Source organism: Lactuca sativa, chromosome 5, assembly GCF_002870075.4.
Source record: "Lactuca sativa cultivar Salinas chromosome 5, Lsat_Salinas_v11, whole genome shotgun sequence".
NCBI lineage: Eukaryota > Viridiplantae > Streptophyta > Magnoliopsida > Asterales > Asteraceae > Lactuca > Lactuca sativa.
This window is the reverse complement of record NC_056627.2, coordinates 269,964,613-270,108,791: the sequence shown is the minus strand read 5'-3', so window position 1 is coordinate 270,108,791 and position 144,179 is coordinate 269,964,613. Positions and strand designations below refer to the sequence as shown.

At 36.1% G+C, this 144,179-nt stretch overlaps 1 protein-coding gene and 2 long non-coding RNA genes across 5 annotated transcripts; all 3 read right to left on the bottom strand.

Moving 5' to 3' along the window:
• Positions 1 to 47,138: 47,138 nt before the first annotated feature.
• LOC128126298 (uncharacterized) lies at positions 47,139 to 48,978 on the bottom strand. Its single transcript, XM_052764041.1, has 2 exons — positions 47,454 to 48,978; positions 47,139 to 47,361 (listed from the first exon to the last, which is right to left on the bottom strand). Exons 1-2 carry the CDS (start codon positions 48,358 to 48,360, stop codon positions 47,345 to 47,347), a joined length of 924 nt encoding a protein of 307 aa, XP_052620001.1. The 5' UTR covers positions 48,361 to 48,978; the 3' UTR covers positions 47,139 to 47,344.
• A 2,746-nt stretch (positions 48,979 to 51,724) lies between these two features.
• LOC122198319 (uncharacterized) lies at positions 51,725 to 79,944 on the bottom strand. 2 transcript variants are annotated; one of them, XR_008232510.1, is made up of 4 exons: positions 79,871 to 79,944; positions 62,204 to 62,378; positions 61,097 to 61,184; positions 51,725 to 60,077 (listed from the first exon to the last, which is right to left on the bottom strand). It is a non-coding gene; the product is annotated as an uncharacterized LOC122198319 (long non-coding RNA). The 2 variants fall into 2 exon arrangements; XR_006192852.2 differs by having other exon boundaries at positions 51,725 to 61,184.
• Positions 79,945 to 101,763: 21,819 nt separating this feature from the next.
• Positions 101,764 to 103,515, bottom strand: LOC111912455 (uncharacterized). 2 transcript variants are annotated; one of them, XR_002857170.3, is made up of 4 exons: positions 103,178 to 103,515; positions 102,687 to 102,740; positions 102,509 to 102,599; positions 101,764 to 102,116 (listed from the first exon to the last, which is right to left on the bottom strand). It is a non-coding gene; the product is annotated as an uncharacterized LOC111912455 (long non-coding RNA). The 2 variants fall into 2 exon arrangements; XR_008224093.1 differs by having other exon boundaries at positions 102,509 to 102,740.
• Between the last annotated feature and the right edge of the window lie 40,664 nt (positions 103,516 to 144,179).

The window sequence follows — 144,179 nt, the reverse complement described above, 5'->3', positions numbered from 1 at the left end:
AACCTCTTTACCATGCTAATAAGATTCAGTAATTCTCCAACAGAATTGGTTTCCACTTTTCATTGGCAAATCAAGAGGCAGATGATAAAAGATGGATCTGTTGGAATCATGAAGTGAATGTAGTGCTTGTCGACGCCTTTGAACAGTGTATCACAGTCGACACCAGCTTCCTTAATTCTGATCTGGTAAGGCTTACCTTTCTTTATGCAAAGTGCTCCATTCAATTCTTTGGGAAAAACTTCCATTACTGTCCTAAGACATACAAGGGCAATCAAATAAGGCATTCTCCGCTGGAGAAGAACAGACTAGGTTTTCTTTCTCTAAACAGATAGAGTTCCGGGAGAAAATTAAGCCTAAGCCTGAGTTCAAGAACCTTGCGACTAAAGAATAGTTTCATAAAATGCCTTTTGGCACTCACTCTCTATCATGTTCACTATCCCTGATAATAGATATACTAGGTATTATCCCCTAAGTCGCCGGGGGCTAGGTCCCCACCTGTTGTTCCTATGACATAAGCTACCTTACCAGATTCGGTAATATCCAGCTAATCCTAAAAAGCTTCGAATCTCTGTAGGACTTTTTGGTTGTTCCCACTTCATTACAGCTTCAATCTTTGCTGGGTCGACCATTATTCCTTCTTGGTTAACCACATGACCTAAAAATTGGACTTCTTGAATCCAAAATTCACATTTGGAGAACTTTGCATACAACTTCTCCTTTTTCAGGACTTATAGCACTTCACGTAGATGCTTTTCATGATCTTGTTTTCTTTTCGAATAAATCAAGATATCGTCTATGAATACTATCACGAATTTATCTAAGAATGGTTTACAAACCCTATTCATCAAATCCATGAAAGCTGCTGGGCATTGGTTAGCCCGAACGACATAACCAAAAAATTTTAGTGTCTATATCTCGTTCTAAAAGCAGTGTTGTCGATATCCTGCTCTCTCACCTTTAGTTGATGGTATCCCGACCTAAGATCGATCTTCGAGAAATAGCTCGAACCCTGCAACTGGTCGAACAAGTCATCGATCCTTGGCAACGGGTACTTGTTCTTTATCGTCACTTTGTTCAGCTCTCTGTAATCGATGCACATTCTCATGCTTCCGTCTTTCTTCTTTACAAATAACATAGGGGCTCCCCAGGGTGATGAATTAGGTCGAATGAAACCTTTGTCCAATAACTCCTGAAGTTGTGTCATAAGTTCTTTCATTTCAGTTGGCGCTAATCGATAAGGTGCTTTCGCTATCGGTGTCGTTCCTGGTAACAAGTCGATACGAAGTTCTACTTGTCGATCAGGGGGCAATCTGGGAAGATCTTCGTGAAAGACTTCCGGATAATCACACACCACCGGAATATTCTGCACCTCCTTCTTTTCGATCTTGGCATCGATCACGAACGCTAGATATGATGTACATCCCTTGGCCAAACACTTTCTGGCTTTCATTAGGGAAATGATTCCAGAGTTTACTCTGTGTTTGTCTCCATACACCATAAACGACTCTTTCCCTGGCGGGTTTACTTTTACTATCTTCTTTCTACATAGTATTTCTGCATTGTTGGCGCTAAGCCAATCCATTCCTAAAACTATGTCGAATCCATTTAACTCGATAGGCAATAATTCCTCTTGGAACTTATTCCCATCCAAGTCAATGAGGATGTTTTTCATACGATGGCTAACAGGTACAAACTTGCCACTAGCAATCTCGACTAATAAGGCTTTAACTAGCCTATCTACAAGCAAAGCTAGCTTTCTACCAAATTTATGTGATATAAAGGAGTAATTGGCTCCAGAATCAAACAAAATTTGGGCAGGCAATTCGTTTACGAGAAAGGTACCTGAAGCAACATCAACTTCTTCTTTTGCAGCTTCAAGTGTCATCTGAAAGGCTCTCGCCTTCGGCTTTGGTGGTAGATTGGGCTTTGCGGCATCCTTCCTCTTTGGACAGTCTTTAAGAACATGCCCTACTTCATGGCACTCAAAACATACCCTCTTGTCGGACGGACACACGTTGGCATAATGCCTAGTCTTTCCACATTTGAAGCAAGTCACCTCCTCACTACATCTCCCAGAGTGCTTTTTCTTGCACTTCTCACACCATTTCACTTCACCTCCTCCTCCTCCAAACTTCTTGGACTTAGAAAATTTGCTTTTCTTGTTGGAACCCGAAGTTCCTTCAAATTTTCTCTTTTCACCAACTTCTGCCCTCTCCAGACCCTTCTCTTTGATCTGAACCTCGACATTCTTAGCAGCCCAGATGGCGGCTTTCAAAGTGGTTGCTTGTTTAACCATCGGACCAAAGTCCACTGGTAACCCGAGGGCAAACTTGTTGACCTTAGAGAGTTCAGTTGGAACTAGATGAGGAACTAGCTTCATCTTTTCCATAAAACTAGCAGCGTATTCAGTAACGCTCATCTTTCCTTTCTTTAAATTCTGAAACTCATTGTTGATTTCCAGAAGATCCTGCTCAGAGCAGTACTGCAATTTTAGTTGTACCACAAATTCTTCCCAAGACATCTTACTAGCTTCACCCTTGGGCATCGAATCAGCTAGTAACTTCCACCAGCTCAACACACCAGACTTTAACAGAGGAATTGCAAGTGCGGTCTTTTTTTTGTTGCTGCACTTGCAACTTTCAAACATCGTCTCCATTTCGGAGATCCAATACATGACTTCCACCGGTGTCGGACTTCCAGATAGACACGGCGGTTTAGATGCCATGAAATCTTTGTATTTGCATCCGCGTCCATCAACTCCTCCATCCTGGTTGTTTTGTCTAACTATCGGTGGGTTGGCTTGACCAAGAGTCCCACTGTAGTTCCCTCCTACTGATTACCCTTCATTCAATACGGTCTGTTCAACAGGCATCGTAGTCTCTTCCCTATGTTGTTGTAGTAATCGCCTTATCTCCTCCATTTGGCGATCTAACATCATTTGCATCATTGCTTGTACCCCAGCCATCGTCATTGGCTCAGGTGCAGCTCCTACAACAGGTACTTGCTCAACTACTTGAGGTTGAGGCTGTTGATCCCTGTTTCCGTTTGCATTTGCAGCTCCACTACGAGTTATGGCCATTACAATCTATATAACGAATAAGGCGAATTTATATAACGAATAAGGCGAATTTAGGTCTTATCCTTGTTAGACATGTCAATTCCCTTATCACTCCGAAACGTTTACATGTTAGTTCTAATCTCGTAATCATACGCTTAGAATCCTACACACATAAGGTTTCCAGATCCGGTCGGTAACAGACCATAGATCCGAACAAATAATGGCACACATGGAAAACACATAGCATTTAGCACATAAGGGAATTTTAGGCATCTTCCCTAAAATAAACTAGTGCTCGTGTCTAAAATATGGTAGACACTCATCTCACAATCATCACTTAGCATTCTAAGTTCAAGTCTAGAAATTCTACAATTTCTTAGTTCGCTTAAACTAATGCTCTGATACCAACTGTGACATCCCCTAATTTCTCGGCCAGAAAAGACCGATTTAATTTATGCTTTTTAAAATAAAATCAGAGAAATCTTTTTAAAAGATGTTGCGGAATTGGTCCCCAAACAAAATATGATAAAAGTTTATCAAAACCCTTCATTAAGAAGGTATATGTTTTCCATATATATATCAAAACCTCGGGATGTCATGTTCCGATACAGATCAAAAGCATAAACAAAACATTATAAGCCTTTCAACAGTTATTTACAACCACTGGCCTATAATCCAAAAATCTCTCGTTGTCCTCCGACTATGCTCGGGGTCCACTACCTGTAACATAAAAAGCTGAGTGGGTCAGGCTTGGGAGCCTGGTGAGCATATAGGGTTTTCAACCCACAATAATAATAAACTTACTAAGTTCATCAATCAACAATAACCCTGATTACCCGTTCCTGTTATCCTCACTTTATGTCCCTAAACACTTGTCACAAGGGACCTAGCCTAAAGAATATCACCGGGATGGACACTACTGCTAAGGGGTTTCCTCAGCCATACATGTCCTAAAGGCAACCATGAGGGGGATGGAGTACAGCGAATGAACACTCTTAGTTCATTAACACCTACAGGTTGCGGACCTGCTAATGTTTCCCACTGGACTGTCTAGAAAGTTCGTGGTCGTCATCCAAATTCCGCTAGATGACTGGATCTCAAAACACATCAAGGCCTCTCATCAATTTTATTTTATCACACATCACAATCTACCCATGTTCTACCCAACATATTTGTAGATAAAAGTACTTATACAGTTTAAAACTTGTATAAAACATCAACACAAAAATCACCTCAAATAAATAATTAATATATTTACACATAGCACGTATTATAAGGTAAATACTTCATATCTATGTGTAAAATGAAAGTGACTATACACTCACATGATTTGATGATAATCAGGCAACAATTCGTTTCCTAAAACGATCATTTCTAATAAAACCGAGAGTTTTATTGAGAAACCGGGCTTTGTAAAAGTCGGGCTTCGAAACCGAAAAGATAAATTTTTCGGGCTTCTCGGGCACTTCGTGACGTATTCCGGGCTTTACAATCGATACCGGGGCTTTGCGGGATGTTAATATGAAGAAAATATGGGTTTAAGGGCTAAATATGGAAATTTTCGAAAAATACCCGGGAGGTCTCGCACCCTTCTATTTATAGGGGCGAGGCTTCTGATCGGACGGTCAGGAAGGAGACACGCGACAGCAGATCCGAAGGAAGCAGCACCTGCTCGCCAGGTGGCTTCGTGACTCAGCAACTTGGATACATGGCGCATGCAAAGCGAGGACACGTGGCCGAAGTCCACGTGTGCGAAATTCCTCGGTTTTGGGGATTTTTCTCGTTTTTCGCGCCAAAACTTCTAAAATCCATAACTTTCGCATACGAGCTCTGTTTTTGACGTTCTTTATATGCACGCGTAGCTAAAATTACGATCTACAACTTCCGTTTAGACTTCGTCGGCTATTTTTGACTTTAAATTTTATATTATTATTTTTAACAGACCGGGACAGGAAATCCGTTAAAAATTCATAACTTCTTCATCCGACGTCCGTTTTCATCAGACTTTTTACCGTTGTGCTCCTAATGATGAGACCTTCAATTCTCGTTTAGGTTGTGTCGGCTAAAAATCGCTCGATCAAAAATTCGAGTTTTTAGCTGTCTACTACTACGCTGAAACTTCGAAAAATCATAACTTCCTCATACGTAGTCAGATTTGGGCGTTCTTTTTATCGAACTTCTCGGTTTAACGAATACTACGAATTTCGTTTAGATTACTAAGTCTAAAAGTAGTTTATCGAAAACTCACTTTTTACGACATTCAGCACCGTGTCGGTTTTGTCGCGAAACTTCGACAGGTCATAACTTCTTCGTTATAACTCGGATTTTGGTATTCTTTATATCCCCGAAATCCTTGTTTTGACCACTACGACTTTATGTAAAGATATCGGGCTTATCTCACACTTTAATTTTGACGCTTATTTTTATTCTTAATTAATTAAGCCCTAATAATTAAGCATAAAACACATAATTCATTTTCATTTCTTCAAAATGAGTTACAAAGGTTAACCTAAACTATCAACTCAATATAAATGCCTAGGATAGAAACACGAGTGTTACAATATATATATATATATATATATATATATATATATATATATATATATATATATATATATATATATATATAGAGAGAGAGAGAGAGAGAGAGAGAGAGAGAGAGAGAGTTAGGATCATATATAACCTATATATATTATGTGAATGTATGACCAAATGTGGTCCAATCATTTTATAAATGCATTAAAGTAATTTTATTTATTAAATTAAATATTATAAAATTAAATCCTCGTATATTTGGAAACATATTCAATTTAAAATACTTAATTTTAGGGATTAATCATTGACCACCGGCCATTCATTCTCTTTTTCTCGATAACCCTAACGACCCATCCATCTTTTCCTATTCATACATGTATCGATATTTCCCACATTTTAAGATAGCTTAAAATTTTCTTCTTTGTTGTTGCGTACAGAGAGCGAAGACCAGGTTAAACATGAAGGTCGCCAACTAATATCCATCAGTTTGTTGTCTCATTGAGATGTTGGTGATGAAGGTAATACGGAAAATGTAGTTCAATCATTATATGTATGAAATATATACACAAACTAAATTAAAATAAAAGGTTTAATTTTGATATATATTCATATTAATATATAAGGGATATATTAACAATTTTTTTTTATTATTTGGTATGTCGAACAGATGAAGAAAAACAAGTTTTTGAGTTTTTTTTGGATTGTTCTCGGCATACATAAAAGAGACAATTTTTTTTTTTTTTTTTTTTTTTTTTTGGTGTTGGTTTGTTTTTTACGATACACAGTTTCAAAGAAAAATAATTTCTTTTTGGTTTTTGTTTTTCCTACATAAAAAATCACTAAACAAAATAAATTTCTTTTGATTCTTAAAGAATAAATTATGATTCTTAAAGAATTAATAATGATTGAAAAAATCACTAAACAAAATAAATCTCTTTTGATTCTTAAAGAATAAATTATGATTTTTAAAGAATTAATAATGATTGATGTTGGCGGTTTGCGAAGATAAAGTATTGATAGTGACATTTTTATGTAGGTAGATGGCAGGAGAGGATGGTGATTCATGCGGTAATCGAAGTCGATCATAGAAATAACCATTGACACCCTCTTGCTTAGACCAAGAAATAACCAACAAGCCAATAACACCGCCAAAACACAACCCGTATTCATATCCAACTTTTGCATATATTATTTTAGACTGGTTATTCTTTTAGAATTCGAATTCTTTTAGAGTTCAATTTAATCTTTAAGAATATATCATATTCCTTTAAAGAATGTATTGTACTCCTTTTAAGAATACATTTTATTCTTTTAACAATATTCTTAACATCAATTTATTTTTAATTCTTATAGACTGCACTTATATCATATCTTGAGAATGTATTCAATTTAGTTTTATTCTGTAAGAATACCATTGATTTATGAATTGTTATATTAGACTCAATTTTCTCACTCATTCAAAGTCATTCTCATTTATTCTTAACACAATTCAGATTTATTTTTTAAGAATGTCTATTCTTGCATTTGTATTTTGTAATAATAATAATAATTATTATTTTGATTCAAATTGTTATTCTTGAACATATGCATTCTTATTATTCTTTAAGAATGTTGATTCTAAAAAGAACTCTTGACTGAAACTTGAAAATAATTTTGAACGGGTTGAATGAAAGTCGTATTCCTAAAATATCTTAATTAAGTTGAATATGTTGAATAAAATCTAAGATTTTATTAAATTTTCATTAACTAACTTGAATTAATTGCATAAAATATAGATAATATTTAATTTCTCTCTCTTAGTAAAATATGGCATTAATCCATATAGTTAATTAAATCACATTATATAATAAATGCTAGTAATGATAATACCATGTATCCTAAGATCATAACTCTTTATTGTTTTTAATCTAGTGGTTACAATTTGGTCACACATTCATACTATAATTATAATTCACATTTGATGCTAACCCTATATATATATATATATATATATATATATATATATATATATATATATATATATATATATATATATATATATATATATATATATATATATATATATATATATATATATATATATATAACTCGTGGGAACCACGATTATAAAATTAAGTAAACTTTCATAGTAAAAACTCAAAATTATTAACAACCATTTTAAATAAATTATTTTAAATAAATCGTTAATTAAGAGATATTTTTTAGTTTTATAAAATTATGATCATTGATTTAAATAAATACGTGATTTTATAATTTGTATTAATTTTATTTTAATTTTTATTCTAATGTTATTAGTTTAATATAATTAAAGTGAATATTTTGAAATGGAGAATCACTAAGTTGACAAGAAGCATGATATTAATTAGGATGCCTAATATGTAATAGAGTGACATGGCAAAATAGAATAAACATATTATTTTATTAGAATATATATATATATATATATATATATATATATATATATATATATATATATATATATATATATATATATATATATATATATGGAAATGATCAAATGAGAACACCTAAAAGGTTGAGAATGTGAGAACAAATCTAGACCAATAATTCCATAAGGGTATAAAAGGAATTTTACGATGTAATTAAATATGGATAATTAATAACTCCTAAAATCATGGGATATTATCTAATTAATTATTTTTTTACCTAAATACTAGAAATGTATTTAATCTATTTTTAATCAATAATATTATTTAGAAAAACGTTTTTACCCTGATTAAAAAACGTTTTTTTACCAATCTATCAAAAATATTGATGAGTTCATCATTTAATCCGAATATGTGTAATCATATAAGAATAAAACATATATGTAATTATATATGAATTTGGTTGTAATCTTAAATGAATAGATGAATTAAGTTATAATAATAAACAAATATAACACAATTTATATTGAAAAAATTACAATACAACTGTAAACATAAACAAATAAAACACATTATATATATAATACATCTATTCATAAATAATAACACAAAAAGTTACAATGTAATAAATATCTATTTTCCTATAGTCACATATGAATAGAACATAAACAAAAATTATAATAAAACTATTATTCTTCAATCATAAATGAATAAGGCAAGATCTTTTCCACTTTGTCATGTTTGTTTGTATATTAGCACTCCGACATTCCATTGTAGAAGCACCTCGATTTTTTCTGCACACCGTCAAATAAAGAAATAAATACAATTAACAATTAACTAAATGAAAAAGATTTAGAAAAATATGTTCAAACATGAACAAAATATAAAATACATAAAAATATATAAATAAAACTATATATTCATGTATGAATAAAACCTAAAACCAATCAATAAAATTAAGTACAATAAATTTAATAATGAATGAATACATAATAACATTAATCAAAAGTAAAGGAACTTACGAAGGAGAGATAAAAAGGCCGAAAGATATGACATTCCCTATGGAAAAGAAAGTTATGAACACGAATAATGTAGAAGAAAAAACAATCTAAACTTGAAATTGGAAGTTGAAGAGATGAATCGTATTAGCTAAATAGGAATCATTATTTCATCCGTTTCAAACTAATAGCGAGTAGATTTTCCAGATAACAGTAAAACAGATTGATAAAAAGGGAAGAAACATCAAAAAGGAATATGAAATTTCCTTTTACTCTCATTTCATACCATCGTCGACCTAACTCACATCATGTTGATCGACTAATAGTTTCAGATTCAAACAGTCAGATCATTATTCACTTCTATTTGTAATCAGTAAAACGTAAACAATTTAAATCCAATAAAATTTCCAATTGGGTTTTAGTGCATCACCCAAAAATCCCAATTCAAACCCAAAATCCTCACTTGTGATCACCAAACCACCTCAATATAATTTTAATAAAAGTAAATCCCACTTGGGTTTTAGTGCATCTTCCCCATAATCATTTATGAATCACTTATAATTTTAACAACAAATTGTGAAAATAATATCAAAAATTAAGAAAATAGCATCAGAAAAATCGAAACTTGAACTAAAAGAAGAGTAACACGAACAAGAGTGTTAATCACAACTTCCCACCACTGGGGTTGTCGTTTGCTCATTGGGCCACCCGAGTACCACCGCAATATGCCTCAAATGTTGCTGCTTCACCATCTCCCTTCACGATCTCAATCAAAATTAAGGCTTACCTAAAACGATGTTCACAATGTCGATGATGGCGACATAAGTTTCTGATTTCTATGGAGATAATGACACCGATAGAAAGGTTGACAATGGCGGTAGGAGGGTATGATTCGAAGCGGCTGAGAGGTAGAGATGTGCCCTAGGTATAGAGAGAGCATGATGAAATTGAAAGGAATTAGTGAGAAGTTATAGGAATTCAATAAACAATCAATTACTATTATACCATTTTCACTATTTTAAAGTTACACTTTAATACCAATCAATTTCATAATTTACATAAATGGTTCGTTTGATAATAACCTTAGATTTGAATGTTTAGATGGTGTAGATATGTTCTCGCATTCTCAACCTTTTTGATGTTCTCATTTGATCCTACTCCTATATATATATATATATTGTAACATCCCAAAATTCAAGACCAAAAATTTCGTTTTTAAATAAGTTAATATAAAACCATATGTAATAAAACTGTCAATAATAATGTCTCATGTCAAAACCAAAGTGTCAATAATAAAACATAACATCATAAAACCATATCAGAATGTAACCCCAAGGATCTCATGTGTGAAAATCATAATGTGATGCGTTGCGATCAAGCCGACTCGTTTGCTTTGAAAACAAAACACCTGAAACCAAAAGTGTAAACCGTAAGCACGAAGATTAGTGAGTTCCCCCATCATACCACATACCACATAATACCATCAGTATCTTTCAACCAGTATCCAGGGACTATTTCACCCCAACCACTATCACATAATAATATATCATAAACATACCGATCACATACTAACATCATAAACATACAGATAAGCATTGCATGGGTTCTGTATACCCCTTCGGTATCTTTCAACCGGTAACTACCATCGGTACTTTCAACCGATAACTGTCATCGGTATCTTTCAACCAGTATCCGCCATCGATATCTTTCAACCGGTAACTAGGGACTAGTTCACTCCTACCACTACCATACAATGACAGGATATAATCATATAGTTAGCCATATCCGGGGTACTGACCTACCCATCGGTCCTAACAACCGAGTCAGGGAAAAACTATTCCCTGCTACTACCACTAAGACACATATCATATCACATAAGCATATCAGATAAGCATATCTCATAAGCATATCACATAAGCATATCTCATAAGCATATCACATAAGCATATCACATAAACATACCCAGATAATTATCACAAAGACAATTATCTACCAACTACCCCTGTTGGTGGGCCAACATTGTGGCCTTAGACCCACCCCTACTGGAAGGTAACTTACCTCACACTGATGAAGTCTCGTAGACACAATCCCACACTGCTGAAGTCCCGCAAACTCAACCCCAGCTGCTGGCTGACAGATTCGCGAACTGTCAACACCAAAATAACACCCAATTAATAATTGGGTTCCACTACATAACCATCAGTACATACTTTGGATAATTACTACATTACCCCAAGCTTGGCTTTATGCAAGCCTAAGGCCTAGAGATGCACACAAAAACCGGATTCACTATTCAAAACCGGTTCCAATCCGAAACCGGATTGGGTCAAAACCGGTTTTGACCAAACCGGATCGGATCGGATTCAAAACTGGATTTTCAATCAGATCGTAATCCTACATTCCAAATCGGATTTGATACCGGATCGTAAACCGGATTTGCTAAAAACCGGATCCAAATCCACCCCAAAATCCGCTTAAAACCCACTAAAATCGGTTTGAACCGGTTCCAAATCGGATTAAAATCGGATTCAAATTTTGGTTGGAACAGGATCGGATTTTGACCGGATCCGGATCGGATTTTGACCAAACCGGATTGCTGATGACGTAAACGAAACCGGATCGGATCAGATCGGATTTGGGCCCAAACCTTTATAAGATCTTACCATAAGGCCCAACCATTTAGTCCAGTCCAACATTTAATATTTTAATGGCCCAATATCACATAATCATAAAGGCCCAAACTATTTCCCATCTATGGCTCGATTTTCCAAATTGGGCCCAAATCCCTTACATGGGTCTTACCCTAGGCCCATTAAATTATTTTATCCCATTTCCATGTTCTCGGATGGCCCATTATTATCCCAATCATCAAAGCCCAACAGGAGGGCCCAACTTAAGGCCCAAGTGAAATTAGGGTTTCACATAAAATGATGATTAGGGTTAAGTTTCCTACTTAACCCATTAAGGACTTAATCCACTAAGGACTTAATCCATTAAGTCCAATATTGCTTAGATTAATTCTTGTCAATGATTATTATTTAATATTTCAAGATATCAAATAATTCCCGTGTGTCCCGATTAATTCCCCAAATTAGGGTTTCATTGCATTAGGGTTTTCCAAACCCTAATTAGGGTTTCCAACCCATATTAGCCCAATAGGCCCACAATCAAGTCCTTAAGACCATTAAGCCTCATTGGGCTCATTAGGGTTTCAAACACCCTAAACGAATCAACACAACGAGGCAAAGCACTCCGCCACCCGACACGGCGGCCGGTGGCAGCAGCCACCACTTCACGGTGGCTGTTAGGGTTTCATTTCATTATTCCGCTGATTACAACTTACAATACATTCTAAACAAATACACACACGCGCACAACATAGCCGCCTAATGGCGGCAGACGGCTGTTCATGGTGGCAGCCACCACCTCACGGTGGTGGTGGCTTTTCTAGCTAATTCCGGTTACACAATATAACAACAGTGCACACACATACAAAGTAACATGCACACCCACACAACCACCACCCTACGGTGGCTTGTGGTGGCAGAAAGGATTTCAAGGCATCAACCACCTTGGTCGGCGGCCATGGTGGGTTTTTCCTCAATCTTTGGCGAAGCAAACACACCCACTCACGTTTTCTGGTTCGTAGATGAGTCCAGCCACCCACCCGGTGGCGTTCAACGGACGACAGCAACCCATAATAGAAGACAATCGTGGCGCTTGCGGCGGCGGCGAGCCACAATGACAGCAACAGTGGTCGTCATAGCTTCTTAGTGGTCATTTCGAGATAGCAACAACCATAAGAAGAAGAAGAAGAAGGTAACCGGGGAGGGGTAGCAGCGGACGGTCGCAGCTGCGTCGGCGGTCTTCATTGGCTTCTTCCCGGCGGCCCTCAATGGCTATAGGAGCGACGACATTTCTAGAAACGACCGTGGTGGCACTAAACGGTCCGACGACCCACCAAACCGACGTCACATGTGGCTGTTCATCGTTGTTGTGGCTGCAACGGCAGGGGGATTCGATGGGTGGCACCGGTTGGGCTAGGAAACGGTGGCCGGACATAGCAGCAATGTGAGTGGCGGCTGGAGGGACAAAGGTGGAGAGGGTGGTGACAGCTGTATGGTCTATTAGGGTTAGGGTAATGTAACAGGGCAGCTATCGGGTTTAAATCCCGCTTCACTCAAACATTTGCCCGTTTTTACAAGTTCGGTCCCTCCCCCTTGGGATCTTTTCAAATCAGCTCCAATAATTATAATTCTACCCCTTCTCTACAAATTTGTTCTTAATAAAGTCCCAATAATTCACAAGTTAGTCCCTTAGGCTCCAAGATCTCTTCCATGAAGTCCTAGAAGTTACCATATAGCCCCTACCTTCAAAAATATATACAAAACTCATACAGAATTTACAAAACCACCCCTTGTTTGACAATTTCTTTTCAGTTAAGGTCCAATGCTCAAACTTCAGCCATGTTAACATTTTTAGTCCCTGCCTTCTAACATTGTAGCCTTTGGTTCCCGGAAACCAACACCTTGCCATATAATTATTTATTTTAGGGCTACTAATTGTTCATTATTTTATTTATTTATTTAATAAATAAATGGGTGTTACAACTGTCCCCCACTTAAATTAGATTTCGTCCTCGAAATCATTTCTTACCATTTCTTATGCACCAAACCACTCAAGTAATATGGTCACCATCTTGGGCACACCCTGGCCTTCCCAGGGTAACTGTGACCAATCTTCGAAAAGCCCTAAAATACGTTGTCTCGAGATGGCCTGATTCCCTGACAGCCCACTCATACTGAATCATTATCCTTGAATCCAACCCGTTTATCCCTCAACTGACTACTCAACTTCTAATAACCCGAGGCTCCCACTAGAAAACTGAAATCGCAGACCCAATTATCCCTGTAGGTCATTTAGCATATGAAGAGTTAAGAAACTCTTTGATCGTTTAGATATTTGAACAAGTTAATCACAGAAACGTTAAATAGAAATATCAAGCACAAGAATGAATCAAAATATGTCGAATGATCCTATAGATTCAAGCCTCAGCAGAGCTCGACAAAGAACTTCCGCTGTAGAGGCTATTAGGGTTACAAATGATAAAGATAATAATCTCTATGAAATAATTGACTCCCAATCTTACGTACTAAGATGCATGCAAGCATCTATAAATACTAAACCCTGGAAATAACTCATGGATGGACAGGCCCAATCCGGAGACAAAAATGGACTAAAGTACGAGCCCAAGACGCAACACCCATCGGACCCTACAACATAACCCAAGCAATCTGTTATTCCGTCCGAACTTGCAACCTAGAACACAAATACTAATGCTGCCCAGACGCTGAAACTGCCTGAAGCAGTATGTTGCTACATGGCTGCTTTCCAAAATCTAATGAGACCTCCCTGGTCTCTATTCGCTCACCAATCATCTGAAATACCGGGTTCTAACCGGCTGCGGAGCCAAAGGACTCCCACTTAGTCGCCTCTCACAACTTCTGAACGAGATCCTTCTCTGGAACTAGTTGCCACTTCCCAAGCCAGGACATAACCTCCTGCAAGGTTGGGATGTCATTTCCTATAAGTAGTATGTCATCCACATACAGTACCAAGAAGCTAACTATACTCCCACTAGCTCTGACATACACGCAAGACTCATCTTCGCTTCTCGAGAAGCCAAACTCTTTTACCTTCTCATCAAAACAAAGATTCCAGCTACGAGATGCTTGTTTTAATCCATAAATGGATTTCTCAAGCTTGCATACTCTATTAGGGTACTCTGCACTGACAAAACCCTCTGGCTAATTCATGTACACATCCTCAGCCAACTTTCCGTTAAGGAAAGCGGTTTTGACATCCATTTGCCATATTTCATAATCATGAAATGCTGCAATGGCTAGCATAACCCTAATAGACTTAATCTTTGCTACCGGCGAGAAGGTTTCATCATAATCAATACCTTGAGTTTGAGTAAAATCCTTCGCAACCAGTCGAGCCTTCTAAGTATGCACCTTTCCTTCCATGTCGGTCTTCTTCTTGAAGATCCATTTGCACCCGACTGTTTTATGGCCTGGTACATTGTCAACCAAGTTCCAAACTTGATTATCATACATGGATTGCATCTCGCTGTCCATAGCCTCCTTCCATTTAGCAGACTCCGGGATTGCCATGGCTTCCTTAACACTGCTAGGTTCATCCAAATTTACCAGTGTACTATCACTGATAAAGATATCACCTTCCGTAGTAATATGAAAGCCATAATAAAACGAAGGTGTGTTCCTAACCCGTGTGGAACGCCTCGGAGGTACATACATGTCAGCTTGCTCAACAGGAGTTTCCTCCTCAGGTTGATTGCTAGTGTCTGAGGTTCCTTCACCGATTGCCTCTTGAATTTCTTCAAGATCAATTTGCCTCCCACTGTCTCCTTGGCTTATAAATTCTTTCTCACGAAAGACCCCTCTTCTTGCTACAAAGACCACATTCTCATTGGGTCTCTAGAAGAGGTAACTGAAGGATTTCTGTGGGTAGCCGATGAAAATACACCTTTCACTTCGGGGTTCGAGCTTATCAAGAGTCTCACGCCTCACGAAAGCCTCGCAACCCCAAATCTTGATGTGGTCTAAATTGGGAATCTTCCCAGTCCACATCTCATGAGGTGTTTTGGTAACCTTCTTTGTAGGGACTAAATTAAGGATATGGGCGGCAGTCTCTAAGGCATACCCCCAAAAAGAGATTGGTAATGAAACTCGACTCATCATAGAGCGAACCATGTCCAACAAGGTTTGATTACGCCTCTCAGCTACACCATTCAACTGTGGTATCCTGGGAGGAGTCAATTGTGAGACAATCCCACACTCCTTAAGATAGTCAAGGAACTCGGTACTAAGATACTCACCACCTCGATCGGATCGAAGCATCTTAATGTTCCTGCCCAATTGATTTTATACTTCCTGTTTGAATTCCTTAAACCTTTCAAAGGTTTCTGACTTATGTTTGATTAAGTAGACATACCCATATCACATAATAATATACCATAAACATACCGATCACATACTAACATCATAAACATATAGATAAGCATTGCATGGGTTCTGTATACCCCTTCGGTATCTTTCAACCGGAAACTTCATCAGTATCTTTCAACCGGTAACGGCCATCGGTATCTTTCAACCGGTAACTGCCATCGGTATCTTTCAACCGGTATCCGCCATCGGTATCTTTCAACCGGTAACTGGGGACTAGTTCACCCCCTACCACTACCATACAATGACAGGATATAATCATACAGTTAGCCATATCTGGGGTACTGACCTACCCTTCGGTCCTAACAACCGATTCAGGGAAAAACTATTCCCTGCTACTACCACTAACACACATATCATATCACATAATCATATCTCATAATCATATCACATAAGCATATCTCATGAGCATATCACATAAAGATACCAAGATAATTATCACAAAGACAATTATCTACCAACTACCCCTGTTGGTGGGCCGACACTGTGGCCTTAGACCCACCCCTACTGGAAGGTAACTCACCTCACACTGATGAAGTCCCGTAGACACAATCCCACACTGCTGAAGTCCCGCAAACTCAACCCCAGCTGCTGACTGACAAATTCCCGAACTGTAAACACCCAAATAACACCCAATTAATAATTGGGTTCCACTACATAACCATGAGCACATACTTTGGATAATTAATACATTACCCCAAGCTTGGTTTTATGCAAGCCCAAGGCCCAATCCAAGGCCCAAAAGAAACCTTTATAAGGTCTTACCATAAGGCCCAACCATTTAGTCCAGTCTAACATTTAATATTATAATGGCCCAATATCACATAATCATAAAGGCCCAAACTATTGCCCATCTATGGCCCAATTTTCCAAATTGGGCCCAAACCCCTTACATGGGTCTTACCTTAGGCCCATTAAATTATTTTAGCCCATTTCCTTGTTCTTAGATGGCCCATTATTATCCCAATCATCAAAGCCCACCAGGAGGGCCCAACTTAAGACCCAAATGAAATTAGGGTTTCACATAAAATGATGATTAGGGTTAAATTTCCTACTTAACCTATTAAGGACTTAATCCACTAAGGACTTAATCCATTAAGTCCAATATTGCTTAGATTAATTCTTGCCAATGATTATTATTTAATATTTCAAGTTATCAAATAATTCCCGTGTGTCCCGATTAATTCCCTAAATTATGGTTTCATTGCATTAGGGTTTTCCAAACCCTAATTAGGGTTACCAACCCATATTAGCCCAATAGGCCCACAATCAAGTCCTTAAGCCCAATAAGCCTCATTGGGCCCATTAGGGTTTCAAACACCCCAAACGAATCAACACAACAAGGCAAAGCACTCCGCCACCCGACACGGCGGCCGGTGGCGGTTAGGGTTTCATTTCATTATTCCGCTGATTACAACTTACAATACATTCTAAACAAATACACACACGCACACAACATAGCCACCTAAGGGCGGCATGTGTCTGTTCATGGTGGCAGCCACCACCTCATGGTGGTGGTGGCTTTTCTAGCTAATTCCGGTTACACAATATAGCAACAGTGCACATACATACAATGTAACACACACCCACACAACCACCACCCTACGGTGGCTTGTGGTGACAGAAATGATTTCAAGGCATCAACCACCATGGTCGGCTGCCATGGTGGGTTTTTCCTCAATCTTCGGTGAAGCAAACACACCCACTCACGTTTTCTGGTTTGTAGATTGTTGGGTTTTGAGCAATCTAACACTTCCTAAGTGTGCATGCAACCCTAATAAACCTTGGATCTATGTTTGTCTAAATACATGCAAAATAATAAATTTTCCAAGGTTTATAACCTATCTAACATGGCATGGGGAACATTTCAACATAAAAGAGTTAGAAGAGATTACATACCTTTTGATGAGTTTGGTTCTAAGGAGTTTGAGGGCCAAGCACCAATAGTGTGAATGCCTCAAATGGAATCACAAAACACCACAAACTCTTGGAAAAATTTGAGAGAGTATACACACTTGTATAATTTCGGCCACACACAAGCTTACACACACTAGTTCACTCGTTGCCATTTCATGCTCCATAAGCATGCTTATATAGTGTGCATGGTTAGGGTGAAACCCTAATAACCCATGTCTTTTCCTTTCCAAGGATCCATGGGTTAAAAGCTCCATGGATCATCCATGGACTTCCATCCAAGCCTAGCCCATTAACAAATGAGTGTTAGCCCACACCATATAAAATCAATAGCCCATAATCTAATTAGTCTTCCTTTTAATCTCTAAATTAATTCATAATTAATTTAAGACTAAAACTAATTAAATAACATAACTTCATATTAATATATTATAACTTATAATATATTAATATACATATGTGTATAACTCTCATAAAATTATCCATAAATAGTTTGGATGAGATGCAACCCAAATGGACCATGCCGGTCGGGTCAAGTATATACCAAATAAGTTATGGACTTAGACACCTTATCCAACAGACTCCCACTTGGATAAGTCTAATAACCGTATTTGCCTATATAACTTCAGGAACCAACCAGCAATCGTAGCTCTCGAAAACTCCGTCGAACTATGAAGCGCCATTTTTAAGACAAGTGATCATATAATCCTCTGCTCTCATGATATCAGCCGGACAAACACATGGAACTATGTCTTTCTTATTGTCTGGCAGTTGTTTCTCGATTTTCCGATTTGTTTGACAAAGAACTTCACTGAACACATCGGTTTAGTTCTGACCGGGCCCGGTACATGGGTCAACACAAAATCATCGAGGGGCCCAGATATCGCTTCTATTTCTAGAAGGAACAGATAAACTTCGACTGATATGCTTGTTCTACTACTTATTGAATTGTACACAAAGGCACGTTTTATAACATCAAGTTACTGATGCTTTTACGTGCAATCAATGCACAACCAACTCATAGGTAACAACTCATATCTCTAGGTTTGAAGATTTATATGATATTATCGTCTCACGATCACTCGAGATAAATTCCATGAAGTGATACAAGTGAGCGTGGGTTTATACCAATACTCATAACTTATGAGTACTCATGAATGTTGCAGCAACCATTGCCATGTCTAAACACCTTTAGCCATCTACAAACCCAATTCATGACAATCTTGATTCATACCTACTTCCGACGTATGATCGATTGTGGAGGTTTGAATAAATTAATTATTCTGGAAGTCAAAACATGCAAAACTGAAACAATAGTAAATAATTGACAATGACAGTAACACTTTACTCATAAATAAATCACAAATTTTATTCATCATCAAACGTCGATTACATTTTACAAGTTTCAGGAAAACTATCTAATCTGTAAAACTAATATCGTCCCTCAGCCCGATGCGCCTCGCATGCTGAAAATGCTTAATCCTCGTCAGTCCCTTCGTAAGGGGATCTGCAGGATTCTCATCCGACGATATCCTCCTTGCCACGAGGAGTCCTTCTTCAATCTTGTGTCTTATGAAGTGATATTTTCTGTCAGTGTGTCGGGATCTGCCATGATCTCTTGGTTCCTTGGCTAAGGCAACCGCACTATTGTTGTCACAGAAAATCTCTATAGGCTCCTTAATAGCTGGTACAACTCCAAGGTCTCCGATGAAGTTCTTTAGCCATATCGCCTCCTTTGCTGCTTCACTCGCTGCTATATACTCTGATTCACAAGTCGAATTAGCCACCGTCTCCTGCTTGGAACTCTTCCAAGAAATTGCCCCTCCATTTAAGGTAAAGATCCAGCCCGACTGAGAGCGGAAATTATCCCTATCAGTCTGAAAACTAGCATCACTATACCCTAATACTCTCAAGTCATCACTCCCACCAAGGGTAAGGACCCAATCCTTAGTCCTCCTCAGGTACTTGAGAATGTTCTTTACCGCGGTCCAATGAGCCTTGCCAGGGTTCCCCTGATACCTGCTGACCATGCTCAAAGCAAATGCCACATCAGGGCGGGTACAAGTCATAGCATACATGATCGTGCCAACCGCGGATGCATACGGTAGTTGGCTCATCTCAACTATCTCTGCCTCTGTACTCGGACTCTGAGTCTTACTCAGTTTGGTATTGCTTTGGATCGGTAAATCTCCTTTCTTGGAATTCTCCATGTTGAACCTTTTCAACACCTTATCCAAGTACGTACTCTAACTAAGTCCAATTAGTCTTTTACTCCTTTCTCTTAATATCCTTATCCCTAGGATATAGGCAGCCTCCCCTAGGTCCTTCATAGCAAAACACTTCCCAAGCCAGGACTTAACCTCCTGCAAGGTTGGGATGTCATTTCCTATAAGTAGTATGTCATCCACATACAGTACCAAGAAGCTAACTATACTCCCACTAGCTCTGACATACACGTAAGACTCATCTTCGCTTCTCGAGAAGCCAAACTCTTTTACCTTCTCATCAAAACAAAGATTCCAGCTACGAGATGCTTGTTTTAATCCATAAATGGATTTCTCAAGCTTGCATACTCTATTAGGGTACTCTGCACTGACAAAACCCTCTGGCTGATTCATGTACACATCCTCAGCCAACTTTCCGTTAAGGAAAGCGGTTTTGACATCCATTTGCCATATTTCATAATCATGAAATGCTGCAATGGCTAGCATAACCCTAATAGACTTAATCTTTGCTACCGGCGAGAAGGTTTCATCATAATCAATACCTTGAGTTTGAGTAAAATCCTTCGCAACCAGTCGAGCCTTATAAGTATGCACCTTTCCTTCCATGTCGGTCTTCTTCTTGAAGATCCATTTGCACCCGACTGTTTTACGGCCTGGTACATTGTCAACCAAGTTCCAAACTTGATTGTCATACATGGATTGCATCTCGCTGTCCATAGCCTCCTTCCATTTAGCAGACTCCGGGCTTGCCATGGCTTCCTTAACACTGCTAGGTTCATCCAAATTTACCAGTGTACTATCACTGATAAACGTATCACCTTTTGTAGTAATATGAAAGCCATAATAAAACGAAGGTGTGTTCCTAACCCGTGTGGAACGCCTCGGAGGTACATACATGTCAGCTTGCTCAACAGGAGTTTCCTCCTCAGGTTGATTGCTAGTGTCTGAGGTTCCTTCACCGATTGCCTCTTGAATTTCTTCAAGATCAATTTGCCTCCCACTGTCTCTTTGCCTTATAAATTCTTTCTCACGAAAGACCCCTCTTCTTGCTACAAAGACCACATTCTCACTGGGTCTCTAGAAGAGGTAACCGAAGGATTTCTGTGGGTAGCCGATGAAAATACACCTTTCACTTCGGGGTTCGAGCTTATCAAGAGTCTCACGCCTCACGAAAGCCTCGCAACCCCAAATCTTGATGTGGTCTAAATTGGGAATCTTCCCAGTCCACATCTCATGAGGTGTTTTGGTAACCTTCTTTATAGGGACTAAACTAAGGATATGGGCGGCAGTCTTTAAGGCATACCCCCAAAAAGAGATTGGTAATGAAACTCGACTAATCATAGAGCGAACCATGTCCAACAAGGTTTGATTACGCCTCTCACCTACACCATTCAGCTGTGGTGTCCTGGGAGGAGTCAATTGTGAGACAATCCCACACTCCTTAAGATAGTCAAGGAACTCGGTACTAAGATACTCACCACCTCGATCGGATCGAAGCATCTTAATGTTCCTGCCCAATTGATTTTATACTTCCTGTTTGAATTCCTTAAACCTTTCAAAGGTTTCTGACTTATGTTTGATTAAGTAGACATACCCATATCACATAATAATATATCATAAACATACCGATCACATACTAACATCATAAACATACAGATAAGCATTGCATGGGTTCTGTATACCCCTTCGGTATCTTTCAACCGGAAACTTCATCAGTATCTTTCAACCGGTAACGGCCATCGGTATCTTTCAACCGGTAACTGCCATCGGTATCTTTCAACCGGTATCCGCCATCGGTATCTTTCAACCGGTAACTGGGGACTAGTTCACCCCCTACCACTACCATACAATGACAGGATATAATCATACAGTTAGCCATATCTGGGGTACTGACCTACCCTTCGGTCCTAACAACCGATTCAGGGAAAAACTATTCCCTGCTACTACCACTAACACACATATCATATCACATAATCATATCTCATAATCATATCACATAAGCATATCTCATGAGCATATCACATAAAGATACCAAGATAATTATCACAAAGACAATTATCTACCAACTACCCCTGTTGGTGGGCCGACACTGTGGCCTTAGACCCACCCCTACTGGAAGGTAACTCACCTCACACTGATGAAGTCCCGTAGACACAATCCCACACTGCTGAAGTCCCGCAAACTCAACCCCAGCTGCTGACTGACAAATTCCCGAACTGTAAACACCCAAATAACACCCAATTAATAATTGGGTTCCACTAGATAACCATGAGCACATACTTTGGATAATTAATACATTACCCCAAGCTTGGTTTTATGCAAGCCCAAGGCCCAATCCAAGGCCCAAAAGAAACCTTTATAAGGTCTTACCATAAGGCCCAACCATTTAGTCCAGTCTAACATTTAATATTATAATGGCCCAATATCACATAATCATAAAGGCCCAAACTATTGCCCATCTATGGCCCAATTTTCCAAATTGGGCCCAAACCCCTTACATGGGTCTTACCTTAGGCCCATTAAATTATTTTAGCCCATTTCCTTGTTCTTAGATGGCCCATTATTATCCCAATCATCAAAGCCCACCAGGAGGGCCCAACTTAAGACCCAAATGAAATTAGGGTTTCACATAAAATGATGATTAGGGTTAAATTTCCTACTTAACCTATTAAGGACTTAATCCATTAAGTCCAATATTGCTTAGATTAATTCTTGCCAATGATTATTATTTAATATTTCAGGTTATCAAATAATTCCCGTGTGTCCCGATTAATTCCCTAAATTATGGTTTCATTGCATTAGGGTTTTCCAAACCCTAATTAGGGTTACCAACCCATATTAGCCCAATAGGCCCACAATCAAGTCCTTAAGCCCAATAAGCCTCATTGGGCCCATTAGGGTTTCAAACACCCCAAACGAATCAACACAACAAGGCAAAGCACTCCGCCACCCGACACGGCGGCCGGTGGCGGTTAGGGTTTCATTTCATTATTCCGCTGATTACAACTTACAATACATTCTAAACAAATACACACACGCACACAACATAGCCACCTAAGGGCGGCATGTGTCTGTTCATGGTGGCAGCCACCACCTCATGGTGGTGGTGGCTTTTCTAGCTAATTCCGGTTACACAATATAGCAACAGTGCACATACATACAATGTAACACACACCCACACAACCACCACCCTACGGTGGCTTGTGGTGACAGAAATGATTTCAAGGCATCAACCACCATGGTCGGCTGCCATGGTGGGTTTTTCCTCAATCTTCGGTGAAGCAAACACACCCACTCACGTTTTCTGGTTTGTAGATTGTTGGGTTTTGAGCAATCTAACACTTCCTAAGTGTGCATGCAACCCTAATAAACCTTGGATCTATGTTTGTCTAAATACATGCAAAATAATAAATTTTCCAAGGTTTATAACCTATCTAACATGGCATGGGGAACATTTCAACATAAAAGAGTTAGAAGAGATTACATACCTTTTGATGAGTTTGGTTCTAAGGAGTTTGAGGGCCAAGCACCAATAGTGTGAATGCCTCAAATGGAATCACAAAACACCACAAACTCTTGGAAAAATTTGAGAGAGTATACACACTTGTATAATTTCGGCCACACACAAGCTTACACACACTAGTTCACTCGTTGCCATTTCATGCTCCATAAGCATGCTTATATAGTGTGCATGGTTAGGGTGAAACCCTAATAACCCATGTCTTTTCCTTTCCAAGGATCCATGGGTTAAAAGCTCCATGGATCATCCATGGACTTCCATCCAAGCCTAGCCCATTAACAAATGAGTGTTAGCCCACACCATATAAAATCAATAGCCCATAATCTAATTAGTCTTCCTTTTAATCTCTAAATTAATTCATAATTAATTTAAGACTAAAACTAATTAAATAACATAACTTCATATTAATATATTATAACTTATAATATATTAATATACATATGTGTATAACTCTCATAAAATTATCCATAAATAGTTTGGATGAGATGCAACCCAAATGGACCATGCCGGTCGGGTCAAGTATATACCAAATAAGTTATGGACTTAGACACCTTATCCAACAGACTCCCACTTGGATAAGTCTAATAACCGTATTTGCCTATATAACTTCAGGAACCAACCAGCAATCGTAGCTCTCGAAAACTCCGTCGAACTATGAAGCGCCATTTTTAAGACAAGTGATCATATAATCCTCTGCTCTCATGATATCAGCCGGACAAACACATGGAACTATGTCTTTCTTATTGTCTGGCAGTTGTTTCTCGATTTTCCGATTTGTTTGACAAAGAACTTCACTGAACACATCGGTTTAGTTCTGACCGGGCCCGGTACATGGGTCAACACAAAATCATCGAGGGGCCCAGATATCGCTTCTATTTCTAGAAGGAACAGATAAACTTCGACCGATATGCTTGTTCTACTACTTATTGAATTGTACACAAAGGCACGTTTTATAACATCAAGTTACTGATGCGTTTACGTGCAATCAATGCACAACCAACTCATAGGTAACAACTCATATCTCTAGGTTTGAAGATTTATATGATATTATAGTCTCACGATCACTCGAGATAAATTCCATGAAGTGATACAAGTGAGCGTGGGTTTATACCAATACTCATAACTTATGAGTACTCATGAATGTTGCAGCAACCATTGCCATGTCTAAACACCTTTAGCCATCTACAAACCCAATTCATGACAATCTTGATTCATACCTACTTCCGACGTATGATCGATTGTGGAGGTTTGAATAAATTAATTATTCTGGAAGTCCAAACATGCAAAACTGAAACAATAGTAAATAATTGACAATGACAGTAACACTTTACTCATAAATAAATCACAAATTTTATTCATCATCAAACGTCGATTACATTTTACAAGTTTCAGGAAAACTATCTAATCTGTAAAACTAATATCGTCCCTCAGCCCGATGCGCCTCGCATGCTGAAAATGCTTAATCCTCGTCAGTCCCTTCGTAAGGGGATCTGCAGGATTCTCATCCGACGATATCCTCCTTGCCACGAGGAGTCCTTCTTCAATCTTGTGTCTTATGAAGTGATATTTTCTGTCAGTGTGTCGGGATCTGCCATGATCTCTTGGTTCCTTGGCTAAGGCAACCGCACTATTGTTGTCACAGAAAATCTCTATAGGCTCCTTAATAGCTGGTACAACTCCAAGGTCTCCGATGAAGTTCTTTAGCCATATCGCCTCCTTTGCTGCTTCACTCACTGCTATATACTCTGATTCACAAGTCGAATTAGCCACCGTCTCCTGCTTGGAACTCTTCCAAGAAATTGCCCCTCCATTTAAGGTAAAGATCCAGCCCGACTGAGAGCGGAAATTATCCCTATCAGTCTGAAAACTAGCATCACTATACCCTAATACTCTCAAGTCATCACTCCCACCAAGGGTAAGGACCCAATCCTTAGTCCTCCTCAGGTACTTGAGAATGTTCTTTACCGCGGTCCAATGAGCCTTGCCAGGGTTCCCCTGATACCTGCTGACCATGCTCAAAGCAAATGCCACATCAGGGCGGGTACAAGTCATAGCATACATGATCGTGCCAACCACGGAAGCATACGATAGTTGGCTCATCTCAACTATCTCTGCCTCTGTACTCGGACTCTGAGTCTTACTCAGTTTGGTATTGCTTTGGATCGGTAAATCTCCTTTCTTGGAATTCTCCATGTTGAACCTTTTCTAACACCTTATCCAAGTACGTACTCTGACTAAGTCCAATTAGTCTTTTACTCCTTTCTCTTAATATCCTTATCCCTAGGATATAGGCAGCCTCCCCTAGGTCCTTCATAGCAAAACACTTCCCAAGCCAGGACTTAACCTCCTGCAAGGTTGGGATGTCATTTCCTATAAGTAGTATGTCATCCACATACAGTACCAAGAAGCTAACTATACTCCCACTAGCTCTGACATACACGCAAGACTCATCTTCGCTTCTCGAGAAGCCAAACTCTTTTACCTTCTCATCAAAACAAAGATTCCAGCTACGAGATGCTTGTTTTAATCCATAAATGGATTTCTCAAGCTTGCATACTCTATTAGGGTACTCTGCACTGACAAAACCCTCTGGCTGATTCATGTACACATCCTCAGCCAACTTTCCGTTAAGGAAAGCGGTTTTGACATCCATTTGCCATATTTCATAATCATGAAATGCTGCAATGGCTAGCATAACCCTAATAGACTTAATCTTTGCTACCGGCGAGAAGGTTTCATCATAATCAATACCTTGAGTTTGAGTAAAATCCTTCGCAACCAGTCGAGCCTTATAAGTATGCACCTTTCCTTCCATGTCGGTCTTCTTCTTGAAGATCCATTTGCACCCGACTGTTTTACGGCCTGGTACATTGTCAACCAAGTTCCAAACTTGATTGTCCTATATGGATTGCATCTCGCTGTCCATAGCCTCCTTCTATTTAGCAGACTCCGGGCTTGCCATGGCTTCCTTAACACTGCTAGGTTCATCCAAATTTACCAGTGTACTATCACTGATAAACGTATCACCTTTTGTAGTAATATGAAAGCCATAATAAAACGAAGGTGTGTTCCTAACCCGTGTGGAACGCCTCGGAGGTACATACATGTCAGCTTGCTCAACAGGAGTTTCCTCCTCAGGTTGATTTCTAGTGTCTGAGGTTCCTTCACCGATTGCCTCTTGAATTTCTTCAAGATCAATTTGCCTCCCACTGTCTCTTTGCCTTATAAATTCTTTCTCGCGAAAGACCCCTCTTCTTGCTACAAAGACCACATTCTCACTGGGTCTCTAGAAGAGGTAACCGAAGGATTTCTGTGGGTAGCCGATGAAAATACACCTTTCACTTCGGGGTTCGAGCTTATCAAGAGTCTCACGCCTCACGAAAGCCTCGCAACCCCAAATCTTGATGTGGTCTAAATTGGGAATCTTCCCAGTCCACATCTCATGAGGTGTTTTGGTAACCTTCTTTATAGGGACTAAATTAAGGATATGGGCGGCAGTCTCTAAGGCATACCCCCAAAAAGAGATTGGTAATGAAACTCGACTCATCATAGAGCGAACCATGTCCAACAAGGTATGATTACGCCTCTCAGCTACACCATTCAGCTGTGGTGTCCTGGGAGGAGTCAATTGTGAGACAATCCCACACTCCTTAAGATAGTCAAGGAACTCGGTACTAAGATACTCACCACCTCGATCGGATCGAAGCATCTTAATGTTCCTGCCCAATTGATTTTATACTTCCTGTTTGAATTCCTTAAACCTTTCAAAGGTTTCTGACTTATGTTTGATTAAGTAGACATACCCATATCACATAATAATATATCATAAACATACCGATCACATACTAACATCATAAACATACAGATAAGCATTGCATGGGTTCTGTATACCCCTTCGGTATCTTTCAACCGGAAACTGCATCAGTATCTTTCAACCGGTAACGGCCATCGGTATCTTTCAACCGGTAACTGCCATCGGTATCTTTCAACCGGTATCCGCCATCGGTATCTTTCAACCGGTAACTGGGGACTAGTTCACCCCTACCACGACCATACAATGACAGGATATAATCATACAGTTAGCCATATCTGGGGTACTGACCTACCCTTCGGTCCTAACAACCGATTCAGGGAAAAACTATTCCCTGCTACTACCACTAACACACATATCATATCACATAATCATATATCATAATCATATCACATAAGCATATCTCATGAGCATATCACATAAAGATACCAAGATAATTATCACAAAGACAATTATCTACCAACTACCCCTGTTGGTGGGCCGACATTGTGGCCTTAGACCCACCCCTACTGGAAGGTAACTCACCTCACACTGATGAAGTCCCGTAGACACAATCCCATACTGCTGAAGTCCCGCAAACTCAACCCCAGCTGCTGACTGACAAATTCCCGAACTGTAAACACCCAAATAACACCCAATTAATAATTGGGTTCCACTACATAACCATGAGCACATACTTTGGATAATTAATACATTACCCCAAGCTTGGTTTTATGCAAGCCCAAGGCCCAATCCAAGGCCCAAAAGAAACCTTTATAAGGTCTTACCATAAGGCCCAACCATTTAGTCCAGTCTAACATTTAATATTATAATGGCCCAATATCACATAATCATAAAGGCCCAAACTATTGCCCATCTATGGCCCAATTTTCCAAATTGGGCCCAAACCCCTTACATGGGTCTTACCTTAGGCCCATTAAATTATTTTAGCCCATTTCCTTGTTCTTAGATGGCCCATTATTATCCCAATCATCAAAGCCCACCAGGAGGGCCCAACTTAAGACCCAAATGAAATTAGGGTTTCACATAAAATGATGATTAGGGTTAAATTTCCTACTTAACCTATTAAGGACTTAATCCATTAAGTCCAATATTGCTTAGATTAATTCTTGCCAATGATTATTATTTAATATTTCAAGTTATCAAATAATTCCCGTGTGTCCCGATTAATTCCCTAAATTATGGTTTCATTGCATTAGGGTTTTCCAAACCCTAATTAGGGTTACCAACCCATATTAGCCCAATAGGCCCACAATCAAGTCCTTAAGCCCAATAAGCCTCATTGGGCCCATTAGGGTTTCAAACACCCCAAACGAATCAACACAACAAGGCAAAGCACTCCGCCACCCGACACGGCGGCCGGTGGCGGTTAGGGTTTCATTTCATTATTCCGCTGATTACAACTTACAATACATTCTAAACAAATACACACACGCACACAACATAGCCACCTAAGGGCGGCATGTGTCTGTTCATGGTGGCAGCCACCACCTCATGGTGGTGGTGGCTTTTCTAGCTAATTCCGGTTACACAATATAGCAACAGTGCACATACATACAATGTAACACACACCCACACAACCACCACCCTACGGTGGCTTGTGGTGACAGAAATGATTTCAAGGCATCAACCACCATGGTCGGCTGCCATGGTGGGTTTTTCCTCAATCTTCGGTGAAGCAAACACACCCACTCACGTTTTCTGGTTTGTAGATTGTTGGGTTTTGATCAATCTAACACTTCCTAAGTGTGCATGCAACCCTAATAAACCTTGGATCTATGTTTGTCTAAATACATGCAAAATAATAAATTTTCCAAGGTTTATAACCTATCTAACATGGCATGGGGAACATTTCAACATAAAAGAGTTAGAAGAGATTACATACCTTTTGATGAGTTTGGTTCTAAGGAGTTTGAGGGCCAAGCACCAATAGTGTGAATGCCTCAAATGGAATCACAAAACACCACAAACTCTTGGAAAAATTTGAGAGAGTATACACACTTGTATAATTTCGGCCACACACAAGCTTACACACACTAGTTCACTCGTTGCCATTTCATGCTCCATAAGCATGCTTATATAGTGTGCATGGTTAGGGTGAAACCCTAATAACCCATGTCTTTTCCTTTCCAAGGATCCATGGGTTAAAAGCTCCATGGATCATCCATGGACTTCCATCCAAGCCTAGCCCATTAACAAATGAGTGTTAGCCCACACCATATAAAATCAATAGCCCATAATCTAATTAGTCTTCCTTTTAATCTCTAAATTAATTCATAATTAATTTAAGACTAAAACTAATTAAATAACATAACTTCATATTAATATATTATAACTTATAATATATTAATATACATATGTGTATAACTCTCATAAAATTATCCATAAATAGTTTGGATGAGATGCAACCCAAATGGACCATGTCGGTCGGGTCAAGTATATACCAAATAAGTTATGGACTTAGACACCTTATCCAACAGACTCCCACTTGGATAAGTCTAATAACCGTATTTGCCTATATAACTTCAGGAACCAACCAGCAATCGTAGCTCTCGAAAACTCCGTCGAACTATGAAGCGCCATTTTTAAGACAAGTGATCATATAATCCTCTGCTCTCATGATATCAGCCGGACAAACACATGGAACTATGTCTTTCTTATTGTCTGGCAGTTGTTTCTCGATTTTCCGATTTGTTTGACAAAGAACTTCACTGAACACATCGGTTTAGTTCTGACCGGGCCCGGTACATGGGTCAACACAAAATCATCGAGGGGCCCAGATATCGCTTCTATTTCTAGAAGGAACAGATAAACTTCGACTGATATGCTTGTTCTACTACTTATTGAATTGTACACAAAGGCACGTTTTATAACATCAAGTTACTGATGCGTTTACGTGCAATCAATGCACAACCAACTCATAGGTAACAACTCATATCTCTAGGTTTGAAGATTTATATGATATTATAGTCTCACGATCACTCGAGATAAATTACATGAAGTGATACAAGTGAGCGTGGGTTTATACCAATACTCATAACTTATGAGTACTCATGAATGTTGCAGCAACCATTGCCATGTCTAAACACCTTTAGCCATCTACAAACCCAATTCATGACAATCTTGATTCATACCTACTTCCGACGTATGATCGATTGTGGAGGTTTGAATAAATTAATTATTCTGGAAGTCCAAACATGCAAAACTGAAACAATAGTAAATAATTGACAATGACAGTAACACTTTACTCATAAATAAATCACAAATTTTATTCATCATCAAACGTCGATTACATTTTACAAGTTTCAGGAAAACTATCTAATCTGTAAAACTAATATCGTCCCTCAGCCCGATGCGCCTCGCATGCTGAAAATGCTTAATCCTCGTCAGTCCCTTCGTAAGGGGATCTGCAGGATTCTCATCCGACGATATCCTCCTTGCCACGAGGAGTCCTTCTTCAATCTTGTGTCTTATGAAGTGATATTTTCTGTCAGTGTGTCGGGATCTGCCATGATCTCTTGGTTCCTTGGCTAAGGCAACCGCACTATTGTTGTCACAGAAAATCTCTATAGGCTCCTTAATAGCTGGTACAACTCCAAGGTCTCCGATGAAGTTCTTTAGCCATATCGCCTCCTTTGCTGCTTCACTCACTGCTATATACTCTGATTCACAAGTCGAATTAGCCACCGTCTCCTGCTTGGAACTCTTCCAAGAAATTGCCCCTCCATTTAAGGTAAAGATCCAGCCCGACTGAGAGCGGAAATTATCCCTATCAGTCTGAAAACTAGCATCACTATACCCTAATACTCTCAAGTCATCACTCCCACCAAGGGTAAGGACCCAATCCTTAGTCCTCCTCAGGTACTTAAGAATGTTCTTTACCGCGGTCCAATGAGCCTTGCCAGGGTTCCCCTGATACCTGCTGACCATGCTCAAAGCAAATGCCACATCAGGGCGGGTACAAGTCATAGCATACATGATCGTGCCAACCACGGAAGCATACGATAGTTGGCTCATCTCAACTATCTCTGCCTCTGTACTCGGACTCTGAGTCTTACTCAGTTTGGTATTGCTTTGGATCGGTAAATCTCCTTTCTTGGAATTCTCCATGTTGAACCTTTTCAACACCTTATCCAAGTACGTACTCTGACTAAGTCCAATTAGTCTTTTACTCCTTTCTCTTAATATCCTTATCCCTAGGATATAGGCAGCCTCCCCTAGGTCCTTCATAGCAAAACACTTCCCAAGCCAGGACTTAACCTCCTGCAAGGTTGGGATGTCATTTCCTATAAGTAGTATGTCATCCACATACAGTACCAAGAAGCTAACTATACTCCCACTAGCTCTGACATACACGCAAGACTCATCTTCGCTTCTCGAGAAGCCAAACTCTTTTACCTTCTCATCAAAACAAAGATTCCAGCTACGAGATGCTTGTTTTAATCCATAAATGGATTTCTCAAGCTTGCATACTCTATTAGGGTACTCTGCACTGACAAAACCCTCTGGCTGATTCATGTACACATCCTCAGCCAACTTTCCGTTAAGGAAAGCGGTTTTGACATCCATTTGCCATATTTCATAATCATGAAATGCTGCAATGGCTAGCATAACCCTAATAGACTTAATCTTTGCTACCGGCGAGAAGGTTTCATCATAATCAATACCTTGAGTTTGAGTAAAATCCTTCGCAACCAGTCGAGCCTTATAAGTATGCACCTTTCCTTCCATGTCGGTCTTCTTCTTGAAGATCCATTTGCACCCGACTGTTTTACGGCCTGGTACATTGTCAACCAAGTTCCAAACTTGATTGTCCTACATGGATTGCATCTCGCTGTCCATAGCCTCCTTCTATTTAGCAGACTCCGGGCTTGCCATGGCTTCCTTAACACTGCTAGGTTCATCCAAATTTACCAGTGTACTATCACTGATAAACGTATCACCTTTTGTAGTAATATGAAAGCCATAATAAAACGAAGGTGTGTTCCTAACCCGTGTGGAACGCCTCGGAGGTACATACATGTCAGCTTGCTCAACAGGAGTTTCCTCCTCAGGTTGATTGCTAGTGTCTGAGGTTCCTTCACCGATTGCCTCTTGAATTTCTTCAAGATCAATTTGCCTCCCACTGTCTCTTTGCCTTATAAATTCTTTCTCACGAAAGACCCCTCTTCTTGCTACAAAGACCACATTCTCACTGGGTCTCTAGAAGAGGTAACCGAAGGATTTCTGTGGGTAGCCGATGAAAATACACCTTTCACTTCGGGGTTCGAGCTTATCAAGAGTCTCACGCCTCACGAAAGCCTCGCAACCCCAAATCTTGATGTGGTCTAAATTGGGAATCTTCCCAGTCCACATCTCATGAGGTGTTTTGGTAACCTTCTTTATAGGGACTAAATTAAGGATATGGGCGGCAGTCTCTAAGGCATACCCCCAAAAAGAGATTGGTAATGAAACTCGACTCATCATAGAGCGAACCATGTCCAACAAGGTTTGATTACGCCTCTCAGCTACACCATTCAGCTGTGGTGTCCTGGGAGGAGTCAATTGTGAGACAATCCCACACTCCTTAAGATAGTCAAGGAACTCGGTACTAAGATACTCACCACCTCGATCGGATCGAAGCATCTTAATGTTCCTGCCCAATTGATTTTATACTTCCTGTTTGAATTCCTTAAACCTTTCAAAGGTTTCTGACTTATGTTTGATTAAGTAGACATACCCATATCACATAATAATATATCATAAACATACCGATCACATACTAACATCATAAACATACAGATAAGCATTGCATGGGTTCTGTATACCCCTTCGGTATCTTTCAACCGGAAACTGCATCAGTATCTTTCAACCGGTAACGGCCATCGGTATCTTTCAACCGGTAACTGCCATCGGTATCTTTCAACCGGTATCCGCCATCGGTATCTTTCAACCGGTAACTGGGGACTAGTTCACCCCTACCACTACCATACAATGACAGGATATAATCATACAGTTAGCCATATCTGGGGTACTGACCTACCCTTCGGTCCTAACAACCGATTCAGGGAAAAACTATTCCCTGCTACTACCACTAACACACATATCATATCACATAATCATATATCATAATCATATCACATAAGCATATCTCATGAGCATATCACATAAAGATACCAAGATAATTATCACAAAGACAATTATCTACCAACTACCCCTGTTGGTGGGCCGACATTGTGGCCTTAGACCCACCCCTACTGGAAGGTAACTCACCTCACACTGATGAAGTCCCGTAGACACAATCCCATACTGCTGAAGTCCCGCAAACTCAACCCCAGCTGCTGACTGACAAATTCCCGAACTGTAAACACCCAAATAACACCCAATTAATAATTGGGTTCCACTACATAACCATGAGCACATACTTTGGATAATTAATACATTACCCCAAGCTTGGTTTTATGCAAGCCCAAGGCCCAATCCAAGGCCCAAAAGAAACCTTTATAAGGTCTTACCATAAGGCCCAACCATTTAGTCCAGTCTAACATTTAATATTATAATGGCCCAATATCACATAATCATAAAGGCCCAAACTATTGCCCATCTATGGCCCAGTTTTCCAAATTGGGCCCAAACCCCTTACATGGGTCTTACCTTAGGCCCATTAAATTATTTTAGCCCATTTCCTTGTTCTTAGATGGCCCATTATTATCCCAATCATCAAAGCCCACCAGGAGGGCCCAACTTAAGACCCAAATGAAATTAGGGTTTCACATAAAATGATGATTAGGGTTAAATTTCCTACTTAACCTATTAAGGACTTAATCCATTAAGTCCAATATTGCTTAGATTAATTCTTGCCAATGATTATTATTTAATATTTCAAGTTATCAAATAATTCCCGTGTGTCCCGATTAATTCCCTAAATTATGGTTTCATTGCATTAGGGTTTTCCAAACCCTAATTAGGGTTACCAACCCATATTAGCCCAATAGGCCCACAATCAAGTCCTTAAGCCCAATAAGCCTCATTGGGCCCATTAGGGTTTCAAACACCCCAAACGAATCAACACAACAAGGCAAAGCACTCCGCCACCCGACACGGCGGCCGGTGGCGGTTAGGGTTTCATTTCATTATTCCGCTGATTACAACTTACAATACATTCTAAACAAATACACACACGCACACAACATAGCCACCTAAGGGCGGCATGTGTCTGTTCATGGTGGCAGCCACCACCTCATGGTGGTGGTGGCTTTTCTAGCTAATTCCGGTTACACAATATAGCAACAGTGCACATACATACAATGTAACACACACCCACACAACCACCACCCTACGGTGGCTTGTGGTGACAGAAATGATTTCAAGGCATCAACCACCATGGTCGGCTGCCATGGTGGGTTTTTCCTCAATCTTCGGTGAAGCAAACACACCCACTCACGTTTTCTGGTTTGTAGATTGTTGGGTTTTGAGCAATCTAACACTTCCTAAGTGTGCATGCAACCCTAATAAACCTTGGATCTATGTTTGTCTAAATACATGCAAAATAATAAATTTTCCAAGGTTTATAACCTACCTAACATGGCATGGGGAACATTTCAACATAAAAGAGTTAGAAGAGATTACATACCTTTTGATGAGTTTGGTTCTAAGGAGTTTGAGGGCCAAGCACCAATAGTGTGAATGCCTCAAATGGAATCACAAAACACCACAAACTCTTGGAAAAATTTGAGAGAGTATACACACTTGTATAATTTCGGCCACACACAAGCTTACACACACTAGTTCACTCGTTGCCATTTCATGCTCCATAAGCATGCTTATATAGTGTGCATGGTTAGGGTGAAACCCTAATAACCCATGTCTTTTCCTTTCCAAGGATCCATGGGTTAAAAGCTCCATGGATCATCCATGGACTTCCATCCAAGCCTAGCCCATTAACAAATGAGTGTTAGCCCACACCATATAAAATCAATAGCCCATAATCTAATTAGTCTTCCTTTTAATCTCTAAATTAATTCATAATTAATTTAAGAATAAAACTAATTAAATAACATAACTTCATATTAATATATTATAACTTATAATATATTAATATACATATGTGTATAACTCTCATAAAATTATCCATAAATAGTTTGGATGAGATGCAACCCAAATGGACCATGCCGGTCGGGTCAAGTATTACCAAATAAGTTATGGACTTAGACACCTTATCCAACAGACTCCCACTTGGATAAGTCTAATAACCGTATTTGCCTATATAACTTCAGGAACCAACCAGCAATCGTAGCTCTCGAAAACTCCGTCGAACTATGAAGCGCCATTTTTAAGACAAGTGATCATATAATCCTCTGCTCTCATGATATCAGCCGGACAAACACATGGAACTATGTCTTTCTTATTGTCTGGCAGTTGTTTCTCGATTTTCCGATTTGTTTGACAAAGAACTTCACTGAACACATCGGTTTAGTTCTGACCGGGCCCGATACATGGGTCAACACAAAATCATCGAGGGGCCCAGATATCGCTTCTATTTCTAGAAGGAACAGATAAACTTCGACCGATATGCTTGTTCTACTACTTATTGAATTGTACACAAAGGCACGTTTTATAACATCAAGTTACTGATGCGTTTACGTGCAATCAATGCACAACCAACTCATAGGTAACAACTCATATCTCTAGGTTTGAAGATTTATATGATATTATAGTCTCACGATCACTCGAGATAAATTCCATGAAGTGATACAAGTGAGCGTGGGTTTATACCAATACTCATAACTTATGAGTACTCATGAATGTTGCAGCAACCATTGCCATGTCTAAACACCTTTAGCCATCTACAAACCCAATTCATGACAATCTTGATTCATACCTACTTCCGACGTATGATCGATTGTGGAGGTTTGAATAAATTAATTATTCTGGAAGTCCAAACATGCAAAACTGAAACAATAGTAAATAATTGACAATGACAGTAACACTTTACTCATAAATAAATCACAAATTTTATTCATCATCAAACGTCGATTACATTTTACAAGTTTCAGGAAAACTATCTAATCTGTAAAACTAATATCGTCCCTCAGCCCGATGCGCCTCGCATGCTGAAAATGCTTAATCCTCGTCAGTCCCTTCGTAAGGGGATCTGCAGGATTCTCATCCGACGATATCCTCCTTGCCACGAGGAGTCCTTCTTCAATCTTGTGTCTTATGAAGTGATATTTTCTGTCAGTGTGTCGGGATCTGCCATGATCTCTTGGTTCCTTGGCTAAGGCAACCGCACTATTGTTGTCACAGAAAATCTCTATAGGCTCCTTAATAGCTGGTACAACTCCAAGGTCTCCGATGAAGTTCTTTAGCCATATCGCCTCCTTTGCTGCTTCACTCACTGCTATATACTCTGATTCACAAGTCGAATTAGCCACCGTCTCCTGCTTGGAACTCTTCCAAGAAATTGCCCCTCCATTTAAGGTAAAGATCCAGCCCGACTGAGAGCGGAAATTATCCCTATCAGTCTGAAAACTAGCATCACTATACCCTAATACTCTCAAGTCATCACTCCCACCAAGGGTAAGGACCCAATCCTTAGTCCTCCTCAGGTACTTAAGAATGTTCTTTACCGCGGTCCAATGAGCCTTGCCAGGGTTCCCCTGATACCTGCTGACCATGCTCAAAGCAAATGCCACATCAGGGCGGGTACAAGTCATAGCATACATGATCGTGCCAACCACGGAAGCATACGATAGTTGGCTCATCTCAACTATCTCTGCCTCTGTACTCGGACTCTGAGTCTTACTCAGTTTGGTATTGCTTTGGATCGGTAAATCTCCTTTCTTGGAATTCTCCATGTTGAACCTTTTCAACACCTTATCCAAGTACGTACTCTGACTAAGTCCAATTAGTCTTTTACTCCTTTCTCTTAATATCCTTATCCCTAGGATATAGGCAGCCTCCCCTAGGTCCTTCATAGCAAAACACTTCCCAAGCCAGGACTTAACCTCCTGCAAGGTTGGGATGTCATTTCCTATAAGTAGTATGTCATCCACATACAGTACCAAGAAGCTAACTATACTCCCACTAGCTCTGACATACACGCAAGACTCATCTTCGCTTCTCGAGAAGCCAAACTCTTTTACCTTCTCATCAAAACAAAGATTCCAGCTACGAGATGCTTGTTTTAATCCATAAATGGATTTCTCAAGCTTGCATACTCTATTAGGGTACTCTGCACTGACAAAACCCTCTGGCTGATTCATGTACACATCCTCAGCCAACTTTCCGTTAAGGAAAGCGGTTTTGACATCCATTTGCCATATTTCATAATCATGAAATGCTGCAATGGCTAGCATAACCCTAATAGACTTAATCTTTGCTACCGGCGAGAAGGTTTCATCATAATCAATACCTTGAGTTTGAGTAAAATCCTTCGCAACCAGTCGAGCCTTATAAGTATGCACCTTTCCTTCCATGTCGGTCTTCTTCTTGAAGATCCATTTGCACCCGACTGTTTTACGGCCTGGTACATTGTCAACCAAGTTCCAAACTTGATTGTCCTACATGGATTGCATCTCGCTGTCCATAGCCTCCTTCTATTTAGCAGACTCCGGGCTTGCCATGGCTTCCTTAACACTGCTAGGTTCATCCAAATTTACCAGTGTACTATCACTGATAAACGTATCACCTTTTGTAGTAATATGAAAGCCATAATAAAACGAAGGTGTGTTCCTAACCCGTGTGGAACGCCTCGGAGGTACATACATGTCAGCTTGCTCAACAGGAGTTTCCTCCTCAGGTTGATTGCTAGTGTCTGAGGTTCCTTCACCGATTGCCTCTTGAATTTCTTCAAGATCAATTTGCCTCCCACTGTCTCTTTGCCTTATAAATTCTTTCTCACGAAAGACCCCTCTTCTTGCTACAAAGACCACATTCTCACTGGGTCTCTAGAAGAGGTAACCGAAGGATTTCTGTGGGTAGCCGATGAAAATACACCTTTCACTTCGGGGTTCGAGCTTATCAAGAGTCTCACGCCTCACGAAAGCCTCGCAACCCCAAATCTTGATGTGGTCTAAATTGGGAATCTTCCCAGTCCACATCTCATGAGGTGTTTTGGTAACCTTCTTTATAGGGACTAAATTAAGGATATGGGCGGCAGTCTCTAAGGCATACCCCCAAAAAGAGATTGGTAATGAAACTCGACTCATCATAGAGCGAACCATGTCCAACAAGGTTTGATTACGCCTCTCAGCTACACCATTCAGCTGTGGTGTCCTGGGAGGAGTCAATTGTGAGACAATCCCACACTCCTTAAGATAGTCAAGGAACTCGGTACTAAGATACTCACCACCTCGATCGGATCGAAGCATCTTAATGTTCCTGCCCAATTGATTTTATACTTCCTGTTTGAATTCCTTAAACCTTTCAAAGGTTTCTGACTTATGTTTGATTAAGTAGACATACCCATATCACATAATAATATATCATAAACATACCGATCACATACTAACATCATAAACATACAGATAAGCATTGCATGGGTTCTGTATACCCCTTCGGTATCTTTCAACCGGAAACTGCATCAGTATCTTTCAACCGGTAACGGCCATCGGTATCTTTCAACCGGTAACTGCCATCGGTATCTTTCAACCGGTATCCGCCATCGGTATCTTTCAACCGGTAACTGGGGACTAGTTCACCCCTACCACTACCATACAATGACAGGATATAATCATACAGTTAGCCATATCTGGGGTACTGACCTACCCTTCGGTCCTAACAACCGATTCAGGGAAAAACTATTCCCTGCTACTACCACTAACACACATATCATATCACATAATCATATATCATAATCATATCACATAAGCATATCTCATGAGCATATCACATAAAGATACCAAGATAATTATCACAAAGACAATTATCTACCAACTACCCCTGTTGGTGGGCCGACATTGTGGCCTTAGACCCACCCCTACTGGAAGGTAACTCACCTCACACTGATGAAGTCCCGTAGACACAATCCCATACTGCTGAAGTCCCGCAAACTCAACCCCAGCTGCTGACTGACAAATTCCCGAACTGTAAACACCCAAATAACACCCAATTAATAATTGGGTTCCACTACATAACCATGAGCACATACTTTGGATAATTAATACATTACCCCAAGCTTGGTTTTATGCAAGCCCAAGGCCCAATCCAAGGCCCAAAAGAAACCTTTATAAGGTCTTACCATAAGGCCCAACCATTTAGTCCAGTCTAACATTTAATATTATAATGGCCCAATATCACATAATCATAAAGGCCCAAACTATTGCCCATCTATGGCCCAGTTTTCCAAATTGGGCCCAAACCCCTTACATGGGTCTTACCTTAGGCCCATTAAATTATTTTAGCCCATTTCCTTGTTCTTAGATGGCCCATTATTATCCCAATCATCAAAGCCCACCAGGAGGGCCCAACTTAAGACCCAAATGAAATTAGGGTTTCACATAAAATGATGATTAGGGTTAAATTTCCTACTTAACCTATTAAGGACTTAATCCATTAAGTCCAATATTGCTTAGATTAATTCTTGCCAATGATTATTATTTAATATTTCAAGTTATCAAATAATTCCCGTGTGTCCCGATTAATTCCCTAAATTATGGTTTCATTGCATTAGGGTTTTCCAAACCCTAATTAGGGTTACCAACCCATATTAGCCCAATAGGCCCACAATCAAGTCCTTAAGCCCAATAAGCCTCATTGGGCCCATTAGGGTTTCAAACACCCCAAACGAATCAACACAACAAGGCAAAGCACTCCGCCACCCGACACGGCGGCCGGTGGCGGTTAGGGTTTCATTTCATTATTCCGCTGATTACAACTTACAATACATTCTAAACAAATACACACACGCACACAACATAGCCACCTAAGGGCGGCATGTGTCTGTTCATGGTGGCAGCCACCACCTCATGGTGGTGGTGGCTTTTCTAGCTAATTCCGGTTACACAATATAGCAACAGTGCACATACATACAATGTAACACACACCCACACAACCACCACCCTACGGTGGCTTGTGGTGACAGAAATGATTTCAAGGCATCAACCACCATGGTCGGCTGCCATGGTGGGTTTTTCCTCAATCTTCGGTGAAGCAAACACACCCACTCACGTTTTCTGGTTTGTAGATTGTTGGGTTTTGAGCAATCTAACACTTCCTAAGTGTGCATGCAACCCTAATAAACCTTGGATCTATGTTTGTCTAAATACATGCAAAATAATAAATTTTCCAAGGTTTATAACCTACCTAACATGGCATGGGGAACATTTCAACATAAAAGAGTTAGAAGAGATTACATACCTTTTGATGAGTTTGGTTCTAAGGAGTTTGAGGGCCAAGCACCAATAGTGTGAATGCCTCAAATGGAATCACAAAACACCACAAACTCTTGGAAAAATTTGAGAGAGTATACACACTTGTATAATTTCGGCCACACACAAGCTTACACACACTAGTTCACTCGTTGCCATTTCATGCTCCATAAGCATGCTTATATAGTGTGCATGGTTAGGGTGAAACCCTAATAACCCATGTCTTTTCCTTTCCAAGGATCCATGGGTTAAAAGCTCCATGGATCATCCATGGACTTCCATCCAAGCCTAGCCCATTAACAAATGAGTGTTAGCCCACACCATATAAAATCAATAGCCCATAATCTAATTAGTCTTCCTTTTAATCTCTAAATTAATTCATAATTAATTTAAGAATAAAACTAATTAAATAACATAACTTCATATTAATATATTATAACTTATAATATATTAATATACATATGTGTATAACTCTCATAAAATTATCCATAAATAGTTTGGATGAGATGCAACCCAAATGGACCATGCCGGTCGGGTCAAGTATTACCAAATAAGTTATGGACTTAGACACCTTATCCAACAGACTCCCACTTGGATAAGTCTAATAACCGTATTTGCCTATATAACTTCAGGAACCAACCAGCAATCGTAGCTCTCGAAAACTCCGTCGAACTATGAAGCGCCATTTTTAAGACAAGTGATCATATAATCCTCTGCTCTCATGATATCAGCCGGACAAACACATGGAACTATGTCTTTCTTATTGTCTGGCAGTTGTTTCTCGATTTTCCGATTTGTTTGACAAAGAACTTCACTGAACACATCGGTTTAGTTCTGACCGGGCCCGATACATGGGTCAACACAAAATCATCGAGGGGCCCAGATATCGCTTCTATTTCTAGAAGGAACAGATAAACTTCGACCGATATGCTTGTTCTACTACTTATTGAATTGTACACAAAGGCACGTTTTATAACATCAAGTTACTGATGCGTTTACGTGCAATCAATGCACAACCAACTCATAGGTAACAACTCATATCTCTAGGTTTGAAGATTTATATGATATTATAGTCTCACGATCACTCGAGATAAATTCCATGAAGTGATACAAGTGAGCGTGGGTTTATACCAATACTCATAACTTATGAGTACTCATGAATGTTGCAGCAACCATTGCCATGTCTAAACACCTTTAGCCATCTACAAACCCAATTCATGACAATCTTGATTCATACCTACTTCCGACGTATGATCGATTGTGGAGGTTTGAATAAATTAATTATTCTGGAAGTCCAAACATGCAAAACTGAAACAATAGTAAATAATTGACAATGACAGTAACACTTTACTCATAAATAAATCACAAATTTTATTCATCATCAAACGTCGATTACATTTTACAAGTTTCAGGAAAACTATCTAATCTGTAAAACTAATATCGTCCCTCAGCCCGATGCGCCTCGCATGCTGAAAATGCTTAATCCTCGTCAGTCCCTTCGTAAGGGGATCTGCAGGATTCTCATCCGACGATATCCTCCTTGCCACGAGGAGTCCTTCTTCAATCTTGTGTCTTATGAAGTGATATTTTCTGTCAGTGTGTCGGGATCTGCCATGATCTCTTGGTTCCTTGGCTAAGGCAACCGCACTATTGTTGTCACAGAAAATCTCTATAGGCTCCTTAATAGCTGGTACAACTCCAAGGTCTCCGATGAAGTTCTTTAGCCATATCGCCTCCTTTGCTGCTTCACTCACTGCTATATACTCTGATTCACAAGTCAAATTAGCCACCGTCTCCTGCTTGGAACTCTTCCAAGAAATTGCCCCTCCATTTAAGGTAAAGATCCAGCCCGACTGAGAGCGGAAATTATCCCTATCAGTCTGAAAACTAGCATCACTATACCCTAATACTCTCAAGTCATCACTCCCACCAAGGGTAAGGACCCAATCCTTAGTCCTCCTCAGGTACTTGAGAATGTTCTTTACCGCGGTCCAATGAGCCTTGCCAGGGTTCCCCTGATACCTGCTGACCATGCTCAAAGCAAATGCCACATCAGGGCGGGTACAAGTCATAGCATACATGATCGTGCCAACCACGGAAGCATACGATAGTTGGCTCATCTCAACTATCTCTGCCTCTGTACTCGGACTCTGAGTCTTACTCAGTTTGGTATTGCTTTGGATCGGTAAATCTCCTTTCTTGGAATTCTCCATGTTGAACCTTTTCAACACCTTATCCAAGTACGTACTCTGACTAAGTCCAATTAGTCTTTTACTCCTTTCTCTTAATATCCTTATCCCTAGGATATAGGCAGCCTCCCCTAGGTCCTTCATAGCAAAACACTTCCCAAGCCAGGACTTAACCTCCTGCAAGGTTGGGATGTCATTTCCTATAAGTAGTATGTCATCCACATACAGTACCAAGAAGCTAACTATACTCCCACTAGCTCTGACATACACGCAAGACTCATCTTCGCTTCTCGAGAAGCCAAACTCTTTTACCTTCTCATCAAAACAAAGATTCCAGCTACGAGATGCTTGTTTTAATCCATAAATGGATTTCTCAAGCTTGCATACTCTATTAGGGTACTCTGCACTGAAAAAACCCTCTGGCTGATTCATGTACACATCCTCAGCCAACTTTCCGTTAAGGAAAGCGGTTTTGACATCCATTTGCCATATTTCATAATCATGAAATGCTGCAATGGCTAGCATAACCCTAATAGACTTAATCTTTGCTACCGGCGAGAAGGTTTCATCATAATCAATACCTTGAGTTTGAGTAAAATCCTTCGCAACCAGTCGAGCCTTATAAGTATGCACCTTTCCTTCCATGTCGGTCTTCTTCTTGAAGATCCATTTGCACCCGACTGTTTTACGGCCTGGTACATTGTCAACCAAGTTCCAAACTTGATTGTCCTACATGGATTGCATCTCGCTGTCCATAGCCTCCTTCTATTTAGCAGACTCCGGGCTTGCCATGGCTTCCTTAACACTGCTAGGTTCATCCAAATTTACCAGTGTACTATCACTGATAAACGTATCACCTTTTGTAGTAATATGAAAGCCATAATAAAACGAAGGTGTGTTCCTAACCCGTGTGGAACGCCTCGGAGGTACATACATGTCAGCTTGCTCAACAGGAGTTTCCTCCTCAGGTTGATTTCTAGTGTCTGAGGTTCCTTCACCGATTGCCTCTTGAATTTCTTCAAGATCAATTTGCCTCCCACTGTCTCTTTGCCTTATAAATTCTTTCTCGCGAAAGACCCCTCTTCTTGCTACAAAGACCACATTCTCACTGGGTCTCTAGAAGAGGTAACCGAAGGATTTCTGTGGGTAGCCGATGAAAATACACCTTTCACTTCGGGGTTCGAGCTTATCAAGAGTCTCACGCCTCACGAAAGCCTCGCAACCCCAAATCTTGATGTGGTCTAAATTGGGAATCTTCCCAGTCCACATCTCATGAGGTGTTTTGGTAACCTTCTTTATAGGGACTAAATTAAGGATATGGGCGGCAGTCTCTAAGGCATACCCCCAAAAAGAGATTGGTAATGAAACTCGACTCATCATAGAGCGAACCATGTCCAACAAGGTTTGATTACGCCTCTCAGCTACACCATTCAGCTGTGGTGTCCTGGGAGGAGTCAATTGTGAGACAATCCCACACTCCTTAAGATAGTCAAGGAACTCGGTACTAAGATACTCACCACCTCGATCGGATCGAAGCATCTTAATGTTCCTGCCCAATTGATTTTATACTTCCTGTTTGAATTCCTTAAACCTTTCAAAGGTTTCTGACTTATGTTTGATTAAGTAGACATACCCATATCACATAATAATATATCATAAACATACCGATCACATACTAACATCATAAACATACAGATAAGCATTGCATGGGTTCTGTATACCCCTTCGGTATCTTTCAACCGGAAACTGCATCAGTATCTTTCAACCGGTAACGGCCATCGGTATCTTTCAACCGGTAACTGCCATCGGTATCTTTCAACCGGTATCCGCCATCGGTATCTTTCAACCGGTAACTGGGGACTAGTTCACCCCTACCACGACCATACAATGACAGGATATAATCATACAGTTAGCCATATCTGGGGTACTGACCTACCCTTCGGTCCTAACAACCGATTCAGGGAAAAACTATTCCCTGCTACTACCACTAACACACATATCATATCACATAATCATATATCATAATCATATCACATAAGCATATCTCATGAGCATATCACATAAAGATACCAAGATAATTATCACAAAGACAATTATCTACCAACTACCCCTGTTGGTGGGCCGACATTGTGGCCTTAGACCCACCCCTACTGGAAGGTAACTCACCTCACACTGATGAAGTCCCGTAGACACAATCCCATACTGCTGAAGTCCCGCAAACTCAACCCCAGCTGCTGACTGACAAATTCCCGAACTGTAAACACCCAAATAACACCCAATTAATAATTGGGTTCCACTACATAACCATGAGCACATACTTTGGATAATTAATACATTACCCCAAGCTTGGTTTTATGCAAGCCCAAGGCCCAATCCAAGGCCCAAAAGAAACCTTTATAAGGTCTTACCATAAGGCCCAACCATTTAGTCCAGTCTAACATTTAATATTATAATGGCCCAATATCACATAATCATAAAGGCCCAAACTATTGCCCATCTATGGCCCAGTTTTCCAAATTGGGCCCAAACCCCTTACATGGGTCTTACCTTAGGCCCATTAAATTATTTTAGCCCATTTCCTTGTTCTTAGATGGCCCATTATTATCCCAATCATCAAAGCCCACCAGGAGGGCCCAACTTAAGACCCAAATGAAATTAGGGTTTCACATAAAATGATGATTAGGGTTAAATTTCCTACTTAACCTATTAAGGACTTAATCCACTAAGGACTTAATCCATTAAGTCCAATATTGCTTAGATTAATTCTTGCCAATGATTATTATTTAATATTTCAAGTTATCAAATAATTCCCGTGTGTCCCGATTAATTCCCTAAATTATGGTTTCATTGCATTAGGGTTTTCCAAACCCTAATTAGGGTTACCAACCCATATTAGCCCAATAGGCCCACAATCAAGTCCTTAAGCCCAATAAGCCTCATTGGGCCCATTAGGGTTTCAAACACCCCAAACGAATCAACACAACAAGGCAAAGCACTCCGCCACCCGACACGGCGGCCGGTGGCGGTTAGGGTTTCATTTCATTATTCCGCTGATTACAACTTACAATACATTCTAAACAAATACACACACGCACACAACATAGCCACCTAAGGGCGGCATGTGTCTGTTCATGGTGGCAACAGTGCACATAGCAACAGTGCACATACATACAATGTAACACACACCCACACAACCACCACCCTACGGTGGCTTGTGGTGACAGAAATGATTTCAAGGCATCAACCACCATGGTCGGCTGCCATGGTGGGTTTTTCCTCAATCTTCGGTGAAGCAAACACACCCACTCACGTTTTCTGGTTTGTAGATTGTTGGGTTTTGAGCAATCTAACACTTCCTAAGTGTGCATGCAACCCTAATAAACCTTGGATCTATGTTTGTCTAAATACATGCAAAATAATAAATTTTCCAAGGTTTATAACCTATCTAACATGGCATGGGGAACATTTCAACAAGGTTTGATTACGCCTCTCAGCTACACCATTCAGCTGTGGTGTCCTGGGAGGAGTCAATTGTGAGACAATCCCACACTCCTTAAGATAGTCAAGGAACTCGGTACTAAGATACTCACCACCTCGATCGGATCGAAGCATCTTAATGTTCCTGCCCAATTGATTTTATACTTCCTGTTTGAATTCCTTAAACCTTTCAAAGGTTTCTGACTTATGTTTGATTAAGTAGACATACCCATATCTACTAAAATCATCAATAAAAGTCACATAATACCGATTAGCATCCCTTGTGGCGGTTTTGAATGGCCCACATACATCAGTATGTATTAGGTCCAACAAACCCTCACCCCTCTCACAATTTCCAGTGAAGGGTGATTTTGTCATCTTTCCAAGTAGACAAGATTCACAACTATCATCCGATTTAAGGTCGAATGATTCCAAGACTCCACTCTTTTGGAGTTGGCCTATGCGTTTCTTGTTTACATGTCCAAGACGACAATGCCACAATGCTGCTTTATCTAGGCTAGTAGAAGAATCAATATACAACACATTATTTCCTAAGTTGTCTACAATCGACACAGTTTCATACACACCATCACAAGGTAATGCTTTAAAATAAAACACATTATTAAAGAAAGCATTAATACCACCACATTCATTATCAAACGAAAAGGTAAAACCTTGTTTGTACAAAGCATGAAAAGAAATAATATTCCTCGCCATTTCAGACGAGTACACACATTTATTCAAATCTAATTTTAACCCATTATTAAGCAACAAAGTATAAACTCCAATCTTGGAAACAGGTGAAGCCTTCCTATTCCCCATGATCAAGTTTATCTTTCCGTGCTCCACATCCTCACTTCTTCTTAGGCCCTGCAAATCAGAACATATGTGAATACCACATCCTGTATAAAGCACCCAAGAGTTAGAATATGTTGAGTAATTAGACAATATAGTGTAAATACCTGCATGAGTGGGTTTCACTTTCCCATCCTTTAGATCCTGCAAGTACTTAGTGCAGTTTCGCTTCCAGTGTGCCTTTTCATGGAAATAAAAGCATTCAGCAACCTTGGGAATGGCAGAAGGAGTGACAGAACCGCTCTTGGTCTTCGATGAGGAGCCTTCAAGAGACTTTCCCTTGGTACCCTTCGAAGGGTGCTTCCTCTTTTTCCCTTTGCCTTGCCCGATAGCTAAAACAGGGGTTGATGTTGAAGTAGGAGTAGTAGAGGTAACAACCGCCTTGCCCTTAAGACCGGATTCAGCATTCTTCAAGAGTCCTTGAAGCTTGCTGAGGGTAACTTCCTCCTTGTTCATATGATATGTCATACGAAAATGATCATAACAAGAAGGTAAGGAGTGCAAAATGATATCAATTGCCAACTCCTCAGGGATGTTCACATTCAGCTTCAGCAAACGGTCCACATACCTTTGCATCTTTTGCATGTGAGCCGTGACGGAATCACCGTCCTTCATGCAGGTAGTTATTATGGAGGAGATTATTACATACCGCTCCTGACGAGCACTCTGATGGTACCTTTCCATCAGGTCCTGGTGCATCTCAAAAGGGTAATAATCTTCATAAGACTTTTGGAGCTCGGCTGTCATCGTGGCCATCATGATACATGCCACCTTAGTAGCATCTCTCTCATGTGTCCTGAATTCAGCGATCTCTTCAGGAGTAGCAGTAGACTCATCAAGCTCTTTTAACTCCTTATCGAGGACATATTCCTTGTCCTCATAACGAGTAACCATCCTGATGTTCCTAATCCAATCCATGAAGTTGGAACCATCAAAGATGACCCTCCCACAAAGATTCATGAGAGAGAAAGAACCAGTTGGGTTAGAGCCTAAAGCATTAGTGTTGGAAGACATCTGAAAGAAGAAAGCAAGTTTAGATTAGATATAGAGAATCCTTAATAAGACACCCAAATGTAATATTAAGGCTAGGACCCAATTACAATATATTATACTTAGAAGAGGGATGCCGTAATCTAAGTAATAATATATTTGAAAGGTAGGTGAATGACGATTCACCAATTTCCACCATGAAAAACAAAATGTATTATTAGGTTTTAATTGGATTTGAAATTCCTAGATTCTTTTGAGATTCATTGAACTTTTCAATGGCATGTTTCAATCTCGATTGTGCCCTTCATGTTTTGTGACTGGGATGCCGAGGATCACAAAACAAGGTGTGAATAACCATGCTAATTCACTTGGTACCCTTAATATTATCACCTAATCAATGTGCCGGTTAACCACACACGCTCCATTGATCTATGACAAACATTAAGTCACCCTTCGTGATCCTTACTAGTCCAAGTTAGTGTGCCGGTTAACCACACACGCTCCACCAACGACTTGGTAAGGTACAAAGTGTGAATTCCATGGACTAGCACCATGTTCACATTTTCCTAAAATAACTAAGATTGGGAATTTAAAAGGTTTAGTTACTTTATAATAATCATTATACTTTTAATGAGGATTTAAAGTCATTGTCCTACCCGTTCGGCTAACGACCCTCCACCAGTCAAGCAAGCGGTGGGTGAGAGTGGGCACCCATTAAGTCGCCATTTTATAGGCACCAACCTTATACCCACCTTATAGACCGGCTTCGTGAATGAGGCCTACTAACGGTAGAACGACTTATTCTTATACATATAAATAATAATTAACCATTAATGTTATAAATAGTATAAGGGTTGAATTTTAACTATTAAAACTCTAAGGGTTGGAATTAAAGTTTATTAAAGTGTGTGAAACTTTACAAATTCCAAAACTTGAGGACAACTTTTGTAACTATCCAAAACTTTTCATTTCATAACTTATGAATTAAAGGTTCATAAAAATGAAGACTCTTCACTTTCATGTAACTTATGTGTTTAAATGTGTGTGTTAAAGAAAGTGACCTTTGGATATCCATAACTTGAGGACAAATTATGGATTCCATTAAAACACATAAATGATCAAGAATTAATTCTAAACAATTCAGCAAATAATTCATATCATCTTCTAAATTCATAAGAACATGAACATGATCATCAAAATTTCAAGAATCATATGAACACATAAAATCATGGAATTTTGATATATGCTATTGTAAATGGATTAGCACAACCATTACACCAACTAAAACAAGTTTTAAAACACCAAAACAGTTTAGGGTAATGTTTCTAGTCCATTTCCAGCAGCCAAAGTCGAAAATCTGCACTCTGTCGCTCCTACTCGTCGAGTGCATGAACCTACTCGGCGAGTAGGTTAAAGATACACATGGACTCGGCGAGTCCCCCCATGGACTCGGCGAGTTCATCAGTCAGACAACAAGTTTTTCGACTTTTTCAACTATTTTGCATCAAGTATCAAACAAGCAAGCCTAGGCTCTGATACCACTGTTGGGTTTTGAGCAATCTAACACTTCCTAAGTGTGCATGCAACCCTAATAAACCTTGGATCTATGTTTGTCTAAATACATGCAAAATAATAAATTTTCCAAGGTTTATAACCTATCTAACATGGCATGGGGAACATTTCAACATAAAAGAGTTAGAAGAGATTACATACCTTTTGATGAGTTTGGTTCTAAGGAGTTTGAGGGCCAAGCACCAATAGTGTGAATGCCTCAAATGGAATCACAAAACACCACAAACTCTTGGAAAAATTTGAGAGAGTATACACACTTGTATAATTTCGGCCACACACAAGCTTACACACACTAGTTCACTCGTTGCCATTTCATGCTCCATAAGCATGCTTATATAGTGTGCATGGTTAGGGTGAAACCCTAATAACCCATGTCTTTTCCTTTCCAAGGATCCATGGGTTAAAAGCTCCATGGATCATCCATGGACTTCCATCCAAGCCTAGCCCATTAACAAATGAGTGTTACCCCACACCATATAAAATCAATAGCCCATAATCTAATTAGTCTTCCTTTTAATCTCTAAATTAATTCATAATTAATTTAAGACTAAAACTAATTAAATAACATAACTTCATATTAATATATTATAACTTATAATATATTAATAAACATATGTGTATAACTCTCATAAAATTATCCATAAATAGTTTGGATGAGATGCAACCCAAATGGACCATGCCGGTCGGGTCAAGTATATACCAAATAAGTTATGGACTTAGACACCTTATCCAACATAGATGAGTCCAGCTACCCACCTGGTGGCGTTCAACGGACGGAAACAACCCATAGTGGCAGACAACCGTGGTGCTTGCGGCGGCAGCGAGCCACAATGAGAACAACAGTGGTTGTCGTAGCTTCTTAGTGGTCATTTCGAGATAACGACAACCATAATAATAATAATAAGAAGAAGAAGGTAACAGGGGAGGGGTAGCAGCGGACGGTCGTAGCTGCGTTGGCAGTCTTCACTGGCTTCATCCCGGCGGCCCACGATGGCTATTGGAGCGACAACATTGCTAGAAACGACCGTGGCGGCACTAAACGGTCCGGCGACCCACGAAACCGATGTCACATGTGGCTCTTCATCGTTGTTGTGGTTACAACGGCAGGGGGATTCGATGGGTGGCACCGGTTGGGATAGGAAACGGCGGCCGGACACAACATCAATGTGAGTGGCGACTGGAGGGACAAGGGTGGAGAGGGTGGTGACGGCTGTATGGTCTATTAGGGTTAGGGTAATGTAACAGGGCAGCTATCGGGTTTAAATCCCGTTTCACTCAAACATTTGCCCGTTTTTACAAGTTCGGTCCCTCCCCTTGGGATCTTTTCAAATCAGCTCTAATAATTACAATTCTGCCCCTCCTCTACAAATTTGTTCTCAATAAAGTACCAATAATTCACAAGTTAGCCCTTAGCCTCCAAGATCTCTTTAATAAAGTCCCATAAGTTACCATATAGCCCCTACCTTCAAAAATATATACAAAAATCATCCAGAATTTACAAAACCACCCCTTGTTTGACAATTTCTTTTCAGTTAAGGTCCAATGCTCAAACTTCAGCCATGTTAACATTTTTTAGTCCCTGCCTTCTAACATTGTACCCTTTGGTTCCCGGAAACCAACACCTTGCCATATAATAATTTTTTTTAGGGCTACTAATCGTTCATTATTTTATTTATTTGATTAATAAATAAACGGGTGTTATATATATATATATATATATATATATATATATATATATATATATATATATATATATATATATGTGTGTGTGTGTGTGTGTGTGTGTGTGTGTGTGTGCGCGCGTGTAATTAAATGTATATGTAGATATATGTATAGAGCCAGGTTTCGGTATTCAAAGTAAGTATTGTGTTATTATATGCATCAATGTGGGCCAATCAAATTTAAATAAAAAATTAAATAATTCAATAAATAAATAAGGGCGTCTTTGCTTGCAACAAGTGGATCAACTTAAAAGATTAGGGCTTTTAAACCCGTGTTCCTTTTGATCGGGCAAAGATGGATTCAGCCTACATCGTGAATCCTCCAAAGTCCAAACGATTCCGTCTCCAGCCAAATGTAGGCGTCTCCGGCCACACCAGAAGACTGTCAATCGGTGTTGGTCACTTCTGCTGCTCAGCACTGGTGCTTCCTCCACGTTGCTTACCTTCGACCACACGAGAGGACCCTCTGTCGACTGCTCACGTCCGGCTATCCCGCCGATATCCACTACTCGATCTCCATTGTTCATATCCGTTGAAGCGTTTATCATCCTTGAAGCCATCTGTTAACAATCCAGAGTGGTTATCGACAGAATGGTAAGCATTAGTTTCAATCCTTATTTTTTTTGTCTATAGATTTCCATCACGTTGATTTGCACATTCTTCACTGATTTGTTTCAGTGGGGTTGAATAGCAACAGATTATCGTTTGTAAAAACTTCAGTTGGTGAAGTGGAAATCATTTGTTTATTTATAATTGCTTCATCACATTTCAATCCGGCTTAATTTATGTTTAGCACATAAACTGTTTGATGAAATGACTTAGGGCGATCTTCTTTAGAATTTCAAAATAGAAACTTATTATATTAAGTTTTCACAAAATTTTGAAGATATATTAATATTAGTTGTTCCTTGTTATACTAGGGTTAAATTTTGACTTGATGCCTTCTTTCTGTTATGTGATGCCAATGGGCAAGAGTTTGCAAACGATTACATTTGAGTTTAAAATTAGATATTAACACATTGCCTAAAACACGTGGTCTTAATGAAAGAAAATACTAATTTGAGCTAATATGCTTCGAACTAGACATGTTTTTTCACTTCAAAATATAAAAAAAACTAATTTGAGCAATAAGATCTCACATATTTCCTATTTACAATACTGGTATTCGCTTCTCCTTTTTTCTATCAATAATTAACAATTAAGTAAACTACTTTCTAGTAATACATTAATGGTTTGTGTATTTTAGTGAGCTCCCCCAAACTACCACATACCATACAATAACATATAAACACATATTGGGCCTTGCCCACTGCATCGGACCGAAGTTCGGAAACTGCATCGGACCAAAGTCCGGAACTGACTGGGACCCCGTCCCTTGCATCGGACCGAAGTCCGGAACTAACTGCGTCGGACCAAAGTCTGGAACTGATTGATACCCCGTCCCCTGCATCGGACCGAAGTCCGGAACTGACTGGGACCTCGTCCCCTGCATCGAACCGAAGTTCGGAACTAACTACATCAGACCGAAGTCCGGAATAGACTGGGACCCCGTCCCCTGCATCGAACCGAAGTCCGGAACTAACTGCGTCGGACCGAAGTCTGGAACTGACTGTGACCCCGTCCCCTGCATCGGACCGAAGTCCGGAACTGACTGGGACCCCGTCCCCTGCATCGAACCGAAGTCCGGAACTGACTGGGACCCCGTCCCCTGCATCGGACCGAAATCCGGAAACTGACTGAACATAGCATAAACATATCAACTAGCATGAACACATACACTGCATACTGCATTAGACCAGAGTCCGGAACACATAACACAAAACATGCTTGAATCACAAAGACATCAAGCACTCTAACTACTGCATCGGACCGAGGTCCGGAACTAACTGAACATAGCATAACATAATCATAGCATGTAATATGAACACATAACTCATACCATGTCTGTATCACAAAGACACCAAGCATACTGAACTACTGCATCGGACTCTAGTCTGAAACTATTGCTAACTAAATGGGTCGGCATTGTGGCCGTAGACCTGTTCCTACTAGAAGGAAACTCACCTCACACTGCTGAAGTCCCACAGACTCAATCCCACACTGCTGAAGTCCCGCAGACTCGACCCCAGCTGCTAGATGATAGATTCCAGATCTGTCAACATCAAAATAACACCCAATTAATAATTGGGTTCCACTACATAACTATAAGTACATACTTTGGATAATTACTCTATTACCCTAAGCTTGGCTTACCCAAGCCCAAGGTCCAAACAATAGGCCCAAAGTCAACTAGGGATCAAAGCCCAACACATGGCCTAATTTTCAAAATTAGGCCCAATCCTTCATTAGGGCCTTACCCTAAAGCCCAACTAAATATTCTAGTCCATAATCATTCTTGGATGGCCCATTATTGGCCCAATTACCAATTACCCAAATGAAAAGTCCAACTCAAGGCCCATGTGACATTAGGGTTTCACATGAAATGACAATTAGGGTTAAGTGTTTCTCACTTAACCCATTAAGGGCTTAACCCATTAAGGACTTAATCCACTAAGGACTTAATCCATTAAGTCCATTATTGCTTAGATTAATTTATGCCAATGATTATTATTTAATATTTCACTTATTAAATAATTCTCGTGTGCGTCCTGATAATTTCTCAAATATTAGGATTTTCTCAATTAGCCCATTAAGGACTTAGTCCATTAAGTCCTTTACTATACTAGATAAATGGCATGGAATAATTTGGGCTTAATTCACAATCCAATCGCAATGGCCCATAAGTGACCCAATAAGTCTAAGGCCCAATACTCATAATTAGGGTTTTCCACCCAAACATGGCCCAAAACCAATCTCTAAGCCCATTAGGGTTTGCTAGCGGGGCACCACCCACTACCACCTCGAGTAGTGGTGGTCAATGGGGACTCATGACAACGGCCACCACCTTACGGTGGTGGTTTGAGTTTCTTTTCATTAATCTTTTGGAAATTACAATTACAACTCTTTACTCAAGGATAAACACACACTAACTAACTAACACACACACACAAGCACATCGTGGTGGCCGGCGGTGGCTCGTGGCGGCAGCCACCACCTCACGGTGGTGGTAGTGGCTGATCTTGATTTTCCGGCCAACAAACCCAATCACATATCACCAAAATAACACTTATACGCCCTAACTGATTACAAAACAGCCCTAGCCACCCACCTGGTGGCACATTGCGGTGGCAGCCACCACCTTATGGTGGTGGCAGTGGTATCTTTTGGCTTCCAATCATGTAGCAACACAGCACACGAACTTGAAGCAGAAACGCACCCAAACAAACCCACGTGAAACATTAACTCGACCCCTATCGAGTGGCAAACCGTGACCGGAGCAACCACGCATTGCCCTGGTGGTGGCATCGGACCTGTAACGACGCAACAGGAAACGAGGGAGGTAGCAGCGGCCTTGTCATCGTCGGCAGAGGAGTAATAATGAAACCGAAGAAAAGAAGCGGCAGAGAAGTAGCAGAAACAATGCTCGTCATGGCGGCGGCTGTGTGCTCTAATGGCCAGAGATGGTGGCTACGATCCGCCTCCTAACGCTACTGACTGAACAGCAGCGTCACGCTATGGTCTCCGTCTTCGATGGTGACGAGAAGGCACCATGGTTCATCAGTGATTTGGTTGATCGTAGAAGCCAGGGGGTAGGGTGGCGATAAAGCAGTGGCGGAGGGAGAGATGGCGCATGCGGTAGCTTCTTGTGGTAGCGGCCGGACATTTGAGGAAGGAAAAGTGACGGCTGAGCATAAATTAGGGTTAGGGTACTCGGCTTCTATTCATGAAGCGGGAAAGAATGAGCATCGGGTCTTAACCCGTGTCCCATCCAAACATTCAACCATTATGCCAATACTAGTCCCTCCTCCCAAATCTTTTTTTCAATTTAACTCCATAATTTACCCCTTTAGCCCCTTACAATAAAATTCATTACAATTTAGGTACAATAATTACCAAACATACCCTTGCTTCTAAAATTATTCTCAAAATAATTCCGTAACTTACTAAACAGCCCCCAACTACCAAAATTCTTTACCAATTAGTCTGACACTTACATTTATTAATTTTTTTTAAATAAATGGGGCGTTACAACTCTCCCCCACTTAAATTAGATTTCGTCCTCGAAATCATTCCTTACCATTCCTTACACGCCAAACCACTCATATAACATGGCCACAATCCTGGGTACACCCTAGCCTTCTCAGGATACCTGTGACAAATCATCACAAAGCCCTAACATCGGCAGGCAAACTAATTCCTTGCAACAAGATCACATATACCTTATCTGAATTCTGCTGTCTCGTGATGATTTGGCGCTCTGACAGACCGCCCAAACTGAATCATTATCGTTGGATCCAATCCATTTGTCTCTCAGTTGCCTACTCATCTTTTGATAACTCAAGGCTCCCACTAGAAAACAGAATCATAAATCCCCTTATCCCTTGGATTCACTTATACGTGGCGAAAGCTCAGATAATCCTGTTGAGTGACTTAGCATAATCCAAGCTATCTGTTACGCTTACCATACATGAGATCCTCAAATACCATTACTACTAGAGACCCAAAACTGTATGAAACATTGACTGCCTGAAAAAATGAACCGCCTGAACACTGAACTGCCTGAAACATTTAACTGCCTAAAACACTAAATTGCCTGAAATACTGAACTGCCTGAAACACTGAAATGCCTATAACACTGAACTGCCTGAAACACTGAACTGCCCGAAACATTGAATTGTCTGAACACTGAACTGCATGAAATTGTATGTTGTCACATGGCTACTTCCCAACATCTACCGAGACCTATCTGGTCTCAATTTTGTTCATCAATCATCTGAAATACCGGGTTCCGGACTGGCTGCGGAGCTAAAGGTCTCCCACTTAGTCGCCTGACACGACTTCTGAACATATTCCTTCTCTAGAACTAGCTGCCACTAGTTACCATGCCACTGAGGTTCTAATAACTTTCTGATCTAACTGATCGAGTCCATTCATCAAATCCTAACGTCACCAAACCCAAGGCTAAAGTGGTTGCTACATGACCATTGGTAGCCTCATGTCATAAATGACCTTAAGCAGCCCACTTCTTCCTTGCTCTTATCTTTATAGTGGCGGTTCTACAATCTTATCACTGGCTTAACCAGGTCTAATCCGTCTGGGAAATTTCGAAATCTAATCCGTGGATTTCCATATCCTCACTGCTACACCCGAACTGGTGGGTATTACTGTTCTTTTTGTGTCTTAACAACGCACTCACACTATTTAAATGATGTGGCTACACCCACATACTTACCTCACTCAAGCACTATCTGCTAATCTTGTGAACGCTACGACTACACCTGCAGACTTACAACACTCTATCACTATCTGACTGCTAGTGAATGCTACGGCTACACCCGCAGACTTACAACACTCTGATACTATCTGACTGCTAGTGAATGCTACGGCTACACCCGCAGACTTACAACACTTTAATACTGGATCGAACACGCGCTTGACCCGCACACAGCTGAACTCATGTCCTGACTGGAATCCCCAACCTGATTCCCTAAGGCTTGCTAGCAAACATTACGGGGATGCGATCTCCTTATTGGTAAGGTTTTTTTTGAACTTCCATCTCACGCTATCCTCAAATCATACAGCCGCTTGGCCTTCTTCCTTCCTCACAAGGATGCGAAACTTATCCCATATTCATAACCGCTCTTGCTTCTGAATCCTTGGGTGATTCTCCCCCACTTTGATTCAACTAAAGCCTTACGGCACACAATACTAGAAGGATTCTCGATTCTTCTTACCATTGCTAGTGGGTCAATACTAATCAGTCCAAATGATCACACCGCTTTCAAGAACCCGAATAAATCTACGGTAATAACCCGCTAGAACCAGGAAGCTCCGAATCTCAATTGGAGACCTCGAAATCTCCTACTGCATCACGGCCTCTATATTGGCCGGATCGACTAGAATATCCTTCTGATTGACAAGGTGCCCAAGAAATTGCACCCCGCGCAACCAGAACTCACAGTTGAAGAACCTTGCGAATATTCTCTCCCTCCTCAAAGTCTCTCGCACCTTCCTCAGGTGCTTCCTGTGTTGCTCCTCAGTCTTAGAATAAACCAAGATGACGATGTACTCTCCTAATCCCGCGATTTGGGAATATGATCTTTCGTTATCCGCTAAAAATTCTCGGTATGCAATTGGTGTATGCCATTTTCTTGGAAGTATAATTCAAACATAAACAGAGGATAATCCCAGAGTCACACTTACTCAACCCCTGGAACGAAAGATTCTATCGTGCAGTTTCCCGCACATGCAGTACTGAATCTAACCCTGCTGGTCTCTCATAAACTGATCCAAAATCTAGGGTCCCCTCCCGAGACCCCTCAATATAAGCAACTGATCCGATTCCCTCTTACCAATGTGCTCCAAGTCCATATCTCGTTCTCAGGCTCTAGAAGTCATATCGTTCATGGTCTTGCACCCCGAGATACTCACGATCTCCCTGCTATGACTCTACAGTATGTTTTGATAACTTACCTTCTTCTTTTCCTCATCTATTGCATTTTGTGGTACCTTATAATCTCTTTCCCGAGACTTGGCAGTGAGCTCTGCCACAGTCTCAGTCGTCTGGTGGAGATCTAACAACTATTGTGCCATCTGCTGCGCCTCAATCGCCTGGGCACAATCTGCCTAGAATCTAGTCTGAAATTCATCCCATGACATAGCATCAACCGCATCATCACTCAACTCACTACCAACCTCTTCATATCCATCTCGTGCTCTATCCCTCAAGAGACAGGAAGTAAGTCAAATATTGTCTCCTTTCGCGACAACGTCTGGTACTTAAAGTGTTGGTGACATCTGCCAACCATCTGCTGCTAACAATGGGTTCCCTAATCCCCATGACAATCTGAAGCTTCACAAACTCTGAATTCCCAAAACATCAACGTACAGGTCTTTATCATGACTGTTATCTCAGTGCATAATGCACTCAACCTCTCATCATAAATCTCTATAATTCCCTCCTTGATCACACTGAGGGTCACAGGAGTATGGTCAATGATGTTGTGCGTAATTCTTAGTTGCAATGAACTCCCTCATTTGATCATCAATCTGCTCGACTCCAGAGTCCGAGCCTGATCCCTCGTCGACACCAGAACTACCTTCTTGTATACCATGTAGTGTCACTATACTCGGCAACATGTCATCACTAACATCATAATACTCATCCAGGCTCGAGGGATCTTACACACTACTAGTTCCCTGGTCTTATCTCAGCCTTCCTTGATTTGAGTACGGATCCTCTGCTTTCAGTAGTATGGTCCCATACTACCTTCCACATATATCCGTACTTTCCTCAAGAACTGTCTCGACTCCACCAAGTCACTACTACTGCTACTGATCTCTGCTACTACCATCCTAGGCTTACCCTAGGGAAATATCTGACCCAAACTAGCCCTCAGCTGCTGAAGGCCTTCTTGTAATGCCAATTAGCCATCACCTGAATACCATCACATGTGACGAGGCTCAAATAATCCTTCGAGTAAAAGACTCGTCCCTACAACGGTTGGACTCAAACAAGAGTTGCGCAATAGGGCCAAATCCAACACTCTGAGATTATTCAACCCTGATCACATGTGACGTGATGTATTCACGTAATGGCTAACTCCCATCACTCAGAGTCCTACAAGGCACAAAGCAAGCAGCATTCAGACACAGGAAACTACTCAGGCAAATCTATCCTCATAACAAGAAACTATACTAGCATACAATGTTAAGCTCATACTATCAGGCATAACCTAAACAAGCTATCCTACTGCTGTCTCCTCAATACTAGCATGCAATTCTTATAAGGATGAAACACATAAAGCAGGCACATAAGGAGTCATTCCTAGATCCTTAGTCCTATTCTACTATGTTGTTCTACTGAAACTGAAACTGATAATCATAACATAAAATTGTATGGGTAATTTGGGAGTACTTACTTGAGCTCGGCTGATTGCATGCACAACACCCTTTTCTCTTTTCAAAGTTCTTTTCTTTCTAAAAATTCTTTTTGCTTTTTCTAAAACCTTTTCTTTTCTCAAAACTCCCTTTTTACAAAAACTGATTTTCCTTTTGAAAATTTCTATACCAATTCCTTAGTTTGAGTTCAGACACACCCAAAAGTGTGCCCGAATCCCTCAAACCAAGGCTCTGATACCAACTTGAAACATCCCAAAAACACAGTCTGAAAATTTCGTTTAATTAAATAAGAAAACCATAGTCGATAAACCTCATATAAAAATCATAAGCAATTTATCTCAAAATATTATAACAACTGTCAAGTATATCAAAGTATAAACATCCCAGGCTGAACAAATGGTACGTGCACTGCAATCTTCCTGAGCTCCTCTTTTGTAAACTGAGTACCTGAAACCAAAATTGAAACTGTAAGCACGAAGCTTAGTGAGCTCCCCCAAACTACCACATACCATACAATAACGTATAAACACATATTAGGCCTTTCCCACTGCATCGGACCGAAGTCCAGAAAGTGCATCGGACCGAAGTCCGGAACTGAATGGGACCCCGTCCCCTGCATCGGACCGAAGTCCAGAACTGACTAAGACCCCATCCCCTGCATCGGACCGAAGTCTAGAACTGACTAAGACCCTATCCCCTGCATCGGACCGAAGTACAAAACTGACTGGGACCCCGTCCCCTGCATCGGAACGAAGTCCGGAACTAACTGCGTCGGACCGAAGTCCGGAACTGACTGAGAGCCCGTTCCCTGCATCGGACCGAAGTCCGGAACAGACTGGGACCCCGTCCCCTGCATCAGACCGAAGTCTGGAACTGACTGGGACCCCGTCCCCGACATCGGACCGAATTCCGGAACTAACTGCGTCGGACCGAAGTCCGGAACTGACTCGGACCTCGTCCCCTGCATCGGACCGAGGTCAAGAACTGACTGGGACCCCGTCCCCTGCATCAGACCGAAGTTCGAAACTAACTACATCGGACCAAAGTCCGGAACTGACTGGGACCCCATCCCCTGCATTGGACTGAAGTCCGGAAACCGACTGAACATAGCATAGACATATCAACTAGCATGAACACATACACTGCATACTGCATCAGACCAGAGTCCAGAACACATAACACAAAACATGCTTGAATCACAAAGACATCAAGCACTCTAACTATTGCATCGGACCGAGGTCTGGAACTAACTGAACATAGCATAACATAATCATAGCATATAATATGAACACATATGCTGCATACTGCATCGGACCATAGTCCGGAACACATAACTCATACCATGTCTGTATCACAAAGACACCAAGCATACTGAACTACTGCATCGGACTCTAGTCCGAAACTATTGCTAACTAAACGGGTCGGCATTGTGGCCGTAGACCCGTTCCTACTAGAAGGAAACTCACCTCACACTGCTGAAGTCCCGCAAGCTCAATCCCACACTGCTGAAGTCCCGCAGACTCGACCCCAGCTACTAGATGACAGATTCCAGATCTGTCAACATCAAAATAACACCCAATTAATAATTGGGTTCCACTACATAACTATAATTACATACTTTGGATAATTACTACATTACCCCAAGCTTGGCTTACCCAAGCCCAAGGTCCAAACAATAGGCCCAAAGTCAACTAGGGATCAAAGCCCAACATATGGCCTAATTTTCCAAATTGGGCCCAATCCTGCATTAGGGTCTTACCCTAAAGCCCAACTAAATATTCTAGTCCATAATCATTCTTGGATGGCCCATTATTGGCCCAATTACCAATTACCCAAATGAAAAGTCCAACTCAAGGCCCATGTGACATTAGGGTTTCACATGAAATGACAATTAGGGTTAAGTGTTTCTCACTTAACCCATTAAGGGCTTAACCCACTAAGGACTTAATCCATTAAGTCCATTATTGCTTAGATTAATTTCTGCCAATGATTATTATTTAATATTTCACTTACTAAATAATTCTCGTGTATGTCCTGATAATTTCTCAAATATTAGGATTTTCTCAATTAGCCCATTAAGGACTTAGTCCATTAAGTCCTTTACTCTACTAGATAAATGGCATGGAATAATTTGGGCTTAATTCATAATCCAATCGCAATGGCCTGCAAGTGGCCCAATAAGTCTAAGGCCCAATAGTCATAATTAGGGTTTTCCACCCAAACATGGCCCAAAACCAATCTCTAAGCCAATTAGGGTTTGCTAGCGGGGCACCACCCACTACCACCTCGGGTAGTGGTGATCAATGGCGGCTCACGGCAACGGCCACCACCTTACGGTGGTGGTTTGGGTTTCTTTTCATTAATCTTTTGGAAATTATAATTACAATGCTTTACTCAAGGATAAACACACACTAACTAACTAACACACACATACACAACCACAACGTGGTGGCCAGCGGTGGCTCGTGGTGGCAGTGGCTGATCTTGATTTTCCGGCCAACAAACCCAATCACACATCACCAAAATAACACTCATACGCCCTAACAGATTACAAAACAACCCTAGCCACCCACCTAGTGGCACACTGCGATGAGGTGGTGGCAGTGGTATCTTTTGGCTTCCAATCATGTAGCAACATAGCACACGAACTTGAAGCAGAAATTGTTGGATTAGGTGTCTAAGCCCATAACTATAATTGGTATGTACTTGAATTGATAGCAGCACAGTCCTTTTGGATTGCCCTCAAACCTAGCAACCAAACAAGGAAATTATGAAAGGAGAGATATTAATTTATTATAAGATTAATAAATTAATATAAATGAATTTATTAATATGTTAAAAGATTAATATATTAATAAGAAATCATTATGTTTAATTAATTGTTAGCCAGAAATTAATTGGAATTAATTTTGGGGTTAAAAGAATTAATTATAAGGTGCAGGGACTAGTATGCTGATGTGTGTGAAACGAACTAGTTTTAATCCTACTAACTTAAACACAAAGACGAACACACGAAAGGCAGTGTACCTATCGATTAGCAGTTTAGTTCAGGTAAGTAGGGTATCGAACACAGGGAACGGTAAACAATTTAAAGAAATGCTAATATTATCTAAATAAAACAAGTAACATAAAGGGGGTTTCTCTAGTTTTGCAAGACTAGAAACTTAAACAATTAACTAAAACTTAAACCAAGAAACTAAGAGCTAAGCAAATAAAAATCAACTAAATGCAATAATAAAGAGGACTTCTGTTAGGTTCGACTCATTTGTTTCCATGGATGATTTCAATGTATCGGATTAATTCTTCATTGGCTACCGACTAAGATGATTAGTTTCACGTTCGTTATTACTAATCCTTAGGAAACAAATTAACTCAAGCAATGGCTAGTTGTCTAAATTAACGGATTTCCTAGTTATTGATTCGGGTTAAATAAGACTTGTAATGGTTAATTAAATTGGCCCTTCAATTAACCTTTTGTTGATGTTCATCAAACAAGCTCACACATTAACTTACCTATCTTCTAGTAAATTCTAGTTTCACATTCGCTATTCCTAGACATACAACTATGTGGTCACAATAAATCATATGAAATTAATAACTAAGAGATGTTCATACAACTTAATTACTGATTTATTAACATAAGAATACTTATTGCTAACACATAAGGTTCTTTAACAAGCTTAATAAAACATAATCACCGATTAAAATTAATCCTAATCAAATAATCAATCCATGTTCACAAATTCATCTACCTAAACAGAAGTTATGAGTTTTAGCTCATGATTACAGCAGAAACAAGATTAAAAACGAAATCAACTGGTAAAAACATAGTTCAAACAAGAGATTAGGTAAGAGTAAACTTGATTTTGACTTGATTCTCCTTAAAATTGAATGTAAGGTTAATTCCTTAGCTTCCCACGCTCCAACAACACCTTTAGTCGACAATTGGCCTCCAAGGGTTCATCTATATCCTAGGATATCGATCTGAAAGTCCCTTTATATAGATTTTCACAAAATAGAGGTGACTCGTCGAGTCCAATGACCTACTCGGCGAGTCCGTCACTTAAAACCCCGTGTACGGCAAGTCAGCGCGTCCAAAATCGCAAAAGTGTGAAGTGACTCGTCGAGTTTACGGCCTTCTCGTCGAGTCCGTTTGGAATCAGCATTTTCTCATAACATGAAAGTCGTCCAAAATTGTGTCTAGTTTTCAGAACATTTTGAATCTCGTCAATCGGAGTTACGGTTAATGAGATATGGCCGAAACACTAACAATGGGTCAAGCTGTCCAGCAACATCCTTCTTTCTTCAAAATCCAAGATCCAAGCTTCCAATCGCTAGTTCCGCTTCCTTTTCCTTCCGAGCATGTCATTATTGCTGAAAATGAAATATTTAAGCTAATTAAGCACCTTTGGTTCATTATTCGAGATAAAATTAACATAAAGTATTAAGATCATGCATGAATTTTATAACTAAATATGCCCATATCATATGCAATTAACTGATAGTTGAATGGAAGGTTCCAGAACCCCCTTGGAAGGAGGTGGACGAAAACCCTAGGGGAAACCCTAGAGAATTCGTCCAAGGGGTCCAAGATAAGGCCCTTGGGTTTTGCTTAGGCCCTAAGCAAAGGATAACTAGGGTTTCCCCTAAACCCTAGATCCTTCAACTATTTAAGGAGCCTCCTGGTTCACATTTACACACACTGATTTCTTTGGAAAAAACCTTGGACAAATTGCATACTCCCTCCCCTCTCTCCTTTACTTTCCTTCTTGCTAGTTTGGGTGTGATTCCATTAGAGGCATTACACTTGTGGTGCTAAGCTTCCAAGAAGATCAAGATTAAGATCTAGGGAATTATCAATTGTTTGCTATAACAATTGAATGGTATGTAACTCCTAACCCTAGTTTATGAATTTCGAAAATAGTCACCTCCTCTAGGGTTCTTGTTTTGCAATTCAAAGTTGTATGTTCAATAGTTAAAACATAGATCCAAAGTAGGTTGCATGTGAACTTAGGAATTGTTTTCTAGTTTATTTGTTTTACCTAAAACCCATCAGTGGTATCTGAGACATTGTTTTGTTTTAAATTGAATTGCTAAAATTGTTGAATTGCAAATTAGGGTTTATAGCTATTAAACCCTAAAGGCCATTTTTTCGATTTTTAGGGTTGTGGATCAAAGGGTTTTGAAAACCCTAGCCTCCAAAGAACCCTAATCGAAATTAGGGTTAGGGTTTTGAAAACCCTAGCCTCCTCCCTTGTGAATTTCGAAAATATGCTAGAAATTTTGGGGTTTCTTGTTTTGGATAATTCTTACTTGATTAGATTAATTGGATAATTATCCTTACCCTAATTTTCGAAATTTAGAGGGATAAGGATTAGGATTAAATTAATTGTTTAATTTAATTGGATAATCCTTACAAGATTTAATAAATTAATTAAAAGTTAATTAATAAGATAAACATTAAATCAAATTAATTGGTTTATTTAAATTTAAAATTTAATAGTTTAAATTTCGAAATTTATATAAACCCTTAGAGTTTTAAAATGTCTTAAAACACACCTTATATATATATATATATATATATATATATATATATATATATATATATATATATATTATAATTAAAAGTTTAATATTATATATGTATAGAATATGGTCAGTCAAATCGCTAATATGCCTCATTCACAAAGCTAATCTATAAGGGGGGTATAAGGAAACTGCCTATAAAATGGTAGTTGAATGGGTGTCCACTCTCACCCACCGCTTCCTTGATTAGTGGAGGGTCGTTAGCAGAACGAATTTGATAGGACACCTACTTCTCATTAAAAGTATAATGCTATTAAAGAAAGTACTAGAACATTATTTTTAAAATCCCAAACTCTAGCTACTTTAGGAAAAATGTGAAAAGTATGCTAATCCATGAAATTGCACATTATGCTTTATTGGTCGTTAATGGAGCATGTATGGTTAACCAGCACACTAAAAGGCACTAATAAAGAGTAGTAATGGGTATCTTATAATTATCATTTTGATGGAGCGTGTGTGGTTTACCGACACATCAATAGTTAATGATAAAGACAATAAGGTTACCAAGCACATTTGCATGGTTATTCACACCTAGTTTGTGATCCTCGGTATCCCAGTCACAAATAGTAAAGGATAATCCGAGATTAAAAACATGCCATTAAATAGTTTTAATGTATCCCAAAAGAATTAGGAATTTCATTTCGTTTATTTTGTCTAATGGTGGAATTGGTGAATCGTCATTCACCTACCTTTATGAGATTTGAACTTGGATCTCGGCATCCCATTTCTAAGTTGTAAATCGTCATAGTTGGGTCCTAACCTTGATATGATATCTTTGGGTTATTGTATTGAGGTGTATTGCAATCTAAACTAAAACTATCCTTCTTTCCAGATGTCTACTCCTGGAAACACTTCTGATTCTTCATCCTCCAGCCACAATTTCTCTTTGCTCAACATTTGCGCTAAGGTCGTTATGGATGGCTCGAACTATAACGATTGGATGTGTAACATCAAGATGGCGCTCAGATTCGAGGACAAAGAGTATGTCCTTGAAAAGGAGCTCAAAGAACTTGATGAGTCCAAAGCCACTCCAGAAGAGTATGCTGTATACAAGAAGCACTATGATGATGCTACCAAAGTGGCATGCATCATGGTCGCAACCATGTCCCCAGAACTACAAAGGTACTATGAGGACTACTGGCCTTTTGAGATGAACAAGGACCTTATGGAAAAGTACCATAAGCGAGCTCGTCAAGAAAAGTTTGAAGTAGTCAAGTCACTCATGGCTTGCAAGATGAAAGAGGGGGAATCGGTTGTGTCTCATGTGCAAAGAATGCAACGCTACATAGAGCGTTTGGTCAGGCTCAACATTCATTTTGATGAGAAATTGGCCATTGACATGGTCTTGAACTCGTTTCCTGATTGTTATGGTCAGTTTACCTTAACTTACCATTTGAACAACACTGAGCAGACATTGGCCTAATTGCAAAACTTGTTGCAGACTGCTGAAGCAGGGATGAAGGGTAAAAGTATAGCCTCCACTCCTGCAAGTTCTCCTGTTCTAGCTATTGGACGGGGAAAGGGGAAAAATAGGAAAGGTCCTCCTAAGCAAAACTGGAAGGCAAAGGTCCAAGTAGGGTCATCTAGCAATGGCCCGAAAGCCAAGCCCAATGCTTCCATTCCCCATGTCTCTGATCCAAAGGAATCTGTTTGCTTTTATTGCAATAAAAAAGGGCATTGGAAAAGAACCTGCCCATAATATCTGCAGGACATCAAAGATGGCAAAGTGAAGCCATCTTCGGCAGGTATTTACACTATTTCTTCTAATAACTCATTATCTCCTCGTTCATGGGTCCTTGATACAGGATGTGGTTTTCACATCTGTTCTGATTTTCAGGGGCAAAAGGAAAGTGAGGAGATAGAGCGAGGTAGGATAAACTTGATCATGGGAAACAAGAAGTCTTCACCAGTAACCAAAATCGGATTTTATGAACTTTTGCTTAGTAATGATGTTATATTAGATTTGTTGAATTGTTGCTATTCGTCTGAGATGACGAGAAACATTATTTCATTTCAGGCGTTGTTTAGACAAGGTATTAAATACTCTTTTAATGATTTGAATGGTTCAATTTCTGTTTATAAGAATGGTGTTTTTGTGTTTGAAGCTTTACCTTGTGATGGCGTGTATGAAACAGTGACTTGTGTTGATAGCTTAGGAAATAGTGTGTTTAATATTGACTTGTCTAATAGTGTAGACAAGGCATGCTTGTGGTATTGTCTTCTTGGACACATTAACAAGAAACACATAGTCCAACTCCAAAAGGATGGAGTCTTGGAATCATTTGACCTAAAATCAGATGATCTGTGTGAATCTTGTCTTTTGGGAAAGATGACAAAATCACCATTCACGGGGTCTTGTGAAAGAGGTGAAGGTCTGTTGGATCTCATACACACAGATGTGTGTGGGCCCTTCAGATCAACCACAAGAGATGCTAATCGATTTTATGTGATTTTCACAGATGATTATAGTAGATATGGTTATGTATACTTAATCAAACATAAGTTAGAAACCTTTGAAAAGTTCAAAGAGTTTAAACATGAGGTCAAAAATCAATTACGCAGGAAAATAAAGGTACTTAGATCCGATAGAGGCGGAGAGTATCTTAGCATTGAGTTCAACGACTATATAAAGGAATGTGGGATAGTCTCACAATTGACTCCTCCTATGACACCATAGTTAAATGGTGTAGCCGAGAGGCGTAATCGAACCTTGTTAGACATGGTTCGTTCTATGATGAGTCGTGCTCCACTTCCAATTCATTTCTGGGGCTATGCCTTAGAAACAGCCGCCCACATTCTAAATATTGTCCCAACAAAGAAGGTTGCCAAAAACACCTCACGAAATGTGGACAGGGAAAGTTCCCTCGTTAGCACATATTATAGTCTGGGGTTGTAAGGCTTTAAGAAGACGAGAGACTCACGACAAGCTAGCAGCAAGAAGTGAGAAATGTGTTTTCATTGGTTACCCAAAACAATCTTTGGATATTTGTTCTACAAACCTAGTGAGAACGTGGTGTTTGTAGCTCGAAGAGGAGTCTTTTTAGAAAGAGAGCTTATATCCAAAGAGGAAAGTGGGAGTCCCATTGACCTTGAAGAGATTCAAGAGTCAACCAATAAAGGAACCTTAGATGACACTAGCACTCAACCAGAGGAAACAGTTCCTTTTGAACCAGTTGATAAATCATTGCCTCTTCGTAGATCCACTAGGCTGAGTGTGCCACCTGAGTTGTATGGTTTTCATATCACTTCAGACGGTGACACATTCATCAGTGATAGGACACTGGTGAATTTAGATGAACCAGTCTCTTACAAGGAAGCAATGGTAGGCCCAGAGGCTTCCAAGTGGAAAGAGGCAATGGAAAGCGAGATAAAATCCATGTATGACAACCAAGTTTGGAATTTGGTTGATAATGCACCAGGTCGTAAGACAGTTGGTTGAAAATGCATCTTCAAGAGGAAGACAGACATAGATGGGAATGTACACACATTCAAGGCTAGACTAGTTACGAAAGGTTTCACACAAACCCCAGGGGTTGACTATGATGAAACTTTCTCACCAGTAGCCAAGATCAAATCTATCAGGATATTGCACGCCATAGCTGCCTTTCATGACTATGAAATATGGCAGATGGATGTTAAGACTTCCTTCCTTAATGGGAAGTTGGCTGAGGATGTTTACATGAATCATCCAGAGGGTTTTGTCGATGCAAAGTTTCCCAATAGAGTGTGTAAGCTTGAGAAATCCATTTATGGATTGAAACAAGTATCTCGCAGCTGGAATCTTTGCTTCCATGAAAAAGTCAAAGAGTTTGGTTTCTCTAGAAGTGAAGATGAGTTTTGTGTGTATATCAAGGCTAGTGGGAGTATAGTAACTTTTCTGGTGTTATATGTCGATGACATATTACTCATTGGTAATGACGTTCCAACCTTGAATAAAGTTAAGTCTTGGCTTGGAAAGTGTTTTGCCATGAAAGACCTTAGAGAAGCTACCTATATTCTTGGGATTAGGATATTGAGAGATATAAAGAAGAGACTAATTGGACTTAGTCAGAGCACATAGTTGGATAAGGTACTAAAGAGGTTTAGTATGGAAAATTCAAAGAAGGGAGAGCTGCCTATCCAGAGCAACACAAAATTGAGTAAGACTCAATGCCCTAGCACAGACGAGGAAATAGCAGACATGAGTTGTGTACCTTATGCTTCCGCTGTCGGATTGATCATGTACGCTATGACATGTACTCGCCCTGATGTGGCCTTTGCTTTGAGCATGGTCAGTCGCTATCAGGGAAACCCGGGTAGAGCTCATTGGACAGCAGTAAAGAATATACTCAAGTATTTGCGAAGAACGAAGGACTGGGTCCTTGTACTTGGTGGCAATGATACTTTGAGAGTAGATGGTTATAGTGATGCCAGTTTTCAAAGGGATAGAGATAACTTCCATTCTCAATCTGGCTGGGTATTTCTACTGAATGGAGGAGCAGTTACTTGGAAACGTTCCAAGCAAGATACGGTGGCTGATTCTACTTGTGAATCAGAGTACATAGCAGCGAGTGAAGCGTCTAAAGAAGCAGCTTGGTTGAGGAACTTCATCGGGGATCTCGGAGTTGTTCCAATCATCCAGGAGCCTATGGAACTGTTCCGCGATAATGAGGGAGCGGTTGCCTTAACTAAGGAACCCAGAGACCATGGTAAAACCAGACATATTGACAGAAAGTACCATTTCATCAGGCATAGAGTAGAAGAAGGCCATCTTGTTGTAAAGATGGTATCATATGAAGATAACCCAGCAGACCCCCTCACAAAGGGTCTGAGTAGGCTTAAGCATATTCAGCATGCTTGGAGCATAGGTCTGAAAGATGATATTAGTTTTAGTAGTTAGATTAGTTTTGTACTGAAACTTGTAACAAAGTAAATGTAATTGACTTTTGGTGATTAAATAATAAAGTATTATTTATGGGTTTACTACCTTTTGTCAATTGTTTATTGTTGTGTTTCATATTTTGCATGTTTTACTTCCCAAATAATATGATTGTTCAAACTCCACAGTCGCTCGTACTTTTGGAAGTAAGTAGTGAATTAAGACAGTCATGAATTGGATTGCAGATTGTCTAAGGATAGACATGGCAATAGAATTGATATAATGTTCATGAGTACTCAGAGAGTGAGATTTGAGTATTGGATAAACCCATGCTCAGAGTATTACTTCATGGAATTCATCACGAGTAATATTGAGACGATAATATCTATAATCTTGGAACAAAGATATATGAGTTGTAATTTGCAGGTCGGCTACACATTGGTAATACGAAAACGCATCAGTAACTTGGTGTTATAAAACGTATTATCATGTATGGTTTGATGAGTAAAAGATACAAGCATATGAGTCAATGTTTATTCGTTCCTTTTGCCCTAATGGGAAAAGCGATATCTGTGGGCCCCTCGATGATTTGGTGTTGACTTATGTGTTGGGCCCAGCCAGGACTGAATTGATGTGTTCGATTAGAAGTCTAATATCATCAGAAATCAGGAATCGGGAAACATAGATTCTGGACAAAAGAGGTTGATTACATTCCATGTCTTTTGTCTAGGGATATCTAGCAGAACGAAGGATTATATGATCACTTATCTTAGGACACGTAACTGATTGGGTCAGAGTTCGACAACAGATTTTTGGAAGCTACAATTTGCTGGTCAAATTTAGAAGGCATACTAGCAATTATAGTTACGGACTTATCCAAGTGGGAGACTGTTGGATTAGGTGTCTAAGCCCATAACTATAATTGGTACGTACTTGAATTGATAACAGCACAGTCCTTTTGGGTTGCCCTCAAACCTAGCAACCAGACAAGGAAATTATGAAAGTAGAGATATTAATTTATTATAAGATTAATAAATTAATATAAATGAATTTATTAATATGTTAAAAGATTAATATATTAATAAGAAATCATTATATTTAATTAATTGTTAGCCAGAAATTAATTGGAATTAATTTTGGGGTTAAAAGAATTAATTATAAGGTGCAGGGACTAGTATGCAATTAACTGATAGTTGAATGGAAGGTTCCAGAACCCCCTTGGAAGGAGGTGGACGAAAACCCTAGGAGAAACCTTAGAGAATTCATCCAAGGGGTCCAAGATAAGGCCCTTGGGTTTTGCTTAGGCCCTAAGCAAAGGATAACTCTGGTTTCCCCTAAACCCTAGAACCTTCAACTATTTAAGGACCCTCCTGATTCACATTTACACACACTGATTTCTTTGGAAGAAACCCTGGCCGAATTGCATACTCCCTCCCCTCTCTCCTCTACTTTCCTTCTTGCTAGTTTGGGTGTGATTCCATTAGAGGCATTACAATTGTGGTGCTAAGCTTCCAAGAAGATAAAGATCAAGATCAAGGGAATTGTCAATTATTTGCTATAACAATTGAAAGGTATGTAACTCCTAACCCTAGTTTATGAATTTCGAAAATAGTCACCTCCTCTAGGGTTCTTGTTTTGCAATTCAAAGTTGTATGTTCAATAGTTAAAACATAGATCCAAAGTAGGTTGCATGTGAACTTAGGAATTGTTTTCTAGTTTATCTGTTTTATCTAAAACCCATCAGAAACACACCCAAATAAACCCACGTGAAACATTAACTCGACCCCTCTCAAGTGGCAAACGGTGACCGGAGCAGCCACGCATTGCCCAGGCGGTGGCATCGGACCTGTGACAACGCAACAGGAAACAAGGGAGGTAGCGGTGGCCTTGTCGTCGTCCGCGGAGGAGTAATAATGAAACCGAAGAAAAGAAGCGACAGAGAAGGAGCAGCAACAATGCTCGTCATGGCAGCTGCTGTGGGCTCTAATGGCCAGAGATGGTGGCTACGATCTGCCTCCTAACGCTACCGACTGAACAACAACGTCATGCTATGGTCTTCGTCTTCGACAGTGACGAGAAGGCAACATGGTTCGTCAGTGATTTGGTTGATCGGAGAAGCGAGGAGGTAGGGTGGCGATAAAGCAGTGGCGGAAGGGAGAGATGGCGCATGTGGTAGCTTCTTGTTGTAGCAGCTGGACAATGGAGGAAGGAAAAGTGACGGCTGAGCATAAATTAGGGTTAGGGTACTCGGCTTCTATTCATGAAGCGGGAAAGAATGAGCACCAGGTCTTAACCCGTGTCCCATCCAAACATTCAACCATTATGCCAATACTAGTCCCTCCTCCCAAATCTTTTTTTCAATTTAACTCCATAATTTACCCCTTTAGCCCCTTACAATAAAATTCATTACAATTTAGGTACAATAATTACCAAACATACCCTTGCTTCTAAAATTCTTCTCAAAATAATTCTATAACTTACTAAACAGCCCCTAACTACCAAAATTCTTCACAAATTAGTTTGAGACTTACATTTATTAATTTTTTTTTAAAATAAACGGGGCGTTACACTTTTATACCACCCAAACTACTAATAACAACAAACACCACCACAATTCAATCAACCCCAATTTCAAGCCTTTAAACCCCAAGCTTCTTAACATCAAGTGTGACATCCCCATTTTCACGGCCAGAAAAAACCGATTTTGTTTATGATTTATAAAAATCTGAGTACTTCTTTTAATTAAAATGTTGCGGAATTTGTTCCCAGAAAAAACATGATAAATGTGTTATCAAAGCATTTCCAAAGAAATGTATTTTTATTCTTTTTAAAACCTTGAGATGTCATCATCAATACAGAAACATAAGCATAAACAGAACTTACATTCATTTACACTAGTAATCTACATCACTTTTAAATCTCATAGTGTAAAGTAGCTTCGTATCGACACTTGTGATACAAATAAGCTTGAGTGGGTCAGGTTGGGAAACCTGGTGAGTACATAGTGTTTTCAACCGACAATAATATAATTATTATGTTTAAACATCAACAATCAACCCAACTAGACATCCTCATTATCTTCTTTACTCTTAAGAATCTACCCTAAGAATCATCTATCCTGCATTCTTTCATTTCGAAGTCTATTTCTTCCAGGGTTTATATGATAGGCACTAAGTCCATAGCTGTCAATGCTTGTTCGTAAAACACTAATTCCATAGCTACTAAAGTTCATTCATCGGGTACTAAATCCATAGCTACCACTGTTCGTAAAGCACTAATTTCATAGCTGCTAAAGTTCATTCATCGGGTACTAAATCCATAGCTACCACTACCAATGTTTATCTAACAGGTACTAAGTCTATAGCTACCAACGTTTATCTAATATGTACTAAATCCATAGCTACCAGCGTTTATTCAATTGGCACTAAGTCCATAGCTGCTGATGTTATTTATTAGGCCCTAAGTCTATAGTTGCCTATGTTCACTCATATCATCCTTCATCTCTCATCTTTCATCTACCCATGTTTTACCCAACATATTCGTACGTAGATATAAAATACATATACAGCTTAAATCATTTAAAACTTGTATAAAATCGTTCATCCAGCATAGATAGCAAGTATACAGATAATATGCACACATAGCACGTAGTTTATATAAAATACTTCATATGTATGTGTAAGATGAAAGTAACTATGCACTCACTTGATATGGTGGTGATACCGAACTCAGACAACGCTTCACTTCTATTAATTTATTTTCTTTCGACGAAACCTAGTATTATTACCATTAGATTTTATTATAATATTTACCGTGACTAATTATTAGTCTTGTTATTATTATTATTATTATTATTATTATTATTATTATTATTATTATTATTATTATTATTATATAAGCGTTTAAACAATATTTTCCAACCACTATGTACAGACAGGGCCAGACATAAAACACCGGAGGGCATGAACATTTTGGCATATAGCACTTCTGAAATCCAACAACCCTATACAGCCCTTTAAACCAGATTCTCCGCACCGCGAGTAGTTAAAAATATATTATAATGACGCTTATATAAATCATAATAATAGCCTAAATATTTATTATAAGTTCATAATAACAATACTAATTTTAAATATAACTTCTTCATTCGACGTCCGTTTTCGTTTGTCTTTTTACTGTTACACTACTATTAATGAGATCTTTGATTCTCGTTTAGGCTGCGTCGGCAAAAAATCGAACGATCTAAAATTCGAATTTCGGGCTGTGCACTGCTATGCCAAATCTTAGAAAAAAATCATAACTTCTTCATACGAATTCATATTTTGACTTTCTTTATATGCACACTCTCGGTTTAACGTATACTACGACTTTTGTTTAGATTGCTAAGGCTAGAAAGCACTTTATCATAAACTCACTTTTTACGTCACGAAGTGTCGTGCCGGTTTAGCCGTAAAACTTTGACAGGTCATAACTTCTTCATTATAACTCAGATTACAGCGTTCTTTATATGTACAGAACCCTTGTGACATATATTATTACTTAGTTAAGATTATTTATTCTAAATAATTTTTTTGTCGAAAAGTCGTTTTCAAGACTTATTGTCTCTAAATTGACTAACTCGGATCTGCGGGCATTACATCAACAATTTCACGCACAACCTTCACAACTATCTCAAGTTCCATTATTTCAACCTCAACCTATAAACCTCGATAATGACGACGACAACGAATGGGTTGAAGAAACACAACCAAATCATAGAAGGTAAAAAAATCAAAACATCTAACAAAAAAAACTACTTAATGGACCGAAGAGGAGGAAGAAACTTTACCTAAAGCTTGGATTTTCATATCACAAGACGAGGATGTCGGCAACATGCAAACAGGTCAAAGTTTTTGGAATCGTGTTTTAGACCACGTTCACGCGTTATTAGGAAGGAAAACGAACCGTACACACGACTCGGTCAATGCAAAATGGTGTGACCTTCGAGCGGCTTGTACCAAATTTAACCGCATATTTGACAATCTTAAAAATATGTATAGAAGTGGTAGCAACAATTTCAACATTTTATCAACCGCGTTGTACCAATACAAAATTACGAACCATGGTAAGCCATTCGACAACCAAAAAACGTGGAAAGTTTGTCGTACTGGTCTAAAATGGGTCTTTTATCCAGAAACGTCACATTCGGGATCTATCAACTACCTAAGTTGCACGGAAACGGATACTGTAATGGGAAACGGATACGGAACGGAAACGGGAAACGGCAAAACCCAAAAAATTAAGATACGGATACGGCAAAGATACGTCAATATAAAATTGTGTTATATATATATATATATATATATATATATATATATATATATATATATATATATATATATATATATATATATATTGATGTCAAGTCCCGCAATGGAGGTTGATCTATTGATGTAGTTGATGATCCTTGTGTTTCTTGAGAAGCCATAATCGATGATGTGATTAGGAATTAAGAGAATCAAGAATGGTGATGAATGATGATTGACGATCCTAGTGAATTGTGATCGACTAATCGTCTTTGATCAAGAAAACAGGAGACGACTCACGACAGGGGAGACTTTGATTGACGATCGGTTAGGGACTTAAGGGAATACCAAATACGTTTTGAGCCTTAAAAACAGCAGCCCATTAGTCTTTTTTGGATTTAAACTTAAAAAGCCAATGTAAACCTTAAAATAAAATAGAAACGGCTAGGAAACTTCATCGAAACTTTAAGAAAACTTTGCAGAAACGTTTCCATGATATCTGATACTTCCAGGAAACGTTTCCAAGGAGTTTCCATGGAGTATCCGTTTCCATGGAGTTTCGGAAACGGAAACGGCAACCTTAGAGAAGTTTCCATGCATCATAGTCAACAACTCCAACAAAAGGGAAAGAACTTTTGATTCGGACATTGGTATTAGCCTCGACCTAAATGATGAGTTCGACATCACCGAAGGGGAGGGACCACTGGTCGTCCAACTTTTTCGACACCACCGAGGGGGCGTCGTCAAACAAAAAATCAACCAACGATGTAGTAGCGGACAAAATAGACAAAACTATAAGTTTTTTAGAAAAAAAAATTGAATCAACGGAGGAAGCTCGTCGGCGAAAAATAGCACTCACCAATCTTCAAATTTTAAACACGGTGCCGCAACCGAATCTCAATCCAGAAAATTGAAGCACGTTTTTAAAAATTCAACAATTTATCGAAAAATATCGCAACTAGATTTTACGTTTTTATATTTTTTAGTAATTTATGTTTAGTTTTTTATATTTTTTTAGTAATTTAACTTTAATTTTTTATTTTTTAGGTTTAATTTTTTAATTAATGTAATATGGTTTCGATTAATGTAACTTTAATTGTTGACTAATATGGTTTCAATTAATTTAATCATAAAAGAAATAAAATAAATTTTTTTAAGTGATAATCATAGTGAATTGGTGGTGAGATGACGGGACCCTAAATTCACAACTCGAGTGACCAAGGCTATCCAGTATCGGGGTAGTTTCATGCGTCTTGGGCTGAGGTGACAACCTCTCCCACGCGTGAACACCGCCCCCAAAGTCGGTGGGGTGCATGTGACGTGGTGCCAAAGACGCACGTGGACGCCCAATCACAATTCGTTTAATTTGTAACGGTCGGAACTTGTAAACTAACGGCTATATAGCCGTTTCTAACATAAAAAAAAATTACTTTTTACCATTTAAACACAAATATTTACACCTATAAATTATCCACTATTCTACTTACATTTTACATTTCAAAAAACACTATCTATATTTTATTACCTTCTACAAAAAAACCTCATCTCTCATTTTTTTTTTCTCTCAACATGGATTCAAATCCAAACACCCCAACACTCCAAATGCAAATGTTAGTTACATACAATTGCTAACCTCTCCAATCCAACAACAAACTTTATTCACCACTTCATACCCACAAACTTTCTATCAACAATAACCACAACAATTCAATCAACCTCAATTCTAAGCCTTTCAACAACAACCTTCCCAACAATTTCAACAACCTTCTCAACAATTTTAACCATCTCAATCTCAACCTATAAATCTTGACAATGACGACGACGACGAACGAGTCCAAGAAACACAACAACCAACTCGTCGAAGGCAAAAAAAACCAAAGATCCAAGAAAAAAAAAGACTAACGCATGGAACGAAGACGAGAATGAAGCTTTAGTAAAAGCTTGGATTTTCATATCCCAAGACGGGGATGTCGCCAACGCACAATCGGGTCAAAGTTTTTGGTGTCGTATTCTAGATCATTTCCATGCGTTATTAGGAAAGAAAACGGAGCGGACGTACGACTCGATCAACGCAAAATGGCGTGACTTACGAGCAGCTTGCACCAAATTCAATGACATAATTGACAAGCTTAAAAATATGCATAGAAGTGGTAGCAACGACTTCAACTATTTAGCGACCGCGTCCTACGAATACAAAGTTACCACCAACGGTAAACCGTTCGGCCACTAAAAAGCGTGTGAAGTTTGTCGTAACGGTCCAAAATGGGTTCTATATCCGGAAATGGCGCATTCGGGATCTACAACCGGTTCCAACAAAAGGGCAAGAACGTCCGAGTCGGACGTGGGTTTTGGACTCGACCTCAACGATGACTTCGATGCCACTGAGGGGGAGGGCCCACCGAACGTCCAACTTCGTCGACCACCGGGACGAGACAAAGCGAGAAAAGGAGCGTCTTCAAGCGGAAAAGCACCGGCAACTAGCGACAGCGAGCTTGCGACATCCATAGATAAAGCTCTAGTTTTTCTAGAAAAAAAATACGAATCGTCGGAGGCCGCTAACTGCCAAAAAATAGCTCTTACCTATCTTCAAATCTTAAACACAAAGCCCCAACCGGATCTCGACCCGGAAAATCTTACGACATTTCTTAAAATTCAACGACAAGTCCGAGAAAAATATGAACTTTAGGTTCTAATCTTAATGGTTTTAAGAAATTTAGGATTTTATTTATGGTTTTAAGTAATTTAGGATTTTAATTTTTTTATGTTTTTTTTAAGAATTTAAGAATTTTAGTTTGTGTTTTTTATATTAATGTAATGTGTTTTTAATTTTAATGTAACGTGTGTTTTTGTTTTTTAATTTGTGTTTTTTATATTAATTATGGTTTGTAATTTGTTTTTTATTTAAAATATTGTTAAAAAATAAAAAATAATAAAAAAAAGGAATTTGTGTAGTGGTAACCATCTCCAAGGTTTAGTGGGTTGGTGGTAGGATGGGTGTGAAGCTGACGTGGCGCATAGGTGGCAACACGTGGAAACAAGCTGCTCATTAGCTTTCCATTTTCTGGTGAATCCGCCGATCTGGGTTTTCTTCTAGCATTTGGAAAACAAAAGGGAGTCAACATTTCATGAATAGGTTTTCTTCCGGCCAAAGCAATATCCCATCTAACCAGCTGGTTATTGTTTCTTTTTCTTATGTTCTGGGTTTCAAGAAGACATCTTTGTTTTCAAAGCTTTGTAAGTGGGGAACACAAACTAATGAATACCAGAGATGCCAATCAAGATAGCTTGACCCTTCAAGCCCGACCCATCCTTTTCATGTACTGAAATAGTAACCTTTGTGCCCTCTCCACGACATTAGTGTGTGTAGGTGAGTGAAGATGGAAGATTAAGCTAGGTGATGGTGGTGTTGGACCATTAATTGTTGAAGGCGTGTGGAAAAAGAAGAAATTAATTAATTAAGGTGTTGTTGGTGTTGGACCATTTTCCGGTTGTCCTTCAAGAAAACAATGATGGATTAAACTTTAAAGCATACGAGGAATCGCAAGGATAAAGAAGAGGTTCTCCACTTCTCCCATGAAATGATTAAGGAAATTGATCTCTGACACCCCACCATCATGGAGTGATATGGTTCATGGATCTTCATTACCGATGGAACTACCGAAACATGTTGAGACCAACTGAACATATCTAATGCACCCCCACCATCATCATCGAATTCTCATGTCATGAATTCCTTTTGCTTTTTTTTTTTTTTTTTTTAACTCATACATTAAAGTTTTTTTTAAGAACAACGTTTGAAGATGACCACCGACTCGTTGGAGTGGTCATGATAACAGGTTAAACAAATAATAGCCGGCTAGAGTGACTATTTTGTATAAAAATAATCATTTTAAGGAAGTATGATTTGATAAAAAAAAAAAACGATACTAACTAAATATGTACATGGAAAATAGTTTGAACCCTTACATTAAAGGCTTACGTTTTTCTATGTAAAGACCTTATGCAAAGATATTTTCAAATTTCAATGTACCACGATTACAATATTTTTACTTTTATCTAATTATTTGTATTTGCATTTCTATCTCCTTTATGCCGTAAGTCTCCTAAATACTTGATTAATTGATGTGATGATACATACCAACAGCACATACTATTAACTAAAAGCGTTAATTGATAGAATAAAAATACTTTTTATTTGTCCACTTATTGTACGTATAACTTGTTGTACATACAAAAATATCTTATTTTACGTCATTAAGTTTTATTATATTCCACGCAACAAATAATCAATCAAACTGCTACCGAGAAAGTCTTGGTTATTCAATAATCAAGCCTCAAATTAATGCATTACAGTTACAAAAATGTTTCATGCAACAAATCATCAAAGATACCTTGTTAAATTTGTGTAATATACGGATACAACAATACGTAATTATTTCTAACAACTGTTTAAAAAAATCAAAACAAATATGCTAAGAAAAAAAAAAAAAAAGAACGGGAGATTGAATTACCTTCGATGTAATTTATTGCATCCGTTAGACTTGACATTTCACATTAATTTTGTTGGGCTATACAATAAGCAAAATTTTGTTTGCATCCAAGTCTTTGGGAGAAAGAGAGCAATTATAGATGGGTGTGGTGTACTTCAGTCTTCAGTACTTGGTTAGGCTAACGTGTTTGGTACTACACAACTCATTTGCGGTACAAAGTACGAACTTTACTTTCTTAATCTTTTTTATTATAAAAATTTTCCTAATTCATTGTCATATGAGTTTTTTTTTTCTTAGTTCTTCAATCTTATCCAACCCATAATAAATAAAAATAACATCTTTCATATTTGAGTGGATCCACTCACTTAAAAACATATAAACTTTAAGCACACGGTGTGTATATATATATATATATATATATATATATATATATATATATATATATATATATATATATATATATATATATATATATATATATATATATATATATATATATATATATATATATAGGTAGAGGTTCATTTGAGACCACCTATATTTTGTGAGACATGGGGACCAAATTTGAGCCTTTGATCAAAACTGATCTTGTGGCTCATAACAAAATGTGATTAACACTAATTAATCTAAAAGATTAGTTAATTAGGGATAGATTAGTCACTGGGTTAAACTTTGGATCATCAGATCTATTATCTTCACGTTATCACAAAACCCAGCTACTTCGATTCTTTCTACCAATTCATACTAATCGATCAACATTCCTTCATCTTCGATTCACACTGATCAATCTTCTATTTGCTTTGATATGGGTATTGAGGTTTATGTTCATCTATCAACATCAACAATTCATTACAAGATTTTTATCGATTGTAGCTCTGTGATCATCAATTTCATCCAAGGTAGAAGTTCAAGTGTTCAGTCGATTTCTGCTAATCTTCATCTTCAACAATAACTAACGATCTTTCAAGTTGTACTTTTTACTCTACATCATGATTTCATCAATTGATCAAGCTTTCTGTTTTATTCCCCTGAGTTTTCATCGCTTTCAGATCAACGATTCTTAGCCATTCATCAACATTGGTAATCAATCATCAACTGCTATCGATTTCCATCAGATTGATGCTTCGAGTTTACTATCAAATCAGGTGTTTTTTCAATTTAACTTCATCTTAAATCTATTATCATTTCAAGTTTTTGATTTCAACCATCGATTATCAATTTCAAGCTTTTGTTTTTTTTTGTGCATTCGAGCACATATTAAATGAAGATAAGCAAGCAAAAATAACGTATCTTCGTGTTATTTTGTGCTCATTCTATAAAATCAATGAGGTATGTACATAACTATTATTGTTCTTGAGCCAATTATCTTACATTATACACGCACTCTACCTGTTTGATGAAAGTCCTGAATGAATCAAGAGTGTGATGTAGAGTCTGATATATCACTCCTTTCCCACCCTTAAACTTTGTTACTATTTAATGATATTGACCCCAAATTCCAAGCTGTTTTTCTTAACTTAGTGATCACCGGTGTACTTCTTTTTGTCAGTGATTGAAGGACATACAATTGCCATCAATGCAATTGTTCAGTGCATATGTTGGAAGAAGCATATCATCCATATCTTGCCACCATTAATTAATGATGAGAACTTCAAGAAGCATATTGAAATGTTGGTTTCAATGGTGCTTGGTCCATAAAGAGTTAAAGTGGCTAAGAAGTTGATGGATGATGAGGACTTGGTTCATCTTTAGAATCGAAATTTGTAATGAAGATGGTTTAATTTACTCCCTGCACTCTCTTTATTTCTTTCTTATTGAAATTGTTCTCTACATTTGTGCAACTTTAAACATTATTATTTCAACAGATATGTATCCTAATACCCATCAAACCCCTTTCAACCCTTTCATAGTGTAAAGTGGTACATACAGTTATGAAATTAGATAAAACTTTCATATTTTCTATCATTCCAACTTTTTAGGTAAGTCTTGAATGGAACTGTAGAGAATGTGGTTCAATAATAATTTCCTGGAGTGTCTCATTCAATGTAGTGGGATGTTGTAAATTTGCTTATATTTTTTTGGTTTGGTTTCAAGTGATGTATTTGAGGTAATTGAATAAAACGATAACACTATATTCTAAATGTTTACTTTTACATTAGTATTTACAAATAAATTGTGCATTATTTTAATTTTCTTACATATATATTGTTATATTCTAGTTCGATATTTGATGTTCATATAATCATTTAGTATTACATTCTATTAAAAATGTTCTACATATACAAACATCCTATAACATTATTCCATAAGAATATTAAGTTGTGACTTGAATATAGACAACATAATTAAATTATTCTGTTAGAATGGTATATATATTCAGAATATTAAATATAACATTAGAATCTTATGTAATATAAGTTCATTTTATATGTTAATTAGAATAGTTTGCACAAGGAAATCTTTAACAATGAACAATATTTTCAAGGAATAGTTTGCACAATGTTCTCTATATATATTATCATCTTTTCATACTAGAATAAATTGAACAATGTTGTGTACATCTAATTACATTATGTATTTATCCTTTCAACATCTAAATTAGAATTTGAAAAAAAAATGCACCAAAGTGAGTTTCCTATTTAATTTCACAAATGTATCCATATATGTTGATTTTAAGCATTTTGATCATTATCCTCCATTTCACTATCTTCGGTTTCAATCCTTTCCTTTGTCCCTTGATTTTGAGTTTCTACCATTCCAACATGTGCTTATCCACTTTCTGGCTTATTGGTACTTTAAAAAATTGTACTCGAAAATAAGTCATTGAACTGTTTTGCCAATTCCATGTTCTAGTTTCATTTGGAAACATCGATATACAATTAAAAACAATTTCTTCCATATTCTCTTTTTCTACAAAAACTTTCTAGAAGGCCTTTTCGAACATTTCTTCATGTTCCTGAAAAACAATAAGACACTAAAATTATAAATATAACTTATTAAATGAAATCATAATATTCTAATAAGTTATGAAGTACCATACGATCTATCATATCAGAATGGTAGAATATCAATTATGAACCAAAAGCATGCCATATCAGAATATCTAGAATTACGAAAAATATCAACATACTTTAATCTTTCTACTACTATAAACAATGTACTTTACTTCTTACTCATTATAGCAACATAGTTTCAAAAAGGCTAGAATATTATACTAGAAGCTAATATATAAAACGTAATTCCTATAATATTTTACTACACAAATCAAAATGACTTGAATAATATGATATATAAAATTAGAATGACTAGAATATTGTACTAAACATCAGTTTTTAAAATTCATCATCAGTTTCTCTATTACAGACATCGATAAGGAATTTTGATATTTCAACATTAATTTTCAGCAATTCATCTCCAATTTATCTACTACCAAAGGATTATCATAAAGGATTGATTACTTATCAATTTTATATAATTTCACATCAGAAAATCGATTTTCAGCAATTCATCATCAAAGAATTTTGCTATTACTGAAGGATTATAAGCAAGTTTCGATTTTCAACAATTTACTAATCTATCATAAACTTTGCTATTACATAAGATTATCAACTCATCGGCAATCGATTTACAACAATTTATGATAAAAATGGGAATGAACATGATACTAAACAGAATGGCTAAAATATTATACTAGAAGTTAATATACAAAATAGAATGGCTAGAATATTATACTAGAAGTTAATATACAAAATAAAATTACATATTTTACTACACAAATCAAAATTAAAAGAATAATATACTATACAAAATCAAAATGACTAGAATATTGTACTAAACATCAATGTTTAACAATTCATCTTCACTTTCTCTATTATAGACATCTATAAGTAATTTTGAGATTACATCGGTTTTCAACAATTCATCATCAATTTCTCTATTACTGAAGGATTATCATCAATAATTGATTTTAGACATCGATTTTTTGTAATCTCATATCAGAACATCGATTTTCAATAATTCATCATCAAAATTTTTTGCTATTACTAAAGGATTAAAAACAATTATCGATTTTCAGCTATTTATCATAAATTTTGCTATTACATAAGGATTATCAACAACTCATAATCAATCGATTTCATTAATTCAACATAAAAATGAGAATGACTACCATACTAACTCTAATATACAAAACTAGAAGGACTAGAATATTATACTAGAAGCTAATACACAAAACCAAAAAACTAGAAATTTTTACTACACAAATCAAAATTATTAGAATAATATGTTATACAAAATCAAAATGACTAGAATATTATACTAAACATAAATGTTTAACAATTCATGATCATTTTCTATCTTACATACACTGATAAGGAATTTCTGGATTTCAACATTTATTTTCAACAATTCATCATCAATTCTATATTATCAAAGGATTATCGCACATGATCGATTTTCAGCAATTATTCATCAATTTTTCTATTATAAAATAAATATCAACAAGAATCAATGAAAAACTCATCAACAGTTTCGATATTTAGCAATTCATCATCAAAATTAGAATGGATAGAATACTAACTCTATCATACAAAACTCAGAATTACTATAAAAGTATACTAGAAGCTCATATACAAAACAAAACAGAATGATTAGATATTGTACTATACAAAATCAGAACTAGTAGAATATTGTTTCGAAAGCTAAAGATTGAGTTTTTGTTGGAAAATAGCTTTATGTCCTTTATTTTTGAATTTCATAATATTACATATAAGTTTATAATATTACATATTAACAACACATTAAAAAAATATTGAATATTTTAAATAGCTAGATTAATATCATATCATTGAGTATTAAAAAAGCCAAAATTTAATTAGGCATTATTATATTAGAATATTTTCGATATAACTTAAAATGTCATAGAATATTATTCTATTAAAATATTCTACATATAGAATATAAAAACATACAACATATAATATTATTCTATTAGAATATTATACACATATATACTACTTTCATGTAATAAATCAACTTATTCAAAGGGTAACCTATAACATTATTCTATTAGAATATTATATATATATATATATATATATATATATATATATATATATATATATATATATATATATATATATAATTTATGAAAACTAATAACATATAACATAATTGTATTAGAATATTCTACGTATACATATTATTTTCATGGAAATAAATGAACTTATTTAAAAAAACCTAGAACTTTATTTTATTTGATTATAAACACCATACATCATAAACTACAACATTCTAATTATTTTAAACATCATACACTCTAGTTATAAAATTTACCTTGAATAGTGACTTAAATTCTAAAAAAAGACATAAAATTAATTGACGATAACAAATAACACATAAAATTATTCTATTAGAATATTATACATATACTTATTATTACATAAAACATATAATATTATTCTGATAGAATATTTTACATAGAGAATTTAATTTTAAACTCGTCTAATATGTAAAAGATATTACTACAATTACACGACATAAACTATTAATTCTAAAAAAAACATAAACATCAATTGACGATAACGAACAACACATGAAATTATTTTATTAGAATATTATAAATATAGTTATTATAACATAAAACATACAATATTATTCTGATAAAATATTTTACATAAAGACTTTACTTTTAAACTCATCTAATATGTGAAAGATTACATGTATTATCATTTAAAACATAACTATTGTTCAACCATAATATTGTTTTATTAAATATTCACCAATCTTCAAACCTTCAAACCATAATTATTGTTTACCAAACATTCAACCATACATGTTATTCAAAATATAGAAAATATAGTCAATCTTCAAAGAGAAAAAGACTCCAAATTCATTAGCCATTAAATTCTTGCAAATATTTTATCAATTAGATCAACAATCTTCATTTCACTACATCGCTTCATGCACCAAGTTAAGATGCTTTAGTCGGTTAGCTTTTTGCAAACTCCTTAGCTTCTTCAATTAGTTTAGGTGATCATTCAATTTGGCTGCATCATGAAAAGTAGAATCAATGTAAACAAATATTTACCAGAACAAAATACCTAGAATATACAAACTACAGTCAAGTAATAACAAAAATCAAACATTTTGTAACATTTTAAGAATTTTATTCACCACCACACATCACCAAACTTCCATCAATTCTATTTTTGGATACCTTATGTTTTCTTTTTCCATCAATCTCTTCCCTTCATTATATACCAAGTTTCTTAATCAAGATTTTCAAATGCATCATAACATATATCATAACTTTATTAACACAAAAAAAAAAAAAAAAAAAAAAAAAAAAAAAAACTAAAACAGATGCATCATTTTATAACCTAATAAAAATCAAATATAAAAATATCTACATTCTAAGAATAATCAACATCGTGAAAAGAAGAATATAACACTTAATAATATGTTAACTTAGAGTATTTATATCAAATATCCATATACGTTAATGTTTTTAATGTTATACTTTATCCTTTATTTTGCATTCTGGTAAAGATCTATCAATTGAACTATCATTGTTTTCATAGTTTTAATATCAACAACATATTTTGCTCTTGATTTAGCCATTCTTGTCACTTGATCTGCATCAAAATATACATCATGCTTCTTTTAGAACAAAATACTAGAATATTCACACTAAATACCATAAACCAAAATAATACGTTAAATTGTCTATTAAATACTTGACAAAAAACTAGAGTATTGCTATTATAAAGCGTAAACTACATTCTAATAATAATCAACATCATAGACTCTCCAAATAGCATATAAAGAACTTTTCTTTGAATTGTACATTAAGTTATGATAAAATAAAATCTAGAATATCATAATATTAACATTATTAATCATATACTTCATTTCAATAATAATCAATATCATACATTCTCCTAGTAAAGTATAAAGAACTGTTCTTTGAATAATACATCAAGTTATGATAAAATAAAATATAAAATGTTAGAATGTGCTACATAAAGACATTAACTTTACACAATAAAGTCATTCGTGTATGAATTAGTTCTGATTTATCAAAGTAAACAGTAACATCTGATTAATCAATAAAATAACACCCGAAACCAAATTATGAAGTAACACCTAACTTAACAAATAAGAATACCTAGAATATTATGTTACCGAACACTATTTTACTAATATTTTTAATCGATCATCAAAATAATCAAACAAAGTAACATATGGATCAAATTAAGAAGTACCATATGACTTATCAAACTATCACATAATAACAATTCATACTTTGAAATATATATATATATATATATATATATATAGGATTCTATATTGCGTGGAAGTTCTAGGTTTATACAAAAGTGCACGGTCTTTAACTGGTGAAAATATGTAGAATATGATATCACATATTCAATTCAATGAAGATTTTAGGAATTAATCATCAGTTCACAACCTGTTTAGCAAATGATTGTGATGTACATGACAAATTGGGAGAAAGAGTTAAAGAACAAGAATACATATTCAGAATATTATACTAACATATGCAGAATATTGCACATACCATTGAAAATATACAGAATATATAGAATATTGTATTAACATATGTAGAATACTATCCGTTCCACATTACAATTTATAAAATAATTAGAATATCACATATTCATATTTTAAAATATCTGGCATACTATGCTTCATGGAAGTGCAATGTTTATGTAGAATTACAATGTGTTTAACTGGTGCAAATATGTAGAATATGATACTAAAAAATGTAGAATATTATACATTCAAATTTCAAATGTGAAGAAAGTTATATATAAAAAGATATATCATGGTTTATTCATTTTTACTTTGACTACTTTGCCACAAAAAAATAGTTATTTGGAGTAGATATGAAGCGAAGTAAAAAAAAAAAAAAAAAAAAAAAAAAAAAAAAAAAAAAAAAAGAGATTTTATATGATAATTAGAACCTGAATCTGATTATGTTGAACCTGAATCTGATTATGTTAAACCAGGTATTCTTGAGATCTTGATCTGATTTCTTTGATTCTGTAATACTATGTGATTGAAAGCTTGATCAGGGAACATAATCAGAATCACAAATTTGATAATATTAATCATAGTGAAAAAGATGATTTTTAGGGTTCTTCAATTGCAAATCTCTCCTGTAATCAGAATGGGAGTAATCATGATGTTTAAGCATGAGAGGAATCTAATTGTTAAAATAAAAACATAATCTCGATTTAACAGTTCTTCAATCGAACTGTAGATCAGGAAAAAAAAGGATTTTTAGTGTTCATCGAGGTGGAGGGTTTTATACGTGAGAAAAACAAAGAAATGTTTGAATCATGATGCAGATAAATTATACTATTATACCTTACCTGGAATGAATTAATCTGAATCCGATTCTGTATCCATTTGTTGGAATAAGAAATTTGGAATGCTTTTGATTCAGGATCAATTGATGCTCAAGCGATTTTAGAATCAAAATCAGAATGAAAGGTTGATAAAATCAGAGCGTTCAAATCTAAATCTGAAGGAAACAAAAGATGTTGATGATCGAGATTGAATCAAACAGGTTTCATTGTTTATATCGAGATTAGGGTTTTATGAATCAGAATGAAGAAGATTTGAAAGAATACGGAGTGTTTTTTGCGACCTGGATGAAATAGACAATAAAATCCCCTTATTGCCCCTCTGCGTCCTTATTCTAATCCTGAAGTTCCATTTAATTGCAAAAATGCCACCGCCTCCTTGTACTTCCTTGTGGTGTAATCTGATTTAATTATAGCCTTAGATTATTCAAGATGAGTGGTCAAGATTTGGTCCCCTTGTCTCACAAAATACTATTGTCTCACATGAACCTAACCCTATATATATATATATATATATATATATATATATATATATATATATATATATATATTCACGTTATCACAAAACCCAGCTACTTCGATTCTTTCTACCAATTCATAATAATCGATCAACATTCCTTCATCTTCAATTCACACTGATCAATCTTCTATTTGCTTTGATTTGGGTATTGAGGTTTATGTTCATCTATCGACATCAACAATTTATTACAAGATTTTTATCGATTGTAGCTCTGTGATCATCAATTTCATCCAAGGTAGAAGTTCAAGTGTTTAGTCGATTTCTGCTAATCTTCATCTTCAAGAATAACTAACAATCTTTCAAGCTGTACTTTTTACTCTACATCATGATTTCATCAATTGATCAAGCTTTTTGTTTTATTCCCCTGAGTTTTCATCGCTTTCAGATCAACGATTCTTAGCCATTCATCAACATTGGTAATCAATCATCAACTGCTATCGATTTCCATCAGATTGATGCTTCGAGTTTACTATCAAATCAGGTGTTTTTTCAATTTAACTTTATCTTAAATCTATTATCATTTCAAGTTTTTGATTTCAACCATCGATTATCAATTTCAAGCTTTTGTTTCTTTTTTGTGCATTCGAGCACATATTAAATGAAGATAAGCAAGCAAAAATAACGTATCTTCGTGTTATTTTGTGCTCATTCTATAAAATCAATGAGGTATGTACATAACTATGATTGTTCTTGAGCCAATTATCTTACATTATACACGCACTCTACCTGTTTGATGAAAGTCCTGAATGAATAAAGAGTGTGATGTAGAGTCTGATATATCACTCGTTTCCCACCCTTAAACTTTGTTACTATTTAATGATATTGACCCCAAATTCCAAGTTGTTTTTCTTAACTTAGTGATCACCGGTGTACTTCTTTTTGTCAGTGATTGAAGGACATACAACTGTCATCAATGCAATTGTTCAGTGCATATGCTGGAAGAAGCATATCATCCATATCTTGCCACCATTAATTAATGATGAGAACTTCAAGAAGCATATTGACATGTTGGTTTCAATGGTGCTTGGTCCATAAAGAGTTAAAGTGGCTAAGAAGTTGATGGATGATGAGGACTTGGTTCATCTTTAGAATCGAAATTTATAATGAAAATGGTTTAATTTACTCCCTGCACTCTCTTTATTTCTTTCTTGTTGAAATTGTTCTCTACATTTGTGCAACTTTAAACGTTGTTATTGCAACATATATGTACCCTAATACCCATCAAACTAGGGATGAGCGTAGGCGGGTACCCGCCTCATTTGGCGAGAACCGGAACCGGAACTGGAACCGGCGGTTCCTAGAAAGTTAGAACCGGAACCGGAACCGCTCTAGGCGGTTTTTAAATATTTGGAACCAATCCCGGAACCGGCGGTTCCGGTTCCGGGAGCGGGTAACCCGGTCGCATTAATTTTGTTAACTTTTTTCAACAAAACCGCAATTTAGTTCGATCCAAATTAAATCAATTCGGACCAAAGACGGACAAAATCGGACCAATATATTCTAAACCGGTCTAAGTAACACACCTTTATCTGATATTATATATATATATATATATATATATATATATATATATATATATATATATATATATATAAACCGGTTCCGGCGGGTAACCAGCGGGTAGCGGTTCCGAAAAAACGAGAACCGGAACCGGAACCGCCTTAGGCGGTTCCATAACTTTAGGAACCGGAACTGGAACCGCCTAAGGCGGTTCCGGTTCCAAAACCGGCAGTTCCGAGGCGGTTCCGGTTCCAAAAGCGGTTACCCGGTTCCGATGCTCATCCCTACATCAAACCCCTTTCAACCCTTTCATAGTGTAAAGTGGTACATATAGTTATGAAATTAGATAAAACTTTCATATTTTCTATCATTCCAACTTTTTAGGTAAGTCTTGAATGGAACTGTAGAGAATGTGGTTCAATAATAATTTCCTGGAGTGTCTCATTCAATGTAGTGGGATGTTGTAAATTTGCTTATATTTTTTTGTTTGGTTTCAAGTGATGTATTTGAGGTAATTTTATAAAACGATAACACTATATTCTAAGTGTTTACTTTTACATTAGTATTTACAAATAAGTTGTGCATTATTTTAATTTTCTTACATATATATTGTTATATTCTAGTTCGATATTTGATGTTCATATAATCATTTAGTATTACATTCTATTCAGAATGTTCTACATATACAAACATCCTATAACATTATTCCATAAGAATATTAAGTTGTGACTTGAATATAGACAACATAATTAAATTATTCTGTTAGAATGGTATATATATTCAGAATATTAAATATAACATTAGAATCTTATGTAATATAAGTTCATTTTATATGTTAATTAGAATAGTTTGCACAAGGAAATCTGTAACAATGAACAATATTTTCAAGGAATAGTTTGCACAATGTTCTCTATATATATTATCATCTTTTCATACTAGAATAAATTGAACAATGTTGTGTACATCTAATTACATTATGTATTTATCCTTTCGACATCTAAATCAGAATTTGAAAAAAAAAATGCACCAAAGTGAGTTTCCTATTTAATTTCACAAATGTATCCATATATGTTGATTTTAAGCATTTTGATCATTATCCTCCATTTCACTATCTTCGGTTTCAATCCTTTCCTCTGTCCCTTGATTTTGAGTTTCTACCATTCCAACATGCGCTTGTCCACTTTCTGGCTTATTGGTACTTCAAAAAATTGTACTCGAAAATAAGTCATTGAACTGTTTTGCCAATTCCATGTTCTAGTTTCATTTGGAAACATCGATATACAATTAAAAACAATTTCTTCCATATTCTCTTTTTCTACAAAAACTTTCTAGAAGGCCTTTTCGAACATTTCTTCATGTTCCTGAAAAACAATAAGACACTAAACTTATAAGTATAACTTATTAAATGAATTCATAATATTCAGTTAATAAGTTATGAAGTACCATACGATCTATCATATCAGAATGGTAGAATATCAATTATGAACCAAAAGCATGCCATATTAGAATATCCTGAATTACGAAAAATAGCAAATACTTTAATCTTTCTACTACTATAGACAATGTACTTTACTTCTTACTCATTATCGCAACATAGTTTCAAAAAGGCTAGAATATTATACTAGAAGCTAATATATAAAACGTAATTCCAATAATATTTTACTACACAAATCAAAATGACTTGAATAATATGATATATAAAATCAGAATGACTAGAATATTGTACCAAACATCAGTTTTTAAAATTCATCATCAGTTTCTCTATTACAGACATCGATAAGGAATTTTGATATTTCAACATTAATTTTCAACAATTCATCTTCAATTTATCTACTACCGAAGGATTATCATAAAGGATTGATTAGAAAGGATATTTAGCAATTCATCAACAATTTCGATATTTAGCAATTCATCATCAAAATTAGAATGGATAGAATACTAATTCTAGCATACAAAACTCAGAATTACTATAAAAGTATACTAGAAGCTCATATACAAAACAAAACAGAATTATTAGATATTGTACTATACAAAATTAGAACTAGTAGAATATTGTTTCGAAAGATAAAGATTGAGTTTTTGTTGGAAAATAGCTTTATGTCCTTTATTTTTGAATTTCATAATATTACATATAAGTTTATAATATTACATATTAACAACACATTAAAAAAATATTGAATATTTTGAATAGCTAGATTAATATCATATCATTGAGTATTAAAAAAGCCAAAATTTAATTAGGCATTATTATATTAGAATATTTTGGATATAACTTAAAATGTCATAGAATATTATTCTATTAAAATATTCTACATATAGATTATAAAAACATACAATATATAATATTATTCTATTAGAATATTATACATATATATACTACTTTCATGTAATAAATCAACTTATTCAAAGGGTAACCTATAACATTATTCTATTAGAATATTATATATATATATATATATATATATATATATATATATATATATATATATATATATATATATATATAAAATAAATTTATGAAAACTGATAACATATAACATAATTGTATTAGAATATTCTAGGTATACATATTATTTTCATGGAAATAAATGAACTTATTTAAAAAAACCTAGAACTTTATTTTATTTGATTATAAACATCATACATCATAAACTACAACATTCTAATTATTTTAAACATCATACACTCTAGTTATAAAATTTACCTTGAATAGTGACTTAAATTCTAAAAAAAAGACATAAAATTAATTGACGATAACAAATAACATATAAAATTATTCTATTAGAATATTATACATATACTTATTATTACATAAAACATATAATATTATTCTGATAGAATATTTTACATAGAGAATTTAATTTTAAACTCGTCTAATATGTAAAAGATATTACTACAATTACACGACATAAACTATTAATTCTAAAAAAGACATAAACATCAATTGACGATAACGAACAACACATGAAATTATTTTATTAGAATATTATAAATATAGTTATTATAACATAAAACATACAATATTATTCTGATAAAATATTTTACATAAAGACTTTACTTTTAAACTCATCTAATATGTGAAAGATTACATGTATTATCATTTAAAACATAACTATTGTTCAACCACAATATTGTTTTATTAAATATTCACCAACCTTCAAACCATAACTATTGTTTACCAAACATTCAACCATACATGTTATTCAAAATATAGAAAATATAGCCAATCTTCAAAGAGAAAAAGACTCCAAATTCATTAACCATTAAATTCTTGCAAATATTTTATCAATTAGATCAACAATCTTCATTTCGCTACATCGCTTCATGCACCAAGTTAAGATGCTTTAGTCGGTTAGCTTTTGCAAAATCCTTAGCTTCTTCAATTAGTTTAGGTGATCATTCAATTTGGCTGCATCATAAAAAGTAGAATCAATGTAAACAAATATTTACCAGAACAAAATACCTAGAATATACAAACTACAGTCAAGTAATAACAAAAATCAAACATTTTGTAACATTTTAAGAATTTTATTCACCACCACACATCACCAAACTTCCATCAATTCTATTTTTGGATACCTTATGCTTTCTTTTTCCATCAATCTCTTCCCTTCATTATAGTTTCTTAATCAATATTTTCAGATGCATCAAAACATATATCATAACTTTATTAACACACAAAAAAAAACTAAAACAGATGCATCATTTTATAACCTAATAAAAATCAAATATAAAAATATGTACATTCTAAGAAAAATCAACATCGTGAAAAGAAGCATATAACACTTAATAATATGTTAACTTAGAGTATTTATATCAAATATCCATATACGTTAATGTTTTTAATGTTATACTTTGTCCTTTATTTCGCATTATGATAAAGATCTATCAATTGAACTATCATTGTTTTCATAGTTTTAATATCAACAACATATTTTGCTCTTGATTTAGCCATTCTTGTCACTTGATCTGCATCAAAATATACATCATGCTTCTTTTAGAACAAAATACTAGAATATTCACACTAAATACCATAAACCAAACTAATACGTTAAATTGTCTATTAAATACTTGACAAAAAACTAGAGTATTGCTATTATAAAGCGTAAACTACATTCTAATAATAATTAACATCAAGTTATCATACATTCTCCTAGTAAAGTATAAAGAACTATTCTTTGAATAATACATCAAGTTATGATAAAAGAAAATATAGAATGTTAGAATGTGCTACATAAAGACATTAACTTTACACAATAAAGTCATTCGTGTATGAATTAGTTCTGATTTATCAAAGTAAACAGTAACATCTGATTAATCAATAAAATAACACCCGAAACCAAATTATGAAGTAACACCTAACTTAACAAATAAGAATACGTAGAATATTATGTTACCGAACACTATTTTACTAATATTTTTAATCGATCATCAAAATAATCAAACAAAGTAACATATGGATCAAATTAAGAAGTACCATATGACTTATCAAACTATCATGTAATAACAATTCATATTTTGAAATATATATATATAGGATTCTATATTGCGTGGAAGTTCAAGATTTATACAAAAGTGCACGGTCTTTAACTGGTGAAAATATGTAATATATGATATCACACATTCAATTCAATGAAGATTTTAGAAATTAATCATCAGTTCACAACCTGTTTAGCAAATAATTGTGATGTACATGACAAATTGGGAGAAATAGTTAAAGAACAAGAATACATATTCAGAATATATAGAATATTATACTAACATATGCAGAATATTGCACATACCATAGAAAATATACAGAATATATAGAATATTGTATTAACATATGTAGAATACTATCCGTTCCACATTACAATTTATAAAATAATTAGAATATCACATATTCATATTTTAAAATATCTGGCATACTGTGCTTCATGGAAGTGCAAGGTTTATGTAGAATTACAAGGTGTTTAACTGGTGCAAATATGTAGAATATGATACTAAAAAATGTAGAATAGTATGCATTCTCATTAAAAATTCATAGAATCGGTAGAATATTATACATTCAAATTTCAAATGTGAAGAAAGTTATATATAAAAAGATATATCATGGTTTATTCATTTTTACTTTGACTTCTTTGACACAAAAAAATAGTTATTTGGAGTAGATATGAAGCGAAGTAAAAAAAAAAAAAAAAAAAAAAAAAAAAAAAAAAAAAAGAGAGAGAGAGAGATTTTATATGATAATTAGAACCTGAATCTGATTATGTTGAAACTGAATCTGATTATGTTAAACCAGGTATTCTTGAGATCTTGATCTGATTTCTTTGATTCTGTAATACTATGTGATTGAAAGCTTGATCAGGGAACATAATCAGAATCACAAATTTGATAATATTAATCATAGTGAAAAAAAGGATTTTTAGGGTTCTTCAATTGCAAATCTCTCCTGTAATCAGAATGGGAGTAATCATGATGTTTAAGCATGAGAGGAATCTAATTGTTAAAATAAAAACTTGATCTCGATTTAACAGTTCTTCAATCGAACTGTAGATCAGGAAAAAAAGGATTTTTAGTGTTCATCGAGGTGGAGGGTTTTATACGTGAGAAAAACAAAGAAATGTTTGAATCATGATGCAGATAAATTATACTATTATACGTTACCTGGAATGAATTAATCTGAATCCGATTATGTATCCATTTGTTGGAATAAGAAATTTGGAATGCTTTGGATTCAGGATCAATTGATGCTCGAGCGATTTCAGAATCAAAATCAGAATGAAAGGTTGATAAAATCAGAGCGTTCAAATCTAAATCTGAAGGAAACAAAATATGTTGATGATCGAGATTGAATCAAACAGGTTTCATTGTTCGTATCGAGATTAGGGTTTTTTGAATCAGAATGAAGAAGATTTGAAAGAATACGGAGTGTTGTTTGCGACCTGGATGAAATAGACAGTAAAATCCCCTTACTGCCCCTCTGCGTCCTTATTCTAATCCTGAAGTTCCATTTAATTGCAAAAATGCCACCGCCTCCTTGTACTTCCTTGTGGTGTAATCTGATTTAATTATAGCCTTAGATTATTCAAGATGAGTGGTCAAGATTTGGTCCCCTTGTCTCACAAAATACTATTGTCTCACATGAACCTAACCCTATATATATATATATATATATATATATATATATATATATATATATATATATATATATATATATAGAGAGAGAGAGAGAGAGAGAAAGAGAGAGAGAGAGAGAAAGAGAGAGCACTACTAGAAAACTCGACAATTTCTGACGGCCATATCCATTGGAAAACCGTCGGTAAAGTCAATTTCCGATGGAATACTGATAGAATTAGGTTTGCCGTAAAAAACCCGTGAGTAATTACTTGTGACGGAATTCCGACGGATTTGTGACGGGTTGCCGATGGAAGAACGACGGCAAAATTACCGACGAAATAATCACCACGTACCGACGGACGCATTTAGTGATGGATTACCAACGGACATTTTATAGTGACGGATTCTATAAGTAACAAATTACTGACGGACTCATTTAGTGACGATTTACCGACGATACTCTTTTTTTCTCGCGACAGAAGATTCCGTCACTAATTCGTTGATAAATGCTTTTAAAAAAAATAATAAAAATATAAAAATCCAGTTTTTTTCCACACAAATATAGAATATAAACTAAAGTGAATACACAAAAAATACAATCACAAATTGTCACAAAATACGATTATTGTATTTGTTTAAACGTCTAATAATACACTAATTAATATCTCACATACTAATTAAACATCATACTACCTCCGTCCCAAATTGATAGTCCACTTTTGATTTTTGCAGTCTTTTTTCTTCAACTTTGACCTTAAATATTTTTGTTTTTGAAAGATAATACTTGATGCAAAATATATGAATGGATTGTATTTTAAATGTTTTTTCATTTTTATAAGTTTTATCAAGAAATATATAACATAAATAAATATATTTAAGGTCAAAGTTGAAAAAAAAATTCAAAAGTCAAAAGTGGACTATCATTTTGGGACGGAGGGAGTATGTTACATACGATTACCGATAGTTTAAGCATAACTAAAAAGTGTCATAAAATACGATTACCAATTATTTAGATTAGAAACATAACTAAGTGCCTAGTCACAGATTTTTGGGAAAATTGTTTTACTTGAAATAGCCGCCATTTGTGCTTAAGCAAAGCATTTTTTCTGCATCTCCTCCATTTTGCAACTTCCTTCTGTGCTTCAGTTTCGCGCATGCTAGCCATTTCATCACACAATCTTTCTCCTTAAGAATGGTAAGACAAACATATATAATTAGTAAATCCACTAAACTTTTAAATTGTTATAGCAATGTACGTTGGCTTATTATATATAGGAACATGTTATCAATTATAATAACATACTATACTTTTTATCCTATATGGCAATGTACTTATAATAACAACATAATATAGGGTATAAATAAAAATAATAACAATGTACTTTTGGTACTTTCTATAACAAAAAAAGTACCAGACCTGAAATGTCCTCGTATTCATCTGGATCATAATCTGTTTATGTAATGTACTCTTTAGTCATTTTCATAAACCTTTTTTCTAATTATATTGTTGTATTTTAAAAGTACAATAACATTGTACTTTGAAAGTACGATGATATAACAATGTTGCTTTGTTCAAGAAACAAAATATACAGATAAAAAAACAAAATTTTAGTAGTTTATTAAATTTTTTTCCAATTATAGCATTGTACTTTGGAGAATTTTAATAGGTCCTTACAACAACAAGAGGTCACCAATAACCCTTTTGTTTCCATCTCCATCTGCATTTGTTACTAGCCATCACTCACCAATGTTCCTTCAAACTCAAACATCATGTCAAGCTCACAGAAGCATACATACAAGAAATATAATAAGTAATTACAAAAGAAACTTAACAGGGAAATTCTCATACATTGAATGCCTAATGACTACTTTGACTCCATATAATACTATGATAAAACGCATTAGATTACCTAATGAACGATTTTATGAACATAATTTGTCAAGAATAACTATGACTGAATCATTGCAATGAACATTCAAGTTCTAGATAAAACGGATTGGGTTCTTTAATCAACAAAAACCTAAGGGTGAGAAACCTTCAATCAAAATTCTATGTTATCAAACTGAACCCGAAATCAAAATAAACCCTAAATCAAAACAAATCCTAAATCCAAATGAGTCCTAAACCAAACGAAACCTAAATGGAATTAAACCAATAATAATTACTTGAAAGCATAGAATCGGTTCTCAAAATGGAAGGGAAGCAAGCGACGTGGTGTTAGAGAGTGGAGTCAGGAAAGAAAGGGAGTTGGAGAGAATGATATGGAGATGGCGATGGCGATGGCAGGAAGATGATAGTGACGCGGTATTGGTGAAGATGATGGTGATGGTAGTAGATGCAGAGGGGAGACAAGTGAGAGATAGGGAAGAGAAAACGAGAAGTAAATATGCAAATTGATTGAAGATGGAAACCTAACCTAAAATCGAGCCAAATTTTTAGTGGAAGCATGATTATTTGATTTTTTTCATTTCGGGTATTCAGTCACATCCAATACCAAACCATTTTTGCAACTTCCCCCATTTTTCTGAATCAATTAAAACATTTTTCTTTACACTTTATAAAAATTGAGATGCGGAAATTTCCACTTAAACAAAACATTTTGAGATAACCAAGGTTATTTCATTTTATTAAAAACCTAGAGGATGTCATCATTCATATCTAAATATACGTTACAATGTAAATACTAAAAGGCCCTGAAACGACTTATTACAGACACATCTCTTTTTTCCACTCGACATCCTAACTAGACTATTGCAGCTTTGGTTCCACTACTTGTGATGCATAAAAGTGAGTGGGTCAAGTTTGGGAAAAACCTGTTGAGATACGTAGCTTTTCAATCCAATAACAATTTAATGATAATAATTAATATCACTCCTGCAAATAAAGCTATCAGATAAATTATATAGAATCTGAACTAAGACCAACTACCCAACTCAATTGATCCTCATAGATCCTAAAGCAACGATTATCTGGAGGAATCACCAAACCTGATGAATCGTTTGAGCAACTGTTTGACTATACAACTAGGGGTGTCCTTGGCCAATGTAAGTCATATAAGGCAACCAATGTTCAGAGATTTGATAAATATAGTATCCCATTTTATCTACGTCCATGGGTTATAAGTCCAGACTAGCAACATAATTCACTAGGTTGCCTAGAATAGTCAAGTTTTGTCATCTACTCTAGTTGATGACCCATACATACTTGCCAGTTGTTTGATCTGGACCCACCATTTATGGTCATCCAAGAAAGATGAGAAACACTTTGCTCTGATCTCACACACCCTACCCCCAGTTATGAGACCTAATTGATATCTAACTTAATTTCAACTAAGTATCCTTTGAAAGTCTTATTCTTAAACCTAAGGCAAGACTTATAACTAAAGGCAATCAATTCCCAATACAGTTTTCAATTAATTATTATTATCGTAACTATAAAAATAACATATATCAAAGATAATGCAGACAAGCATTTAATGTCTCATATAAATAATACTTTTATTTCAGATTATGATCTTGATAGAAACTACGTAATGACCTGAAAAAAATGTCTAGTGATTGGTGAATCGGGCATAGCTTCGCCTTACACTTTTTCCAAAAGACCTAAATGTACATAATGCTAAGTCTTAGTCTATTATCCTATTGGTTTAGATTCCTTAACAGTCCCAAAGTCTAATTCAAGATCTAAACAAGGAATAACCAAATAGGATCATATCAGAGGTATGATCTGTTTGGTATACAAAGTATACTGTTTGGAAATCTCACTTTAAACACCTCAGTAAATCCAGCCTAGACATTACTCCCGTAAGTAGATCAAGCAATATAACGACTTGGAATCATTGATAAATCTTACTTATACGTTCCTAGTAATGACTTATAACATGATTATAAATTACAAGCAAGCAGAGTACGTGTAGCTCACTTACAGAGTACTATAGACGAGAATCGGGATCTAAGCGAGCAGAATATTGACTCGGGATCTCCTACTTGAAGGCTACTACTATGATGAGTACTCAGGGCATCGTAGGGCTTTGCTACAGGATAGAATGAAGGAAAATTGGGCTAAATAACGAAACTTTCAGAGAGAATTCGATAGGATGGTGTGAGGATAAATGAAGGAATGAGATGCTATCTATAGGGCGATTTCTTGGGATGCACAATGTGTGTCACAGTGACATGTCGCGCTCCAGGTTTAGACATATTGATGTGGTGAAATGTTGGCCTAACACGTGTTGAAAAGTGGGTGGGCTGTGTGGTCTTATCGAGCGCGCCGTGCGCCAGACGCGCACGCATACCAAATTCTAGATTTTCAAAATTGTGTATCTTCTTCATACGAACTCCGTTTTTGACATTCTTTATATCCACAAGTAGCTCTCGACGAGATCTACAACTTTCATTTAGACTTCGTCGGCTAATTTTGAATTTATATTTTTCACATAGGCTTAGACTGATAAAGCCCGTATAAAAAACATAGCTCTCTCATCCGGTGTCCGTTTTTGGACTTTTTATCGTTGAACACCTATTAACGAGGTCTTCAACTCTCAATATCAATAACATTTTGCTGGAAGCTTCTACATATGAATCGGGTGTCGTTACACAATCTATTTGATGGGTCTAGATTCTATAACATTATTATCGGGCATCCAACTTTCTGTCATAAGTAATAAGGGGGTAAACCACTAACACTGCGTGTGTTCAAGAATTCCACACGATAGATTAGTTAATGGTTTCATTTCCAAGATCAGTTAATTTTTCCCGGATGATGGATACTTTGCTTTCGACCTCTTTAGACCACGTTTTTCGTGTACTGGTCTTTTTTCTCACTCATTTTTTTCGAACCAATTTCGTTCTAGACCAATATGGTTAAGTGATCTTTTTTGTTCTCTCCACAATAATTCTCAAAAGGTCATGTCTACGGTCAACACATTTCTCTATATTTCTCTCAAATTGGTCCGATCCAAGAAGAACGGTTCCGTACGGTCGGTTCGGACCAAATACTCACCCCCTAGTTTTGTGCATATTGCCACCTTTCCTTATATCTAATATTGCTAATGTATGTATAAAAAGTACACATAAAAGCTTGCTTTCTTTATATATACTTGTAGAATGAAACTTGGAATTGTTATGCTTAGATCATGATATAGTAATTTCACCGCATAATAAAAATTATATCTTTATTATATCTAAGCTTTCAAATGCATGTATTTTATAATCGTTTGATTTATCTACAAAAACAAACATCCATTCTTAATTTATAACTAAAACAATATAGAATTTACAAATATTGCAATTACATAAACTCTCCTAAAGCAATCATATATTTTACAAAATCAAATGCCACAACGAATTTTATTAAGTCGAAACCAAGAGCTTCGAAATAACATATGTCAAACCACATAAAAGGATACAATAATGCATAACAAATAAAAATAAACTTAAATTAATGTAAATATTAATTTTAATTATTTTCTTAGTGACGCTCCACACACACATAGATAGAGAGAAAAAATTAAGATACAACATACATATACAAATCACAGCATACATCCATAAACAAAAGACACACATAATACATACAACCAAGCATTTAGCCTCTACTTCCATTTCTAGCATCTCTCCATCATATGCTCTAATAAAGTTGTTGAATATACCAAACACTTGTAACACTTAACAATCGGATAGAGATAAAGGCATGCAGAACACCTATTGTGAAAATCCTCATACTCATCTTCTTTTGTGTGAGTTGAACTGATAAAGACTACACCAAATTTTCTTATCAAATTGTGAGTCCAAAGGTAACCTAACAAACCATGACTAAATTTTGGCAATGCCTTAATAGCAAATTAAAAGCCATAAGCAATACTTTTAACATGAGTACACAACCAACACAATAAAACCATAATTTTAACTATTTTTTTAGAATTAAATCTTCTTTGAGACATTTTAACAAACATATTGGAGGCATTCATTCAAACTGAAAAAAAAAAAAAAAAGAGAAGAAAACCCATGCATAAAATGAAACTAAAAAAAGCTATAGCTTCAGCAAATTCAGGGATTTGATCAAATACTCAAACTTCAAGCAGACCCCTATTAAGATATTATTAAACTCACCATTCGAATTTAATAGAAGCCAAGGTTTTGTATCCATACCTGAATCGGTGTTCCGATCCATGAGCAAAATTTTTATCCATATATTGGTTGCACCAACTGGAATAGAGACACAATCATCACCAGTGCCGATCTTGGAGTAAAAAATAGGAAATTAGAAAGAAAGACATGAATGCATGTCATGCGATGGGAATTAAAATGAAAGATTGTCAGGCAGCACCTTGTATGGACATCAACAGAAAATATGGAATCAAAGTTGATCTTGGTAGAAAATCTGGAAGAAAAACATGAAACTAAAAAAATTAACAATAAAATTATACAATCGATGAATAAATGAAATCATGAAAAACATGCTTGGATTGTGTCACTTATCAGTCATCATGGTTAGTTAAAACTCTAAAAACAAAATCTTTCAAACAATAAAAAATTCCAAAATAGAAATAGAAACGCAACAACAATGAATAGGCGGTGAGTTTTTATATCGTTTTCCTGGGTTGGAAGCCGTTGGTAGAGGTTGTTACATCGATGAAGAAGGCTCAAATAGGAGCTTGGAGGCCCTTTCATAGTTTTACATAAGCAAATGTAAAGAACAACCTTGAGCAAAATAAGTCATTGTTTGATCTATGAAATCTGAAATCAAAGAGATTTGGTTCTATTTTTGCAAACACACACATATATAAAGAGAGAGAAAGTGGAATCAGGGTATTATACCTTTTATGAGTAGAGACAGAAGGGTTTATAAGAACAATGAACAGATAGCCAAGATATGGGGAAATGTTGAGATAATGGAAGGAGCCCAGTTAAAATAATAACCCCTGGTAGCGAAGAATGTGACTTCATCTAGGGTTTATGGTGATTTTTTTTTTTTACAGAACATGATGGATGGCAGCGTAGTGATGGATTGTAAGGTATTTTTAGAGGGAGATGGCGAGGGTGAGTGGTTGAAGGCAACACCATGTTGACAGAACTAAGAGATAAGATGCCATATAGAGTGTGTCTCTATTGACCGATTCAATCGGTTGAATAATATGAGAAAATACCAACTCAGTTTTCACTGATTTATGTTTTTGAAAAGTTTGTTCAGCGATGTTACATTTAAGAGACGCCCATAGCTTTGACTTTTTGACATTTGTTGACTAAATAAGATTTCAATGCATAAATAAACTATAAATATAGCAATGTGGTTTGTACGGCTTAAAATTCAGCATTTGACCAAATATGTTTTATAAGGTATTATATATATATATATATACTAGAGGGGTTGCCCTCGCATTGCTACATTTCGGGAAAAAAAAAACTAGTTTATTTTAGGATCGATTTAGATTTAAAAGTTCATGTGGAAACAAACAAATAATGATATGAAACAATTTACCCCTTAGACATGACCTCCAATTTTTAATAGAAACAAATAACATTGTACTATTTGTCTACTTGCATAACATCTACTAACTAATAATCATTCTGTAAAAAGAAACAAAAAGACCAACAAAAATCAATAAGAATCTGATCATTCTTCCATATAGATTGAGTTCCACTTGGAGCTTTAGAACCTTTCTTCTTTTGCTTCTTCTACATATTCCTTCCTTTCTTTCTGGTTTAACTCTTTCATGCAAGTTTCTCAATAACAGGTTTTGTGCTTTGTAAATGTTGATGTATGGTTGCCAATGATTTATCTCTTTCATTCCGATCAAAACAAAAAATTAATCACAATAAATATGCGAAAAAATATATAAAATCATGACACTTACACAATTTTTTTCCTTGATTTACTTGTGACTTTGAAATCATAGGTGGTTGGTTGCTTAATTGCTATGAAGGCTCTATTTCTGGTAAGAATTTTGCTAGGGAAGTAAGATAGTATGCTTTCAGTTTCCCATATAATAATTTTGTGAAAATGTAATGTCTTTATCATTGTCGAAAAAGTTTTGTTTCCTGATACCAAATACGAATTTCAAATGACTGAGATAAACATTTTGAAATTCAACTAAATTGATATAAACCTACAAATCATGTGTGAATTAGGTGAAATGGATTCTTTTTAAGATTAGGTCAAAAAGAAACGAAGCATAAAAAACATAAAGGATTCAGAATTACCTCAAATCGTTTGATTAGTTGCAGAAACCAACAGAGTTGATATAGCATAAGGGTTCTTCTACCTTTTGCTACAAAAATATCACCTACCGAAAACAACTGATTAAAGTTTAACTATTTTAGAAATACAGATGCTTAATTTAAGTTTCTAAAAATTATTTTACATTACGCTTTATTAAAATCTTAAAGTTTGCCTTCATTTAATCCATTTTTAAAATTTTTCCAAATTCATCCCCAAATTTTTACTCTTATTTCATTTTTTTATTTCTTATTTGTGTACGTTTTTTTATTATTATATAATGAAAATCGATAATCTGTCATATGGCCAGTTGGAAGTCGATGAATATTTATAGGAGTTAAGTAGAAAAAGAAAAAAATGTAGCCACTATAATAGCCTTATCCGAACCACTGTCATCTTCTATGACATAAGTTTCATATGTTCCAGATCATAATTCTCTTAGATTTTTTAATATAATATTATTTATTATATATATGTATGTATGCATGTAATATGTATATATGGGCGTGAAATATATGCTAGTACCTGGAGGCCATACATATCGGCTTCCATTACAACTATCTGCATGATTGGAAAAAATTCAACAAAGAAACACGTACATAATCACAGGATGTAATCATTAAGCTAAAAACTCAAAAAAAAATTACCACAATTCTATATAATGCAATAAAAAAGTAGAAAAATAAAAAATAAAAAGGAGAAGACATGTTAAAGAGTCAGTCACTTCAACTTCTTTCTCTATTTTCCTGCAATATTTCAGATCTTATCAGTGTTGTGCCAAATTATAAGTTTAGATCAAATCTCACAACTCTCATTTTACCCTCTTTTGGAATGAAACATGGTAAATTTGTGCAATTAATTAGATTACAATACAACAAGTATTCGTTTAAGAAAACAACGACCAACATTAGGAATATTGACTACATAAATCCTAATCGTTTTCCAACTGTTAAATAAAATGTTGTTCTAAGTTTCACAAAGATGAATTGGATTGAGAAATATAAGCTTTTAGGGCCATGTTTCTTTGTAATCCTTGTTTGGTGTGCAATTGAGATGAAGATTATGTGAAAATGTAAACATACAAAAAGATGATACATGTAATTAGATGGTGACACATCCCAATTACTTCATAACGAAGACATGTACATCAAAATTTCATCAATGTATAAATATATCAGATCCAAGTTTATTATTTGCAAATGAAAGAATGTTATCCCCCACCCCTATATGGAACTTGAATTTGTTCCCGCTGCTGCTTTCTGGTCAAATTGAATATTTGACCATTCAAAATTCTCACAAGCAAAACATTGTGGGCATTAAATATACTTTATACCTTGTTAAACATAAATCATACATGTAATGAAAGAGAAGTATGGACGTGAACTGCAGTTTTTTGCTAACAATTTTCACAAAGCATTTAGGTAAAAGAAGAACCCAACTTCGACAATAGATCAAAAACAAACCAAATAAAGAGAAACAACTGCACTTTTGAACATATTTTACTCTTTCAATCTGCAAAGGGATATCAAAAAAAGATCTTGAGAATCACATAAACAAACAAAAATAGGAAAATACTACTGGCCATCTCCAACAGTAAAGTGGTTGGCAAGCATAATTAATAACAAAGTAATAATCATCTATCCAATCATCCCAAACCAAAAATGTTGTATTTTCACATACCAAAATACAAAATATGTATATCAACTAAAACCCGGATGCGATGTAGGGAGATAGTGATTTAACATAAGTGGAGGCAGGACGAAAAGTGACAACGGACGTCGGCGGTACCAAGGATTTAGAGGGTGTTTGGCTTAGCTTTTGTGGAGGATTTTTTACAAAAGTTGTTTTTTAAAATGTGTTTGGATTAGCTTTTGAAGGGAAAAAATCAAAAGTTAAAGTGTTTGGTTTAATTTTTACATGCAAAATGAATGACATGTTTACATATTTATTGGGGTTAGATGGAGATATAAAAGTAATTTTAATGTTAACACTGTTAAAAAGTTGGAAAAGTCATGATTTCCTGACTTTTCAAAAAGTCCATATTTACTCTATTGAAAAGGTCATTTTCAAAAGTCATTATCATCTTCCCAAACATCTATTTGACTTTTTCTTTAAAGTCAAAAGTGATTTTAAAAGTTTAACCAAACACCCTCTTACAGACAAATAAAAAGAAGACAAAGAAAGAAGGTGATGTAAAGGTAAATAAAATCTTACCAAGAGTAGGTGGAGATGCCTTCAATTTAAAGAAAGATGGTTTGAGTAGTTGGAATGCTAAATCCAGATGCATGACATAAAATTAAACCTGAAGCACAATCGAGTAGAGGTTATGTTAAAAACATAAGAAAAAAAGAAATTGATCAAAACTCTTGTAAGATTTATACATGATTATGGATCTTAAGGACTACATTTGTGAAGATAGTGGTGGGCACGCCGACAATCGAAAGGGTCATGATAGTGGTGGAGATGCCGGGAATTGAAGCAAAGAGAAGCACAATCAAAGGAGTGAAACGAAAGACGAAAATTGGATGAATGGATCTAAACATAAGAAAATAAAACCGACTGGGAAGGAAATTGGATGTGCTGAAGACGGATTTAGGATTTAATTAGAAGCTAAGAGAAGGGGTGGGAAGTAGGGATGAGATTTAGAACCGGAAAACCGGAACCGGAACCGGAACCGAACCGGAACCGGACCCGTTAGAACCGGAATACATAGAACCGGGTCCGGTTCCGGGTTTAAAAATTGGCTTTATCCGGGTTCCGGGTAATCCGGGTTTGGGTCCATTGGGTCCGGGTAAACCGGGTCTAAAATCCGGAACCGGTTTTTGGAACCGGAACCACTTTTCGTGAAACGTTTACAAGATGCATATCTTATTCGTTTCAACTCCAATTGACATACGGTTTTTTCCAACATGTAGTTTAGAGTTTGTACATGATTCTAGACTATAAATTTGTCATTTTTAGTTTTATATTCATTGACTTACAGTCCTCAAAAGTTGAGATACCAAAGCTGAAAGTTTTTAGTTTTTTAGTTTTTTTGTATTCGGTGAAAGTTTTAAAACATGCATATCTAATTCGTTTGAAGTCGGATTGACATGTGGTTTTTTCCAAATTCTAGTTTACAGTTTGTACATGAGTTTAGACTATAATTTTGTCATTTTTGGTTTAACATTCAATGATTTACAGTCCTACGAAGTCGGGATATCAACACTGAAAATTTTCAACTTTTCAGCTATTTGTTTTTGTACTTTGTATTATGTGAAAATATTAACACAAGTATATCTCATTCGTTTAAATTCGGATTGACATGCGGGTTTTTTCAGAGTGTATTTTAGAGTTTGTACATGATTTTAGACTCTAATTTTGTTAATTGTGGTTTCATATTCAATAAGTTACAGCCCCCCAAAGTCGGGATACTAATATGAAAATTTTCAAAGTTCAACCCACTAAGTAGTAAGTTATTACCAAAAAATTCCGGTTTTTTCGGGTTTTCCGGGTCTAAACCCACTTTATCCGGTTCCAACCTACCCACTTTAATGTTTCCGGGTTTTCCGGTTCTAGACCCACTTTACCCGGAACCATACCCGGAACCGGTTCCTATATACTGGTCCGGTTTCCGGTTCTATAAAATCCCGTTAACCAGTTCCGGGTTTTCCGGGTCCGGGTCCATCCGGTCCGGGTTTGGACCCACTTTCATCCCTAGTGGGAAGCAGAGTTGAGAAAGCGGTGACAATGGTAGCGTGAGAGTACCCCATGAACAGTACCTTAGGAACCCAAATATATATATATATATATATATATATATATATATATATATATATATATATATATATATATATATATATAATTATTTTAGTTATAAAAATCAAGAATTATTTAATTACTAATACAAATAATAATAATTAAATTATTTTGATAATGTTTCTAATTGAAAAAGTTAATTTATTTCTTAAAAATGAATTTTCATCGGAAATCCGTGAGTGATTACCGACGGAATACCGGCGGATAGCCCAAGTCATTGATATCATTTACATTATGACGGTAATTACTGAAGGATTTCCAACAGAACTTATTTCCTTCGCTATTGTGTTAGTATTCCGTCACAAAAATTAGGGTTTTTATCTTTCTCACAATTCCATCAGAATTCTGTCACTAATTTCCGGCGGAAAAATTTCGTCTTTAATTTATGTAGGAATTCACCAAGTTTTCTAGAAGTGGAAAGCAGGTTACTCAACCCGTTGAAGAGAGGAAATCACCAGTACCTCCATTGGAGGGGCAATTATCTTGGAGGTACTCTCTGGTACCTTCAATCTAGAAACAAAAAAATTACATCATGCACCCCTACGGGTTTATCGAAAATAGCCAACAAAATCATAGATGAGTCAAACACGTTTATATCATCGTCTTCTCACCTGCAATTTTGTGTTATCTATAGTAAAAATTCACTTATTCCCATTTTTGAAGAGACGAAATCGCAACTGGCATGTAGTTATTTGTGATTTCCTCTCTAGTTGTCTGCAAATATACAAGTCATTGATGCACCTTTTATGCATTAAAGACTTGTATTATCACATATGGTCATGCCATTTGCGGTTTCGTTCTTCATTTTTCCAATGTTTGGGAAAAGTTCAGACACATTACTTCCAATTTTCAACATATATGAGAAAACAAGTATATATAAGATTACTTAAAACATTGTTTTGCGAATTGTCTTCTTCAATAATCATAGAGAGAATTCTTATATCCTTGAATGTGAAAAATAAACAAGAATTGTTTAGGGTATACATGTAAGAACCTAAAATTTAGAAAGACTGGACTCTTAGTCAAATATTGACCAAAAGAGTAAAATGGTCATTTAGAGGAATTTGATAAGTTTATTAAGCTGTGATTTCATGAAAATGGCCGAGATAAGTTTAAGTCACTAAGATGAGGTTAGACTAGTAATTTATAGAGAAAGAATGTGTGAGAAAATGCATTTTGGCCAAAATGGTAAAATGGATATTTTTATGCTTTTTAGGCCAAGTTAGTGACTAAATAGATTAAGACCCATATTAAGTTAGCGAGAATGACTTGACAGAGTTGTAAAGTACGTTCCCACCTTCACATGAATATAAATATTATAGAAAATGGTTTAGAAATGAAGAAGTTATACACGTTGGAAATTGGGGGAAAAGTCTTCCCATAGCTGGAATAGAATCGACAATACACTTTGTTGTCATCCAAGTACCATAGCGCGGTAAGTAGCTCAACACGATGTGGTGGCCTAAGTAAGCTTCCCTTGACTAAATTCAAATGGCCACCACGGCACGATAAAGACCTCATCACGGCGCGATGTCACAATAGATCAAAACATTAGTTAGATTTTATTCTCGACATAAACACACCCCAACCCTCTAGGACGGAGCTTTAGAGATTTTGAGGTTAAAGAAGGGTCAAGTGACAGTCAAGTGTGTTAATGGATTGGATTGAACATTGAAAACACATGAGGTAATCATCTTCTCCATAATTAAGCCAATTAAGGCTTAATGGTGTTTTGATGAATTGAGTTAGTTATCTAATATTGTGTTAAGAGAGCTTGTTAATAATGTTTAAGCAAGTGTTTAGAAGCTATGAATAACCTCTATATGTGATTTACTTGGTGATATATATATATATATATATATATATATATATATATATATATATATATATATATATATGTGTGTGTGTGTGTGTGTGCATGTGTGTGTGTGTGAAGTTACGATTTGAAACCCATAACTATTGATTATGTTGAATTGATAAATTAGAGGTTAGATTATAATTATGTATTATGACATGCTTAATTCATTGATTGGATTGAAGTTAGAAGTAGAGAATGAAATGTTATTACGTAGTCATTTTGACATTAAGAAGTATATAAGCTCTTAACATGCTAAGACAGTTTTTAAGGAACTTGAAATGTTGTATGAATAGGACTTGATTAAGATGATGAGACAATATGTTGGAGATTTGGATCCAATAGGTAGTTAGTCCTCACTAACTAACAAGGTGAGTTATAACTCTCAAGACTCTCTCTCTCTCTCTCTATGTATGTATGTATGTATGTATGTATGTATGTATGTATGTATGTATGTATGTATGTGTGTATGTGTGTATGTATGTATGTATGTGTGTATGTATGTATGTATGTGAGAGTCATGTATCTGAGCATGAAAAAAAGAATGCAAGAAGAGGATTATATATACTATAATCCTATGTAAGGTTATGTACTTATGGTTATACACTTAAGATCATGTATTAGAGCATGTGTGTATAACCAAAGTATGTAGAAATATATTGAGAAAGAACAGGGGTATTTTGAACCCTTGAGAGTAGATAAAGAAAGATTGAGATTATATGTAGTATAATCATAAGTGTATATACTTATGTATGAGTAGATGATGTGAAAAGGTAAATATGGATACCTAAGAGATTGTAGATAGAAACACAGAATGACTATATGTAGTATAATCGTAAGTGTATGTACTTATGTTTAGACATGAATGGTATTGTGTAGAATACCTATATGTAATATAAATAGATAAAAAATGAGTACTTAATGAGTTAAGTACTAGATATGTAGCAAAAGATCTTATGGCGAGATAAAGAGATAGACGGTTCGATCACTCTTCATTTGAAACCACTCAAAACCTGAAACTCCTAAAACTAGAAATAAAGTTGCAGGATCCCATGGAATTCACATTGTGAAATTAAGAACAATCAAGCATGAATCAAATGATAATAGAAGGAACATAAGATGTAAATAATTTTGTTTAGCTAAATTGATGTTTGTAAGGTAATCTTTAGTGTACAAAATATGGAATGTATGAACTCTTTTTTCTAACACTTAAGACTACAACATTATTTATAGTAGTGTTATCAACAGACTCAAAATATACTGTTTGACTTAGCTATCAAAGTACAACATGAAAATGAAAACCGAAATACTTAGATATATCGAAGATCCTTCCCTTCGATTTAGAGAACATATATGACCTCATATAGAGAAGTTGAGTCTTCTACTTGGACTTCAATAGAGAAGCTTCCCAATCATCTTCTCTATTAGCTTCTCAACACCTTCTCTATCATCTTCTCAACTCCTTTTGTTATCTTCTCAACACCTTTTATGGAGAAGATTCTACATCAAACTTATCTATTAGAAATGTGTCGTCATCAAATTCAATATTTCTTGACGCAACATTCTCCCCCTAAATGTTGGATGTGATGAGGAACACGCTTTTATCCTTTGGCATTCTCCCCTTAAAAGTATGAGAAGCTTCAAAATTTTGTGTACTTCAAAGAGGGAAGAACAGATTTAAAAAATATCACCATCCAAGCACATAGATTTGAGAAGTCAAACTCCCCTATACAAACGAATCTCTCGTTTAATCTTCGAGATAAGCATGAAACAATATCTGAATTCTAAAAAGTTTCCAAAAATATGCAGAGATCCGAAAACGTCGAGCTTCTTAATGGTTCAGAAGGAATGTCGAAAACCAAGGGTTGTAAAGCTTTTAATGGGAACAGTAAATCCTGAATGAGTCAGAGGCGAACTTCACTATCAATGTCGAAAAAGTTTCTCAAATCTGAAAGCTTTGACTTCGTTATCAGCATGAAAAGTACCTTCGCTATCAATATCAAAAAAATTTCTCAGATCTGAAAGATTCGGCTTCGCTATTAATGTTAAAAAAAATTCTCAGATCTGAAAGATTTGACTTTGTCATTAATGTCGAAAAATGAACAATACATTTTCTATCAAACACGAAGAATGAACAATAGTTTTTGATACTTCGTCATTTAAGTCTTTAGAGCTTCGATTCTCAAATCTTCAAAGCTTTGAAACTCAAACTTCACTAGAAAACATCAAATGTAATATGTTTAAGCAAGGTTCGCAAGTAAGCCCTTTGAGTAAACTCCACAAGCAATATCTTTAAGCAGACTTTGAAAGTAAGAACTTTGAAGCAGACTGCGCAAGTAAGAACTTTGAAGAAGACTTCACAAGTGAGATCTTGAATCAAAATTCGCAAGTGTGATCTTGAAGCAAATTTGCAAGTGAGATCTTGAAGAAAACTTCACAAGTGAGATCTTGAAGAAAACTTCACAAGTGAGATCTTGAAGCAAACTTTGTAAGTAAGATCTTGAAGCAAACTTCATTACTCAAAAACTTTGTGCAAAGTTTGACACCCAAAACGTCCAAAAACAAACTAAAACACAATATTTTTGGTTTTTTAAGTTTTTCAAACGCTTCAAACAAAAAGAGGAATAAAATAAAAATCTTTTTTGAGTTTTCAGGGTTTTTCTAAGGCTTCAAAGAACAAAGAACAAAAACGAAAATCTTTTTGTATTTTCTAATTTTCTTCGGAAATAAACCAAAAGAAAAGAGAAGAAACAAGAATAAGATGAAGGAAATATTCTTTGAGAAAGCTTCGCTATCAAAAGTGAAGGTGAGGAGCAAAGGTTAAATGTCGCAATAAAAAACAAAGGTTTTGCTAACTTCTCATACAAAACTTCCCAACCTTCCTGATAGGTTCCAATTGCACTCTGATGTCAAAGAATTTGAATTTTTTTTATATGCAAATCCTATCCAAAACAAGTCTTGCCAAAACATTGAAAACACTTTGTTAATGGGAATCCTTTAATTTAGACACAATCCATAATGAAGCTTGAGCAAAATACCCAACCTGTTTGGATCGGCCGAACCTAAACATGAGGCACCGTAAATGGCTGGATGTGGTGAAGGATTATGATTTATGACTATGAGATATTGTATCATATTGGAAATGGAAATTTTGTGGTAGATGCCTTGAGTTTCAAGGTAGTTAGTACACCTGTCAGAGATCTATGTTTGAGGATGGTCATCATTTCACCATTGTTAGAATTGATCAAGAAAGTGCAAGTAGAGAGATTGAATATGGAGAATTAGAAAGAAGAGAGAATCAGGGGCGGATTCCTTTATTTTTCAGATATACTCAAGGATTGATGACTCAGTGTGGCAGAGTATGGGTTCTGGTTGTTGGCAGGGTTAGGCAAACTTTGTTGGAGGAAGAACATAAGTCGAAGTTTTCAATCCATCCAGGGGCCACGAAGATGTATAGAGACTTAAGATTGAGCTACTGATGGCCCTGCATAAAGAGGGATATAGCATAGTACTTGGAGCGGTGTCTGGTTTGCCGGAAATTCAAGGAAAAACATTAGAGGCCGCACAAAAAGATGCAGTTGTTACCTATTCCCGTGTGGAAATAGGAGGAGGTCACTATGGATTTCATTATAAAGTTTCCAAGGACGGCGTGCAAGGTCAATTCTATATGGGTGATTGTTGACCATTTGATGAAGAGCGCCCACTTCATCCTAATTCAGGAGAGTTCAATAGCAGAGAAGTTAGCCGAGATCTACATTAAGCAGGTGGTTGCATGACATGGAATGCCTATTTCAGTTGTCCCCGACTGTGATGTTCGTTTTATTGCCAGGTTTTGAAGGAAGTTTCACAAGGATTTGGGTACGCCAATCACTTTTTAGTAAGACTTACCACCCACGGACGAATAGACAGAACGAGTGGACCATTCAGACTCTTAAGGGTTTGTTTCAGGCATGTGTGTTGATTTTGGCGGGAGTTAGGATACCTACCTTCTTTTGGTTGAGTTCTACTACAACAACAGTTATCATGCCAGCATTGGCATGCCTCCCTTTAAGTTGATTTATGGGAGGAGACATCGGACACTAATTTGTTGGGGTGAGGTCGGTCAGCGAGTGACGGGGAGCACCGAGGTCGTGCTCAAGACCACTGAGTTAACTTAACAGGTACAAGATAGGTGGTGTACCACGTAAAGCAAAAAGAATAGTTACGTTGACTGACGTCACTTCGAACTTCAGTTTCAGGTGGGAGATCTGGTGCTTCTAAAGGTGTCACCATGGAAATGCGTCATCCGGTTTTGGAAATGGGGCAAGTTTGGCCCTAGATTTATCGGCCCATTCAGAGTTATTGCGCGGGTGGGTAAGGTTGCATACGGATTGGATTTACCCACCGAGTTTATCCAGATTCATAATACATTTCATGTTTCTTAGTTGGGAAAGTATTTATCCAATGATTATGCGGTGGTTTCTTTGGATGATATCCAAGTTGATGAGTGTCTGCATTATGTGGCAAGATCGGTTATGATTTTTGATAGGAAGACGAAGACCTTGTGCAACAAGGTAGTGGGCTTAGTGAAGGTGCAATGGCAGCACCAGAACGGTTCCAAGTGGAAATAGGATCCTGAAGATTAGATGAGGGAGCATTACCTTGAATTATTCATGGTAGCGGACTTCGAGGACGGAGCCTGATTCAAGTGGGGAAGAGTTGTAACACCCGAATTTCATGTATGAATTGTTAAAGTAAAAATCATGAATTTTATGAGGGTCATGATGCGGTGGATGTATCACCACGATGTGGTGGAGGTATCACCACGATGTGGCATGGCCTCAGGAAGCGCGCATCTCTTTTAGCCACCACGACGTGACGATATATTATTCACGATATAACGACTAGTTATTGGAAAACCTTAAATTCCGGGTTTAAGGCCCTATTTAAGGGAAGTGATGGCTAGGGTTTCCTCCACCCTCAGCCTCCCTTACCTCTAAAATCCTTGAAGAAAACTCTAATCCCCCTTCTCTATTTTTGAGCTCATTTTGGTATTCTTGGTGATTCTTTAAGGAAGAAGAAATCTCTTGTGGTGTAAAGAACCTTTTGGCAAGCTAAAGATTTCATTTGAGTAACTTCTAGACCTTTGTAAGTCTCCTTTTTAAGATTTTGTTGGTTAGTTTCTTCTAGATCTTGGTTTAAATGTTTTTCCTTTATCTTCTTGGTGTTTTGGGTGGAGGAATTCAATAAAGTTTGCAAATTCATTGGTCCTTGAGGTCCCTAGATGGTTAGATGCTCCATATCTGAAGAGTTGTGTAGCCTTGAGTTCATGCATGGGTTTTGAACCCCATTTATGCCATTTTGACCTAGCTGAGAAAATCACATCCATTAGACATGCATGTCATCAAAGCAAGGATTTTTATGGACCATTATGGCCCCAAGAATCCTTTTGGAAAGTTTGAGCTTGGCGCTTAGCGGATTGAGAGCTTATTGCATTAAGTTGATCGGAGCAATTCCCACAACGTGGTGGATTAGCCACCACGATGTGGAGGCAGTTAGACACCACAACTGTTTTCTAAGGCTGCCACAGCGTGGGCAAGGGATGGCCATGACGTGGAAGTCAAATGAAGACAAATTTGACCATTGACTTTTAACCTGGTTGACTTTTGATAAAATTGCTTGTTTTAGATTGTTGGCTAGGCTTTGACCTTGGGTATATCGATAGGCGGGTTGTGGTATCGGTTTTTGGACTTTTTGAGATGTGGTTGTTTAACTGCATTGCGAGGTGAGTCTTCTAACTATACTATGTAGGATGCTGGTTATCATTATGATACTTGCATGGAACACCAGGGTTTGGCCCCTGACAACTATATGGAATACCATTATTTAGCCCCTGACATTTGCATGTAAGACTAGGGTTTGGCCATTGGCAATTGTATGGAAGACCAAGATCTGGACCCTGACACTCGTATAAGTAAACACCATGATTTGGCCCATGGTAGGGACTAAGACTATGACTCGACCCATAACATCTTCTTGGGTTGAAATAGACATATTTTATTTTGTTTAGTATGTGGTATTTTAGGGATTTCACTAATATTTGTTCTTATGGTTTTGTGGTTCAAATGTTTCAGGTACTTCCGATTCCAAGTGAAAAGTCCAACATGATTGCACTGCATCCACGAGAGATTTCATATTTATGATTTTTGTTATCACTCTGATGTTTTGGAAATACTTTTGATACTATTTCTATTTTTGGAAGAATGAACGGATGTTTTGGTTGATTCAAAAACAAAAATTTTATCCGATATTTTTATGACGTTACAGTCCCCTTACTATGGTGGACCGCCTACTCAATTTTCCTACTCATTGTTGCCAAACTCATCTATTTAGACCTTTAATTTTAAGTTTTTCCCAATTTTATCAGTCCCCTTACTATGATGGACCATCTACTCAATTTTCCTACTCATTGTCGCCAATCATCTATTCAGACCTTTAATTTTAAGTTTTTCCCAATTTTAGCTCGGTTCCATATTTTACTTTATTCCTTTTTAATGGAAAAATATTTATTTTCCTTGATTTATTCCTTTTTAATTTTATATCCATCTTTAGATTAATAATACATTCTCCCTTTGGATTTTTGTAACATTTTATTATTTTTATTTGTGTTCTACGTCACTTGGGGTTTCGTAGGTTTTGTCAATCAACCGTATTACTAGAAAACCAAGTAATTCATCAAATTGTAATTTCGACACCACCAACCATGCCCCCTAACAACAACCAAGCCCGTTGATAGCAATATAAGTTTTGGACCTTTTTCCCTATGCGACCCATAAAGAGTGTGATGCCCTCATTGCATATGCCAAAGAGGCCCAACTCTTTTTTTTTTTCCTAAAACTAACCATCCAGTTAGTTTATATGTCCCTCAAAAGATTATTATTTATGTTATTGACTATTTACACTTTATGTATGAACCATTAAGTTCACATAACATGAGTAGTGACATGAACTTGTTATGTCATATGCACATAATCCAAAGTTCCATACTATTATAACTCCTTAAAGATCTTGGCATTTCTTCTTATAGTATTAGTCTTCATGACCTACCTATTAAACCAGCACTTTAACAATAGATAAATGTCATCTAACTGACAAATGCTCAAACTAAGATTGTATAATATCCCTCTCTATCTCTTAATGTGTTCAATTCAACAAAACTCATGATACTATCATTCAAAATCATATTAATATTCTTTTATTGAGTAGACTACAAGAATACACATAGTGCTTCAACATCGATTGTTTCTAAATCATTATCCTTATCTAATTCATTAAAAAGGACTTATTAATAGAATCTATATTAGACTTTACTCTATCTCTTCACTATCCTTGAAATCCAAAAACAAGTTCAAGATATTATATAGTCCCTTGCTAATGACAAACAGGAGAAGTGTGAACATACCGCCAAAAACACTTTCATCATATGCTCACACCAGCAATGATAGTAAAGCATTACCATAATATTTTAAGTGATTATATATGAAAGTATCCCTACTATCCTTGATATTGAAAAAATATCCTCGTACTTTAAAGAATCTACTATATTTTCCCACTCATTGTCACTAAATTCCTTTATTTAGGCTCTCAATTTTAAGCTTTTCCCACATTTATCATTTTAATATTTTATTTTGTTTTGTTTTAATGTCAAACTATTTTTTTCCTTGATTTTTTCCATGTTTACTTAAGAGCTTAATTATAGGAAATTAGTGTCACTTTTTATTTTCATAAATTTAGCAATACCTACCAAATTTTGCTACATGAAGGAATTCCATAAGCCTTTTCTAGGCATCTTGAAATTAAAAATATTTTCTCTCCTTGGGTTTATTGAATACTAGTTGTGAGACTCGTATATTATACGGGTTGATTAAAGAAAAATGTTAAGTACGAACAATTAAATAGAAATTTTATTTGAATTTGAAATTGAAATAAGTGAAAATTATGAGAAAAAAACATGTAAAAAATAAAGAAATAAAAATTATGTATTTATTGTGTAGTACACGGGTTAATTATAACAAAATGTTAAACATAATGGTTTAAACCGTAAATTTATTTGAAATTTGAAATTTAAAATTTAAAATTTAAAATTAATGGTAGGTTTAATTTTTGGAAACCAAATTAATGATATATTGAAAATGAAAATTAAAGTAATGACAAGTGGAAAATAAATATATCTCAAATTATGATAAAATGACATGTGGCTAATAAATTATGAGAGAATGACATGTGACAAAGTCATTTTCATTTATTAGGTAGATTTAATTGTTCTTACTGTTTACGTTAATTTAGGTTTCTTTGGTTTTGTCAAACGAAGATATTAATAGCATATCAAGTACACTAGCAAGTAGCAAGTTACAACTTGACATGACTAACAAAGGCAAAGGACGATATGGATCTGTCTAATAACAAAATATATTTTATGTGATTAAGGATCAAATTGGTCATTGCTTCGAGCATTGTTCAATATCCTTTAGCAATGGTGTTGCAAATTGAAGGGTAAGGTTGGACTTAAGAGCCATGGTGACCATCGATAGTGTTATGGCTATTTGTAGTGGCGATCTATAGCAAGGACGACCAAAACTCTCTAGGATCAATTTTGACAGTAGGTTACTCAAAATGACCAATCCAAATCTATATCACTAATCATACAAATAATAATAATCATTAGCAACCAAAAAAGTACAAAATGCCAAGAACAAAACATGAACATTATGAACATCTAATGAACAAAGGACTTTAATGATAACATTATTAGATAACCTATATGAAATAGGAGTAATAATTATGTTAATACTTTCTAAAATGAAAATCAAAAGAAAACAAAATTTCATTTGAAGTAATTCTTTAACTATGTTGAAGAATGCGATAATGAACAATCAATATTAATTTAATTAATAAGTTATATGTATATTCTAGATGTGGCTCTGATACTACTATTGGGATTGATAATACCAAATAATTATGATCGTGCACAACGGAAGCAAAGTACCAGTTTAAAGTTTTATATCACCAATAGCCATAGATACAATTAGAACCAACATAGATCTACAATTATCAACCACACGGTATTCGAATTACTACCTCATGTATGTAGTTTTCCTTCGGTGTTGGAGAGCAATTACCAAGAACATGTTACCATATATATATATATATATATATATATATATATATATATATATATATATATATATATATATATATATATATATATATATATATATATATATATATATATATATATATATATATATATATATATATATATATATATATATATATATATATATATATATATATATAGTGCAATAGGAGTTGATGGACAGCCAACAAATCAAGACTAATCTCTTGGCTTGAGTTTGGCGAACAAAATGGTAAAGAAGAAAGAGACATTGGAGAAGTCTGAGGCAGGGAAGGAAAATGAGAGTTTAGGCCGGGTTTTAGCTTTTGTGGCTTATTATTATTGCAGTTATGACCCAAGAAACTTCCTTAAATACTTATTCGGTGAGCTTCTCAAACCTCTCACTTACCATCTAAGTAATAAGCCTAAACCCTCAATTAACAAATTCCATATTTAATTAATTTAAATTTTTAGTTGAATAAACCTTTAATTTAATGTATATAAACTGTTTAGTTGTTTATTTCATCTTTTACCAATAAATAACTACATCAATTATTTTTATTATTTAATTAAATTGGTAAATAATAAATATATACCCTATAAAATGATTATTTATTTGTTTCTTTATAATACTTTTTAATGTGTAACCTCGTTGGTTCACATAAAATCAACTATACAATTAATAATTTGTTCTTTACACATTATTCTCATCTCAATGAGCCATGACTAGCTTCACTTTCCCAAATTTAAGTGTGGATTATGAATGTTTATCTTAAATACTTTCTTAATTATTGTAAATCTTGTCCTTAGCACTTGATCGTTCGAGTTCAAGGCAACCTCAAGCACATATCTGGAATAGATTTAGGAGAAGATGATTTGGATTTAGAAGAGAGGAATAATATGGATGTTTTGTTTTTTATGTTAGATTAGATCGGAAATAATATAATCACAAATGTTTTGAACTTTCTAGAATTTGTGGAAAAAATTATATTTTTCATGCTTTAAACTTATAATTACATTATTTTTTGTAGAATCTTATGATTCCGATTTGATTTTACTATCACATTTTTGCAAATCGGAAAACAATGGCTGCATTTAAGGAAAATCCAACACTAGCAACTTTGTTTGGCCATTCGGGATGAGTAATTTTCTTTTCTTGGGCCGTCATGGTCACATGTACAATGCATAACTTGTAAATTTTTGGTCACTTCCTTTTATTTTGACCCCATATATACACAACAATTGTAAACACATCCTATAAATATATAAACAACATAATCAAACTTCAATATTCCATTCCTGATACTATATATTATGTTGTTTTCTTATTAAAAACTTCGTAATAAACTTTTTCCACACATTCTCATATTCATGTCCCATAAAGCAACCAACTTTCATATCCTTTGGCTTCCAAGTTTTCCCAAAAGTTAACGTAACACTTATGTAATGTTTACTAGTAAATTACATGTTTCACTTCCTTAATTTAACCATGACATACCCTTAATTCTCTTTTGCCCCGCTTTGTCAGGAAGTACCAACATAGTATGGGTATTTTTTTAAGACAAAACTGCACAAATGGTCCATGTGATTAGTTGAAAAATATCATTTTGGTCAAAAAAATTTGGACTAGCACTAGAGGTCCAAACTTTTCATTTTCTTTCGAGTTTGGTCCAATTTGCTTTAAACATTTTTATAATGACGGTTTTGCCCTGAATTTATCCTTTGTATTTTCTTTTTTGAATGTTTTTATTATAGAAATTTTAAAAAAATACTCTCTCTCTCTCTCTCTCTCTCTCTCTCTCTCTCTCTCTCTCTCTCTCTCTTTTGAAGAAAAACCCACACACGATGGGTTTTAACCACCATAAACCAATGCTGCCACTACCCCATCTTCCCCACTGTTTTCTGCGATCAGCCCTACCCACGCCTTCTCCTATCACTACTAATTGATTCCCTCCCTTTTCCCTCGTCATTTGTCGCCGAACAGAAAAGTGACGGAGGCAGCCTTGCCACCCCACTGCCACCGCTGCCACCGCTGCCAACGTAAAAACCAACCACCACCACCTGCTACCGTCGAGATTTCCACCAACACCTTGTTGCTTTCATCCTTATTCCCTCTACAAACCAGTGAACACTAGAGGTGCTTTGATAATTCCTTCATCTGAATTTGGAATCTGATCTGATTCCTACAAACAAATCGATTTTTTTGGAGATAAATACGCACACACAAATCAAATTCCATAAATGATAAACACACACAAATACAGTAAGGTAGAAGATCAGTGTGCCATCGTTGCTCACCAGTCGATATAGAAGAAGAAAAAAGATACATAGTCAGAGACGAAGATCGAACAAAGATTAAACAGATCGTGTGCCTTCATATAACCTTTCTTCTCCGATTATGAAAGATCTAAGAAATGGATGAGCTAGGGTTTGCAGCGATTATCCTTCTTCTCTGTCGTCAATGTGGAATCCTTCTTTTCTAACACTTTCGTAAATAGGTGGTGGTCCGATTGTAGGAGCAGGGAGGCATGCAACAGTGGTGGTGATGGTTTTGTTGCTTCATCCTTGTTTCAAATCTATATCCCCTCCAATCGAGGATGAAGTGTGGTGGAAGATTATGAAGGCAAATAATGGTGAAATGGTTATGTCGATGAAGGCCAGGGCCTGAAGATAATGGAGGTGTATGGTCAGTGTTCTCAAAGAGAGAGAGAGAGAGAGAGAGAGAGAGAGAGAGAGAGAGAAGAAGGATCGATTGTGAAGAGGGATCGATTTTGAGAAAAGGGGGCATACTGTCTGAGAGAGAGAGTTGCCTTTTTATTTTCATTTAATCAGAAAAACATTTAAATAACTAAATAAAATAGAAAAAGAAAATGTCAAGGGTAAATCCATCATTTTAAATATTTTTAAATTAAATTGGACCAAAGTCGCAACAAAATGAAAACTTTGGACCCGGGTGCTAGTCAAAATCTTTTTGGACCAAAGTGACAATTTTAAGCAAACCATAGGGACAATTTGTGCAGTTTAGTCTTTTTTAACGATAGAAATTTATTATCAACCATCTAGCAAGAAACTAGCCAAACAGAAACATCAAGCAACTATGAGTTTTGTCCCAAAACTTGCATTAACACATATTTACTTCCACTATTCTTGTTCCAAAGCATGTTATAACATGCTCTAAGTGTTATAAACTCATCAAAGTTTATCACATAAATAATTGTATGACAAAGAAATATCATTTCTTACATTTCACATCTTATTTCCAATATTTAATTTCCAATATAACTTCACATTTTTTAAAACATTGTCTATGAGAATTATACTGTTATTAACAAGAAATTTAGGATGTTAATTATATGATTAAAACCGAATGATCTTTGGTCTGATAGTAAAGAGTGATTTTTTTCAAATTAGAGGTCATGGGTTCAAGTCTCAGTATAAGACATAAATGATATTTAGGAGTAGGTTAACTTACCGTTTCAAAAATAAATAAAAAGATTGCATGATTAAAGTTCAATGAATCCATCATTATTTATTATAAAGACTTGTCTCTACATTTCCCTAACCAATAACATACTCCCTCCGTCCCAAAATTATTGTTTACAGACAAAAAAACATAAAGATTAAAAAAACATTAATTATCACTAACTTTATATAATAAAATGATAGTTTTGTCATTACTTTGCATTTAATGTTCCATTAAATGCTTAGTTGGTTAAGAAATAATGAGGGATTATTTTGGTAAATATGTTATTTATTTTTAGAATGGACTATTATTTTAGGACAAATCAAAAAAAAAAAAAAAAAAAGACTATAATTTTAAAATGGATGTTGTATTACTTAGACACCCTATGAGATTCTTTGAGGGTTTCCAATATCCTTAGCCCTTACACTTGTGTTCATTCTAAAGTGATGAAAGTATTTTTAATATGAACTAGTAAGTTGCAAACATATAAGTGATAATCCAAGTCTTTCACATAACTGTTTACTTATCAAAGGGCTTTGGCTTAACGGTAAGAAGTGATATTCTCAAATTAAAAGTCATAGGTTCAAATCTCATAATAATAATAATAGAGTAAATTACATGAATGGTCCCTATGGTTTAGGGTAATTTACGTGTTTGGTTTCTAACTTATTTTTTTAACTCGGAAGGTCTCTACTGTTTGTTTTTGTTACGCGCTTGGTCCCTATCTTACCTAAAAAGACTATTATGCCCTTGATTTTTTTTAATTTATTTAAATAAACACACCCCTAATCTCACCCCCTCAACTTACCTCACCTACCTATCATTTTTTCCTCTTTAAATAATAGTCTTTTTAGATAATACAGGGACCAAACGCGTAACAAAAATAAACAGTAGGTACCAAACGCATAACAAAAAAAAACCATAGGGACTTTCCGAGTTAAAAAAATAAGTTAGGAACCAAACACGCAAATTACCCCAAACCATAGGGACCATTTGTGTAATTTACTCATAATAATAACAACAACAACTTTATGTGATATTAGTACAAAATACGTTAGTGAAGAGATTGTTTATATGAAATTCTTCCTATATCCCTTTCCATCATAAGGACACTAACATACATAAATATGATAGAAATAAGATAAAGTTTCAATAATAATAATACTCCTTTCATCCCTCTTGTTCGTGGATCAGTTGTATCAGATTTTTTGTGAATAAGTTTTATTTTCCTTTTCTTCGCGGCTTAAAACAAATATAAAAGGCATAGATTTCATGTTTGTTTCATCTGACATTCTCCCCATGCTTGGTGTGGAGGACTGACGAGGACAACGTCGATGGCGGCAAAGATGATGATGATAATAACAATAATCATAATAATAGTTATGATGATGAGATAATAATAATAATAATAATAATAATAATAATAATAATAATATACTCCTCTCATCATTCTTGTTTGTTGATCAGTTGAATTCGTCTGTTGTTTATAAGATTATTTTTGAATAAGTTTTATTTCTTTTTCTTTGCAGCTTAAAACAAATACAAAAGGGCATAGATTCCAATTTCGTTTCATCTAACATTCTCCCTATGCTTGGTGTGAATATCTCTTTTAGCTTAAAGTTACCATGGAGATGCCCACCCAACTCTAAATAATGATACACGACAAAAGTTGAGAGTGGCTTTCATTATATTCTCCTTGATCTTATTTTAAAATAATAATAATAATAATAATAATAATAATAATAATATATTATATTTTTATTGTTACATATCTTACAAAAATAATCATGTCATATTCATACTGACCATTAATGTTAATCGAATTAATTAATATGAAAAGTACTTCTAGAATTAGAAAACAAGAAAATAACTAATTAATAAATTGATAAGTTTTGATACAAAATAAACGAGAGTTTTTCATAAAAATCAGGCAATGGAAACTCAAAAATAACAATAGTATTTTCGAGTTTATAACAAAATCAAACCATCAATGATCCAATTATAAAGGTTAGAATGATATTAAAACCAACCATATGGTGTTTTAGAATGACAACATTTGGAGTTTTTGAATCCACTTGATTTTGTAGTGTTAATGAAAATAGAAAGATCAAAGAGTATTATCTTTTCTGCAAGTATCCATCATCAAGAATAATGCACTTGGAATGTTAACTCATTCTTGATGAAGTACTTCTTAAGCCTTTAAGTGCTTAACTTGAATAAGCACTAAAGGAAAAGCACTTCTAAGCACCAAATCTTTACTATACTTCAAAAGACAAGAAAAAGAGGGAGAGAATAGATGGTTTTGGCCATCATGTAGAAAGGAGCAAAAAAACTAACCAAAAACTCATGCAAGACACTTCTTTAAATACCCCCATGCAAAGTGAAGTCTACCCATTATTTAAACATAAATTATTGGTTACTAAATCAAGCATGGGGAACAAGAGGAGGGAGGTGGACAAGCAACCTCCCATGCCTCTATATTTTCGGCCATGGTCTTCAAAAGAAGACAAAATCATTCTCTAATTAAACTAATTAGATAACAGTAACTAGTTAATAAGTATAAGGTTAGCCAAAGTGTCCAAAACTTTATACATTACTTATTAAATCATATCATATGATATAATAACTAGTTATGCTCTCTTTAATTATTATTTTCACAAAAATAACAATTATTCTCTAATTAAATACAAGAGTTGATATTATTTATTAATAATCATATTAATAATAAATATACAAAATGTGTCAACTTAATAAATGGTGGCCCTATAGGATCATATGTTATTAGCAATATCACTCAATAATGATTCTTGAGCATATAGATCCAACAATCTCTCACTTGCACAAGATTCATTACAGACTAACATAGACAGTAGTTGGCGTCTAGCCATGGGCTACTTCCCCTAACAACATATAAATGGCACCATCTTATCAACAACCAATTCCAGGAGCTCTAACCTACAATTGTTACTAAAGGTGTGGTATCAGTTATTCCTTTGTCTCAGACATCATTTTGAACATGAGATATTGATCGCGATCAATCTCATATGGTGCTCAACTTTTAGTAAGGCCTTAGATGTTTAACTCTAAATAAATAAGGGGAACAAATCCCTTTTGACTACATACGCCTATCATGTAGTTCATCATATACCCAAAAATGACCCTTATAACGGCCTTTTTACGAAACAACGTTAAACCATGTCAAAGCACAACAATTCCTACACTAAGTCCCAAATATGTATTTCAGGTCGAAGAATACAAAGATACTACCTTTTATCAAACATAACTTTTGACTACATCCACAAAGCGATTTTGATGTGGGTCAGTTCCAATAATTATTCTCTTAATCAAGTACCTATAAAGTTGGTAGCAGGTCTTGCTATTTTCATCACCATGAAAATCAACCAATCCATTCATATTAGTCTTACCTCATAGATGCTCCCACAACCATGAATGATTATGGGTATTTAGAATAACCAAGTTGTTCAAGGATTAAACATGCTAATATAGAACACAACAATTTATTCAATGAAAGACTATATCCAATATATCATCTCGTTACAATATATGTTGCTTGTATTGTTCGAATATCCAAATATTGAATTTCAATCAAATACATCCACTTAGGACAACAAATTCCTATAGCACCAGCGTGACTTTCATGCTTTATCTAATGAAGGAACTTTATTAAGCATATTCGAAAAGCTTGACTTGTATAAACTTTGTGAATACCAATATTTTCAGTTTTACATATATAGCTCAGATATAGAGAAACTATTGAGAATGTATTAGATGATTAAATATGATTTAGATACCAGTACTTGCGTAATGGGATTATTCATAGTCTTAATGAAACTATACATTAAGCATATGTGTATATGGTTCCTCGAACAACAATGTACTCTAAATCTGATGTGTAACTACAATTAAAATCTCTATGGAAACACTATCCATGTAACTTTCTCTTCATTTCAAATGAGGACACGCTCGTTTGCGATTGAGAATCATCTTAATCTATTTAGAAGTTTAGCATATGTGTAACTGATGGGTTTTATGCATAAGAACAATCCTATGTGCTCATACAAACCCTAATGCTTGGATCTAGGTTTCTCTATTGTACATGCTTCGAATCCAAGACTAATAAACTTAGATCTAACATATTATAAACTGAATTATGGTTTAGGGAATTACCTTTGATTGTTATATAGCAATAACAATCAATTCCTTGCTTGGATTGGCTTTAAAAGCTTAGTGCCTCAAGTGCTGCACCTCTAATGGAGTCACAAACACCATATACAACTTGGATGAAGAGGAGAAGAAAGGAGGCTGCCCAAAAACGACTAGAAACCCTAGAGAATTAGTTCCACGTTTTTGGAGCCTAAGGGGTCCTTTATATACTTGTGTGGGCTGCTAGGGTTTCAGTCAAAACCCTAATGGACAACTTAAACTCTAAGCAGCCCAGGGAACCTTCTGGATAAGGCCATGGACGAAAATATGATGGGCTTCCATCATAATTTCGTTCACCCCTTACTCCTTTAGCATTCCTTAGCCCAATAACTCAATTATCCAATAATTGCAGTCCAATCCCCTAAATTTAATTAATCTCTTTTAGCCACAAAATTAATTATCAATTAATTCTTGACTAATATTAATTAAACAATATGATTTCTCCTTTAATATATTATTCTTATAATATATTAATAAATCATATTTAAACCTTTCTCTCCTTAATTCATCCTACATATTGCTATGGTGAAGGCAACCCAAAAGGACCATGCTCATAATCGGGTCAAGTACATACCAAAATAGTTATGGACTTGGACACTAATCCAACAGTCTCCCACTTGGATAAGTCTAATAACTATTTTCCATATGACTTCAGAACCTGATCAGTAATCGTAGCTTTCAAAAGCCGTTGTCAACTCTGATCTTATCAGATAGCGTGTCCTCTAGATAAGGGATCACATATTCCTCCATTCTCAAGATATCGTATAGACATAAGACATGAATTTTAATCATTCTCTCTATACTGTTTCCCGACTTCTGATTTATGACGACTGATAACAGACTACAATTGAACACATCAACTTAGTCCTGGCTTGGCCAAGCGCTTAGGTGTCATCACTAAATCATCGAGAGGCCCATAGATATCGTTGTTATCCCACTTTGGGTAAAAGGAATGGATAAACATCGACTCAAATGCTCGCTTGCATTTACTGATCGAATCATACACAACAATAAGTTTTATAACACCAAGTTACTGGTGCGTTTACTTATTATCAATGTGCAACCGACCAACGAATGACAACTCACATGTCTCGGTTTCAAGAATATACAATATTATCGTCTCACTAATCACTCGTGATAAATCCATGAAGTGATCCAAGTGAGCGTGGGTTTAATCCAATACTCTAATCTTATCAAAGCATTCATGAACTCTGTAGCAAACTTGTGCCATGTCTAAACTCTTCAGACAATCTACAGACAGATTCATGACAGACTTTATTCATACCTACTCCCAACGTATGACCAACTGTGGATGTTTGAATAACCTAGTTATTCTGGAAGTCAAAACATGCAAATTGAAACATAACAATAATACTTAATCCTATATGGCCCCAAACTTGTGAGAGTAAATAAAACACTTCTATTTATCCACCATATTAATTACTCATTATTTATCATTTAATGTTTCGAATAATCAACTCATTACTTGAATTACAACAAAATTTGTCCCATGCTCTAAGTATGCTTACTTTGTTTCCTATGGTCCATGCTTTGTGAAATAGAACAATTGAAAACTTTTCCAATGCTTCTCATTTCATAATTCCTCAATCCCCATTGTTAGTGTAAGAACACAAGGTTCTTGCCACTACTAGAATATGCTAGATTCTAACATTTTACGCAACGATCCTTTCGTAAAGTCATAGCACAAAAGTCACCAAGACTTGGCCAATGAAATTACAAATTACTCTATCGGAAATTGTTACAAGACAATTCTTTAGACGTGAAGTCTCACATTCAAATTGCATTCCTTTGAACATCCTTCTTGCACACAAATTTCTAATCTAGACATAGATTCTCAATATCCAACTCCCAATATGGAAACATTTCCACATTTTCCATATGACAACTCATTCTTAATAGAATCTTATCTATTCATAAAAATGTCGATACGGTCCATCCAATACCATACTTCCAACTACTCACAAGCGACCAATCCTCAGCGAACTTTGGATCGTCCTTTGATAATTGTTTAATTATTTTAGTCAAAACCAATTCTAGTCCTTTTTCCCTCTTAATGCGCTTGACATTTGGAAATTTTTTAGAATGGTAAAATATCATAGCATTTGCAATCGATCCTATACCCGAAGCGTGTGGGACACGATGCATAATGTCTTACATAAAGATATGATATTTTACCAATCTTTTGCCATAATATTTTATGTGTCATGTTCTCACAATTCGAACTATGAAGAGGGATGCCGTAATCATAATCGAAATTTGAGAACACACAATGTATCCTTTGACTGAAAATATTAAAATTTCTCAATCTAAGCTTTAGATTTTGAAACGAAGTATAATATTCTCTCCCTTAATTATATCAAAACAACTTTTCAAACCATTCAACTTTGCAAATTGAATCTTTGTTTTTCTATAATTAATATTGCTAACTTGCAATACTCGCCATAATAATCATACAATCATAACACTTATGCTCCCACTATCATGATGATTATTATCATATAAGCATAACACTTATGCTCCCACTAGCTTTGACATGTATTCAGAAAACAAATGAACTTTCAGAAAACAATGTCTATTGAATTTCTGAAATTCATATTTCTAATACCAGATGCTTCGATAAGCCTTTATCTAAGCTTCTTAACCTTATACACATTTGCCTTAGATAGATCATATGTGTTTAAACAATTCAGAACTTATGTTACTAAGTTCCAAATGTTGAAACTAATTGTTAAATCTCACAATTCGGACTATGGAAAGGGATGCCGTAACCATAATCGAATTTGAGAATACAATTTTCACAATCGCTATCTTCTTAAAATCTCTCTTAGTGAAAGCATTTCCTCACAGTCATTTTCATGAAGGAGGGAATCTTATGAAACTTAGATTTTATGGTGTATGAGTTCCTATCCATGTGAGTTTGCCAAAACCAAAGTTTGCGACAAATCCAAACTCATATGGACTGAACTTTCTTTATCTTGATTTCTTGCCTTATGGTAACACGAGTGCCCACCATGTCTTCCAAGTAGTTTAGTAACTTGACCTTACATATCAATGTACTTTTCATCGACTAAGGCTCTAGTATGCATTCAAATGAGAACTCATAGAACTCACATACACAATTAACTCAATTGGAATGGCACAAAAACAACATAATGTCAGCACAATAGGTTGCAAACCTCAAGTCGTGTGCTAGTGATGATCGATAAGGTTTATTCTTGATTTGTTTTCGAAACCTTTTCAAAACATTAAAACTCCCACTGACTCCTTGACATATTAGATTCTCTTATCAAGAAACATTTCTTGATAAACAAATATTCAAGAGTTAGTGCAGCATTTATCAAGACAAAACACTTCACAAATTTGGTCTTAGTTGGTCTTTGTCTTATCCAAGACATCACAACTTACCAATTTCTAATGTGCAAGAATAAGAAAACTTTTCCAAATTCCACATTTGTTAAGTGTTATAAACCTACTAAAGACTTTTTCACTTAATGTCACAATCTTGACTCTAAGACTTGATATTGGAACGAAGTATGATTGACTTCCATGATTTAACCATTTCTACAATTCTCGATTCCTCTTCTTAGACATGCAATTGCACTAAGACTCACTTAGAGGATCTATTGAGACATGGTTCTTAATCTTTAAGACTTATCATAAAACACAATAAAAGGTACTCTCCCTTCTTCTTAGAAAAGAGAAACTTTTATCTTTCTGCCTACTTGATTCTTCTTTATTCGTTCTACTATTTATTGAAACTCTTTAATTCAACTTAGAACTATACTTAATCTTATAAGTATAATCATATTTACTAAACTTTAGTAAATCATGACGAATTACTTTGTCACTCTTGTGGTTGACTTGATCAACGCACAACCTAGTGTACTTGATCTCCTAGTCCTTCAATTGACACTTTGTCAAAGAATTAGCCTAAATTTCCCAAATGTGAAAGTTTTTCATTCATCATACAATACACATTGCATGATTCCAAGTTTCTGTCCAATCAAAACATGGGCGATGAGAAACTCTCCCTATTTGGTAAACTCTTGACATTTCCACAAATAACATAATTAAGAATCAAATCCATTTTGCTCATAATAGAAGTACACAAACATCAATTTTCCATATATTTCATTGCAAGGATAAACAAATAAGATAAAATCAAAATTTATTTTATTCATAAAAAAAGAGGAAAACATGTCCTTACAATGCAAAATTCAAATGAAAAACTATGTGATCATATACTCCTAACAAATCTATCATAACTTCCTAAGCTCAAAATCTGATCTTCGAATTCATGCGATCGAAATCCATTTCTTCGTGATCAGACTCATCTTGCTCTTCCATCAAACTTCCTCTCTTTTCTCTAATCCTGCAAAAACATGCAAATGTAATCTTATCACATTATGAATAAAGAATAGGAATTCAAATGGAGTTAGATAGTGGATTTTCTACCTGAAGTAGAGTCATACTTATTGACTCTCCCATCTCTTAGACTCTTCAGGTCCTTCGGGCAGCTTCGTATCCATTGCCCCTTCTCTTGGCAGCAGGAACAGGTGGGTTCTCCTAGAGTGTCCATGGAAGCATGGTTGGTTGAATTATCAGACAAATATGCTCCATTACTTCGCCAAATCATTTCTGATTCAGCAGCAATAAGCATGTAAGTCAAGTCAATGAGAGTTGCGTCAAGTTTCATCATATAATACTCTCTTATGAACTCATCATATGATTCAGGGAGTGACTGAAGAACCCAGTCCATAGCCAAGTTATTGGAGATAGACGCACCCAACATAATGAACCTATCAATGTGTGATTTCATCCTTAGGATGTGAGCACACACGGGTTTACCATCTTGATGTTCCATTGCCAATAGGGATTCGGTGATCTTGAACCTTTCAAATCTTCGATCTTGAGGGTTAGGGAGAACAACGGGAGGAAGAGGAGGAAGTGAAATCAAGCTAGTCCACAATTATCCTTCACTTTGAGTCAAGCTTCCACTTTCATTAGGAACACCTTTTCCTTGGGATTCGGGAATACCACGGTTAGAGTCAGACATCTACAAAACGGGAGAAAATTCAAGTTGTGTTGATTAGAATTCTTGATGTAACACCCAAATGAAACATCAAGCTAGGATCCAACACAATACTCTACAACCTAGAAGAGGGATGTCGTAATCTAGTTGCAGAATATTTGAAGGTAGGTAAATGACGATTTACCGATTTCCACCATGAAAAACGAAAAAGAAGATTAAGTTTTAAATGAATTGAAACTCCTAGATCTTTTGAGATTCATTGAACTTTTCAATGGCATGTTTAATCTCGATTATGCCCTACTATTTGTGACTGGGATGCCGAGGATCACAAACAAGGTGTGAATAACCATACGAATCACGTGGTGCACCCAATGTACTATCACCTAATCAATGTGCCGGTTAGCCACACATGCTCCATTGATCTATGATAAGCATCGAGTCACCCTTCGCCACCAATGTCATCCCCAAATTAGTGTGCCGGTTAACCACTCACGCTCCACTAACGTTTGACAAGGGTATGAAGTGTGATTCTATGGATTAGCATACAATTTCACATTTTCCCTAAAATAACTATGATTTGGGAATTTGAAAAGCATTTAGTTACTTTGTACTTCATTATAATTATAATGGAAGGTTTCTGTCCTATCCTACCCGTTCGGCTAACGACCCTCCACTGGTCAAGAGTGCGGTGGGTAAGAGTGGATACCCATTCAATCACCATTTTATAGGAAATTTCCTTAAACACCCCTTATAGACTAGCTTCGTGAATGAGGCCTACTAACGGTAAGACTGACTATTTACTCATACATATATAATATTAGACTTTTAATGTTATATATAGTATAGGGTGTATTTTACATTTTTAAAATACTAGCTGGTTTAATTTAGTAAATTATACTTTTAATTTAATTAAATGTAAATCAAAACTTTATGGGTTTATTAAATCACTTTTAATTATACACTTTAATTAATTAATAAAACCATAAGGGTGTGATTTGAACTTTTCAAATTACTAGGGTTTTAGAATTTAACATTTCAAATTAAACTTTTAATCAACTTTTAAATTCCAAAACTTGAGGGCAAGTTTTGAAACATTTCAAAACATTAGGGATCAAACAACAGATAATTCAAATTAAACAATTAATTACATAATTATCTATATTTGACCTAATCTTATTTTAGTCATTGGATAATTACCAAATAACTTTAAATAATCCATATTTATCACATAAACAACCAATATTTAAAAGATTTGAAATTATCTATTGTTTTGGCAGGGATAAACATATAATTAAGATAAAATTCGGATTTTAACTTCATAAAACAATTTAAGCATCAAATCCAAGTCAAAACAGTAGCTAAATCCCGAAATACCCTCTGCCTGACGCACTAACTCGCCGAGTCAGACCTGGACTCGCCAAGTAGGGCCAACTCGCCGAGTCCAGATACTGACTCACCGAGTTGTGTCGGGCAAAGGCAAAAAACTAGATTTTAAGCAAACAAAACAGTTAAGCATCACATACAACTGAAACCAATCAAGGCTCTGATACCACTGTTGTGTTATATGCATAAGAACAATCCTATGTGCTCATACAAACCCTAATGCTTGGATCTAGGTTTCTCTATTGTACATGCTTCGAATCCAAGACTAATAAACTTAGATCTAACATATTATAAATTGAATTAGGGTTTAGGGAATTACCTTTGATTGTTATATAGCAATAACAATCAATTCCTTGCTTGGATTGGCTTTAAAAGCTTAGTGCCTCAAGTGCTGCACCTCTAATGGAGTCACAAACACCATATACAACTTGGATGAAGAGGAGAAGAAAAGAGGCTGCCCAAAAACGACTAGAAACCCTAGAGAATTAGTTCCACGTTTTTGGAGCCTAAGGGGTCCTTTATATACTTGTGTGGGCTGCTAGGGTTTCAGTCAAAACCCTAATGGACAGCTTAAACTCTAAGCAACCCATGGAACCTTCTGGATAAGGCCATGGACGAAAATATGATGGGCTTCCATCATAATTTCGTTCACCCCTTACTCCTTTAGCATTCCTTAGCCCAATAACTCAATTATTCAATAATTGCAGTCCAGTCCCCTAAATTTAATTAATCTCTTTTAGCCACAAAATTAATTATCAATTAATTCTTGAGTAATATTAATTAAACAATATGATTAATATATTATTCTTATAATATATTAATAAATCATATTTAAACCTTTCTCTCCTTAATTCATCCTACATATTGCTATGGTGAAGGCAACCCAAAAGGACCATGCTCATAATCGGGTCAAGTACATACCAAAATAGTTATGGACTTAGACACTAATCCAACAGTAACAACTTAAACACAACTTTCTTTCAAATACTCTGCAGATTAGGAATATTTCTCTAGTTCTCGCAAGTACTTTAGAATGTTCCTATAAGTCATACAATGAGTTACTTTCATGTTATATTGGTATCATTCGACATGCTCTAAGCATATGAAATGTCTTGCCTTTATGAATAGTCATAACATATATGATTAATCCAATTGTAGCAGCATATGGAATACAATCGTATTATCTAGTTCAAAACATTGTACTAGGATTTTGTGGGATACTTAAAACCTTGTCATGTGGTATTGACAATATAAACTCTCTCATTGTATTTATCTCAAGCTCTTTAAGATCCATGACAATCAATGTAGTTTTACTTAATCTTTTTAGTTGCCATGATCTATCTATATAGATCTTTATTCCAAGAAGTAGTATGTCAATCACATATAAGACTAAGAATGTTACTGTGCTCCCACTAGATTTATAGAAAACAAAAGATTCATCTTGGTTTATAATTAAATCATACTATGTGATTATTTTATAAGAAAAAATATTCTTACTTTGAGATGTTAGCTTAAATCTTGAAAAGATTTTCATTCATGTATATTTTTCTCCTCTGAAAGCCCACTAACTCTTTATATTCATAATATATCGAGGAAGATTAATCATGCTCATACATTATAATCATACACGAATGCATCTTTATGTTTTGTATTAGTTTCTTCTCGACTATTGAGCAGATTCAACAATAGTTGAAAAACTTGCTAGTTCCAAACTATGATGTATTTAGATTATGATTCTGTAGCTCTTAAAGTTCCATATTGGTCCCACTTAGAAAAAAAAAACTTTCTAACAATATGTCTTATGGAATGAAATTGGTGGTATTAGTAGTACATTTTTCCTAAACAATCATTTTGGATAGTCTACATAAATGCAATTAGTAATGCTAGAGTAACTTAGGCTTATTCTAACATAAGCTCCATAACTCTATACATTTTTGATAAGGATACAACATTTCATCCTTAGTCTAATGAAAGTATTTAATCTACTTGTTTGGTTGGAAATATAAGTATTCAATATATATTTGTTAAAGTAAGCATAAATCCAAAAATTTTATAAAGTAAATAGTTCTTTCAAACATCATATAATAGATTGTAAGGTCTATTTTATCCTATTCAAAAACTTGTAATATTGACATTCAACCAGTGGCTAGGTCACCCTATCCCACTAGACTATATGAAGGCTACCTCGAACATCATGAGACAAATCCAAGTGACTAGGTGATTATGTGCCACAAAAACTGTACGAATGACGAGTGAGTGTTTTGTTGGAATAAGTTGTGAAACGATTCCACAACTCCTAAGATGTTCCAAGAAGACTTGGTTTACAAAACTAATTTTCTTTATCACAATGAAAGGTTAATGATGGTCTCATTAAGTTGTATAACAATATTTACTATGAAACAATTTGAGCAAATCAAAGGTTTCAACAATAAGGAATTGAAAATATTACATACATCACTTATGTATTATCATTTGTCAAGCCTTTTATTCTTTAACTACTAATAGATAAAGACACTTGCGAATCATATTCCAATATAAATAAGATTCATATATATCTAATGAATCAAGCTCATTTGCCTTCAAAAATTCCATCCTTTTGGAGTTGTTATATGTGTTTCATATTTATATAGTCATGATGAAAATGACATAGATAAGTTTGATCAAATATCAATTGATTTTAAAGGTGTTATCCTTAGAAATATTGATTTAATGAAAACTGTAACACTTGTGTCCCGAAGGTATATTTATTTGATTTATTTTTATTAACATTGGCTTTTGGATACCCTATATTGGGCATAGATAGCTTCCTACGCCTAGCGTAGGTGATTGAACGCATGCAAGGACTTAGTGCTCTACGTTAGGCGTAGAGCATTGATACGCGGGGCGTAACCGCATTGATGGCAAACCCTAAAGTTTGGGATTGTGATCCCTATTCAAGGACATAAACCCTTAGAGGACTTTCTTATGACCAGCCTCCATCCCTTTAGCCCCCATCTCGAACCCTTATTCCCTTGGAGAGAGTTTTGGAGCTTATGAATGATTCTTGGTGTATTTTGATAGTGAAGGAAGGCCATAGTTGAATTTTTGGTGCACTCAAGCTTGTTGATCCAGATCTTTCATCCCTTTACCCATCTTCAGAAGGTATAAAGTTCAAACCTTGATGGATGCTTTTCTAGATCTTGCTAGTTTATGAGTTTAGGTCCTTTTGGTCCCATATTATTGGTCTATTTTGGTATGAACTACTACAAACCTTGTGAGTAGAATTTTCTATACGTTTTTAGTGTATTTAGTAACAAAAAAGCAATCTTTCCCCTTCCTTTATATCCATACATGAGATATGAAACATGAGAATGAGTAAATAGTTAGGGTTTTGGATTTGAGCTCACTTTAGCCACGTAAAGGCATAAAGTTAGAGACTCTATGATTTAGAATGTTCATTAGGGTCAGATCTGAGCTTTGAGTGAAGGTTCCTAGTGTATTAAGTGCTTAATATGAAGATTGGCAAAAGGCGTTGTACGCGGGGCGTAATCTGGGTTACACCCAATGTAGCTTGGTTTTCACCCGTTTTATGGTTAAGGCCCTACACCCTGCATAGAGCTAGGTGTATGACGCGCATAGGTCAACAGAAGGTTGACTGTTGACTTTTTTACTACTTTGACTTTTGGTCAACTGTGAGGGGTTGAGGAGTTGGAAGGGCAAAATGGTCTTTTCCCAAATGAGGATTAGTCTTGGTGTCTGGACTTAATAAGTTGGGGTAATCACCTTAATTGTTAATTAGGATTATTTTTGGATATTATTAGTAGGAAGAGTCGAGTATCGGCAGTTCGGGTGTAAGGTTGATCAGTCTTTTTGTGAGAGGTAAGTCTTATCATTGTATTGTGTATGTCATAGTATGTGTGCATGCTGACCAGTTGGGTCTTAGTTTATATTTTGTCACACCGCAAAACCGATGGCGGAAACGTTCCGGGGCGGAGGACGTCATATAAGTATCACAACCAATGTACATAGCAAGCATAGTAAACACAACCATTACATTACATAATGTCACACCCCCAAACCAAGGATGGCGGAAACGTCTGGGGGTGGAGGACTTCATGTTTAGTATCATAACAACAATGGCAATAATGATGAAAGTAAACACAACCAACATATATATAATTGAAAGAGTTACACCATTGCATGAATTACATGTTTCAAAATCAATTACAATATGTTGACAAAATATGAAATGTTTGACGCCTTAACGTCCCATCCTCAAAATGCACTTGATTTCCTGAGAATACAAGTTGTTTGAAAAAGTGTCTACACAAAGGTTGGTGAGTTCATAAGTTTTTGAGATAAAGAGTTTGGAAACCGTTCTTCGTAATGTGTTGTGTGTCCCGAAGAAAAATCAAATATTTTCCTTTAAAAAGTTATGTGGTCCTAAATCCCAAAACCAAGAATGAACAAGTATTTTCCATACTTAATGATATAGCTATGGTTTTAAATCGGCATAAAACCCTTTTTGATATGAAAGCGTACAAGTATTTTTCCATACTTAAAGTAATTTATGTGAGCTAAATCGACATAACTCGCTAATTTAAAGCTAGAACCCGTAAATCTTATGATTTGTTAATACCACATGTGAGCTATCATAACCATACTTGACATAGACAGCCTCGTAATACGACGTTCTTTAGGCGTCGCCGTTAAATCCCAGACCTGCCGGTCTAGCTGTTACAAGCAGCTCAGGTGTGGGTTTGTCAAACCCAATATAGATCTATACACAACTATCACGTTCTCCCGACAAGAGACTCTGGTTACAATTTACAGGACTTTTTGACTTGGTTACTTTGATAGTAACCCGAAGCGAATAACTCACAAATTTATTCATTAACAGATTTACATGAACTAAACTGAAGACTTTTGATAACTAGGTTTGAAAAGTAAATGATACATAATCTATACCTATTATAGTTTATCCAAAACGTTTGTAATGTATAAGAACTCTTTTATGAAAACACATTGGTGTTATACATCGATAAACTATACTTATTATAGTTTAATATATGTGTTCTAAATGAATGAATAATCTTATCATGAATGACTAAGTTTCAGTTTATGATGATAAACTAACAATTAAACACATTCAATATTTAGAACTTACTGTTATACACTTTGCTCAACATAATACAAAGTGTTATGAAAGTTATAAGCTGATAACTAGTTTTTAACCTTTCTGCGTTGTTTTATAAAAATCATAGAAAAATCATACGGAGTTGAAAACTGAATCCGTAAATTCTGAGAGTTCCTAAAATGTGTCTAGTTTACTTATAATTTTTTTCACGTAAGAGGGGTTTCGGCTCCTTAAGGCTGTTTTTCGCGTAAACTTCCGTGTTCGCGCGGTTTTTGACTAAATTAAGGACCCGGATGCCCCGAGTGATTTTAGAGAGATTTGGGAGAGATTTCACATACGGGGAGAGAGTTGGGAGAGATTCCACATTCTTGGAGAGATTTGGGAGAGATTTGACATACTTAGAGAGATTTCACATACAGAGAGAGATTTGGGAGAGATTCCACATTCTTGGAGAGATTTGGGAGAGATTTGACATACTTAGAGAGATTTCACATACGGAGAGAGACTTGGGAGAGATTCCACATTCTTGGAGAGATTTGGGAGAGATTTGACATACTTAGAGAGATTTCATATACGGAGAGAGATTTGGGAGAGATTCCACATTCTTGGAGAGATTTGGGAGAGATTTGACATACCTAGAGAGATTTCACATACGGAGAGAGATTTGGGAGAGATTCTACATTCTTGGAGAGATTTGGGAGAAATTTGACATACCTAGAGAGATTTCACATATGGAGAGAGATTTGGGAGAGATTCCACATTCTTGGAGAGATTTGAGAGAGATTTGACATACCTAGAGAGATTTCACATACGAAGAGAGATTAAGAGAATACGATTGAGAGAGGTTTCGTTTGTGACATTTTTGAGTGTCCGGATTCGCAATGCAAATTCCATAAACCTCATTAAGCCACGTTTTAGGATCTTACACACTCCAGATGAGCATGCAACATTGTTTTATCGGTTTGGTTCATTGTTTTAGCACTAAGGCTAAGGAAAATTAAACACACGAATTTTCCAAGTGATATTTTCTCATTAAAATAGTGAGTTATACAGTAATTACATAACGTAACCCTTAATATACAAGGTTTAATCAAGTCGACCGGTTTGACTCGTTGACTTTATTTGACTTTGACTTGATCCAAAATTGACTATTGTCACATCATCCCCCCGTTAGAGGGAATTTCGTCCCGAAATTTACATTCTGACAGGGACTTCAAGAGTTTGGGAAAAGATGTGGGTATTTTTGTTTCATTTGATCTTCGCGTTCCCAGGTGAACTCAGGTCCTCGTTATGCATTCCAACGAACCTTCACTATGGGAATACAACTTTGTTTTGTTCTTTTGATCTCCCGATCCATGATCTCGACTGGTTCGTCCACGAAGTGGAGATTTTTGTTAACTTCGATCTCGTCGAGAGGTATCACTAGTGTCTCGTCAGACAGACACTTCTTTAAGTTGGATACGTAGAAGGTAGGGTGTACGTTATTAAGTTCTTGTGGTAATCGGAGTTTGTACGCTACGGGACCAATCCTGGAAAGGATTTCAAACGGTCCGATGTACCTTGGGTTTAGTTTCCCACGTTTACCAAATCATATCATTCATTTCCAAGGGGAAACTTTCAGTAGTACTCGATCACTGACCTGGAATTCCAAGGGTTTGCATCGCTTGTCCACGTAACTCTTTTGTCGATCACGAGACGCCTTCAGTATTTCCCGAATTTGAACAATCTTTTTTGTGGTCTCTCTTATAATTTCAGGGCCAGTAAGGGTGCTATTAGGGACTTGTCCCTTAGCTAGTTGAGTGTCCCCTACTTCTGCCCAACACAGGGGTGATCGGCACTTGCGTCCATAAAGGGCTTCGAATAGAGCGACTTTAATGCTAGTGTGATAGCTGTTATTGTAGGAGAATTCAATCAGCGGTAAATGGGTATCCCATGCCTTACCAAAGTCTATAACATAGGCTCTCAACATGTCTTCTAATGTCTGTATGGTTCGCTCACTCTGCCCGTCGGTTTGTGGGTGGTAGGCCGTACTCATGTCAAGCCTAGTTCCCAAAGATTTTTGCAAAGACTGCCAAAATCATGAGGTGAATCTACTATCTCGGTCGGAGATAATGGATATTGGTACACCATGCAGTCGTACAATCTCCTTGATGTACATCCTGGTTAACTTCTCCATTTTGTCGGTTTCCTTTATCGGCAGGAAGTGCGCAGACTTGGTCAATCTGTCTATGATTACTCATATGGTATCAAGCCCGCCTGACGTCTTAGGCAGCTTGGTTATGAAGTCCATGGTTATCCGTTCCCACTTCCACTCAGGTATATCAGGCTGTTGTAGTAGTCCTGAGGGTTTCTGGTATTCCACCTTGCCTTGGCGCAAGTCAGACACTTGCCCACATAAGTTGCAATCTCGGCTTTCAAGTTCGGCCACCAGTATAACTTTTTGAGGTCTAGATACATCTTGTTAGAACCTCGATGGATGGAATATCGAGTTTTGTGTGCTTCATTCATGACGACGTCGGAACCCACCAAACTTTGGTGTCCAGATCCGATTCTTGAGATAACGTGCTCCATCGTCCTTGACTTCTAAGTTTTTATCCATCCCTCTTAATGCCTCACCTGTCACATTTTCTGGTTTCAATGCTTCTAGTTGGGCTTCTTTGATTTGTGTGGCCAGGTGGGAATGGATGGTCATGTTTAAAGATTTTACTCGGCGGCCTGAATATTCCTTCCTGCTTAGGGCATCAGCCACTACATTGGCCTTGCCCAGGTGGTAGCGAATTTCACACTCGTAATCATTCAGTGAGCGAAGCGAAGCGTCGAAGGAGGCAATATGGCTAAAGAACTTCATCAGTGATCTTGGAGTTGTACATGCCATAAAGGAGCCAATGGAGATTTTCTGTGATAACGAAGGCACGGTTGCCTTGACCAAGGAACCGAGGGATCATGGTAGATCAAGACATATCGACAGAAAGTATCACTTCATTAGACATCGTGTAGAAGAAGGACAACTCGTAGTGAAGAGGATATCATCAGAAGATAACCCAGCAGATCCGCTTACGAAGGGACTGAGTAGGGTTAAGCACTTGCAGCATGCTAGGAGTATTGGGCTGAAGGATGATATTAGCATAGATTAGATAGTATTAGAAACGTGTAATAGATAAATGTAATTGACATTTGATGATTAAATAAAGGAGTTTTATTTATGAGTAATGTTACTATCTTATGTTAATTGTTTAACTATTGTTTCACTTTGCATGTTTTGACTTCCAGAATAATTGAGTTTATTAGGAATAATCGAATTGTTCAAATAGTCCACAATCGTTCATATGTTGGGAGTAGATATGAATGAAGATTGTCATGAATTGGTGTGTAGAATGTCTAAATGGTGTTAGACATAGCAAAGGATTGCTGCAACGTTCATGAGTGCTTATGAACTAGTTTTGAGCATTGGAATAAACCCGCGTTTGCTGGAATCACCTTATGGAATACGATATAAAAGGTGATCGCAAGACGATAATATCATATGGTCTTAAAACCTAGATATATGGTTTGTTATTTGTTAATTGATTGTACATTGATAATACGAAAACGCATCAGTAACTTGGTGTTATAAAACGTATTGTTGTGTATAGTTGGTTAGTGAATAAGTAAATGCATATAAGTCGAAGTTTATCTGTAACTTTTATCTAAGAAGGTAAAAGCGATATCTCGGCCGCTCGATGATTTGATTTGACTTATGTGTCGGGCCCGGTCAGAACTGAATTGATGTGTTCGATTAAGCTCTATGTCAAATAAATCAGAGATCGAGAAATCTAAATGCTTGACTAACCATTCCATAGGATTGTCAGCATGATATCTAACAGAGGACTGTACGTTCCCTTATCTAAAGGACAAGATTGATTAGATCAGAGTTGACAGCGTCTTTGAGAGCTACGATTGCAAACCAAATTGTACTTGTGAATATAGTTACTAGACTTATCCAAGTGGGAGACTGTTGGAATAGTGTCTAAGGCTGCAACTATATTAGGCAAGTATTTGACCCGGTTGTGCATGGTCCTTTTGGGTTGCCTGCACCATAGCAACTTGATAGGATGATTTATTACGAGAGATTAAATATTATTAATATATTATGAGAATAATATAATGAATAATATATTTGTTATTTGATTAATATAAGTCATAGAATTAATTAGAATTAATTTGGTGACTTAAAGAGATTAATTAAATAAAGGGGTATAAACTGTCAATTGTTTGATAGTTAAGCTTTAGACTGTAAATCCATTAGGATATGGTATGGACGAATTCTAAGAGTTTTAGGATAGCTAAAATCGTCCATATAGATATCTAAGGAATGGATTTGGATAGCCTTAAGAGAAGATTATCCAATTAGGGTTTAGGTTGTAACCCTTAAGGAGTCTACAAGTATAAATAGACCCCATGGCATAGGGAATTCGACACCTCTCCTAAAGTAAGAGAACCCTGGCTGAATTCCTCCCCTCTCCTCTCTCCTAAATCATCTTCCTTGCTATTGGTGTTTGTAAGCCATTAGAGGAGTGACATTTGTGACTCTAGAAGCTCCAAGACCTCAAGATCAACAAGGAACTCAAAGGTATGATTCTAGATCTGTTTCAATGTTGTTATTTAACCTAATTAGTCATTAGAAGTCTTGGATTCAAAGCATGTTTATTAGAAAGCCTAGATCCAAGCAATAGGGTTTTGCATGCGCACATAGGAAAGTTCTTATGGCTAAAACCCATCAGTGGTATCAGAGCCTAGCTTGGTTTTCTTTAAATTGTTGCTTGATTAACTGAAACAAACCTGCAAAATTCGATTTTTAGGTTCCTGAGTCATGGACTCGGCGAGTTCCAAGGTGGACTCGGCGAGTAGGCCTAACTCGGCGAGTCCCCTTGTGCACTCGGCGAGTCCAAGCGTCAGGAATGGCCAGATTCGGGATTTTTTCATAATTATCTTATGGAAACTTACCTTAATCATAATAGATCAATCTAAATCCGATTTTTTGATATATATGACTATTATCTTGATCTAGTTAAAGGTATTTATCAACTAATAAAATATTTAATTTCCTTATATGATAATTAATTAATTATTTTAATTATTTTGGTAATTATCTTTCAAAGAAATCTTGAATAAAATCAAATATAGATAATTAGGATATTAATTGTTAATTGGAATTATTTGTTATTTGATCCTCCATGTTTTAAATGTTTAAAACTTACCCTCAAGTTTTGAAATTTATATTTGTGATTAAAAGTTTTAATTTAGACAACTTAAATTTCAAACCCTAGATTTTAAAAGTTTTAAAATACAACCCTATACTAATATGATATTACTAGAATAATATAATATATGTATAACTAAATGCTAGTCTTACCGTTAGTAGGCCTCATTCACGAAGCCGATCTATAAGGTGGGTATAAGGTTGCGGCCTATAAAATGGCGCTTAATGGGTGTACACTCACACCCACCGCTTGCTTGATTGGTGGAGGGTCGTTAGCCGAACGGGTAGGATAGGGCAACCTCATCCTCTCATTAAAAG

Excerpts from the sequence above, each read along its gene's own strand:
- LOC128126298 (XM_052764041.1), bottom strand. The coding sequence starts at position 48,360 with ATGTCTTCCAACACTAATGCTTTAGGCTCTAACCCAACTGGTTCTTTC.